The 144,179-nt window shown below is 43.4% G+C and overlaps 1 protein-coding gene across 1 annotated transcript; it reads left to right on the top strand.

Annotated features, from left to right (window-relative positions):
• The first annotated feature begins 32,689 nt into the window (after positions 1-32,689).
• FAM83E (family with sequence similarity 83 member E) lies at positions 32,690-118,956 on the top strand. Its single transcript, XM_040434603.1, has 6 exons — positions 32,690-33,085; positions 50,894-51,461; positions 76,689-76,856; positions 84,957-85,081; positions 89,002-89,767; positions 118,445-118,956. The coding sequence occupies exons 2-6, from the start codon at positions 51,012-51,014 to the stop codon at positions 118,673-118,675; spliced, it is 1,740 nt and encodes a 579-aa protein (XP_040290537.1). The 5' UTR covers positions 32,690-33,085; positions 50,894-51,011; the 3' UTR covers positions 118,676-118,956.
• The last annotated feature ends 25,223 nt before the right edge of the window (positions 118,957-144,179 follow it).

Below are 144,179 nucleotides of genomic sequence, written 5' to 3'. Positions count from 1 at the left end.
AAGCCTGGGAAAGATCCCAAAGTTCCTGATTCTTATAGACCAATTTCGCTACTAACAGCAGATGTGAAGCTCCTGGCAAAGGTGTTGGCGAACAGGCTGTCCAGGGTAATACTTACTATAGTGCACCCGGATCAAACTGGCTTTATGCCTGGGAAATCGACTGCTATAAATATCCGTAGAGTATATGCTAGTCTGAATATTCCAGCAGATAATGGAGGAGATAGGGCCTTACTTGCGTTAGACGCCGCCAAGGCGTTCGACAGTGTTGAATGGAACTACCTATGGGAAACATTGAGAGTCATGGGCTTTGGTACTCGATTTATTCAGTGGGTGAAAGTGTTGTATTCAAGCCCAAAAGCACGGATCAGAGCTAATGGGGGGCTGTCAGATAGCTTCTCTTTGGCCAGAGGCACCAGACAGGGGTGCCCATTGTCACCCTTGTTGTTTGCGTTAGCAATTGAACCACTTGCAGCCCTTATCCGCCTGTCACCTCATATTGTGGGGTTTAGATATGGTGAGACGCAAAATAAAGTGGCAATGTATGCTGATGACACTATGTTATTTCTGGGTGACACTGGGGGCTCTTTGGATGCGGCCATGGCTTTGATAGATAAATTTGGTGGCTTCTCCGGGCTTCGGATAAATTGGCAGAAGTCTGCCTTGATGCCGGTAGATGGACAGGCACTCTCTGGTGTGCAGGCAGATAGTTTGATTCCCTGGGTGGGCAAGTTTAAATATCTGGGGCTATATATAACACCTAGACTGCTAGATTTTGAAGAGCTTAATTTAACTCCTTTGCTAAATACCTTCAGGCTTAAGGCAAGGACATGGGGTAGACTCTTTTTGTCAGTAGTGGGCAGAGTGAATCTCCTAAAAATGGTAATGATGCCTCAGTTACTATACATATTGAATAATGCACCTGTATGGATCCCAGTGGAGAGATTTAGGAAAATACATTCGATATTTAGAGATCTTATCTGGAAATATGGTCAAGCTAGGATTAAGCTGGAGACGCTGCAATATCCCAAGGCTGAAGGTGGCTTAGCTGTCCCTAACGCCTGGATTTATTTCTTAGCCTCTCAGTGTCAACATTTCAAGGGTTGGATGGAATTTCAGCTACCAGATGAGACGGGGAAGATACTGCAACACTGGTTGGGTAGTAGGGATCTTATGGGTATTCTGGAAGGTGCAGGGATGCATGGGGGGAGAGAGAAAGTGACGCTTATAGAGCTTATGAAAAAAGTGTGGGCAAAGGTGAAATTGATTAGGGGAGTTGGTGGAGTAGGAGAGCTTTCCCCAATATGGAACAATAACTTGATGCAAGAATTCATTTCTCTATCAGGAGTCCGAAATTGGGAATCCCATGGAGTAATGAGGATAGGTCAATTGATTGAGACTAGTGTATTTAAATCATTTCAAGGTCTACAGCAGGAATTCAACATTCCCAAAGTGTGGTTCTATCAATATCTGCAACTGAGACACGCCTATGAGGTCACGATAAGGAAGGGATGCATTATTGCAAAAATGGATGTGGTCCATAAACTGGTTCTCCCAGCTGGAGGAAAGAGAGGTTTGATATCACAGGTGTATACTCTGCTTTTAGACAAATTTCTGATAGAATTCCCTCTTACTAGGATGAGAAAATGGGAAAAGGATCTGGGGGACATCCATAAGGAACAGTGGGAAGATATATTGGAGGCAATTCCGAGAGTGTCTGTAAGTGAACAGGGCAAGTTGTCACAACTGTTTATCATCCACAGAGTTTACAAAACTCCAGTGTTTTTACGGAAAATTGGGATTAGAACTGATGACAATTGTCCAAAATGTATGGCGGAAGGTGCAGATCTATTTCATATGCTTTGGTCTTGTCCAGTGCTAAGTAGATATTGGGACGAGGTGTTGACTTTGATTAATCGTAACCTGGAGTTGAGGGTGCAGAAGGACCCCAAGATATGTGTGCTGGGATATGTGAAGGAGATTGGTGGGGGAGAGGCGGTCAAGGTGGCAGTTGGGAGACTACTGTATGTAGCCAGGAAATTGATTGCCTTTAGGTGGATCCAGGGGAGTCAGCCAAAACTGAATGAATTTGTGAGAAAGGTGCATGATATGTTAACATTAGAGAAGGGAGTGTTTGTTAGGAGGGGATGTCCTTTGAAGTTTGAAAAGTTGTGGAATGAATGGTTGTCTCACACTCATGTTGTAATATAAATGGTCTTGGAAATTCATGCTCTGATCTGGGGGGGGGGGGGGGGTTGGCAGTTGGGGGAGGGGGGGTGGGTGTTGTTGGGGTTATAACAGTCAAATGACTCTGTAAATGATTTTTCTTTATCTTGGTATATTCATTATGTACAATGACTGTAGAAGATGTAACAAATATATGGACATATGATAATGTTTTTATAATTGTGTGTATTTGAGATGTGGAGGGGAGAAAACACCAGGAAAATTGTGATGCAAATTGTATTGTGATATACCAACTTTATTTGAATAATAAAAAATGATTTGATTGAAAAAAATGTGTGACAGTGGCCTGTTCCAGTGGTGGGTGACGTGAAGCCTGATTCTCTGCTATGAAATGAAGACAGATTCTGCGCTGACATAAGGCCAGATTCTCTGTTACAGGACCTCTCTCCTCTGCCTGGGTGCCTGGGCCTAAATATGTGACAGTAGCCTGTTCCAGTGGTGGGTGACGTGAAGCCTGATTCTCTGCTATGACATGAAGACAGATTCTGCGCTGACATAAGGCCAGATTCTCTGTTACGGGACCTCTCTCCTCTGCCTGGGTGCCTGGGCCTAAATGTGTGACAGTGGCCTGTTCCAGTGGTGGGTGACGTGAAGCCTGATTCTCTGCTATGACATGAATACAGATTCTGCGCTGACATAAGGCCATATTCTCTGTTACGGGACCTCTCTCCTCTGCCTGGGCCTAAATATGTGACAGTGGCCTGTTCCAGTGGTGGGTGACGTGAAGCCTGATTCTCTGCTATGACATGAAGACAGATTCTGTGCTGACATAAGGCCAGATTCTCTGTTACAGGACCTCTCTCCTCTGTCTGGGTGCCGGGGCCTAAATGTGTGACAGTGGCCTGTTCCAGTGGTGGGTGACGTGAAGCCTGATTCTCTGCTATGACATGAATACAGATTCTGCGCTGACATAAGGCCAGATTCTCTGTTACGGGACCTCTCTCCTCTGCCTGGGTGCCTGGGCCTAAATGTGTGACAGTGGCCTGTTCCAGTGGTGGGTGACGTGAAGCCTGATTCTCTGCTATGACATGAAGACAGATTCTGCGCTGAAATAAGGCCAGATTCTCTGTTACGGGACCTCTCCTCTGCCTGGGTGCCTGGGCCTAAATGTGTGACAGTGGCCTGTTCCAGTGGTGGGTGACGTGAAGCCTGATTCTCTGCTATGACATGAAGAGACTGATTCTTTGCTGACATGAAGCCAGATTCTTTGCTATGGCATGAAGAGACTGATTCTTTGCTGACATGAAGCCAGATTCTTTGCTATGGCATGAAGAGACTGATTCTCTGCTGACGTGAAGCCAGATTCTCTGCTATGGGACCTCTGTCCAATTGATATTGGGTCATTTTTATTTTTTTTATTTTTATTTTAATTCATTTCCCTATCCACATTTGTTTGCAGGGGATTTACCTACATGTTGCTGCCTTTTGCAGCCCTCTAGCTCTTTCCTGGGCTGTTTTACAGCCTTTTTAGTGCCCAAAAGTTCGGGTGTCCATTGACTTCAATGGGGTTCGGGTTCGGGACGAAGTTCGGTTCGGGTTCGGATCCCGAACCCGAACATTTCCGGGAAGTTCGGCCGAACTTCTCGAACCCGAACATCCAGGTGTTCGCTCAACTCTATCAGCGAGCACTAGCTGCCGCTGACACACAAAATTACCGGTTCCTATCTCACCGAGGCCAGGAACCTCGGTGACACGTACCTTCTGTCAATGACGGACCCTTGGGCCTTCCTACATACCTCAACCCTTTGTTCAACCTTGAGGGGGTGAACACACGTCAGACAGTGTACTCGGGACAGGGCATTCGCGTTTCCCTTTAACGGGCCTGCCCTGTGTTCTACTGTAAACTTAAAGTTTTATAGAGACAAGAACCACCTGGTGACCCGAGCATTCCTCTCTTTGGCCTGGCTCATCCACTTGAGAGGGGAGTGATCGGTCACCAGACGGAACTTCCTCCCCAACAGATAATAGCGTAGAGACTCAAGTGCCCACTTGATGGCCAGGCACTCTCTCTCCACTATACTGTACCAGGTATCCGCTGGAGTGAGCTTACGGCTGAGGAAGACAACGGGATGCTCCTCCCCATTGACTTCCTGAGACAGTACCGCACCAAGGCCTACTTCGGACGCATCAGTTTGTACCACAAATTCCGTCACCAAAACCGGGGACCCACACAGGGCCGACTTCAAAGCGGCGAAATCCTCTTCCGCCTGGTCATTCCAGCGGACTATCACGGACTTCCGTCCCTTTAAGAGCCCTGTCAACAGAGCCTCTAAAGTGGCAAAATGGGGGACAATCCTCATGTAATAGCCCACCATTCCCAGGAACGACTTTACTTGTCTAGAGGTGGCAGGTCGGGGCCAATTCTGTATCACCTCTATTTTGCTTACTTGCAATTTGATGACTCCGCGTCCAATGACATACCCAAGGTATTTAGTCTCCTCTAACCCTATCGCACATTTCTTTGGGTTAGCTGTTAATCCCGCCTTTTGAAGGGAGTCCACTACGGCCTTTACTTTGGGCAGGTGACTTTCCCAGTCGGTACTGTGAATGATAATATCGTCCAGGTAAGCCGAGGCGTACCGCCGATGTGGACGATGTACAATATCCATTAGATATAGTGGCGGGGGCGCCATGCAGGCCAAAGGATAACACCTTATATTGGCACAGCCCCTCTGGTGTAACGAAGGCAGTTTTCTCTTTGGCCGTCTCCGTCAAGGGTACCTGCCAGTACCCTTTGGTGAGGTCCAAAACAGAAAAATACCTGGCTTGGCCTAACCTCTCAATAAGTTCATCTACCCGAGGCATGGGATATGCATCGAACTTAGATATTTCGTTTAATTTACAAAATCGTAACATCCCATCTGGCCTGGGAATTTAGACTATAGGACTGGCCCACTCACTTTTAGACTCCTCAATGACGTCAAGCCGCAACATTAGCTGCACTTCCTCTGAGATGGCTTTTCGCCGAGCCTCGGGTACCCGGTATGGTTTTAACCGGACTTTTGCCTGAGGCTCAGTGACAATGTCATGTTGGATTACGGAAGTGCATCCAGGGAGGTCTGAGAACACATCATTGTTCCGACTAATGAACTCCCTGGTTTCCTGAGCCTGTTTAGAGAAGAGGCTGTCAGCTATTTTTATTGTGGCAACCGCTTCATTTGCATCAGACAGAGGAGCCGGAACCTCTTGCCTTAGAAAGCCCGACCGCGGACTGTCTTCCGTACAGGTTTCCCTATTCTTCCAAGGTTTTAGTAAATTAACATGGTAAACCTGCTCCAGCTTTCGCCTCCCCAGCTGGTGTACCTTGTAATTTACCTCTCCAATTTTTTCACGTACCTCGTACGGCCCCTGCCACCTGGCTAGGAACTTATTGTCCACGGTCGGCACCAGAACCAAAAGCCGATCACCCGGGTTAAAGATTCGGACTCGAGTCTGCCGATTATAGATCTGACTCTGGGCTCGCTGAGTGGCCTCCATATGCTCCCTGAGAAGAGGCAAAATGGTCTCTATCCTCTGTTGCATCTTGGTAACATATTCAAGGACGTTTTTATGCGGAGTGGGTTGTTGTTCCCACGCCTCTTTGGCTACATCCAACAAACCACGAGGATGTCTGCCATATAGCAATTCGAAGGGCGAGAACCCAGTAGAGGTTTGGGGCACCTCTCGCACTGCGAACATGAGATAGGGCAGAAGAAGGTCCCAATCCTTTTCATCTTTGGACACCACCCTTTTTTAACATGGTTTTTAGAGTTTTGTTAAACATTTCAATCAGTCCGTCCTTTTGTGGATGGTAAACGGACGTCCGTAACTGTTTAATACGCAGCAACTTACAGAGTTCCCTCATGACCTTGGACATAAAAAGGGTCCCCTGGTCAGTCAGAACCTCTTTAGGTAGCCCCGCTTGGGAGAACATTTCCATTAGCCCTTTAGCTATAAGTTTCGCCGATGTATGTCACAGTGGCACGGCCTCCGAGTACCGAGTGGCGTAATCAAGGACAACCAAGATGTGTTGGTGTCCCCTAGCGGACTTTGGTACTGGGCCTACTAGGTCCATAGCGATTCACTCAAACGGTACCTCGATAATCGGGAGAGGTACCAAGGGACTGCGAAAAAGATGCTGGGGGCTAGTTGCCTGGCAAGTCGGGCAAGACTTACAGAACTTGTCCACCTCTTTAAACACACTGGGCCAGTAAAACCGTTGTAGTATCCGGTCCTGTGTTTTCTGCATTCCCAGATGACCCCCGAGAACATGCTGGTGGGCTAACTCTAACACAAGTTTGCGATAAGCCTGGGGCACCACCAACTGTTCAATGGATTCACCTCGCAGCTGATTTTCCAGATAAAACATATCCTGATGAACCACAAAATGGGGTAACACTGACTCTGCCCCTGGTTGTTGTGGTTCACCATCTATTATTAGTACATTTTCCCAGGCTTGGGATAAGGATGGATCCCGGTGTTGTGCAGTACCAAAATTATCCCTGGAGACAATGAGGTCTGCCAGCTCAGGCCCCGGCGGCAAGTCCTCCATGTCTCCCACCATTATACTTAGCGAGGTTGTTTCCCCCTTTTCCACCGAAGTGGCGGTCACCCCCTACCGCTGGCCCTTCGGACTCAGGTTCCCAGGGTTCTGGTCTCCCCCCTGAGCCGGGCCACTCTGCTAGGGTTACTTCTGTCTCATGGGTATCAGTCACTCTTGTAATCGGCCACAGTGCCGGGAAGCCCGGGAAGTCTCTCCCTATTATAAGTTCATAGTGTAAGTTGGTTTCGACAGCCACCTCATGGGTCCACCTGCCGTAAACCGTGGACAGAGACACCATAGCAGTAGGGTAGTCTTTTAAGTCCCCATGTATACACATGACTCCAACCTTATGGCCGGTGTACTCAGCGGAGCGTACCAGGGTCACCAGACTTCCTAAGTCCAACAGAGCCTCCGCTGGAGTGTCTCCTACCTCCACCTGGCACAGGTGGTTCAGAGACTCCGGAGCACCCACGGCACACAGTTTCCTGGCATACAATGATTGCAGGAAGCCATAGTTCATGTCCATGGGGTCCCCCTGATGTGGACAGTCAGCTCGAACACGGCCAGGCTCCCGACATTGCCAGCAAATTATTGGAGGGGTTATATTCCAGGCGGGTTTGGTGGGCACCAGTCGCTGGGTCCGGGGTGAGAGTTACGGGATTTGACCGCCCCCCCCTCCCAAAAGAACCCCCCTGCAAGTTCCGGGTCGCCTCATAGCGCTCCAAGTTGACCATCTCAAGCGCATTACCTGGAAAGACCTGGCCAATCCATTGCTGGAGAGGAGGTGACAGAGCCCTCCAGAACATATCTGCTAACAACTGGTCCAGAATAGCAGTGGGGCTCAGCACGTCAGGCTGTAGCCACTTTTGCAAAAGGTTGAGCAGGTTATAATACTGGGGTCTCACGGGCTCAGCCGGGTTGAACTCCCACTGATGCACCCGCTAGTCCCGGACCAGCACATTCACCCCCAGTCTTGCCAAAATCTCAACCTTTACTTTGGGTAGTCAGCCGCTTGATCGTCTGGCAAGTCAAAATACACCCGCTGAGACTCTGATGTCAGGAAAGGAGCGACGACCTCAGCCCACTGGTCCTGGGGCAGCCATTCCCTGGTGGCCACTTTCTCATACATCACCAGGTAGGTTTCAATGTCATCTGTGGGTGTCATCTTAGGGATCGCTGCACGGACTACTTTCCGGGCATCGTGGACGCTTGGGGTTGCTCCTGCTGTCTGCAAAGCCATCACGTGTTGTAGCAGCAACTGGTTGGTCTCTTTCTGCTGCTTATTAGCCTCGCGTTGCTGCAGGTTGGTCTCTGGCTGCTGCAGATTAGCCTCCATGCAGGCCTTCACAACAGCCTCCATTTTGTCACGTGACACAGGTTTGAATCAAGCCGGTTTGATAAATTACATACAGCCGTATGCAAAGCAAAAAATATTTTGGCGTTCACGCCAGCCTCACTGCGCTTGCCCGCATCCTCCACCAATTGTAGGGATTTTCTATGACAGGCAGGGTAAGCGGACACAATACAGAAGCAAGACCACGGTTGAAAAGCAAAAGTTCAGTGTTTATTCACACAAAAAGGCAGAAAAGAAAAACAATACTTTGCAGGGTCCTGGTGTTAATTCACACAGCAAGAGTCCTGGTGTTAATTCACACAGCAAGAGTCCACCGAACAAAACATGTCACCTGGCAGTCCACAGCAGGCTTTAGGACGCCTAGCTCCCAGCAGGTGGCTCTCATGCGGCTCTCAGACTTGCAGCATGGCGGAACTCCTCAGCTCCCAAACACAGAGCTTCCACAGCTTCACTATCACTATCACCCCATTGTAAGAGATATTAAAGGGTGCTGTTAGGTCAGCAGTCAGTGTCTGCCGCTGCCCTGCTACTTACTATGACACTCAGCAACCTCTGCAAGCTGCTGTCTCCATTGCTCCCATCTCAGTTTTTTTTTAAAGGGCCAATGTGTGCATCTGCAAATCTTTCCCTAGCCAATGGATGAATTTTCCTTGGTAATTAAGGCAGCTTCCCCAAGGGGAGGGTGCCTGAGCTTTGAAGTTGTCTAGTCTCTAGTAACCAGCAAAGGAGTTTTCTCTTGTCTGATTGCCCGTGTACCGTACCTTGCCTGTCTGCCGATTATGGTCCTTGCTGCCTGCCCCAACCTTGGAACTGCTACTTGGACTACGCATGTACTCAACCTGCCTGGTCCTTGGACTGTGTTCAGAATACGCCTTGTATTATCCCTTGGTGGTTCTGCTATTCTCTTGCATCTTACCTGCATTATCTGTGCCTTATCCCCCACCTGTGTTCCTGTGTGTTCTCCAGTGTTTACCTGCTCCACCCATGTGTTCCAGTACCTCTAGTTTTCAGTGTGAAGTTCTGTTTACCTAGTTGATCTGTATTGTCTGTGCTACTACCCAGTATCCAGCCTGTTTGCCTTGCCTGAGTCTGCTCACCTCACTGCTTGCAAGCTTCTCCCTGTGTCTTTGTGTTTTTCTTCCACCTGGACTCCAAGTTACCAAAAACCCGTCCAAGTGCCTGTACACACATACCTGCAGGTTTGGTGCGCTTTCTGCATCCTGAGCTTGCATCGGAGACCCTGAACCCAGTGGTTCAGCTGCCAATCACACCAGGATTGTCTCAGGAGGTAGGGGCCTGGTTGTTTCCCCAAAGCGAAGTCCAGATCTCTATATAGAGGTTAAAGGGTGAAGCTCCAGGTTAACACATTTAGGGTTAGCTCTAAGTCAAAATGGTTGGTTGTCACAGTGGGTCAACACTTGCTGATCCGTAACAGGTGGCAATAAAAATACTCCTTACTTCACAAAAAACAAGATTTCTTATGTCGATGGAAGGAAGTTATGGGTCTTTGAAAGCAAAGTCTAAAAATGAAGCTGTTGCTGCCATAATTGGTTTGATCCTTAAAGGGTTAAAATTAAGTACCTCCAATTGCCTGCTTTTTGCTGCTCATCCACAAACTCTCTCGCATTGGGTCCCATTCTCTTCTTTCTCTTGATGTCTTTCTCCAGAGTCTTCTCTCTTCTACTTTTCTTTTCTTCTCATCTTCTTGTCCACTGGTCATAATTTTCCAAAAATCTGGCAGATCAATTGAACTTTCTTCCACTCGCTGCAGTCAACCATTCAAAATAAACAGAAGACTGGGTCCATATAATATGACTGGTATTTCTCGGTTGACATATTTTATTTCTGGCTCTTGAGTGGGGTTTGATAATAGAAAAGTTACTGGATATTAAGACCGTTTGAGAGATAAATCAATGAAATAATCCCTGTTAGGGGCAGTTTTGTCCAATAGTCTATAAAGTCTGTTGTCCAGCTAGTGATTGTATATTTCCTGGTATTAAACGTTACATTATCATTGGCATTCCTGAGAGTTTAGAGGTGTGGACAGGTTCAGCGTCAGCACCCAGCACACCCGGCAAGTTCCGGGGCCCACTGTGCCCGCTCACTCCTGCAGCTGTGTCCTGGTCTTCATTAAACTGCCTGTTCTGAATTCTAGGGCAGCTTACCCCAGCAATGCAGATAATTTTCGCCATGTGCACTGGTGGGGTGGGCGGCCCCAGGACTCAGAACTGGGTAGATGGAGTTAAAGGACCTTTCTGATGTCATCCGCCCATGTGACCAGTGGGGGAGGAGCCAGAGGAGCAGAGAGCTGTTTTCCTGTACAGAGAAGAGCAAGGCTGGAATGTGGTGAGGCCTAGCTGTGTGTGTGTCTGTGTGTGTGTGTGTGTCTGTCCCTGTGTGTGTGTGTGTGCCCCTGTGTGTGTGTGTCTGTCCGTGTGTGTGTGTGCCCCTGTGTGTGTGTGTGTGTCTGTCTGTCCGTATGTGTGTGTGTGCCCCTGTGTGTGTACCTGTGTGTGTGTGTGTCTGTCCCTGTGTGTGTGTGCCCCTGTGTGTGTGTGTACCTGTGTGTGTGTGTGTGTGTCTGTCCCTGTGTGTGTGTGCCCCTGTGTATGTGTCTGTCCCTGTGTGTGTGTGTGTCTGTCCGTATGTGTGTGTGTGCCCCTGTGTGTGTGTGTACCTGTGTGTGTGTGTCTGTCCCTGTGTGTGTGTGCCCCTGTGTATGTGTCTGTCCCTGTGTGTGTACCTGTGTGTCCGTATGTGTGTGTGTGCCCCTGTGTGTGTGTGTACGTGTGTGTGTGTGTGTGTCTGTCCGTGTGTGTGTGTGCCCCTGTGTATGTGTCTGTCCCTGTGTGTGTGTGTGTGTGTCTGTCTGTCCGTATGTGTGTGTGTGCCCCTGTGTGTGTACCTGTGTGTGTGTGTCTGTCCCTGTGTGTGTGTGCCCCTGTGTATGTGTCTGTCCCTGTGTCTGTCCCTGTGTGTGTGTGTGTGTGTGTGTGTGCCCCTGTGTGTGCCTGTCCCTGTGTGTGTGTATCTAAGGCATTGCTTAGACTCCATACCACAGTCTAGCCAGTGCCTAATGGGTTACAGTTTAGACCACCTTCTGGTACATATTGATAATTCTCTTTTAACCCCTTAAAGGGAACCTGTCACCTCTACCATGCTACCCTCACTGAGCGTTTCTAAATGTTCATTGCGTTACCCTAAACATATACATTACACTTTTAATTTCATTTGCAGACAAATTCAATAAGTATTTAGCATTTTTGTACTTCCCGCCTTTTATGCAAATTAACATATAAGAGTCCTATCTTACTTGTGTGACCAGAGAAGAGTCATATTTTCAAGCTCTGACTCATCTCAGGTTAATTTGCATATTTATCAAATCGTTTTTTTTTACACAATAAAAGCACACAGAGCTATGGGGACTGGGTATTGTGGATGTGCTAGTGGCCATCTAGCAACCCATGTCCTCAGCTCTATACACAAAATCCAGGTGACAGGTTCCCTTTAAGGACTCAGCCCTATTTCACCTTAAGGACCAGGCCATTTTTTGCAAATCTGACCAGTGTCACTTTAATTGCTGATAACTTTAAAACGCTTTGACTTATCCAGGCCATTCTGAGACAGTTTTTTCGTCACATATTGTACTTCATGACACTGGTAAAATGAAGTTAAAAAAATTCATTTTTATTTATAAAAAAAATACCAAATTTACCAAAAATGTGTAAAAAATTGCACATTTCCAAGTTTCAATTTCTCTACTTCTATAATACATAGTAATACCTCCAAAAATAGTTATTACTTTACATTCCCCATATGTCTACTTCATGTTTGGATCATTTTGGGAATGATATTTTATTTTTTGGGGATGTTACAAGGCTTAGTTTAGAAGCAAATCTTGAAATTGTTCTGAAATTTTCAAAAACCCAATTTTTAGGGACCAGTTCAGGTCTGAAGTCACTATGCGAGGCTTACATAATAGAAACCACCCAAAAATGACCCCATTCTATACACTACACCCCTCAAGGTAATCAAAACTGATTTTACAAACTTTGTTAACCCTTTAGGTGTTCCACAATAATTAATGGAAAATAGAATTTCACTTTTTTGGCAGATTTTCAATTTTAATAATTTTTTTTAGTTACAAAGCAAGGGTTAACAGCCAAACCAAACTCAATATTTATGGCCCTGATTCTTTAGTTTACAGAAACACCCCATATATGGTCGTAAACCGCTGTACGGGCACACGGCAGGGCGCAGAAGGAAAGGAATGCCATACGGTTTTTGGAAGGCAGGTTTTGCTGGACTGTTTTTTTTACACCATGTCCCATTTGAAGCCTCCCTGATGCAACCCTAGAGTAGAAACTCCATAAAAGTGACCCCATCTAAGAAACTACACCCATCAAGGTATTCAAAACAGATTTTACAAACGTTGTTAACCCTTTAGGTGTTCCACAAGAGTTATTGGCAAATGGAAATGAAATTTCAGAATTTCAATTTTTGGGCAAATTTTCCATTTTAATCCATTTTTCCCAGTAACAAAGCAAGGGTTTACATCCAAACAAAACTCAATATTTATGGCCCTGATTCTGTAGTTTACAGAAACACCCCATATGTGGTCATAAACAGCTGTACGAGCACATGGCAGTGCGCAGAAGGAAAGGAATGCCATACGGTTTTTGGAAGGCAGATTTTGCTGGACTGGTTTTTTTGACACCATGTCCCATTTGAAGCCCCCCTGATGCACCCCTAGAGTAGAAACTCCAAAAAAGTGGCCCCATTTTAGAAAGGATAGGGTGGCAGTATTGTTGGTACTAGTTTAGGGTACATATGATTTTTGGTTGCTCTATATTACATTTTTTGTGAGGCAAGATAACAAGAAATAGCTGTTTTGGCACCGTTTTTATTTTTTGTTATTTACAACATTCATCTGACAGGTTAGATCATGTGATATTTTTATAGACCAGGTTGTCACGGATGCGGAGATACCTAATATGTATACTTTTTTTTTATTTGTTAGTTTTACATAATGATTTCATTTTTGAAGCAAAAAAAATCATGTTTAGTGTTTCCATAGTCTGAGAGCCATAATTTTTTCAGTTTTTGGGCAATTACCTTGGGTAGGGTATGATTTTTGAGGGATGAGATGACGGTTTTATTTGCACTATTTTGGGGTGCGTGTGACTTTTTGATCGCTTGCTATTACACTTTTTGTGATGTAAGTGACAAAAAATGGTTTATTTAGCACAGCGTTTATTTAAAAAAATTTACGGTGTTCATCTGAGGGGTTAGGTCAGGTGATATTTTATATAGCCGGTTGATTCGGACGCGGCGATACCTAATATGTATACTTTTTTTATTTATTTAAGTTTTACACAATAATATCATTTTTGAAAAAAAATATATCATGTTTTAGTGTCTCCATATTCTGAGAGCCATAGTTTTTTCAGTTTTTGGGCGTTTATCTTAGGTAGGGTCTCAGTTTTTTGCAGGATGAGATGACGGTTTGATTGGCACTATTTTGGGGTGCATATGACTTTTTGATCACTTGCTATTACACTTTTTGTGATGTAAGGTGACAAAAAATGGTTTATTTAGCACATTTTTTATTTTTTACATAATGTTTTTGTGTCTCCATATTCTGAGCCATAGTTTTTTTATTTTTTGGGCGATTGTCTCAGGTAGGGGCTAATTTTTTGCGGGATGAGGTGCCGGTTATATTGGTACTATTTTGGTGGGCAAAAGCCTTTTTGATCGCTTGCTGTTGTACTTTTTGTGATGTAAGGTGACAAAAAATTGTTTATTTAGCACAGTTTTTATTTTTTACGGTGTTCATCTGAGGGGTTAGGTCATGTGATATGTTTATAGAGTCGGTCGATACGGACGTGGCGATACCTAATATGTATTTTTTTTTCCCCTATTTTTTCCCAATTCTTTTTAACTTTATTTGGGGAAAATGACGTTTTTGTTTATTTTTACTTGAAACTTTTAATTTTTTGGGGGGAAAACTTTATTTTTGAAACTTTTTTTTTTCACTTTATTTTTTGTCCCACTTTGGGACTTGAACTTTTGGGGGTATATTCCTTCACAATGCATTCCAATACTTCTGTATTGGAATGCATTGGCTGTATGAGTAATACTGTGTGTATTACTCATACAGCTTCCGGGGCCTGTGAGATCCAGGTGGCTGGATCTCACAGGCTCTTCACCGGAAGGCAGCACAGATGCCTCAGGAAGGCATCGCGCTGCCTTCCATGCCATCGGGTCCCCCCCACAGCCCCATGGGGACCCGATGGCACCACCGCCGCACCAGGTAAAAACCGCAATTGACTGCGGTTTGCGGCAATCGCCGACACGGGGGGTCACGGGACCCCCCCAGCGCATTTAGCCGAGGTGCCTGCTCAATGATTTGAGCAGGCACCTTGTCCCGATCACCACCCGCCGGGCGGCGGTGATCGGAACAACACATGACGTACCGGTACGTCATGTGTCCTTAAGGGCTCGGGAAACATGCCGTACCGGTACGTCATGTGTCTGTAAGGGGTTAAACCCCAGTCCATGTCCTCTCAGTACTGGGAATCAGTGGGAGTCATATTAGAAGGTAACAAAAGGTTGGAGCATAACTAAAGGTGGAATTCCCTTTTAATGTCCCCTAAAGGTGGCCACACCTAGAAGTTGGTTGATGATCTCACCATCACACAGGTGTCTATCCATATGTGTGTGTCTGTTCCTCTGTGTGTGTGTGTGTGTGTGTGTGTGTCTGTCCCTGTGTGTATGTGTCCCTGTGTATATGTCTGTTCCTGTGTGTGTGTGTGTCTGTCCCTGTGTGTGTATGTGTGTCCCTGTGTCTGTCCCTGTGTGTGTATGTGTGTCCCTGTGTATGTGTGTCTGTCCTTGTGTGTGTGTTTCCCTGTGTGTGTGTCTCTCCCTGTGTGTGTGTGTGTGTGTCTCCCTGTGTGTGAGTCTGTGTGTGTGTGTGTGTGTGTCTGTCCATGTGTGTGTGTCTGTCCATGTGTGTGTGTGTGTCTGTCCGTGTGTGTGTGTGTTTCCCTGTGTGTGTGTCTCTCCCTGTGTGTGTGTGTCTGTCTCTGTGTGTGTCTGTCCCTGTGTGTGTGTATATGTGTCCCTGTGTGTGGGTCTCTCCCTGTGTGTGTGTGTGTGTGTGTGTCTGTCCCTGTGTGGTGTGTCTGTCCCTGTGTGTGTGTCTGTCCCTGTGTGTATTTGACCATCCCAGTGTGTGTGTCCCTGTGTGTGTGTGTGTGTGTGTGTGTCTGTCCCTGTGTCTGTCCCTCTGTGTGTGTCTGTCCCTGTGTGTATTTGACCATCCCAGTGTGTGTGTCCCTGTGTGTGTGTGTGTGTGTGTGTGTGTCTGTCCCTGTGTCTGTCCCTCTGTGTGTGTCTGTCCCTGTGTGTGTGTGTGTGTCTGTCTGTCTGTCCCTGTGTGTGTGTGTGTCTGTCTGTCCCTCTGTGTATTTGACCATCCCAGTGTGTGTGTGTCTCTCCCTGTGTGTGTGTGTGTCATCATCACCATGCCTGCAGTGTTCCTATGTCTTGGCAGCTGCATGAGGACGTTCTGTGCGGGGCAAGAAGAAGATGGAAGAGAAGGCAGCGCCACCAGCATGGAGTGCCTGGGAGAGGCACAGGGAGGCACACTAAGGACATAGGTAACACTACCACATTATCATCACTAGTGTTATCTGTGGTTTTACATAGAACTGCAGGTAACACTACCACATTATCAGCACTAGTGTTATCTGTGGTTTTACATAGGACTGCAGGTAACACTACCACATTATCAGCACTAGTGTTATCTGTGGTTTTACATAGGACTGCAGGTAACACTGCCACATTATCAGCAGTAGTGTTATCTGTGGTTTTACATAGGACTGCAGGTAAAACTAACACATTATTAGCACTAGTGTCATCTGTGGTTTTACATAGGACTGCGGGTAACACTAACACATTATTAGCACTAGTGTCATGTGTGGTTTTACATAGGACTGTGGGTAAAACTACCACATTATTAACACTAGTGTCATATGTGGTTTTACATAGGACTGCAGGTAACATTAACACATTATTAGCACAAGTGTTATCTGTGGTTTTACATAGGACTGCAGGTAACACTACCACATTATCAGCACTAGTGTTATCTGTGGTTTTACATAGGACTGCAGGTAACACTGCCACATTATTAGCAGTAGTGTTATCTGTGGTTTTACATAGGACTGCAGTTAAAACTAACACATTAGCACTAGTGTCATCTGTGGTTTTACATAGGACTGTGGGTAACACTAACACATTATTAGCACTAGTGTCATGTGTGGTTTTACATAGGACTGCGGGTAAAACTACCACATTATTAACACTAGTGTCATATGTGGTTTTACATAGGACTGCAGGTAACACTAACACATTATTAGCACAAGTGTTATCTGTGGTTTTACATAGGACTGCAGGCAACACTAACACATTATTAGCACTAGTGTTATCTGTGGTTTTACATAGGACTGCAGATAACACTACAACATTTTCTGTACTCAGATAGCCATCACTGCGTTATCTGTGCTGTTACATAGGACTGCAGGGGACATTTACTATATTATCTGTACTCAGAGTGTTATCACTGTGTAAGGGGCCCCACTGAGACTTTACCGCTAAAGGGCCCACATGAGCCTGGAGCCAGCCCTGGGTGTGGGGATACCCTAGTCTAGCTCCCAATTTTTAGGTCTACTGTAATGTCTTTAGTTTGCACATTGCTGTTATCTATACAAAGGCAGGACTGGGTGTATAGGATGGCTTTCAATATCTGAATGTATTCATTTTCTGACATTAGGAAGAAATCTTTAAAAAAAAAACACTCACTGAGCACTTTCATAACATTTTATTACATAATGATTAAGCTTGCTTTGCATTAGACGGATAAATCCTATAACATTTATACTGTATTGATTAGATATGCAGTGAATGCCTGATCAGTGGAGGATGACCACTGGGCACCACCAATCCCAAGAAATGAATGGGCCATGGGGCTTCGTGGCACAACGGCTCAGTTGGCTTCTCCTTGATGCAGCTCCACTCCTGATCTAGCCCAGTGTATGACTTATAACAGTTCGTTAATGTAAAAATTACAGTACTTGGTAAATGAGTGGCGCTGTATAGTGAAGAAACTATAGGGGCCAGTGCATGTCTACATGAAGCCCCCTCGAATGTGGCCAAGTGGTTGTAACCTCCACAAATTAGACATTGATAGCATAGATAGTTAATACTTTATCAGTGTCATTGGTGGGAAGACCTCTTTTTAGGCAGCTGGAGACATTTTTATGCAGTGGTCTCTCCTTCTCTGCTCATAGCTGGGAAAAGCACTCATTGGCAATTTCTGGGAAAAATACAGTAAAATGTTAGGTCATGCCATGTTTATGCCTCCTAGCTTTTTGAGACACAGCCCTTACTCTTCATGCAATTGCTCTGCTAGATTGTCTTCGGCCTGGACGCTTCGGATGTGTCCTTTCTCCTGCAGCTTCTAACAGAACATATGGCTGGTGAGAGTTGAAGATTTAAACTGAGCACATTCAATCAGCTCAGTGAAAAAAAGAAAAGAAGAAACAGCAGGTGGCGCTATACAGATACATTTTATTGAATAGCTCGCTGCCTATATTACATCTTTAATTGCATGCAAATACATGATAAGGTTATTGGGGAATTCCCTCGGGTCCTCTCTCCCTCCCGATAGTCTTATGCCCCTTTTACCTTACCCCTAACCTAAACCCCACCAAGAATGACACGGAGCCGTATATTGGAATTAAATGACCACAGCAGCCTTTTATTAATACAAACATAACATAAAATCCCGTATAAATATATATATAAACATATATATAAACATATAATACCTAGACCTGACAAAGGAGGTCCTAGAAGCCCCGATTCCAGCTGATGCCCCAAACACCCGGTTAAGCCACCTTGCCTCCAGCCGTATCACTCCAGCTCGGAGACACCGAGTGATGGTCACCCCACTGAAACCAACCAACTTTCCACACCTGGGAGTCCAGCCCCACCAATTGAGGCCCTCCCATCCACAAACACCAAGCCCTACCACCGTCTTCCAGGACCTCCTACCGCCACCGACGCGCACCTTGACCCTTAACCTCAAGCTTGCGCGGCCCTCCACACCCCCAAGGCTCGCTCGATCCCTCCTTGCAGACCCAGTGACCACAAATCAATGCCCACCGCATTAAGGTGGACCCCGTCTGCCTTCCAAAACTCACCGACTCCAGGCTCCAAATCAAAATTCTGTACCACAACTGCCCCATTCCGCGCCACAAATTTTCCAACCGCCCTGTTGACTTTAATCCGGGCCTTGTTTATCCTTTCAACCGATCGCGCCTCACGCCAACGCCGTCTGGGGACTATATCCGACCACGCCACTACCATCCCGGGAAACAACGACCACAGCCGTAACAGGTCAAACTTCACGTCCCTAATTAACTCTCTCACCGGCTTCATACCTAAATCGTTCCCTCCCGCATGCGGCACCAATACATCCAGAGGCCTATCCAGCTGAACAAAATGGTGAACCTCCCTCAAAATCCCCCCCCCCCACAACATAACCCGATAACCCAGCCAGCGGACGGCCGCCACCTCCCTATCAAAGCCCAACTGACGACCGTTTGGCCTCACATCCGCCCTCAACGCCCCCCAAAAAACAAATGAATGACCGTTAATCCACACCAGAGCCGGGGGAACACCTGAAACGAAACAAGCAAAAACAACCGCATTAATACCAAGGCCCTCAACCTGACACCCTCACAGACCGCCCAAACGCACATATGAACGAAATCTACCTGATTCCCACCAGCCAATTCTCTTAATAACCTCCTCGCTCATACCCAGGCGGGCTGCTTCCGTCGCTGCCCCAATCCGAAACGGGTGACCCGTATAACACCTCGGATCCACCCCCAACTCCCCCAAGCACTTTTTCAATACCGCCACGAACTGGAATCTGGAAAAATAGACCCGTCCGCATGCCGCAAAAACGGGGCCGCTCCCGCCCCCCTGCCACCACGATACTCCCTCAGACAACCTACCAGGCACATTAAGCAACCCGGCACCTCAAACAGGCAAACACTACACCCTCGCCCCTCCTGATCCATTTTAGACCTGCGCAACCGGACCACCACCCTGTCTTGTAATACCTCCACATCCTCATCCCTTAACCCCCCGGCACAACTAACACTCCTACTAACCAATTCCCCCAACCTAAACGCCCTGAAAAACGCCAGTCAAAATGCCGCCTTAAACAAGCTTACCTCTAACCCCGATCTACAGACCACCTCCAACCGTCCCCCAAGACTCAACAACAGCTCAAACGAGACTGGCAACCACCTGTCCTCCGTCCGACCACCCCGCCGCCAACCCTTCAACACCTGCCGCACCATAAAGGCCTTGGTACAGTCCACCAGCCCCCGCCACTTGAAACCAAAAGCCAAACCTGACATGCACTTATTCACCTGAGCCACTGACCACCCCTCTTCCTTTTTTTCCCCCCAAAACAACACCAAGGGCACCTCGCCCGCATCCACCCCCTACACCAAGCATGCCACACCAACTCACCCAACTATCCCAAGCTCCCTTATATGCCGCCCACGTACTGTCCGACAGCGAAGCCCTGAATAACCTACTCACAGTACCTCCAAGATCTCCCACAGCAGCCCCGGACACTCCAACCCGGTGACCTCCACCTCTGGCGCCAACTGCTGAAAATGCTTCCACTGCAAACGAGAAAGAGCATCCGCAATACCGTTAGAGACCCCCGGCACATGAACCGCTACCACCCACACATTTAATGCTAAACAATGCAAAACCATATGCTGCAGCAACCTAACCACCGGAGGGGATGAAGCCGACAAGCTATTAATAACCTGCACCACCCCCATGTTGTCACAATGAAACCTTACCTTTTTATTGCGAAACATATCCCCCCACAACTCCAATGCTAACACGATAGGAAAAAGCTCCAACAATGTCACATTCCTAACCCAACCTTTTACCCCCCACGACTCAGGCCAGCGATCCGCACACCACTGCCCGTTGCAATAGACCCCGAAACCAATCCCCCCTGCCGCATCAGAAAACAAATCAAAGTCCACATAATCCACGGCATCCCCCAAAACCAACGCCCTCCCTTTGAACTCTGCCAAAAACGTAGCCCACACATCCAAATCCCGTCGCAGCTCACGCCCCAACCTAATAAAATGATGCGCTGCCGTCACCCCCGCGGTCGCTGCCGCCAACCGCCTGCAAAATATTCGACCCATGGGCATAATGCGACACGCTAAATTCAATTTCCCCAACAACGATTGCAAATCCCGCAAATGAATCTTAACCGACCTACTCGCCCTGTCAACCTCCGCCCGCAAATCGCACAACTTATCCTCCGGCAACCTACACTCCATAGCCAACCTTGCCCGCCGCGGACATCTGCCCTCCGGCGCTGAGCTGGATGCGCCCGCTACCTCCCCACCAAGCAGGCCCACCACCTGCGCTTCTAACCATTCCGGTCCCCGCGACTCCGCCGCCTCCCTCAGCCTATTCAGGAGGGCCTCCATCACAAGTGAGTGTGCGCACCTTACCCTAAGTTTTTCCTCACCAAAATGGCGCCCACTTTCCCGCTTCACCCCTTAAAAACCTAAACCTCTGCCCCTCTTTTAATTCGGCCCCCTTCCTCACTTAACCTTTTCCTGCCCTCTCCCCACCCGCTTACTAACTCAGCCATCCCCTCGTCCCCCAAACCTATCATGACAGCCTCCCCTTAGGCTGGCGCTCTAGTTCGGCTGTACTAAAGTATTCAGATCCGGGTGCTGGTTTGAAAACTGTAGAATATGCTTCGTGACACAACTCTTTTAATTGTCTGTATGGTGCTTAGTGTAGCATTAGTGCCAACCTTTATATCCTTTTTCCATGATGTTTGTTCAGTTGTATTATTCAAAGTTAGGGCAAATTTTCAAGGCCCAATTCCCATGATAGTGATTGGGAAAGAAGTGTTAGTTCCTCATCATTCATCTCCATTTACAGCCAATCTCTATGGAGATGAACAATCGCTGCTACACATTTCCGTGAGCTCCATCCAGGTTCAAGTCTGTCCAAACTTTATGTCTGGATTTTAAATTATGTACTTTGATTATGCGATCTGGATGTGTTATTTAAGGCTACTTTCACACTAGAGTTTTTACTGGATCCGGCAGGGTTCAGCAAAAACGCTTTCGTTACTGATAATACAACCATTATGTTATGAACGGATCCGGTTGTATTATCTTTAACATTGCCAAGACGGATCCGTCATGAACTCCATTAAAAGTCAATAGGGGACGGATCTGTTTTCTATTGTGGCAGATTGTGGCAGAGAAAACTGATCCGTCCCTATTGACTTGCATTGGGGGTCATGTCATCTTGCTCTGCATCCCAGGACGGAAAGCAAACTACAACATGTTGCGATTTGCTCTCCGATATGAGAACGGAACAGAATGCATTTTGGAGCATTCAGTTCAGTTCAGTTTTGTCCCCATTGACAACGAATAGGGACAAAACTGAAGCGTTTTTTTTCTGGTATTGAGACCCTATGACGTAACTTTTGAGCCTTATATATTGGCTCCTGAGAAGTAATGTCTCGAAAGAATCTGGCCTAAAGGTGAAACTTGAGTCGGGCAATGGAGGCAGAGTTTAGAGTTATATTGTTACATGCAATTCATTTTCTGGCTGTCTGGGAGTATGGCTAATCACCTTTACAGAACCCTAAAGGGGAAACTTCTGTCAGAAAGGGTTTTTTAACAATTATTTTTTGAATTTTTGCCTATTTTTCTTATTATACTGCACTACTTTGCCAACAGGGGTGTAACTACCATAGTGGCAGACAGTGCGACTGCTATGGGGCCCAGGGCAAGAGGGGGCCCAGTCTTAGTTGGTATTATCCCCTCTTTTACTGGGGGTGAAAACTTGGTCAGGACTCTACCCTCTAAAGGAACAACTTTTAGCAAATGAGGCAGTGGAAAAAAAGGGTAATTGAAAGGGGTTTATGCGGAAACTCCTCTGTCCTGTGTGGGGAGTCTGGTTTGATCCTTGCTATGGGGCCCTTACTTCTCTATGTACGCCACTGTTTGCCAATGAAAATTAAATACAACCTATTGTCCTTCTGAAGCAGTCAGAACATAGAGATTAAATCCCTATATAAAGAGGTAATCCATTGTAAGTTTACTGCTGATGTGAGAGGAATATGTTATCTGCTAGTATAATAGATGTAGGATTGGAAACAGTGGCGTACCTACCATATAGGCAGACCACGCAGCTGCTATGGGGCCCGTGAGAAAGAGGGGCCTGAAGTGGAGGAGAGGCCCCGCCACCTAATTGCTCCTGTCTATCTTTCTAAAGCTAAAGGACCTTTGATGATGTCATCACAGGTCCTGTAAGGGAACTGCACAGTGTAAAGTGTAGTTCCCAGGTTAGAACAGTGCATCTGCCAGGACCTGTGATGACATCATCACAGGTCCTTCAACCCCTAACAGCAAATATTAGAAGTTCACAATCAGCTCTGCATCGATCTATACAGACTGGAATGAAGTGGTAAGAGGAGGTCCTCCACTTCTCATCATTTACACCCCATGCCCTGTTTTTACTAATTGCTCACTCATGTATAATACTTCAGACAGTTACAGTGACCACTACCTTATGTACCTCACACACACACAGTGACCATAATGTATAACTGACCACATATATTTCTGTAAACACTGCATCTACAGTATTATACCTTTTATGTCTCACATCAATACACTGCGCTGTATATATATATATATATATATATATATATATACATATACACACACACTGCATATATTACACAGTATTATAGATGCAATATGTACAGATATATAGTATATACAGCAGTGTATTGATATGTGAGGGACGAGGTATAATAGATGCAGTGTGTACAGGTATATAGTATATACAGTAGTGTACTGATATGTGAGGAATGAGGTATTATATATGCAGTGTGTACAGATATATAGTATATACAGCAGTGTACTGATATGTTAGGTATATAATAGATGAGGTGTGTACAGGTATATAGTTTATACAGCAGTGTACTGATATGTGAGGTATGAGGTATAATATATGCAGTGTGTACAGATATATAGTATATACAGCAGTGTACTGATATGTGAGGTATGAGGTATAATATATGCAGTGTGTACAGATATATTGTATATACAGCAGTGTACTGATATGTGAGGTACGAGCTGTCAATACACTGCTGTATTTACTATATACCTGTACACACTGCATCTATTATACCTTGTACCTCACATATGAGTACACTGCTGTATATACTATAGATCTGTACACACTGCATCCATTATACCTTCTACCTCACATATTACACTACTGTATATACTATATCCCTGTACACACTGCATATATTATACCCCCGTACCTCACATATAAGTACACTGCTGTATATATACTATATACCTGTACACACTATATATATTATACCCTGTACCTCACATATCAGTACACTACGGAATATACTATATACCTGTACTGATATGTGAGGTACGAGGTATAATAGATGTAGTGTGTACAGGTATATAGTATATACAGCAGTGTACTGATATGTGAGGTATGAGGTATAATATATGCAGTGTGTACAGATATGTAGTATATACAGCAGTGTACTGATATGTGAGGTATGAGGTATAATATATGCAGTGTGTACAGATATATTGTATATACAGCAGTGTACTGATATGTGAGGTACGAGCTGTCAATACACTGCTGTATTTACTATATACCTGTACACACTGCATCTATTATACCTTGTACCTCACATATGAGTACACTGCTGTATATACTATAGATCTGTACACACTGCATCCATTATACCTTGTACCTCACATATTACACTACTGTATATACTATATGCCTGTACACACTGCATATATTATACCCCCGTACCTCACATATAAGTACACTGCTGTATATATACTATATACCTGTACACACTATATATATTATACCCTGTACCTCACATATCAGTACACTACGGAATATACTATATACCTGTACTGATATGTGAGGTACAAGGTATAATAGATGTAGTGTGTACAGGTATATAGTATATACAGCAGTGTACTGATATGTGAGGTATGAGGTATAATATATGCAGTGTGTACAGATATATAGTATATACAGCAGTGTACTGATATGTGAGGTATGAGGTATAATATATGCAGTGTGTACAGATATATTGTATATACAGCAGTGTACTGATATGTGAGGTACGAGCTGTCAATACACTACTGTATATACTGTATACCTGTACACACTGCATCTATTATACCTCGTACCTCACATATGAGTACACTGCTGTATATACTATATATCTGTACACACTGCATCTATTATACCTTGTACCTCACATATTACACTACTGTATATACTATATCCCTGTACACACTGCATATATTATACCCCGTACCTCACATATCAGTACACTGCTGTATATATACTATATACCTGTACACACTGCATATATTATACCCTGTACCTCACATATCAGTACTCTACGGAATATACTATATACCTGTACACACTGCATATATTATACCTTGAACCTCACATAACAGTACACTGCTGTATATACTATACATCTGTACACACTGCATTTATTATAACTCTTTTGTGTGCCAGGGCTGTTTTGTAATCCCAATCCGGCCCTGATGGTAAAAATTACAAAGCTCAGCAGCAAGAATAGGGAGAGGCCTGGAATGGGTAGTAGAAGGGGCTATAAAAGGGGAATGGGGGCCCAATTTAGATTCTTGCTATGGGGCCCAATGATTTCTATGTACGCCCCTGATTGGAATAACAATTTAAAGATACCCACGGGAGAGCATTGCATTGATAAGTGTATTGTATGATTCTCTGAGTCAACTGACCTTCTTCTCTCTCTGGCTGGAGTGAATGGTCAAGTGAGACTTCTGCCATGCTAAAAGTCCAAACAAAGGAGGAAGGTAAGCACCAGGGCAGGAGGTAGAATACTTGTAGTAACTTAAAAAAATGATATCCAGAAAACTATCCACCTGTTTTTGGAAAACAGTACATAGATTATAGGCTGTTAATATGTGAGGAGAAAAAGAATGATAGTAGTGTCCCTTTAACCAGTTGGGAGTTGATTGTCCACTGGATTGTCTTTCTCCTAAACAGAAGAAGATGGTCTGTTAAATTTTCTCACAGAAGTGTAGTGCTTAATACTGGAATCAGCTGATGGGAACTGTCAACTTTGCTAGGATCAGAAGAGGTTGTTTCTGGTTGATTTGTATCTGGATCACCGGGCAACTGCAACAATTGTTTACTTCATTTATTGATTTTGGAGGGTGTTTAATATGGATAGACTAAGAACTACTTGCTCTTTAATGTGTTTAGGGAGTCTAACTGCAAAAAATGCAACAGTTAGAAGTATTAGTTGCTTCGACAGTTGGGCAAACCAAACAGAGATGATACACTTCAGAGTTTTGTGTCACTCCATTGTTGGTCTGCACATGAGACGGTATAAAGTGGTTCTCTGGGAATGACTCTGGCACTTGTATATACTACATATTTTCCTGTCAGGTTGCTCAGCCCTGATAGCATATTGTAGGTAGGAAGGAATTCTTACTATCTATTGTAGAGCAGTGTAGAGAGACCTTGCCCTCTCACCCCTTCGCAGTTCTGGACATGGAGCCAACCAGTCTTATTCTAGTTTCAGAAATGTTCACCTTTTATGGCGCAAGGAACCGTCACAACCGGTATGTGTAGAAGGATCTTCTCAATCATAAATGTTTACTTTATTTATTTTATTTATTATTTTTTTATTTTTTTTAATCATTTTATTGATCGACTTTAATAAATAAGAAGATCCTTCAACAAACGCTTGTTGTGACAGTTCCTTGCACCAAAAAAGGTGAACATTTCTGAAGCTGTATCTGTCCTTTTGGAAGATTGGGCACCTCAGTCTCAAGTCAATCCACCTATGGGAGCATACCTTACAACTAGGATACTTCATCTGAATAAGGGTCCATTCACACGTCCGTAGTGTATTGCGGATCCGCAATACACCCGGCTGGCACCCCAATAGAACTGCCTATTTTTGTCCGCAATTGCGGACAAGAATAGGACATGTTCTATTTTTTTCCGGAGCCACAAACCGGAAGATCGGGGGCGAGCTGCGGAAATGCAGATGCGGACAGCACACTGTGTGCTGTCTGCATCCATTCCTGCCCCATAGAGAATGAATGGGTCCGCCCCCATTCCGCAATTTGCGGAACGGATGCAGACCCATTCTGCGGACGTGTAAATGGACCCTAAGCCTACAATAGAGTTGCGCTTATTCCAGCACAACCTAACAAGGTGAGCCTCCAATGTGGAGCCTGTGTCATTCAGGGAGGTTTCCTGGACGTACTTACCCTATGTTGCACCTCTAATCCCTGTTGTTACAGTGATTCTTGCCTTCCTATTGAATACTTACTCACATTGTAAGACAGCTTGCTGGTGGCCATTTTAAAACATTCCTGGAGTACCCCTTTAAAGAGGTTTTCTGACTGAAAACAGACTTAAAGGGAACCTGTCACCTCTACTGTGCTACCCTCACTGAGCGTTTCTAAATGTTCATTGTGTTACCCTAAACATATAAATTACACTTTTAATTTAATTTGCAGACGAATTCAATAAGTATTAGGCATTTTTGTACTTCCCGCCTTTTATGCAAATTAACATAAAAGAGTCATATCTTACTTGTGTGACCAGAGAAGAGTCATCTGACTCGTCTCAGGTTAATTTGCATATGTAGCAAATCGGTTTTTTGACACAATAAAAGCACACAGAGCTATGGGGACTGGGTATTGCGGATGTGCTAGCGGCCATCTAGTAACCCATGTCCGAAGCTCTATACCCAAAATCCAGGTGACAGGTTCCCTTTAAGTGTCTCAAAATAGTGCCAAAACACCAGTCATTGTTTTCGTGGTCCTCTGACACGTCCTGCTGTCATCTTGGCGTTACATTCATGTGGGAATGAGACAGGCCATCAATATCTATTGAGGAGGGGTCTGGAGCAGCACTACATTTATGAGCTCTGTCCACTACACAATGGACGGAGCTGTGTCCTTACTGCGCCAATTCCAGCACCAGACCTATAACTAAACAGCTGATCGGCAGAACCCAGATGATCAGATGTGATTTCTGACAGCTGTGACCATTTCCGTTTTCCTCCCATATTGACTTTCTATAATGCTAGTATAGTGAATTTAAGCAGGCCCAGATGTTGATCATCGGTCCCCTGTGTCTGTAATACAAAGTCTCAGCACTTCCCTTGTTGTACATGGTATATGAAGGGTGATATTTGTCTTCTGCTATGTAAAGCTAACTCCTCTCATGGCTCCCTGTGACTGAGCAGTTTGCTTTTCCCTCATTCTTATCTAAGACTAATCTGGGCAGGACAAAGACTTGATATGTGTATCATATATTCACATGTATGTTTACATAGTGCACTGCCCATAGCAAACTGTAACACATGAGCAATGTCATAAAACATTTACACTGTGCTTCTCACAGACATCTGCGGGTGCCGTGCCATTCAGAGGTTTGGCAGAGCCGACTCTGTGAGAGCAGTGCCAGTGCCATGAAGGCTCCATTCACATCTGTCTCATAGTTTCCATTTTTGAACATATAATGCCATCTGTCAGGGTTCTGTCAAAGTCTCCCCATCATTATGACCACAAGAATAGGGCTTCATGGAACACTATTTGCAGAAAGTATAAAAAAGTCAGACTCTGTAAGAAACATTTACTAAAGATGTCTACCGTTGTGCCACATATAATTGAGGTATACCTACATGAAACACCCTATGTCTGAGGGTGCGGGGCTGCGGGTGACATGGTGGAGACACACTCTATAGTACTGTGGGGGCTTGTATGGGGAGGGCAGAGGAAGCAGAGTCCAATACATGTTTTTTGCTGATCGGTTGCAGACCTATTCCTCTCAATGGGGCCATGTGCTGTCCGTATCTGCACGTCCATGCTGTGGCCCCGCCAAAAAATAGAACATGTCCTTTTTTGTCTGTTTTGTGGACAAGGATAGGACATTTCTACAGAAGTTAAAATAAAAAATGGGTGGTTTGCCCTCTGCCAGGATCCACGGTTTGTGTACCACAAATCACTTACAGCCGTGTGCATGAGGCCTTATTTGATACATTTTCATATTCTCAGTGGAATAACTACAAAATGTGCCCACAAAACACGGGTAAAGATTTAATAGTGGTAGGACTGGCTGAGGAGTGACCGCTACACCCATCAGCAGTATTGCAGAGATGATACATGCCAAACTTTGAATCTGGCACAAAAGGCTCCACAATGGAATCTGTACCTCATGTGGAATAGGACTGTTACTAATCCAATTCCAAATGGAACATCTCTAGTTTGAAATTTCACGGTCCAGTGCTTGACATGAAGCACAGAAGGCTCCAGCTACGTACCAACGTTTGTCATCTGAAAATGTTAGATTTTAAGGGAGTCTGTCACCCCAATCCCGAGCTATTGCCTGTAGTAATATATGAGTAATACTGCAGATAAGGAGTCCAAATTGCAACTGTCAGAGTTTGAAGCTGTGCTGAAATACATTGTCAGGACCGCTGTGCATGCGCTGTCAGGACACCTCTCCATTATGTTAGCGCTGTACTTTGAGTGCTGACAATAGAAGGATTGGGAGCAGTAGGAAAATAAAAAAAATGTGTCTTGACTCTTTATGTGCAGTCTTCATGTATTACTGCAGAAAACAGTCCAGAATTGTGGTGACAAATTCCCTTTAACTGTTTGGCAACTTGCATACAATTATTGTTGTATCTCCAATGGAGGCAGCCTACCAAAGTGCTAAGGAACACATGGGATAAGGCCATCACTAATACAGTGGCTTTGGTTTTGCCATATGCATTCACATCCTCTTGTACAGTAAGGACCCTGTAGGAACAAGAGTGGTGAAACAGTGATGGAGGTATTGAGCTGGGGTCTACAGTGGACACAGCAAGCGCAATAGTAGGTGGCACCCTATTAGTGGGCAGCGCAGCAGGACCAATATCAATGCAGTAGAACATTATGGGCTAGCTGTAGATGAAAGAAACCTTGAAGGTTTAGGCAGGATGAAGAGGAAAGAATGCAAACAACTACACTTCTGATTTTTGGGAGAGAAATTTTAGGGAGTAAGTAGGTAGGAAGGGGTAAAATTTGGCTTTTGCTGTGGTTCCCTTTTTTTTTATTTTACCAACGATTGCAAAGCTGCACCCAGCTTCCATGGAACTTGTGACCAACAGATGTATGAGCTTATTTCTATGGACCTTTACACCCATCTGAGTATAGACCCAATTTAAACCAGAAAATGGAAATATATGAAGGTGACACATGGTCATTCATGTAGTGACTGTCAGTGTCTACATACTACAGCCATCTAAATTACTAAATGCAGAAAAGGTGTCTTAAGTAGGTCTGTAAAGTATGTAAAAAACAAAAGTGTTTTTTCTACCAAGCTGACAGGTTTGACATCATTTTTGTCTTCCTACTCTGTCTCTGCAAGTCATTTCAAAAAAGTCAATAAGCAAGTTTATTGACAAATCCTGCTTCAGGCATGGCCTAGAAAAATGTTGCAAAATGATTTTTTTCATGATAAAATAATGCCATGGGGTATGTTGCTTAGTACATGCTTGGCATTCTAAAATGATGGCCAAATACCGTAATATACTATTTGGAAAGGGGCCGTTGATGGGAGACAATGCCTTTCACCTCTTTCCGGCTTATCTTGAGCTGTGCTCCGGCAAAAGGCCACTACTGTTTTACCTGATCTTGAGCAGCAGTTGGAGAAGAGGTCACAGCTGACTTTTGCAGTGGGGCCCTATAATTTCTTAATAAGCCTCTATTACCAATGATTTCATGGAGCTTGTGAGCAACAGTTTTGTGAAATTCTCACAAAGGCATAAACTGACTGCAAACATGCCTCCAACTTCCATGAAGCTTGTGAGCAATAGTTACATGAAATGCTCATTAAAATGCATTAACGGTACATGTGTCTCAGTGTATTCCCAAGGACGGTTGTGCTACAGAAGGTCTGTGTATAGTCCCAAGGGCTGGAAAAACTCATCAAAAACTCATGTGGGAGTTGTACATGTATGGCATTATAAAATGATGTCCAAACACAATAATGTACACGAGTTGTTGAGAGGAGTCACCAAACTTCTTCCCTTTTCCGACTATCTGCTCCACACCAGGCACACAGGGGTATAGGGCCCCTAGTCGCCCACCCCCTGCACAAGTGGCACATAACACAGTAGACTTACTGCAGTACATACATATATTCAATATACAGCACCTCAACCAGCCTATGTTCATATAAGAAACTTGATAGATTATTAAAGAAACTCCCCAGTTTATTATTATAGACACGATCAGAGCTGAGAGGACTTCTAGGTATAGAGGAAAGCTGGCCAGTATCCTCTTCTCCTCAGGACCTACCTTCCCAAAGTTGCTGCAGGGACCCCCATATTCAATCATCTGGTAGCATCTTGCTGCTGTGTGTGCAGGTAATATTTGAATGTATCCGTACGGTAGGCCCCCAAAATAAATTTTACTGGTGGGCCCTAGGCACCCCAGTCCGACACTGGTTCTGACAATGGCATCTATAATCCCATCACTACCCCCTGTGATACAATCATGGGATGCTGATGGGTAATTAAGGAAAGGGCCCTTTGAACAGATCATCACTAACCAGCAATGATCTGGCGATGTAAATTCACCGCTGATTACCCGTTGAATGAGCAAAACGCTTGTTCATCGGGTGATCGTATCTTTTGTGCAGCACAAGAGATCATCGTTTCCCAGTGGCAGATTGTGCAGTGTAAACACGATCTGCTGCTGGGAAGCAACAAGACTGTATGGGAAAGAGCAATGGAATTAGCGATCGCTCCTCCCCATATTCCGGAGGAGATCGCTGCATGTAAATGTACTGGTCTCCTCCACCAGCGATCAGCAGATGATCTGCCGTCCTCTGTAAAGGGACCATAACACTGGCAGCTATAATACACTGCAATACAAACGTTTGGCTATGTCCACATCTCTCTTTGGAATGCTGGTGTTCAGTTCCGGTAAAGGAAAAGAATACTGGAATTGCCGTATCCAGCATATGCCGGAGATCGTTGGAGCCTGACAGATCCGATTCACTACAATGAGGTCTGCTGGGTTTCAGGTATAAATACCAGGTACAGCAATTCTGGTATTCTGGTCCTATGCTTTTTTTATAGCACGGTAAATGCCTAAAATAAATCCCAAAAAACGGTGAAAATATGATAAAAATTATTCAATATGTACCCCCAAATTGATTCCTATAAAATCCACAAAAAGTTATGACTCCGGGTGTACATAGGAGGAAAACAACTTACTGTTCCCAAGAGGGATTGTCCAGCTGTCTCCAGCAGCCTGCAGTAAAATCATACTCACCGGCTCCCCTCCATTCCACTACCTGGCTCCCTTCAGCAATCTCCCAGTCTCCGACCTATAAACATCCGGACAGTTTGGGTTATGTGCGCTGCTAAAACCAATCACTGTCCATAGTGGTGACATGTCCCCAAGCAACATATCACCCAGCAGTAGCATGACACTGGGGACATGTCACCTCTGAGGCCAGTCCTTGGCTGCAGCAGCGCACATGACCCCCATCCATTGGGTTGCCATTATGGTGGTTATGTTTTGGGGCACCTACATTACACTACATTACAAAACCATTTTTTGAGGCGACAGACTATCTTTAAGGACCTTAGACTGTAGTTTACAAAATCGATGATATGGGGTCATAGAGAAAATGATACGAGGTGTAAATAGGGTGAACTTCATCTCATTTTTCCCTCTGTGCAACCATTGCCAGGTTTTGGGGAGAGCAGCGTTACAACAAATCATTTCTCTGCTGAGGAAACAGGTTGTTACCAGGAACGTCCAGAGATCAGGTTGATGGTTAGAACAAAAGAACTTGTGTAACATTCACGTGACGTGTTATCACAATCCATACTCGGAAGACAATACGTCATTGTGAAGTATACCATTGTGTTGGCCGTTCATATTAATTGTAGTCTGTCACCAGGTGTTCCACCATTGCTTACGAACAATAAGCCACATTGTTATGTGTGATCCGATATGAAATTCTCAGTGCAGAATGAAGCACTGTCTGCTTTGCAATACATGTTACAGAAATGTAGGCCAGTAGATCATTATTGGCATAGCCTGCCGAAACAGCTATTCACATTACTCAGCCATGAGCTGATCTGTAGAACCGGGAGTTTATTTAAATCCACTCTGATGGTCAGTCCCTAGTAATGTCTACCATGCTACGTTTCTGTTGGTTTGTCATCTTGCAAATAAGTCAACTGATCTGCTGGAGGTGAATATGCTTCCTGGTTGCTACAGGTAGGCTGCACAACCTGCTGGTGTGTCTCCTGTGTCTGGCGTTATTAGAACAGGAAGAACAAAGCAGGGAAAGCAGGTGGAGAGCGACAAGGTACAGAAAGCCAGCCGCTTTGAACTATGCTGACACCTTTCCCACACTCGCTTACAGATAAACCCATAGATCTGAGGAGCCAGTCAAAAATATATTTTCTTTCTGGCTTCAACTTTTCAGCTGGACTTGAAGCTGACAAATGTAGCTCTGACTTCATGTGATTTTTATGCTTTTTTTGTTCTTTATATCATTGCAAACTTCAAAGAAGAAACAACCACCTTCACAAGAAACCAACAGCGAGGAGATTGCAAAAAAAAACACAGGAAAGGGCAAATGTCTTTATAGATTTTCACCTGATGACTTTAACGTGGAAGGTCTTGTGGACTACTAGAATGAAGAGGGCTTTTCAGGTACATTATTATTGTTGTTACTTGTATATTTTATGTATAGGTCCTTAGTTTGCATCTCCGTGTTCAAGGTGCTTCGATTAAAGTATTTGAAATTATAATATATTGCTAAAGGGCATCTCCTGATAGTAGCAAGATTGTTCTACAAATTGAGTTGGAGAAATAAGAAGATTTCGAAATTTCTGGCGCTGTTTTGCGGTCAGCAGGATGTAGACTTTCATTTTATAGATCTGTTGTTTTAGCACAGGACCTAGACTATTAACTGTCAGGTCTCAAGCTCATACAGCGAAGTTGGCTGTGATGTTGCATTTCACAAGCCTTCATGCTGCAATCCTATTACTAGTGAAATGTTAGAGATTAGCTGTTCATCAGATTACACAATAATATTTGCAAAAGGATGCCAACTAGAGTGTGGATGGGCATAGTAGGCACAGTCATCTCCCTGCTCGTCATCCTACTGATGTATATTTAGTCTTTGTGCCACTAATCCCTTGATGAACCTCCTATTAGGGTAAACATGTTAGGACCTGACTTGTATGGTGTAGTACGTGTCAAAGGTGTAACTTGATACTCCTGGACCCTAGGGCAAAATATTTAATAGGGTCCTCTAACAATGCAGCACTCTTAAAGGGAACGTTATATCAGAAAATGACCTGGTCAACTCTTTTAGGACCGGTCCATTTTCAGTTTTTTTGTGTTTCTGTTTTTTACTCCCAGAGCCAAAAATTTTTAATTTTCAATTTCATGGCTTTATTGGGGCTTGTTTTTTTTGCAAAACAAGTTGTACTTTCGAATGGCACCATTTAATAGTGCATATGATGTTGGGAAGCGGGAAAAATTCCAAATGGGGTGAAATTGGAAAATAACGCAATTGTCATTGTCAAAATTGACCTGTTCTCTTCATTTCCTGGGTCAGAACGATTACAGCAATATCACATTATTTTAGTTTCACTTGTGTTTTGACACTGAAAAAAACTTTTTTTTTCTTTGCATTGCCATATTCAGACCCCCATAACCTTTTGCCCGTGGAGCTGAGCGAGAGTTCATTTTTTTTGAGGCAATCTGTAGTTTTTAATTATACCATTTTGGAGTGCTTATGGCTTTTTGATCACTTTTTATTCATTTTTTGGGGAGGTCAAGTAACAAAAAAAGGGCAAATCAGCCATTTAGATTTTTTTCCATAACACTGTTTGCAATATGCAATAAATATTTAGTATTTTAGTAGTATGGGCATTTTGGGATGCAGCGATGCCTATGATGTTTTTTTATTGTTTATTATACATATACAGGTGAAACTCGAAAAATTTGAATATCGAGGCGAAAGTCTATTTATTTCAGTAATGCAAATTAAAAGGAATTGCATTAATGCAGCTTAAAATTAGAATTTTGTGAAAAGGTTCAATATTCTAGGCTCAAAGTGTCACACTCTAGTCAGCTAATGAATCCATATCCCCTGAGCAAAGGGTACCTCAAAATTGTGACTTTGGGGTTTCATAAGCTATAAGCCATAATCATCCAAATTATAACAAATAAAGGCTTGAAATATCTCACTTTGCATGTAATGAGCCTATCTCATGTTAGTTTCACCTTTTAAGTTGCATTACTAAAATAAATTAACTTTGCACGATATTCTAATTTTTCGAGTTTCACCTGTATATGGAAAGAGGGGTGATTTGAATTTTTATATATTTTTAAAAGCCATGTGGGCCCTGGAAGTGCAGTGCTTAAGGGCAAGCTGCCTCAGATGGCGTGGTCACAACTGGCCATGGCATCTGTGAGGTTAAATGCTTGAGATCGACATTATCGCCGGTCACAGACATTATTAGCCTCAGGTGTCTGCTGTGTAAAACTTCAGAAACCTGGAGGCTATGGTGCCAGCTGCACTCTCGAGCAGAAGCCATATTTAAAGACTGACTTCCACTGTAATTCACAGTAGGTGGCTGGGAAGGGGTTAAATCAAGTATTATGTACTTTATTTTTAAATAATTTTTGGTAATGTTTTTTTTTTTGTTTTTTTTCATGTCAGTATCTATATTTAATAAAAAAAAATTAAATCCTGCAGGCTTCGCACTCGCCACTAAGCCTAATTATAGGCACAATTTATTGGTCTATACAGATCACCTTTCATTGTTACCATCACATGCAGGGTTACAATGACAGATATCACCTATATATATAAAACTAACTCATGATCCTCCACTAGATGATTGTCAAATCATTTCAATTTTTTCCTTGTACAAAGACCTCTGCACAGGTCAGCGAGCAGGCCTACTCTCCCATACAAATCAAAGGGCCCCCTCTAGACTATAGAGTGGCTGCTGTAAAGCATATCCTTTAGGCCCCTTTCACACGGGCGAGAATTCCATGCGTGTGCAATGCGTGAGGCAAGCGCATTGCACCCGCACTGAATCCGGATCCATTCACTTCAATTGGGCTGTGTACATGAGCGGTGATTTTCACGCATCACTGGTGCGTTGCGTGAAAATCGCAGCAAGCTCTATATTGTGCGTTTTTCCCTCAACGCAGGCCCCATAGAAGTGAATGGGGCTGCGTGAAAATCGCAAGCATCCGCAAGCAAGTGCGGATGCGGTGCGATTTTCACGCATGGTTGCTAGGTTATGATCGGCATGGGGACCCGATCTTTATTATTTTCCCTTATAACATGGTTATAAGTGAAAATAATAGCATTCTTAATACAGAATGCTTAGCAAAATAGTGATGGAGGGTTAAAAAATAAAAAACAATTAATAAACTCACCTTAATCCACTTGAACGCTCAGCCTGCCATGTCTTCTTTCTTTTTTGATGAAAAGGACCTGTGGTGAGTGACGTCACTGTGCTCATCATGTGGTCCATCACATGGTCCATCACCATGGTGCTCGACCATGTGATGAGCGAAGTGACGTCATCAGAGGTCCTTTAGCCAGGTCCTAAAGAAAGTAGAAAGAAGAGGAGATCCGCTACGCGGTCAAGTGGATGGAGTGAGTTAAATTTGTTTATTATTTTTAACCCCTCAATGGACATTTTACTAAGCATTCTGTATTAGGAATGCTATTATTTTCCCTTATAACCATGCTATAAGGGAAAATAATAAAATCTACAGAACACCTAAACCAAACTCGAACTTCAGTAAAGAAGTTCGGGTTAGGGTCTGGGTACCAAACATGCCGATTTTTTTCACGAGCGTGCAAAACGCATTAAAAAGCTTTGCACTCACGCTGAAAAATGCGCTCATTTTCCCGCAACACACCCGCATCTTGTCCGGCCCTTTCACGCGCCGTCCGTGTGAAAGAGGCCTTAATGTTGTTGACATAACAACAGCTTAGGCAACATAATCATGTTCAAGGACGTAAATTTAAAAAAAACTACAATTTGAAAATAAAAAACAGATTAGAAAAAAAGATATGTGCAACTATCTGGTTTTAACTGGCAGCAAAATAAAAGTGACCCATTCCCTTGTAAGAGTAAGAGGTGCAATTGTTTCCCCTCAAGCCCCTGGGCCCAGGTACCACAGCATCCTCCATACTCATTATAGATATACTCTTGTTTGGGGCACACAGGATTAGGTATTGGTCCAGCGCTGCTCTTGTTAGGCTGACTGTCCTGCATTTCTAGGGCATCACTAAAATTGATTATGGACAGTGCTTTATCTGTGCTGTTGTGCCAAAGTCAGCGGCATAGCTAAAGGCTCATGGGCCCTGGTGCAAGAGTTCAGCTTGGGCCCCCGTTCCCTCAGTGCTTTGTGGTCAGGGGCAGGGAAGCACATAGCCTTTGTGCTGCCAAAGACAAAAATTGGAACGGCACATCCCTCCTCCTCCCATGCCAAATTCTCGACCTAACCCCTTCCCTCCAGCCAGAGTTGTAAGTTGACCAGCATGCACTTTCTATAATACTAGTGTCTTCCTATGCACCACAACGGTCTTTGGGTCTCCTCAGGCTCCTGGGCCCAGTAGCGAATGTTACCTCTGCACCCCCTATAGCTACGCCCCTGGCCAAAGTAATGGCCCTTTTACAAGGGCTGACCGACAGGAAATTATTGGGAATAAACTGCATTTACATTCAGCAATCATCCCTTCTGTATGGGGAAAAGTGATCATTGTTTGCTGGCAGCAGATCCCTGTTTACACAGGACAATATGCTGGAGACAAACAATGATTTATTGTGCTTCATAAAATATGTGTTCACCCGATCGATGGCTCATTCACATAGAGCAGTCATCGGGAGCAAGCATTCCTAAGAACGCTCATTCCCAATAATTGCCAAGATCCTTGGCCCTGTGACTGTTATGCATTAACCTGTGTCTCCCATTGTATTAAAACTTTTGGATACTGAACTCTCATTTGTAGTGCATGGATAACAAATTTTCAATTTTAATATTGAACCGGTTGCTCTGTGATAGTTTGTACCTCACTACAGTTAAAGGGGTTCTCTGGGAATAATGGGGGTCATTTATTAAGACCGGCGTTTTTGACGGCGCTGGCCTCTACATAACATTGGTGGACCCACCCCCACTTCTAAATGTAAGACTGCTTCCTAGCTTTCTTACAGTTAGACCATTTTCTAAACCTGGCATAGAAAATGGTAAATGAGATGGGCCTACCAACCCATCCCCTTCCCCACCCATGCTACACCAACTTTTTTTGACCTGGTGTGAGCAGGGAAAAGTCGCAGATTGTGGCGCAAAGGACTTTTACACCTCAATCTGCGCCAGAGATACGCCTAATATAGGTGTATTCCTGTCCCCAGCCTTCATAAACAGAAGACTCATACAGTACTTACCTACTCCTTGCCTCTTCAGTCCTCTGTGCTGCCTCCTGCATGTCCATGTTCTGGTTCCCCTGCAAAGTTTACATCCACCACAGCATAGGCATGTTCACATTCTCTGCTGCAGCCAGTGACTGGCTTCAGCAGCGCCCTGAAGCCAGTCACTGGCTGCAGTAGAGCATGTGAACATGCCTATTCTGTGGTGGATGTAAACTTTGCACGGGAACCAAACATGGACATGTGGGAGGCAGCACAATGGACTGGAGCGGTGGGGAGCAGGTACACCTTATGTATGAATTTTAAGTTTATTCTGGCAGGCTGGGGACTCTGTGGTCTGTTTGAGAACTTCAGACCTATGTGACGCCATAATATGGTTCGCTCAATTGCGTTGGAACATCAGCCCTGAAAGTGATCAAACAACCTGTACTTAGTGGCATGTGGTATCATGGGGCCTGGGAAGTGGTCTCTGTGTTTTACAGTCCTGTAAGTAAGTAGACTGGTCAAGATCAATGGGATAAGCCCAAGGGATCTCTGTAAGGGAAAGTGCTGTTAGCAAAGAAAATTGCCATACTGTGTTATTGTAAATGCAGGTTAAAGAGAGCAATACTTTGTACAGGAGTGCTCCTTTGGACTTGGTCTGTGACTGTCTGATTATATGATGATGTCAGTACAGTAAAATAGACTGTATCATAAATCAATATAATGCAGTCAGTTCGGGTCTGGGGAGCTGTAGTCAGAACAGAAGATGTGGCCAACACACGGGCCGAGTTTTCTGAACTGAGCATTGTTGTGTGAATCAGGCCTAAAGGCTTCTGATAACTACTACATTCTGTGACATTTCTAAAGATGAACCCGGTAAACATCTCCTACATAAAAGTACACCAGACAGAAACTGTGAAAATGTATAACAAATGCACACACTGTTTGAAATTTCTATAAAATTCTATAAACTTTGAAGCAAAATATATTATTGGATAAAAAAGATATTTCCCAAAATAGAAACCATTTTTAATATGGCAAAATGTTTTATAATGCGGGAGATGTATATGTGTATATGCCTTTCATTCAGTGGACCGAGTACTGTACCCCTTTGTTTTCTGCAATCAGAAAAAGGAAGTGCTTGCAGGATCATAGTTCTAGAAAATGAGGGGGTCACAAGGTAAAGACCCTATTAAATCTTTAGATTTTCAACCACTTAAGGACTCAGTCTTGTTTTGTACTTAGGGCTACACATTTTGTTTTTCATTTATTAATCTGTGCATTTCAAAAGCCGTAACTTTTTCTTTTTTCTATTTAGGGTACTTTCACACTAGCGTTCTTCTTTTCTGGTATTGAGTTCCGTCACAGGAGCTCAATACCGGAAAATTACTGATCAGTTTTATCCTAATGCATTCTGAATGGACAGCATTCCGTTAAGTATGCATCAGGATGCGTCAGTTTAGTCCCTCTTATGTTTTTTGGCCGGAGAAAATACTGCAGCATGCTGTATTTTTCTCTCTGGCCAAAAACACTTGCCGGAATTAATTTCCATTGAAATGTATTATTGCCGCATTAAAATTGCTGAATTGACAGATCCGTTCTTCCGGTACGCGCATGCGCAGACCTTTAAATCTGTGAAAAAAATAAATACCGGATCCGTTTTTCCAGATTACACAGGAGAGACAGATCCGGTATTTCAATGCATTTGTCAGACGGATCCGCAACTGGATCCGTCTGACAAATGGCATCCGTTTGCGTCTGACAAATGGCATCTGTTTGCATCTGACAAATGGCATCCGTTTGCTTCCGGATTGTGGATCCGGCAGGCAGTTCCGGCGATGGAACTGCTTGCCAGAATCATCTGCCGCAAGTGTGAAAGTACCCTTACCCGGCTGCAGTGGTGACATCACATTGACAACATGTGATTGGCTGCAGTTGTCATGTGTTGTCGACATGACATCACAGATGCAGCAAGGTAAATAGTGCCCAACCTGGAGAACCGGAGTATATACCAGTTGTTTTTTGCAGGCAGATCCCTAAGGTTGTGTGTTTTCCACTTAAAACGGGACAACCATTTTAAAATGTTTGCTTTTAAAAAGATGTTTTTAAAAACGTCTTTTTCTTAACACTTTTTTAGTCCCCTTAGGGGACTTGAACATGCAATCTTTGAATGACATGCACTATGCACTATAATTCTCCTGTGTTACAGTTCATGATCATTCTGACAGGCACCCTAATACATCCTGCTGGAGGCAAGATGTATCAGCAGTAGGGACATGGCAAGACTGGGGCCCTTCAGAAAGAGAAATACTCGGCACCCTGTGATTGCGTTCGCAGGGTGATGATTGGAGAACAAAGGGAGCTACTATCTTCTGTTTAATTGTGCAGCTGCTGCAATCACTATTGACCTCAGCATCTAAGCAGATCAAATCTCTTAGACTAAGATATTATCTCTGGATCCTAGCCGTGAGAGCCTGGTGTCTGCTGTATGATACAGCTGGCATCGACAAGCCAGGGCATGAGTCCAGCTGCTGAGCCCACAGCATCACCATAATGTACTATTATGGCCCCGAGCGTTTCATGAGTCCATAAATACATTATAAAATCCCCATTAGAGAGCTAATCATTTATGTTTTAATACTCAATGCAAGAATTGGATATAAATTATTAAAGGGACTGTCCAGGAGTTCAGCATTGAAGGCCTGTCCTCTGTGAGGATTCTCTCTGGTAGTTAGGACTAGCGGATGTAGTGTAGAGGCAAAGTACACAGTTCTTGAATCAAACAGCGGTGTTTATTCATACACTGGTGTATAACAAAACTCAGGTGGTTTGGTGTTTGTTCACACACAAGGAAAGTCCATAAACAATAAAAGTCACCTTTTCTCCTGGGTGTTAATTCACACCCTGTTAACAGTTCAGCCTCATCAAGTCAATAGGCGGCCTGTTCGCCTTTAGAGGGGCCTGAGTCCTCCAGCCCGGCTCAAACCTCAAATCCCAGGACAGCCCTCAGTTCACAGCACACAGACTCCTGAGCTCCACTGTCAGAGGGAGGTAAATCCACCACACCTGGCTGTGCTGGCTGGTTTTTATGCCTGGCAAAACCCGGCCTGGAACATAGGGAGTAGTCACCCACCCAGCACTTTGACTACTCCCAGTAAGAGCCGTCCCGGATCAGCTATGACAGCCATGTTAAATCTCAAGGTGTCAATTAGCAATAGCTGCTGCTGACACATAAAATACCGGCTCTTACTTCACCGAGGCCAGGAACCACAATGATTCCAGGTACCTTCTTGCACCTCACAATAGGTCCTCCTATATCTGATCGGTGTGGGTCCAACTCCCAACACCTTTTTACAAGAGAACTCGTAACTCCCAGTTGTTAATTTATGTGCAGTGTACAGGTTTAAAAAAGGATTCTCTAGAATTACCAAACTTTCATAGTGAATACAAGTAATTACTACTAAAAACTATTAAACTAGTACTACTCTTAAAACAGATATGTCAGGAGAGGTGAAATGTCCTCTTTAAAAGGGTTGTCCAATAAAAACTTGCGGATGCGTGGATCAGATACAGACTGAAACTACGGCCTTGTGTATGAGCCCTAAAGTAAATATTATCTCCAAGGAAAACTACGGTTAAAGCCAGAGTTTCCCATTGTAATTATTTATGAAGCAGTCATTCAGACTTCACAGTAGTCTTTGGAAAGCAAAATAGAATTGATCATGGTTAAGTAAATCAGTTGGTGCAAGTGCAACTGCAGTGCATTCGGAAAGTCTTCAATGCACTCAATACCCCATAATGACAAAGTGAAAACAGAATTTTTTAAATGTTTACAAATGTATTAAAAAGGAAAAACAAATTTTGCATAAACATAAGACCCTTTGCTATGACACTTGAAATTTAGCTGTGGGGTCTCCCATTTTTTCTTGATCAGCTTTGAGATGTTTCTACACCTTGATTGGAGTCCACCTGTAGTACATTTAGTTGATCGGATATGATTTTGAAAGACACAGCCCTGACTCACAGCTATCAATGCATATCAAAGCAAAAGAAAAGCCATGAGAAGGAAAGAACTGTCTTTAGTGCTCAGAGACAGGATTGTGTGGAGGCACTGATCTGGAGAAGGGTACAACAAATTTCTGCTACACTGAAAGCTCCCTAGAGCACAGTGGTCTCCATAATTCTTAACGGAATAAGTTTAGAATATTTAGGACTCGTCGTGGAGCTGGCCACCCCACTAAACTAAGTGGGGGGAAAGGAACTTGGTAAGAACCCAATGGTCACTCTGACTGAACTACAAAGATCCTGTGAGCAGATGGTAGAAACTTCCATAAGGTCAATCATCTCTGCAACACTCCATCAATCTGTGCTTTATGACACAGTGGCCAGAGAGAAGGCTCTCCTTAAGTAAAAGGCACAGAAGAGTTTGAAAAAAAGCACCTAAAAGCCTGTCAAACTACGAGAAACAAAATTCTCTGGTCTGATGAAACTAAGATTTTTTTGGGCCTCAATAATAAGCATTTGGAGGAAACCAGGCACTGCCCAATACTATCCCTACTGTGAAGTATGGTGGTTGCAGCATAATGCTGTGGGGGTGTTTTTCATTGGCTGGGAAAGGGAAACTGGTCAGAGTTGAGGGAAAGCTGAATGGAGAAAAGTAAAAAGATCTGATCCAGAGTGCTCTGGACCTCAGACTGGGGTGAAGGTCCACCTAACAAGACAGTGACCCCAAGTACACAGCCAAGAAACAGGAGTGGCATAGGGACAATTCTGTGAATGTCTTTGCCTAGCCAGAGCCCTTACTTGAAGCTAATCGAACATTTCTGGAGAGACCTGAAAATGGCTGACCACCAACAGTCCCCATCCAACCTGACAGAGCTTGAGAGGATCTGCAGAGAAGAATGGCAGTAAATCCCAAAATCCAGGTGTGTAAACCTTGTGGCATCATACCCAAAAAGACTGGAGGCTGTAATTTCTTCCAAAGGAGCTTCAGTCCCGAGGGTCTGAATACTTACCTGTGTATGTCAATACAATATATTAGTTTTTCCTTTTCAATAAATTACAGTATTTTTCGCCCTATAAGACACACCTAGGTTTTAGAAGAGGATAATAAGAAAAAAATATTTTTCATTAGACCTCGGGTCAGACCACCAAACAGATCCTCAATGTTAATCAGACCTCAGCTGACAGCCCCAATAAGGCCCCCAATGTTAATAAGACCACAATAAGACCTCAGATCAGACCCCCAATGAGACCTCAGATCAGACCCCAATGTGAATCACCCCCAATCAGACCTCAGATAAGAGCCCCATGCCTCTCATCAGCCCCCATATGCCTCTCATCAGCCGCATGCCTCTCATCAGCCCCCATATGCCTCTCATCAGCCCCCATACATCTCGCGTCAGCCCCTCATCAGCCCCATTGCCTCATATCAGCCCCCATTGCCTCATATCAGCCCTTCATCAGCCCCTATTGCCTCATATCAGCCCTTCATCAGCCCCTATTGCCTCATATCAGCCCTTCATCAGCCCCCATTGCCTCATATCAGCCCCTCATCAGCCCACATTTCCTCATATCAGCCCCCAACAGCCCCCAATGCCTCAGATCAGCCTCCAGCAGCCCCATTGCCTCAGATCAGCCCCCAGCAGCCCCCATTGCCTCAGATCAGTCCCCAGCAGCCCCCATTGCCTCAGATCAGCCACCAGCAGCCCCCATTGCCTCAGATCAGCCCCCAACAACCCCCATTTTCTCAGATGAGCCCCCATTGCCTCATGCTTAATAACATTAAAAAAAACACTTACCTCTCCTGCTCCGGATGCTGTTGCTCCTCTCCTCCAGCGCGATCTTCTACATCCTGCCGCCAGCTGTGCTGTGAACTGGCGCACACAGCATGAGGTCACAGAGTGCCCTCACGCTGTGCACAGCCACAGTACAGCCGACAGCGGAGGAACAGGAAGAGGTTAGTACAGAGCCTTCACTGTTTCCCGGTCCTCCGGTACTAATGAGCGCTTCCATAATGGAAGTGCTCATTAGTATTCGCCCCATAAGACACTGGGGCATTTTCCCCCCACTTTTACCCCCCATATCGTATGAGGCGAAAATAGCAAGGATTACAAACATCCTGTTTTCACTTTCTCATTATGAGGTATTGAGCGCAGAATCATGGGGAATAAGGCCCTAGAAAAATTCTCCAATGTGCACCAGAACCAATAATCCATGACCAGCCTCACAGCACCTTTCCAAAATGAAGCAGAGGGAGGCCGATGTGAGCTGGGGTGTATGACACTCTGATGTACGATATAGCTGCTTATATCTAATTATCTGCATTGGTATTAGTGACATGTCAGATAGTAGAAATCTATACACAAAGGTATCCATTCACTTAATTGGTCTCCTGATTTTGAAATTCTATATTAGGACATTAATTGAAGTGATAGCTTGTACTTGAGCTTGTTGGGTTTGGCTGTAATGTGAAAGGGTCCTGATATCTTGAGATGCCATCTGAGTTGAAATATCTAAATCAATAAACACATTAGACAGGAATTCTGCATGTGACTGACCGTTTACCCACATTCGTTCAATACAGAAGCATACTGCAGCCATAAAGAAATGCAGAGGACATTAATTACAATATTTTGAATATTTCCACCTAGAGCAATCACCGCAGCCCAATTCTCTTATAATGACAGGGAACAGAAATAGTCCATCTCTGGTGCCCAGTGTTGTACCTACAGCGTCCGACATATGTGTGTAAATGGGACACTTTAAACATCTGCTTATTTATTTATCTAATGCAGGCATCCTCAAACTGCGGCCCTCCAGCTGTTGCAAAACTACAACTCCCAGCATGCCCGAACAGCCTACAGGTATCAGCCTACAGCAGGGCATTGTGGGAGTTGTAGTTTTACAACAGCTGGAGGGCCGCAGTTTGAGGATGCCTGATCTAATGTATGGTATTTCACATTGTCAGTCCGGCATTGTCATTTCACCCATTCGCCCCTAGGTGGTGCTGGCTCCACATAATATATATAGCTGGGGTGTGTCTAGCTTAGGTTACTTTCACACTTGCGGCAGAGTGATCTGGCAAGCAGTTCCGTCGCCGGATCCAGCAATCTGAATGTAAACGGACAGCATTTGTAGACAGATCCTGATGCAGATCTGTCTCACAAATGCATTGCAAGAACGGATCCGTCTGTCCGTTTGTCATACGGACAAACTGATCAGGTTATTTTTTTTTTCACATTTTTACCAGTCTGCGCATGTGCAGACCAGAAGGACGAATCCAGCATTGCGGTATTTTTAATGCCGGATCCGGCACTAATACGTTGATATAGAAAAAAAATGTCGGATCCAGCATTCAGGCAATTGTTCAGTTTTTTTGGCCGGAGATAAAACCGCAGCATGCTGCCGTATTACCTCCATCCTGAACAGTCAAAAAGACTGAACTGAAGACATCCTGAGGCATCATGAACGGATTTTTCTCCATTCAGAATGCATGAGGATAAAACGGCTCAGGACGGAACCCCTAGGACGGAACTCTATGCCGGAAAAGAAAAACGCTAGTGTGAAAGTACCCTTAGAGGAGAGAGAGAGCAGAATGTGGAGTTGAAGTGAAGTAGTTAGTGAGAGAGGAGGAAAGCAAGTTCATGGAGAAGAGAAACGGGCCTAAATCAACATGTAACTGTTTTCTTTTCATCTGGGCCCTAATCAAGCCTGGAGAAGACAACCACAGCAACCAAGCACCAGACAGTGAGTCTATGTCTAAATATGAAGTAAGCCTAGTGAGGGTTACAGCTGAATCTAGCTTATGGACCTCATCAGCACTAGTGCCTGAGAGTAACTTTCCAAGTGCCGGGGCACGAATGGATAATTAGTGCGCAGAATTGTCCATATTCACTAGAAGCCTTCTGGGTCATAGTGGAAAAACCTAAACCTATTTAGGAGAGCATCCTGCAAATAATGTAGCAGAAGACTGATGTCTGCCACGAGGGAGAACGCCCTTATTAGATAGCTCAAGATAAGTAGAAGACAGCATATTTAGTACCAGAGTGCTATAGATTAAAGCGGTTGTCCGGTCCCAAAATCAAGATTCTTTTTATGTGCTCCTAACACCCCTCGCCATGCATACATATGCCCCCAATACCTGTTTTTCATGTCTGAGCTTTCCTTCCCCCCTGGAAGACATCACATTATCCTGGCAGATCTGTTTACTTTCTCCCCTTCTTGTTTTGTTGAATACATAACTTTATTGATACACAAGCCTGGCTGCACTGCACAGAGATGAGTCACAGGCTGGCCACGCCCCCCACTCTGCTCTGCCTGCAGCAGCTACTCCATCTATAACTCCTGGGTCCATGTTACTACACCCAGACATGAATCTACTTCTCACTCATTGTCTAAATCCCACCACTGACTGTCCACAGGCTCTGCTCTCACATGTGTATCTAATCCTATCCTGTGTGATACAGCCTGCTGAGCGGTGTATCTAATCCCATCACTGACCGTCCACAGGCTCTTCCCTCAATATCTCCAGAGTGTGCACACGACCATATCCATTTTCCGATCCACATTTTTTGCAGTCCCACTGAGTTCCATGGATTTGAGGTCCTCATTTTGAGGACCAGAATAGGACATGTTCTGTCTTTACTGGAACTGACATACGGATGTAAAAAACACACTGATGACGTCCATGTGCTTTCCACATCCGTATGTCAGTTCTGCGAAAGATAAAACGTGTCCTATTCTGGTCCTCATAATGCAGATCGAATACCCATAGAACTCAATAGGACTGCAAAAAAATGTGAATCGCACATGGACAGTAACCATATTTAGTGGATCCGCGACTGGCAGACCGCAAAACAGATACGGTTCTGTGCAAGAGCCCCGTAACACTGATGTCCACAGTGCCCCTCTAACAGTGACGTCCACAGTTCCCCTTAACAGTGACGTCCAGAGTGCCACCTTAACAGTGACGTGCACAGTCCCCCAGTAACAGTGACATCCACCGTGCCCCCGTAACAGTGACGTCCACGTGCCCCCGTAACAGTGACATCCACAGTGTCCCCGAAACCGGTAGCAGTGCCGTCCACAGTACCCCGTAACAGTGCCGTCCACAGTACCCCCGTAACAGTGCCGTCCACAGTGCCCCCGTAACAGTTCTGTCCACAGTGCCCCTAGTGCCATTTAATGCCCCCTTGTGCCCCCTAGTACCATCCAGTACCCCCACTATGCCATCCAGTGCCCATTTTTTGCCATCCAGTGCCCCCTTGTTCCATCCATTGCCCCCCTTGTGCCCTCCATTGCCCCCCTTGTGCCCTCCATTGCCCCCCTTGTGCCATCCATTGCCCCATGTGTCATCCACTGTGCCCCAGTGAAATCCAGTGCCCCCATGTGCCATCCTAATTGCCCCACGGTGCCACCACAATTCCACAGTAATGCCCCCCCATGTGCCAGTCAGTGCCCCCAGTGAGATCCACAGCATAGCGATCAGCCTCTGTGGCTGATCGCTATGCTGTCACACCTGCACAGCGCTTACATCGCACTGTGCAGGAGTCAGTACAGGCTTCACATAGAAGCCTGTACGATACAGAGAGCGGCCTGCACATGTGCACTAGCATTCAGACTAGTGTGCTGTGAAGACTGCCGTCCGCCACTTTCTCCAGCAGGAGGCGGTGAAGTGGAATACAATTGTACTTATTTCTGAGTCATCACTTATGCCATATGAATGCACTTTATTGATGGACTGTTTGAATTGTTTTACAACAACTGACTCTTCATAACTACTACTACACTCAACATTTGCACCTTACGGTGCTGGCGTCAAGAACACAGGGGCCCAGCCACCAAAGCACCTTAAACACCTATACCATCAAGGGCACCTCAACCAACATCTGGCTGGTGTTCCCTGCAACAGAGAATGCCCCGGAGGGATTTCGTGCTGTCTTCCCATCCACTGTACGCCAGTCCAGGGAGGCATCTGCTAACAGTGAGTACATGAACTATTACACCCATCGGTCCACCGTAGCCTTGCTTGTTTCCCCTGTGGTTTGGTATGTTACATACCTCACAGGGGAATGCTATGGAAATCTGACATTATATGAACTTCAGAGATTTCTGTGTCACTGATGGGTAGAGAAATGCCAGGGATCCGCAATCTATTATAGCATACATTTGTATATGTACAGATCGTTGATAATATTCCTTCTAGTCAGTGACCGTTAGATGATGATCTGTCAGCTATACCATATATAGGATGATGCAATGAAAACACAGATCGTTATCACCTATGTCCCTGTTACTCCAGAGCTGAGAAAAAAATTCAAATGGTAAAAAAATGTCCATATATTTGGGAATGTATGCTGCTTTAATCCTACAAAGATTTTCCATAGTCCCCAATGTGTGCATACCCAGCCCCATACCTATCGAAAAACATGGAGCATGGTATTAGACAGGGGTTGACAGACAGCGGAGGCCCCTATGCAAGAATAGTATGTAGGTCCCATGTTGTTTAACAACCAATTTATCAAGGGCGAGTGGCTCATCACAATGCCCCACAATTTACATGGGTCTATTATTTTATTTGGCCATTTATCGGAATTAACTTTTACAGGAACACTGTTCCCAATAATCACCCCGTGTAAAGGTGCAACTGATGACCCAATGAATGGGCAAATGCTCATTCATCTGGTGAAATAATTGTTTATGCTGACATCATTGTTTATGGGCGGCAGATCATGCTGTGGCATCATGCTTGTCCCCATACAGTGGAGGCGATTGCTGCATCTAAATGCCGCTCTCACCTCCTCTGACCAGCAGGTAATTATCAGGAAGGAGTTCTTTACTTCTTGCTATTTACTCTCTAGTCACTCCTACACCCCATAGCGGCAGACATGCAGCTGCTATGGGGCCCAGGGTAAGAGGGGGCCCAGTCTTAGTTGGGATTATCTCCTCTTCTACTGACCTTGGTCAGGACTCTACCCTCTAAAGAAACAACTTTTAGCAAATGAAGCAGTGGAAAAACGACTCAAGGGTCATTGAAAAGGGTTTAGGCAGAAACCCTTCTGTCCTGTGTGGGGGGCCTGGTTTGATCCTTGCTATGGGACCCTGACTTCTCTATGTACTCCACCGCTCCTACATTTTTTATTGTGATATGGCCCCCCCTTGGCTAAAGAGTCTCTGTGCCGCCTTCAGCAACTGTTTTAGAGAATTACTGTATCTACAGCATGGCCTGGCTGACACAGGCTGCCACCAGGTGCATGAGATTCAGAGCCGCTCATCGTATCTCAGAAGATAACCATGTGAAAACGATCCAGCAATCCAAAAAGTTGATAAAAGTATACTTTATTTTAATCCATTAACACAACATACACTGCAACCAATGTCCAGCCCAGCATTAAGGGAACAAAAGACTTATCTGACGTGTTCCCAAACCAACAGGAACCTTAATCCTAGATATTTACAACTAAGGACCCTGTTGGGTCAGAAACATGTCAGTTAAGCCTTTTGTTCCTTTTATCTTGAACATTGAATATGGTGTATGCTGTTTTTAATGAATCAAAATAAAGTACATTTTTGGAGTGCTGGATCATTTGCAGCTAATTTGCATAACTTTATTCAGCATTTTTCAGCATTCATCTTTTTTGAATCTGGTGAATTATAATAGGGGGAGGTTTGGGCTACCGCTCAGGACCTGAGGCTCCTGGGGGCCATGGCCACCTAAACCATCTATTGTCTTACAGATATACAGTTGACATAAAGAGCAGGGCCCACTGTTCCAGACAGCCTAGCACTTTCAGTGCAGACAGGCTCATTACATCTTTCCCGACGCCACCTGCTGAAGTAAAGGCAGAGAGGCAATGAGACCACGAAAAGAAGAGGCCTGGCTTGTGTTTGATGTTTTCATAGTTCCATGTATGTGTATTGGTTTAAAATGTTATTGCTGATTTCTTGGCCATTTATGCACTGCATGAATGTCCAGAGCAATCGGGGATAAAAGAGTATCTGTCAGCAGGATCAGCCATATTAAAGTAGGCATAATACCTGGTAGAGTTGACCCTGCTGAGCAGAACAACATTTATATACCGCCTGAGAAAAATAATGATTGACTGCCACACAAGAACCAATGATGTCATCCTCCACCTGGAAGAGTAGACGCTTAGCTTTGTTTGGGTGGAGGATGATGTCAGTGCAGTTATCTGCACTGCTGGGAAAGCAAATGTACTTTGCATGCGCCCAGAGTGTAGACTATGTGCAAGCACAAGATTACAGGACCAGACAAGATGCCTAGCCCAGTCAATCATGGGGATCAGTGGAGTAGCTCTAAGTGCCGGGCAGGGGAGCTCTGGTGCTCCAAGGGGCTCGGACCTGTGCCTCAGAGCACTGTAGACCTTATTTACATATTAATAAAAAGTTACTTTTCTCAGGAAGGGCACAATGGTGGAACCTAAAAGAGGTATCTCATTATGTCTGGTCTAATCCTGCTGCACTAAATGTTAAAATAGCTGAATGCTGTACTTAGCTAACTCATAGACTTCGAATGGAGCTGCAAATGCTTGCCCAATTCAAATTGGGGACAGAGAACCCGCATTCTGGCAAACGGTGGGTATCCCAGTGGTTGGACTCCCACCGATCTAACAGTTAACACCTATCCAGTTGATAGGTGCGTAAGTATATGAGTCTGATTTGGAATAATAATATTTTTTCTTGTTTGCGGCCTGCATTCATTCAGGGGCTGTTATGGGGTCTAAATTTTTTAATTTTTTTATTTATTTATGGATCTGGGGTCTGAATTATTTTAGAGGTGTTTACTATCGACACAGCATGGCAGGGAGAGTTGAGGAAGGAAAAGCCAAGTTTTGGTTAACAACTCAAGCCATACACAGTAGTCTACTTAATCTGCTTCTTATTTTAATCTAGCAAACAAGAGGGCTGTGCTTATGATCAAGTTGCTTCCAACATTTTTGTACTAAACATGAGACAAAACACTCCATCTTTAATTCCTACCAATTCATCATTTTGCTGGTGTACTTGCTGATTACTCATGTAATATATTCGTTTTTTTCCTTTCCAGAATTCCCTTGCATCCATTGCAATTACCAGGCTTTTGAAGGATTTTTGGGCAGATAAACTCTGAATACATGTTTATATATAATTAGTTACCTACTAGAAAAGACCCCTAAGTCCTTAAAATGGCCAACTCTCAGCTAAAATGCTTGGAAGATGAGCTGGAATTTATAAACATTTCTGAAGCAAGTCCTCAGTTTTACTATTCAGAGAAACAAAGAACTGCCTTAGAAGCACTTTTATCTTCTGGAGAAGCTGCTTTCAACAGTTACCTTAAAAATGAAGGAGCTCGACAGTTTTTATCAAAGGAAGAAATTATTTCTCTAGAAAGCACTGCAGTGGACTCTCAACTAGGAAAACTAGAATATGAGGAGGATTCGGAGCTGGATGAAGATTTAACTGTAAGTTACTGGCCAGGAAAATCCGATGTACCAACACCTATGCTGGATCTTGGATGGCCAGAGGGAGACACGTGGAAAGGAATTACACGAGCAGACGTTTACACACATCCTCCTACCAACAATGCTCCTCACATTAAAGTGGTGGTTCGAAGAACAATCCAAAATGCAACAAAGGTATGTAGAGGTTCGTTAGAATGTGCTGCCATCTAAGTCTTCAAATTTCTCAGTAGTTTGGTCATGGGATCTCTTTGTATCTGATATCTGATTTTTTCAATTCATTTTTTTTTGCTAATTGTCCTCTTCTGTTCTTCCATACAACATTGCCACTAGTGTCAACAGCTAGATGATCATCAGTCCTCTGATCTGAAGGAAAATCCCCTTCATTATTGATGGTGGTCTTCCCTCAAACATATCAGCTATTGTAAAATGATTCAGATATAGATAATGAATGATGTCACCTAGCAGAATTCCGGCTGGAAAGTTAGTTTTGTCAATTGTATACACGCAGTTTGTTATTTTTATTTTTATTTGACTCCACTGTTGCAGTTCTCCCTCAAGTTACACTATTATTTAGTTATTTTTCTTAATCAGGTAATTTTTCTTAATTAAAAGATTTCTTTTGAAAACATATACAAAACAAGTGCACTGCAGATCAGAAGATACAAGTTATTCAGATTCAAATAAGACATCGCATAGATAAGCAATCTATTATTTTGTTCTTAGGTGACTGGTGTCTTCAAATGTTGTAATACTGAGACCATAGCTATAACATAGCATCAGCATGGGCTAGTGAGGAATTGGTCATATCAAAGTATTTAAATCAGTTTCTTTCAGGAGCTGGTTTCCAGACTGGTCCAGGTTTGGGCTGTGAATGTTGTTTATCTTGTCTTTTCAAAAGCATTTAATTCAGTAATAAATAAAAGGTTGATATAATAAATAAAAATGCTAGGACAAGGGGAAAAGTATATGTAAATGGGTTGAAAACTGGCTCAGTGATAGGAAACAGAGGATAGTCACGTTAGGTGCCACATGGTTCAGTATTAGGCCCTCCTCCTTTTAATATGTTTGTTAGTTACCTTGTAGATGGCTTATAGCATAGAGGTTTTATGGACTTTTTCAAGGGACCTAATCTGTTCAAGTAGTGTAGTCAATTGTTTTTCCCTTTCTCTCTTTTCTTTAGCGCCCAGTTTCATCAAAAGGCCTCTCACTACTGCCTTATGTGTTTCCCATACTACAGAATTATCTACATCTTCCGTCTTATTTTCTTTGAGGAAGTGTTCTAATTCTGAGGAAACGTATTTTTTATTTTTATCGCTATTTAACAAGCTTTCATTTAGAATCCAATTGTTTACTCTAAAACTAGGGTGTTCAGTTTTGAATAACATAAAAATTGGTGCATGATCGGATAGCAACCTAATGTCGTATTCTGACTTATGAACTAGACCTATGTCTTTCTGGCTTACGAGAAAAAAATCTATTCTAGAGTGTGAATGGAATGTGTTTGAATAAAAAGAATAGTCTCTCGTGTTAGGATGCATAACTCTCCATATATCCACTAGCATGTGCTCCTCCAGTATGTCTCCAAACCTTTTTAACTTTTATTTTGTGTAATTGGATTTGCCTGATGAAGAGTCCATGCTTGGGTCAGGTGCGATATTAAAATCTCCACCAATAATCAGTAGGCTTATAGCATAGAGTTTCAATATTTGCAAATTATGCTAAGCTCTGTAAGGTAGTCAACACAGAAGAGGATCATATAATATTACAGAGGGATTTGGTGAAGCTGGAGGCTTGGGTATAGGAATAGAGATGGCTTGTGGTTCGCCCGGCGGTCGTTTCTCAGCAAACTTTGCTCGTTCGCGGTTCGCCAAACAAGCGAACATATGGTGATGTCCGCGCGCGCCATATTCTTTTGCATTGTGCCGAACTTTGACCCATGATACATTTATCAGGTGAGACAGGACAGCCAATTGAGACGTTTCAGCATATGGACACACCCCCTACACAATAAATAAACCCAATCTGGCAGCCATTTTACATTCAGTTTTTTGCCATTGTAGGGAGAAGTTGCTGTGTGCATTTGTATTGTGCAGCAGTTGTGTGCGGTTCTGCTGCGATACTGCAGCTAGATAGAGGGACAAACGCTATTGGAATAACTAATTGCAACTAATGTGATATACCTGTTGCCCCCCCCCCCAAAAAAAATAAATAAAAAAATGATCGAAGGGTATGATATACCTATAGTATACTTTCTAACATAGAAAGTATATTATAGTGCATTTGTATTGTGCAGCAGTTGTGTGCGGTTCTGCTGAGATACCGCAGCTAGATAGAGGGACAAACGCTATTGGAGTAACTAATTGCAACTGGTGTGTTATACCTGTTGCCCCCAAAAAAAATGATTAAGGGGTGCAATATACCTGCTTCCACAAAATACTGATTTAACGGCTTCCAGCAAATACTGATTGAGGGGTGTGATACACCGGCTTCCAAAAAATATTGATTGAGGGGTGTGATACATCAGCTTCCACAAAATATTGATTGAGGCCTGCGATACACTGGCTTCCACCAAATATTGATTAAGAGGTTTGATATACTGGCTTCCAGCAAATACTCATTAAGGGGTTCTATATACCTGTTTCCACAAAATACTGATAGAGGGGATTGATATACCAGCCTCCACCAAATATTGATTGAGGCCTGCGATACACCGTCTTCCACCAAATATTGATTAAGGGGTTTGATATGCCAGATTCCAGCAAATACTCATTAAGGGGTTCTTTATACCTGTTTCCACAAAATACTGATAGAGGGGATTGATATACCAACTTCTACCAAATATTGATTGAGGCATGCGATACACCGGCTTCCACCAAATATTGGTTAAGGGGTTTGATTTACCAGCTTCCAGCAAATACTCACTAAGGGGTTCTATATACCTGTTTCCACAAAATACTGATAGAGGATATTGATATCCCGGCTACCACCAAATATTAATTGAGGCCTGCGATACACCGTCTTCCACAAAATAATGATTATGGGGTTTGATATACCGGCTTCCAGCAAATACTCATTAAGAGGTTCTATATACCTGTTTCCACAGAATACTGATAGAGGGGATTGATATAACGGCTTCCACCAAATATTGATTGAGGCATGCGATACACTAGCTTCCACCAAATATTGATTAAGAGTTTTTAAAAACCGGCTTCCAGCAAATACTCACTAAGGGGTTCTATATACCCGTTTCCACAAAATACTGATAGAGGGGATTGATATACCAGCTTCCACCAAATATTGATTGAGGCCTGCAATATACCTGCTTCCACAAATACGGCTCTTCTATAGGGAATTTGTTACAGGACCATTTTGAAAATGACAGGCAGAGGAAGAGGCAGGCCATTCCACAGGGGTGGTAGGGGTCGGGCAGGTGCACCAGGCCGGAACCTAAGTGGGAAGTTGGAGAAGGTGCGTGCGATTATGTCAAAGGACACACCAGAGTTGGTTGAGTGGCTCACTCAGCTTTACACTTCTGCACCCTCCTTATCCTCTGTATCTGCACGCTCCTCACTCTCTGCTGTGTGCACCTCCAAAGACACCACCACCACCATAGCCCCTCCACTCGAGTCAGAGGAATTATTTTCCAATCCATCCCCAAACCATACCGATGCGCAGCCATTCTTGGCATCGGATCAGGAATAGGAGGTAGCAACAGCCGCCACCCAGCGGTCTGACGACAGTACCCAGATCAGCCCAAGGATGGAGGTCCCCGCTGTTGCTGCCTACTCTGAGATCTCTAATGTCAGTGGTGGTGAAGGTGATGATGATGACTTGTCGATGGATGTCACGTGGGTGCCCACAAGAGAGGAAGAGGAGGGGAGTTCAGAGGGAGAGACAGAGCAGCAGATAAGGGGTAGAAGGAGGAGAAGCAGGCAGAACTCGCAGTGCACAGGAGGCAAAAAGTAGAATGCAAATGTATCTGGAGCGAGCCATCCACCATGCATGGTCACATCTGGCGCTCCCAGGATGCTGGCACATGGCTCCGCAGTGTAGGCTTTTTTTAACATGTCAGCTGCTGGCAATAGTGTTGCCATCTGCAGCCTGTGATGTCAACGCATAGGTTGCGGTAAGCCCAACGCTCACCTAGGGACGACCGCCCTAAGAAGCCACCTGACCTCCTATCACCGAGCCCAGTGGGATCAACACCATCAGAACTCACAAAGCCACACTCCTGGCGCTCCACGCCCTGCCTCTTCTTCTCTCTCCTCCCATTTGTCCTCCACTCCACCTTCCACCGTACTGTCTTCACGTTTATCTGGCAAAAGGCAAGCTTCCGTGGCCCAAATGTTCGAACGTAAAAAGTTGATGACGCCGGATAACCCTCTTGCCCAATTGCTGACCGCTGGCTTGTCGGATCTGCTAGCCCGCCAACTACTGCCATATAAACTGGTGGATTCGGAGGCCTTTAGAAAATTTGTGGTCATTGGCACACCGCAATGGAAGGTCCCCAGAAGGAAATATATGGCCACGTTCAGCGGCAAGTGAATGTATATTTGGCACACAGTGTCAGTGCCAAGATACATCTGACCACAGACACGTGGTCTAGCAAACACAGGCAGGGACGGTACATAACTTTTTCTCAAAACAGCTAGTACGGACTGAGCACTCACATCCAGATTGCAAGGTAAAATAACATAACAATTTATTATAAAATCCTAAAACATATAAAATTAAGGAATGTTCATTCCAACAAGAAGCCGGAGGTAATCACTACAAATTCAAACAATGTTGCTGCAGGCACATACAGATGTATATAAGATGGCAGATAAAATGTCTTGCTCTAGACAAAATTGCATTTTGTCTACTTAATATTGCAGGATAGTTCTCAGTGGCACACATAGTCCCCTTTCAAGGGTATATTCCTTTAAAAGCAAAGTAATGACATTTCTTCAAAAAACCGAAAATCTGATTTGACCCGTTTGTAAAAGCTCAACCACAGCATGTGCAAATATACTGGCATAAATGTTAGTTCTATAACACAAAGTGGTACGGCATAGAGTCCGGCTCTCTGTGGCTTCCCACTAGGCCTGGACTGCCAATACCACGATTAGCTCTCCAGACGATTTTTGTATTTGTTTCTTTTCCAACAAGCGGAGCAGGTAAGAAACTGTGTCCGTGTCCTCAGCAATCGTAGGACTTGTGGTGCATCACATGCTGTGTCACGTGACGTGAGCTTGAGGGCGGATCCATCCAGGTGGAATATTCGTATATGCTTGATAGGCTGCTTCAGCAGCAACGTGCCGTTAATGACTACCTGTACAAACTCTGTAGCAGGACAGGTTCTGGGGAGCTTTGTTTCTTTTCACCGCGCCAGTGGCTGTGCATGCGTGACGCATGCAGACTTCTGCTGCAATTTGATGACATCACCAAACTGGTCAGTGGCAGCCAGAGCGCCATCAGTGACATTGTACCTTACGCCTTCTTTCTGGAGCGTGCATTGCGTTGTGTCACTGATCAAGCCGTCGAGGAGCAGGAGCTGGAAGATGAGGAAGTCGCAATGCTGAATAAATTCCCAGGGGAGGCTACTCTATCTGAGTCAAGTCAGCAGGAGTCTGAAGAGGAGTCAGAGGAGGATGGTACCTGGGGGGAGGAGCAGGAGGAGGAGCAAGAAGAGCAGGCTTTAAACTTTTCGGGGATCCCTGGTGTTGTCCATGGATGGGGGGAGAAGACCGAGGACAACATTCTCCTGGGCGATGAGCAGGAGCCAGGCCACTCCACCGCTTCCAACTTAGTGCAAATGGGGGCCTTTATGCTCCAGTGTTTGAATAGGGACCCATGTATAAAAAGCATATAGGGCAAGGACCAGTACTGGGTAGCAACGTGCTTAGACCCCTGGTACAAACATCACAGAGGGCTGTAGGAATGCAGCATTTCCAGGCCTTGCTTTGAGAGATGCTGCATTTTGCTATTTCGGGCGCTTGCAGAGGAATTTCCACCCACAGAGAAACAGTTGCGGGTACCAATCCTACCGTGCATGCAAGAAGAGGGCGGTTTGAAGATGTGTTGGTCACTTTGGATATGAGATCATTCTTGCAGCCAACCCATCGACAGCTGCTGTAACAGTACAGCCTGGATTGCAGCGGCTCCCTGTGACTCCGCCCACTTACCTCCGTGCCTTAAATAGAAGACAGGTGCTAAGCAGGGTGTTCCACTAATAGAGTGCGCACCCTGCTAGCTCCATTGCATCTGAGGTCTCTGTCCACATATCCAGACCTGGATCCATAACAACATTGTGAAAGACTGCCTACCTACTTTCCACTGGCTTCCCCACGGCTGGCTTCCTAGCCAGGACCAACTAACCGCAAGTATATGCCTGTTACCTGCTCTGATTAAGGTCCTGGAACTCAGAGTGGGGTGGTTCCTGCTGGTGTGAGGCGATATTCCCAAACCAACTCTGAACTCAGGACATGCTATACTAACTCTGAACCTGCTGCATATTATATACTAAACTGAGGACTTGCTATACTCACTCTGAACCTACTGCATATTACATACTAAAACTGAGGACATGCTATACTAACTCTGAACCTACTGCATACTACATACTAAACTGAGGACATGCTATACTAACTCTGAACCTGCTGCATATTATATACTAAACTGAGGACATGCTATACTAATTCTGAACCTGCTGCATATTATATACTAAACTGAGGACATGCTATACTAACTCTGAACCTGCTGCATATTATATACTAAACTGAGGACATGCTATACTAACTCTGAACCTGCTGCATATTATATACTAAACTGAGGACATGCTATACTAACTCTGAACCTGCTGCATATTATATACTAAACTGAGGACATGCTATACTAACTCTGAACCTGCTGCATATTATATACTAAACTGAGGACATGCTATACTAACTCTGAACCTGCTGCATATTATATACTAAACTGAGGACATGCTATACTAACTCTGAACCTGCTGCATATTATATACTAAACTGTGGACATGCTATATACTAACCCTGAACCTATGGCATACTATATACTAAACTGAGGGCATACTATATACTAACTCTGAACTGTGCACAAGCTTATACTAACTTGTGACTCCTGTAATACTGGGGGACCTTCCTTTCCAGCAGTAACTAATTAGATGGATAGCGGTAAATGATTTTGTTACCCCAAACTCTCCGCCCAAGACTGAGAGAGACGCCTGGGGTACATACTGAGTAACCGCGAATCCCACATCAAAAAACAAGGGCGGTGGGATAATAGTGGATGTCCATTGCTTCCGCAGTTGAGATCCTAACTGATCAACTAGGTGCGTTACAGCTGCCCTCCGGATGCAGCCTCAGGGAACACCTAGACTGACAGTTGTCCGACTACATCGGGTTAACGGACGATCTGGACACTCTGAGAAGCGAGGAACCACTGGAATACTGGGTGTGCAGGCTTGACCTGTGGCCAGAGCTGGCACAATTTGCCATGGAACTCTTGGTTTGCCATTCGTCGCGTGTCCTGTCCGAAAGCTCACGACAGTCTGGATCTCAGAGGAATTCAGAGGATCTCAGAGGACAGCCTGAATGAGGCATGGATCTCAGAGGAATTCAACACCTGTGACGACCACGTTTTATTGAATTTCCTCATTCCAGCCCACACATATCCACCACCACCCAGAACAAAGAATGGTCCCTGTCTTATGTAATCAGAGCGGCATAAAAGGCCTTTTCTGTCCGGTGAATGCCTCATGTTTAGGGCCTGTACTCCACTGGCCTGCAGTAAAATTGGTATCCAATGACCACCTAATATACCTCCAGCCACATAATCACTTGATGTTTTCTGTCCGGTGAATGCCTAATGTTTGGGGCCTGTACTCCACTGGCCTGCAGTAAAATTGATATCCAATGACCGTCTAATATACCTCCAGCCACATAATCACTTGATCTTTTCTGTCCGGTGAATGCCTAATGTTTGGGGCCTGTACTTCAGTGGGCTACAGTAAAATTGTTATTCAGTGACCACATAATGTACCTCGAGCCACATAATCACAATTTCTTTTATGTTAGGTGAGTGCCTAATTTTTAGGGCCCGTACTCCCATGGTCTAAAATAAAATTTTTATAGGCTCCAGCAGGGCACATTTTTTTGAATTTCCCTTTAAGATGCATAAAAATGGCCCATGATTAAAATACTTTTTTTTAATCATGGGCCTGCGGTTTGCGAATCGTCCCGGCCGATGTTCGTCCATCACTATAGAGGAACATAAAGTTTAATAAAATTCAATGTCGATATTACATTATACAGTTATGTATTAAATAATAAAATACTCTGTAAAATTGTCATTAAATTGACTTGAGGAAATGTAGATGCTGCCAATGCACATAAAATCATGGAGACGTACATGCTCAACTGTTTGTTGCTATGCAAGATAAAAGTGGTTTAAATTATGATTAGAGATGAGCGAATCGAATACCACAAAGTGTAATTCGATCCGAATTTCAGGTTAAATTCGCTGAATTTCCTCGTGCTTCGTGTCAGCGAATCAATTTAACCTGAAATAGTATAAAAAAATTAAAAAATTCTAATTTACCTCCTCCATTTGCTTGCGACAGGCCTCCAGCCTCCATCTTGCTTGAAGAACTCGGCCAAAATCCTGTGCCAGCTGGCGTGATGACGTAATCTCGCGCCGCACAGGATTTCGGCCGAGATCTTCGTCGCAAGCAAAGGGAGGCGGTAAGTTTGATTTACATTTTTTTTAATTGTTAATTTTACTCTCAGATGCCACGATCACGTATGAACACAGCATCTGAGGGGTACAATGACATGGGCGGCGCTATCGCAGCAGCATGAGGAGACCACAGAGTGGTGATGTGGCAGCAGCATAAGGAGACCACAGAGTGGCCCAGTGAGAGAGTGTTGAGTTGGCAACAGCATGAGGAGACCACAGGATGTCTCTATAGTAGTTCAGTTTGTCCTCCCTCTCATCCGGTGGAAAAAATGTCCCCATTTTGGACCGGTAGCAAGGGTCTAACATGGTGGAGAGCCAGTAGTCATCCCTCTGCCGAATGGTGACAATTTGGCTGTCACTGCGAAAGCAAGTGAGCATGCATCGGGCCATTTGTGCAAGTGACTCAGAGGGATTGCCTGCTTCCATCTCCACTGCATACTGCCACAGTGTGTCTGGGTCATCTGCCTAGTCTTCCTCATCACCCTGTAGCTCCCCCGGCTGCTCCTGCTCTTCCTCTCCTGTCACCTGTGTAGAAAAAACACCCATTTCTCTAGGCATTGCTTGTGCTCGAATGTCCTCCTCCTCTAGATCAGCACCCACAGGGCTCATGTGGCCATGAGATGTAGTCGCCACGTCTCCTGTCCATTGGCCAGCAAGATTTAGCAGCATCTGTTCCAGGACATGAATCAGTGGAATTACGTTGTTCATCCCATAGTCCTGGCGAATGACAAATAAAGTGGCCTCCTCAAAGTGCTCGAGAAAACATCAGGTGTCATGCTTGAGCTGCCACTGACTAACATCGAAGTTACAAAGTGGAGTACCTCTGTCCACCTGTATCATCAAGAAATCATAGACTCTAGATCGTAGATTAAATAACAGCTGCTTCTAAGGCCACCAGGATATTGTCATGCATTAAACAAGGCATGGACTTGCGGGGCAGGGATGTAATATTACCACTTTACAAAGTGTTGGTGCGGCCTCATCTGGAATATGCAGTTCAGTTCTGGTCACCAGTCCATAGGACGCACTGCAGCTGGAAAAAGTACAGAGGAGAGCGACTAAACTGATAAGGGGCCTAGGGGGTCTTAGTTGAAGAAAGATTAAATAATTAAATTTATTAAGTCTTGAGAAGAGACATGTAAGGGGGGACATGATTGAACTATACAAGTATATAAATGGGCCGTATAAAAAATATAGTGAAAAACTTTTCCATGTAAATCCCCTTAAAAGACAAGGGGGCACTGCCTCTGACTGGAGAAAAAAAGTTCAGTCTGCAGAAGTGTCAAAGCTTCTTTACTGTAAGAACTGTGAATCTGTGGAATAGACTTCGTCAGGACGTGGTCACAGAAGGAACAGTGGACAGTTTTAAAAAGGGTTTAGATGAATTCTTAAAAGTAAACATTAATGCTTATGAAAATGTGTAGAAATCTGAGTCTCACTTCCTTCTGGGATTCGCGTCCCCACCTATCCCTTGGTTGAACTTGAGGGACTTATGTCTTTTTTCAACCGTATTAACTATGAGATTTAGCACCCTGCCTAATCTTATTACCTGATTCTAGATCAAACTTACTTCAAGGGTCTTATGCGCTACACTGTGGCTAGTTAGTTTAAAGGGAAGGGAACCTGTCACATTGAAAATGCTGTGCAAAGAACGAGTTAAACTAGCACCTCCAAACTATTTTTAAAGAGAATTCGGGTGCACGCTACCATGACTGCAATGCAAAAACAAACCAGGACTACAAGTAGCAGCACACTGCTTTAGGCACAAAGTCACATGCAAACATTGAAAACAAGAATAAATGTAAACTGCATTACTGCTATACTCACTATATTTATTAGAAGCTCAGCCATGCCTCTCCTGGTCTCATAGCTGCATTCTACATTGCCCAGGAATTTGTAGGCCAAAAGCCCAGACTGTTGGTGTAGGTCCTGTCTGGTGGAAACCACCTTGTCGCTGGTAGATGGGCCCCACATATTCTTGATCAAAAATGTGCACAAAGAGATTCTAATATTCATACCGTAAGTATAGTAGTAATGCAGTTTACATTTATTCTTGTTTTCCATTTTTGCATGTGGTTTTGTGCATAAAGCAGTGTGCTGCTACTTGTAGTCCTTGTTTGTTTTTATGTTGAAATTTCTGTCCAATCTGCAGCATGTTATAGAGCAGAAGTAGCTGAGCAGATTGATAGTTTTGTGGGAAAAGGCTCAGAGTAAGGGCTCATTCAGACGACCGTATGAATGGGTCCGCATCCGTTCTGCAATTTTGCGGAACGGGTAAGGTCCCATTCATTTCAATGTCCGCAAAAGGTGTACACAGCACATTGTGTGCTGTCCGCATCAGTAGTTCCGTTCCACGGCTCCGGTGTGGTCAGCCATGTGCGGTCTGAACGCACATGGCCGGTATCTGTGTTTTGTGGATCCACAATTTGCGGACTGCAAATCACTACGGCCGTCTGAATGAGCCCTAACTTCTATTTCATTCACTTACTGTAAATCTCGCTTTTTCCATACCTAGAAATCCTGCTAAGTGACTGGCAGCTATTTCTGAATGCATGGTCAGACAGGGAAAGCATTAGTAGACCTGTCCAAGTGACTCCCATGCAAAGAAAAAGCAGAATATTAAATGAATGAAATAAAAGTTTTACTGAATCTTTTCACACAAAACTATATATCAGTCTGCTCAGCTCCTCCTGCTCTATAACATACAGCCGATTGGACTGCATGTTCAGTATGACAGGTTTCTTTTACAGGGCATATGTCAGCAGATTTGTATCTAGAAATGTGCTCCTGGCAGGTGAAGATATTTGTGTTGGTCCCATGTCCACATGTGCCTGCATTGCTGAGAAAAATGATATTTTGATATATGCAAATGAGCCTCTAGGAGCAATGGGGGCGTTACCATTACACCTAGAGGCTCTGCGCTCTCTGCAACTGCTGTGCCCTCAGCACTTTGTGTGATTGCATTTACACTGCCTGGCCCTGTCAATCAAAGTGCAGTGGACGCAGCTTGGTCAAGTGGAAACAAAAAACGCATTTATGCCTTGGTTTTGTGGGTGTTATTTCTATGGTGTTCACTATATGCAATAAATGACATGACAAGCTTAGGCTACTTTGACATTAGCGTCTCTGCTGGCTCCAGCAGGGTTCATCAAAAACGCTTCCGTATTACTGATAATACAACCATCTGCATCCGTTATTAATGACCATCTGCATCCGTTATTAATGAAAAAACTCCATTGAAAGTCAATAGGGGACGAATCCATTTAATATTGTGGCAGGTTGTGGCAGAGAAAACGGATCTGTCCCCATTGACTTGCATTGGGGGGTCATGTCTTGCTCCGCATCCCAGGACGGAAAGCAAACTACAACATGTTGTGGTTTGCTCTCTGGAACGGCATTTTGGATCATTCCGTTCTGTTAAGTTGAGTTTTGTCCCCATTGACAATGAATGGTGACAAAACGGAAGAGTTTTTTCTGGTATTGAGCCCCTATGACGGATCTCAATACCGGAAAACTAAAACGCTAGTGTGAAAGTAGCCTTATTCTGGTCAGTACAATTATATATATATATATATATATATATATATATATGTCATTTATCAAACTGATGTAAAGTAGAACTGGCTTAGTTGCCCATAGCAACCAATCAGATTCAACTTTTCATTTTTCAAATAATGCTCTGAAAAGTGGAATCTGATTAGTTGCAATGGGCAACTAAGCCAGTTCTACTTTACTCCAGTTTGATAAATATTGCACATAGTTTTTTTTTAGTTTTTTTTACTACTTTACTACTTTTTTATGTTTGTTTGTTTCTTGTCTACAGAGCGGTGTGAGGATGTGTTTTTGTGGGGTAGTTTCTATTAGTACCATTTTGGGGTACATACAACTTTTTAATCACTTTTTAGTCAGTTTTTGGAAGGGACAAGGTGACAAAAATGGAGAATCATTTTTCTTATTGTTTATTGTTATGTTTTTATTTAAGGACTCGGTAGGGATCTGACCTGTTTTTGGCTTTAGTGCTGGGATTAGGTTGGACAAAAAACGCTGCTTGCATCAGTATTCATCCGGCTGAATCTTGACACTAATGATTTTATGGCTAGTATGAAACTATCCTTAGGCTTTAACTCTGCTTCTGCACTTCTTGTTAGTCATCTAAGATGTTGAGATCATGAAAAACACCCACAATACTGATAAATAAGCTTTGTAAAATCGCCTAGCAGTGTCTCCTGTTTTTTTTTTTTTGTCTCACTGGGCCTTCAGTGGTAATATACAGTATTTTTTGCCATATAAGATACACCTGACCATAAGACGCACTTTTTAGAGGTGGAAAATAAGTAGAAAATATTTTTCATCAGACCTCAGATCAGACTCCCATTCTAAATCAGACCTCAACTCAAACCCCCATTGTTAATCAGACCTCAGCTAAGACCTCCAATGTTAATCAGACCTAAGATCAGACCTCGAATGTTAATCAGACCTCAGATGAGACCAAAAAATAATTCACCCCTCCTGCTTCAGAACTTTTCCAGTGCCACTCGGGAGAGCCAGCACTCTTTGCGACCCAGTGTTGCACTGCGTGCGTTCACAGAGCGCACCTATGTCCTCACGCTGTGCGCAGGTCACAGCGCAGCCTGCAGCTCTGGCAGAAGAAGAGCAGGGAGCGGCGAGTACAGCCAGCACAAGAAACATTATTATTCACCACTCCCTGGTCTTACTATACTAATCGGTGCTTCCATAATGGAAGCATTCATTATTATTTGGCCTATAAGATGCACAACCATTTTCCCCTTACTTTTAGGAAAAATACAGTATATAATAAATAAGAATGCTCTCCAGCTACATTAATAATTGTTGTCCTCCTTGTATATACCCTTTTAAAGTATATGTACATTATTGATATGGAATCATTAATGTCCCCTCTACCAGCCACAGCATAAAGCCACTCGGAATTGTGCTTCTCACTGGAAGGCTCTGTGAGAACAGGTTTTAAATCAGGGGTGCACAACCTTTTTTGGTCTGAGGGCCGGCACATTGCTCTATTTCAATGGGCTGCAAATAAAAAAATCTTGACGCTCTTTTGCACATTACCCAGTCCAATGCAAAGTGAATGGGGAGGAATGATCACTACCATAGTCATTCCTCCTTCATTTAGTTATATTGATTATTGTTTTATACTTACCTGCTCCCCGCCCCTCCAGTCCTCTGCACTGCCCTCCTTCATTTAGTTACATTGATTGGTTTATACTTAAGCTACTTTCACACCTGTGTTCGGTGCAGATCTGTCTGGTATCTGCACAGACGGATCCGCACCTATAATGCAAACGCTTGTATCCGTTCAGAACTGATCCGTTTGCATTATTCTTTCAAAAAAAAAGTCTAAGTCAAAACGGATCCGTCCTGACTTACATTTAAAGTCAATGGGGGACGGATCCGTTTTCAATTGCACCATATTGTGTCTGTGAAAAAGGATCCTTCCCCATTGACTTACATTGTAAGTCAGGACTGATCCATTTGGCTCCGCATCGTCAGGCGGACACCAAAACGCTGCAAGCAGAAATGGAATGGAGGCGGAATGGAGGCAAACTGATGCATTCTGAACGGATCCTTATCCATTCAGAATGCATTGGCGCTAAACTGATCCATTTTGGGGTGCTTGTGAGAGCCCTGAAGCGGATCTCACAAGCGGACCCAGAAACGCCAATGTGAAAGTAGCTTTATCTGCTCCCTACCCCTCCGGTTCCCGAACTGTTTACATCTGTCAGTGCATGGGCATATCCACATGCACCTCTCCAGCCAATGACTGGCTTCAGTGGTGATGTGGCCACAAGCAGCATGTCACAGCTGAAGCCAATCATTGACTGGAGTGGTGTATGACTATGCCTATGCACTGCCAGGTGTAAACAGCACAATTTATTTTTTTGTTTTATTTAGGGGAAACTGTACAAAACATTTTTAAAAAGTAATTTGTTTCAAATTATAGCTCCTTATTCTTTAAATATTTAAACTGACGCAAAAATAAAGTATTATAATTAGTTATTTTGTGTCGGTCGTTTTGTTACAATATATAATATGTATATTTGAACAAAAGTAGCAAAATTATATCATATGATGATTAGTAGTATACACGTAAGTAGTTGAGTATCTTAATTAAAGGTGCTCAGTTAAAAATACCTTTAATTTCATAAATGGGTAATAGGCTAAAATAGCCCTAGTGAAAATCACACAGACTAATACCGTGCCAGATAACACCACAGAAAAACAAAAAATAATAAAGAGTTTTTTTCTATCGAGGGCCGGATTACAAGGGGAGATATATAGGCAATGCTAGTGCAGGCATGTGGGTCATTGATGTAAGAGGGATCAAGAAATGTGTCCCTTGTTACGACCCTATGGCTTTACTCAGCCCAGGGACCCCTCTTAATGGTGGGGGTGCCCTGTCCTCGTACCTAAACCTATTGCACCCCTAGAATAGCCCTATATCCCATATCATAGGTTAGACTAATGCAATAGTCTCTGACGATGCCTATGGAGGATACTAAAAATATATATAGAAACACACAGATCCCGACGCGTTTCTACCGCAACAGCGGCTCATCAGGGGGTAGTAATAAAGATGTGCAACATAGATAGTGGATAATAGTCAAAGAAAAAAAGGATACTTAGCTCCCATATGATTAAGGTCCAGATACACGTTTCCACATCAGAGTGATATATACCTGAAGGTCACAGTATAAAATAATCACCCACAGTATACTCCTCACAGTTAAATACATCCATATTAAACAGGTTTACTTACTGATGGAAACTTGGACCGAGCGTACGCCGTCTGGTGAGGGAGCTAACACGACTGATGTTGGTTTAGGTGCGCTTCTTATTTAAAGACTGGCGCGTTAGATACCTGCCCGGCGTCATTTACGGTAAAGTGAGTCGTGTGACGATCAAGAAGACATCACATCCGGGATTTGGAAAGCATAGAAACGTCACTTCCGGGATTTGGGAAGCATGGTTACGTCACATCCGGAATTTGGAGTGCACATGTCGCTATGTAGATACGATCAGAGGTAAATACATGCCTTTCGAGATTTAAAGCGCATGTATTACATATAAAGATGTAAGACGATTCATGCATATAAACATAGAGAAATAAACTTATTGCTGAGGCGCACCTAACGTTAATTCATAACAGGTAACAGCCGAATATATTTTTTGTCTTTTTGTGAAAATGGATAAACAAGAAGGTGATAAGTACTGTTATATATAAACATTGGTGGTGGGAGAGGAGCGGGCCCTCCACATTATAGTGGATGACCGGGTCAAGTCCCAAAAAGGATAAATGATGACTGGTATATGCCATCACCAAAAATACGGCGCTTCACGTGCCATACGGTACAGCTTTGGACTCATCTTAATACTAGAGGTCGAGGCAAGATTAAAAGATAGGGAGAGGGAACAGGTCATAAAAAACTGGTGTAAGTTAATTTCTCATTGAGACCAATTGGCGACTGGGACCGAAAGCGGTATATCCATTCTGTTTCTTTTTGCAAGATTTTTCGGTCCCAGTCTACCTCCTCAGAGTTAGAGGAACAGTCTCAAGTGCAGAGAAAACAATGGATTTCAAGTCGCCATTATGATGCTCATTAATATGGTTGGCGATGGTTGTATCCTTGTGCTTGGCTATATCGTTTATGTGTTCGCACACGCGCTGTCTCATTTCTCTGAAAGTTTATATACTGTAATATGTATAGTTTCACGTGGGGCGATAATGGCAACAGTTTTGGTTGGTGTGGGCGTTTTTCTTTTATGTATTTTATTATTTTTTATCCTTTTTTAAATTTAATTTTTAATTTATTTCTGCTACAAAATATGTCCCCCAAGAAATCATAAAAAGACCTTTGGCGGACACATTATCTGTATTTTATTAATATTTGATTTTATTATTTTTTATAATTGGTCATAAAAAGACAGTTGGAGGACAGTGAACACTCTAAGGCCCCTTTTACACGGGCGTTGCGGGAAAAGGTGCGGGTGCGTAGAGGGAACATGCACGATTTTTCCGCGCGAGTGCAAAACATTGTAATGCGTTTTGCACTCGCGTGAGAAAAATCGCGCATGTTTGGTACCCAAACCCGAACTTCTTCACAGAAGTTCAGGCTTGGGATCGGTGTTCTGTAGATTGTATTATTTTCCCTTATAACATGGTTATAAGGGAAAATAATAGCATTCTGAATACAGAATGCATAGTAAAATAGGGCTGGAGGGGTTAGAAAATAAAAATAAAAAAATTAAACTCACCTTAATCCACTTGCTCGCGCAGCCTGGCTTCTCTTCTGTCTCCTTCTTTGCTGATTGCAGGAAAAGGACCTGTGGTGACGTCACTCCGGTCATCACATGGTCCATCACATGATCCATCACCATGGTGATGACCGGAGTGACGTCACCACAGGTCCTTTTCCTGCAATCAGCAAAGAAGGAGACAAAAGAGAAGCCGGGCTGCGTGAGCAAGTGGATTAAGGTGAGTTGAATTTTTTTTTTTTTTTTTAACCCCTTCAGACCTATCTTACTATGCATTCTGTATTCAGAATGCTATTATTTTCCCTTATAACCATGTTATAAGGAAAAATAATAATGATCGGGTCCCCATCCCGATCGTCTCCTAGCAACCGTGCGTGAAAATTGCACCGCATCCGCACTTGCTTGCGGATGCTTGCGATTTTCAAGCAACCCCATTTATTTCTATGGGGTTGTGCACCCCTGTTTTAAATGGTTGTCCATTTGCCCTGGGAAAATTTCTGTCCAACTACTTATTCCCTTTGAAGTTTGACTCATGTCAATTGGCTATTTTTTGCCCAGCTTTCGTTTAACACATGCTAAATAAAATATGTCTGATTAAAATAGAGGGGACCCTTCTCTATGATGTCCATATGATCTATGATGTCCATACAGAGCTTTAAAGGGAACCTGACACCATGAAAATGCAGAGCAATCTGTTAGTCTCATTTTATAGAGCAGGAGTTGCTTAGTAGGGTCTTATATAGTTTTATAGAAGAATATTAAATCTAACTTGTAATTTATTCCTTTTAATCTCTGCTCATTCTGAGTTTAGGAGTTATGTGGGTGGTCCTAATAAGTAACTGACAGTCTACCAGCATGCTGTGCATACAGAGCCATACTACGTGGACAAAAGTATTGTGAAACACCTTTTACTCATTGAAGTCAGTTGTTTTATTCAGTCCCATTGCCACAGATGTATAAAATCCATGCCCCCAGCCATGCACCCTGTCTTTACAGACCATTGTGAAAGAATGACTCATTCTAAATAGCTCACTGAATTCCAGTGTAGCACTGTAACAGTATTCCAGCGTTGCAACAGGCCAGTTTGTGAAATTTCTTCCCTCCTAGATATTTCACGGTCAACTGCGCAGCCTCCCTCCATTCATTTCAATGGGGGTGCCGAAAATAGCCGAGTGCTGGCTCGATTATTTCCGTCTGCCCCATAGAAATGAAAGGTATCAGGGGCCGCGCGTGCTCAGTGCGCTCCCTTTCACTTGTATGGAGGAAACCTTGGGTTCTCTAGCCACAGCTCTCCCCGCTTAGTTCTCCTTGTAGATGCGGGTCCCAGAGGTGGGACTCACACCTATTTGACAATGGGGGCATATCCTAGCGATATGCCCTATTGTATGTGATGGGAATACCCCTTCAATTCCAGTGAAGGGATATCTTAATGCTTAAAACATTTTGAACAATTGTATGTTTGGGGAAGGTTGTTTTCTTTTCCAGCATGCCCGCCCCAGTGCACAAAGCAAGTTCCATAAAGTTGAACATACTCCAAAATCTTATAGAAAGCCTTTCTAGAAGAATGGAGGTTTTTTTACTTGCAAAAGGGTGACCACCTCCATATTAATGCCTATGGATATAGAATGGGATGCCACAAAAGCTCCTTTAGGTGTAATGTGTAGGTGTCTTTCACTGAGTAAGACCACTCACATCACTCCAAAGCTTAGAATGAGCTGAGATTTAAATAAAGAATATACACCTTTTGCCAAATCTTTTCCCATGAAACTATATATCAATCTGCTCAGCTCCTCCTGCTCTATAAAATGCTGCCTGCAGATTGCACTGCATTTTCATGGTGACAGGCAGTGGCGTACATAGATAAGTAAGGGCCCCATAGCAAGGATCAAACCAGGCCCCCCACACAGGACAGAAGGGTTTCTGCCTAAACCCTTTTCAATGACCCTTGGGCCATTTTTCCACTGCTTCATTTGCTAAAAGTTGTTCCTTTAGAGGGTAGAGTCCTGACTAAGTTTTCACCTCCAGTAGAAGTGGAGATACTCCCAACTAAGACTAGGCCCCCTCTTGCCCGGGGTCCCATAGCAGTCGCCTGGTCTGCCGCTATGGTAGTTACGCCCCTGGTGACAGGTTCACTTTAAGAGTCAAGTTTTTATCAAGGTCCATGTGACTATATAAATAAACATTTTAGCACATGGCATGCATCCCAGTTATTCCCCTTTATTTGCACATGTATTACACAGATGTTTGTTCCATGATCAGATAGTGTATATCTTTCTTAAGCCTTTGTATAGTTTTTCTGCTTGTGTTTTTCCTGATATAATCAAACTCAAAATACACCTCCAACACAATTTCAGCAGCTTTAGGCCGAATGCACACGGCCGTGTTCTGCTGCCGAGAGCAGTCCGTGGTATGCCGGGCTGGATTCCTGTTCAGAGCAGGAGCGCACGGCATCATTGGTTGCTATGACGCCGTGCGCTTCATGCCGCCGCTGCTGTACAGTAATACACTCGTATAGATCATACCAGTGTATTACTGTAGTGCAGCGGCGGCATGAAGCGCACGGCGTCATAGCAACCAATGACGCCGTGCGCTCCTGCTCTGAACAGGAATCCAGTCCGGCACACCACGGACCTCTCTCGGCCGCGGAACACGGCCGTGTGCATTCGGCCTTAGTCCAAATTTAATTGTGAAAAGACTGTTTAGTAGGTAGAGCCAATTATATAATTAGGTTGTTTTCTTCGTCATATAACTTAGATGTCCTGACAGCATACTAACAATGGCTTACAAAACTGTGCCAAAAGCGGTGCAATCGCTTCTTAAAATGAGTTACGCGCTATTTATATGATGTCTAATGAATTCAAAGTCTACATTATACATTGTTCTGATATTACCTAATAACACATGGAGTGCTTAAGGGTGTTCCTAGAGACAAAGATCCCCAAAACATACAGAACCACAAATTGACACTGCTTGTTTGGGATTGAAGGCAGGGAATAGAATTGCAGGTCTATGTCTTCATTAGGAGGTTAGCAGTGTAATCAGCATCTCATGGTCAATGATGCCTAGTGGTTAGTAGTACTTTCCATTTGTAAGCCTCAGTAGCTTGATATTTCATAGTCTTAAGGTCCTGGGAATTGTAAAAGAAGTCCATCTGGTATACATATTGCATTTGGCGAGTTCATATTAGATAGCCAGATTGGACACAGTGTTGCTCTGGGGTCAAATACAACTTCTAATGCTGCCTATACACTTTCAGATTTTGATCAGGCATTCTGATTTAGTTTTTGAAGTCAAAACCAGATGTGGACCGTAAAGAGATCAATAAGAGCGAGAAAGAATGAAAGGCAGATTCTACTCCTCTTTTGGGAATCCTTACCTGGTTTTAGCTTCACAACTGCATAAAAAAACTGAACAAACCCTGATCAAGACATGAACATGTACAGACGCCCTTAGAGTGGCTACTGAGTCCCAAACAAACAAGTGTCTTGGATTTTGGAATGCAGTCCTTGATTCCTGGCGCTCTGTCAGAACTCAACATTTCTATCATCCTTTTTGCCCAATTTGTCTTCTCCAATGCTGATCTCAGACTGCAGGGGTTAGTATTTGAATAGCTACTCTGTGGCTATTTAAATATAAGATCCTGTTAGTAGAGTAGAGAGCATTGCATGAACATAGGGTAGATAATGATGTTGTTTTATAGAGGTACTGGGGGTGGCTAATTTTTTTGGGATGTGCCTTGGATGGGTAATTTCCATCATGGTACTTTGAATGAGGATTGTTGTAGTAGTATCTAGTTTTTGGCCATTGCTATGTGATTGGAACAATTTTATGGACCATATTAGATATCTTGCACAATAGTTTGATAGTCAGTGGCAATACTATTTGATCACTAACATTTCATGAGTACAACAATGAGTAACATCTGCAAGCTGGCATGGATGAGTAGTAGTTACTGTGTGGCTGTAATATAGGAGCAGTCAGCTGTTTAGAATACTGCATGTGTCTCATTGACATCACACAGTTGTCATCATAATAATGATATTTATAATTATATTTATAATTAGGATGAGAGGTGTGGTAAGCATAATGGAGAGTGGAGGTTAAATCTGATAAACATTCTATTGCCATGCTTTCATGACTGTGTCTTGTGAAAGGAGGAAATCCATTATTGTGGCTTCCCATAGTCATGTTCCTTATTATGATGACATTCACACCTGTCATTTGGCATGAGTGACTTTCCAAATATTGCCATAGACTACATTTGACAACAACCAAAAAATATCTAGCACACAAGATTGAGTTTTAGATTTCAAGAATGGCAAAAAGGTTTAATATCTGTTGTTGAGAAGACAAAAGTTAGTAGTGTATAGCCAATAGAGATGAGCGAAGTTATGGGAAATCTGATTCAGCTGCTTCATCACAAAGCAAATTGGTTTGTTCATCGCTGATCGTGGGGATAAAAAATAATACTCACCTTATCCATTTGAGTGCGAAAAGGCCGCAGCAGCCATCTTGATTGAAGACCCAGCATGAGATCTCACATGGCGTGTAATGTGGTCCTGAGATTTCTCGTGGGATCTTCAATCAAGCTGACCATGGTGCCCTCTTCACACTCAAATGGATGAGGTGAGTACTTTTATATTTTTTATGCCATTTCAGGGGAAAAAAATTTTTACAACGAAGAACAAGGAAATTTGGCTTAGCGGCGAATTGAATTTTCCCTGAAATTCGGATCAAAGTCCACTTCGGATACTTCGATTTGCTCAACACTAATGGCCAATTCTATGAACCTAATAGCTAATGGCCCAATGAGACTGCCTGATGTTCTGGCAGCATAAAAGATAATTGGCTTAAATCATCCAGTTTAATAGGGGCATTAGGGTCCTATTACAAGGGAAGATAAATTTGTAAAAACAAGCACCGATCGATGATATAGTTTTAACGGTCAAAAGACATGTATCTGTATGTAACAATAAATGTAACTTTTTTCATAAATTTTAATTGCTTTACTTTCTTTTGTCTTCATTGCTAGCAAATAGCAGTTGAGCAACAAAATGATAATTTTTAGTTCACCAAAAAAGATTGGGTCAGCAAGAAACATGCAGATTCTATTATCAATGCATGTTTAATCTGGCCAAAGTTTGGAAACATAAGCCCAATATAACATTTTGTACACAATAAATGTCTCATGTAAAAAAAAACTGAACAAAATGCTTATCAAGACCTGAACATGTACAGACGGCCTTAGAGTGGCCACTGAGTGCCAAACAAACAAGTGTCTTGGATTTTGGAATGCAGTCCTTGATTCCTGGCACTTTGTCAGAACTCAACATTTCTATCATCCTTTTTGCCCAATGCTGATCTCAGACTGCAGGGGTTGGTACAGTCCTGATCAAAAGTTTATGACCACTTGAAAAATGGCAAAAAATAATATTTTACATTGTTGGATCTTAACAAGGTTCCAAGTAGAGCTTCAACATGCAACAAGAAGAAATGAGAGTGAGACTAAACATTTTTTGAGCATTCAATTAATTGAAAATAACGAATAAACTGAAACAGGCTGTTTTTCAGCTGATCCAAATATTAGGACCACATGCCTTTAAAAGGCCAAATCTGTGCAAAGATGTGCATTCATTGTCATTTTCTGTCAGGTAGTCACATGCTGTGATGGCAAAGGCAAAAAAACTCTCCCTTTTTGAACGTGGTCGGGTTGTTAAACTGCATAAGCAGGGTCTCTCACAGTGCGCCATGGCTGCTGAGGTGGGACGCAGTCATTTGGAATTTCTTAAATGATCCTGAGGGTTATGGAACAAAAAAGTCAAGTGGAAGACCCAAAAAAATTTCATCAGCACTAAGCCGGAGGATCCAATTGGCTGTCCGTCAAGACACTGGACGATCCTCGACCCAAATTAAGGCCCTTACTTGTTCTGACTGCAGCCCCATAACCATCAGACGGCATCTGAGACTGAAGGGCTTCAAAAACAAAAAACGTCTTCAAAAACCTCGTCTGCTTGAACGCCACAGAACTGCTCGTTTGGACTTTGCAAGAGAGCACCAAACATGGGACATTCAAAGGTGGAAGAAAGTTTTATTCTCTGATGAGAAAAAATTTAACCTTGATGGTCCTGATGGTTTCCAACGTTACTGGCATGACAAGCAGATCCCACCTGAGATGTTTTCTACGTTCCACAGTAGAGGGGGCGCCATAATGGTCTGGGGTGCTTTTTCCTTCAGTGGAACAATGGAGCTTCAGGAAGTGCAGGGGCGTCAAACGGCCGCTGGCTATGTCCAGATGTTGCAGAGAGCATTCCTCATGACTGAGGGCCCTCGTCTGTGTGGTAACAACTGGGTTTTTAAACAGGACAACGCTACAGTACACAATGCCCGCAGGACAAGCGACTTCTTTCAGGAGATTAACATCACTCTTTTGGCCCATCCTGCGTGTTCCCCTGATCTAAATCCAATTGAGAACCTTTGGGGATGGATGGCAAAGGAAGTTTACAAAAATGGACAACAGTTCCAGACAGTAGATGGCCTTCGTGCGGCCGTCTTCACCACTTGGAGAAATGTTCTCACTCACCTCATGAAAACGCTTGCATCAAGCATGCCGAAACCAATTTTTGAAGTTATTAACAATAACGGCGGAGCTACTCATTACTGAGTTCATGTTTGGAAGTTGGATTTCTGTTTTGGGGGGGTTTCGTTTTTTTTTGGAGGTGTGGTCCTAAACTTTTGATCAGCTGAAAAACAGCCTGTTTCAGTTTATTCGTTGTTTTCATTAAATTGAATGCTCAAAAAATGTTTTGTCTCACTCCCATTTCTTCTTGTGGCATGCTCTACTTGGAACCTTGTTAAGATCCAGCCATGCTAAATATGATTTTTGGCCATTTTTCAAGTGGTCTTAAACTTTTGATCAGGACTGTATTTGAATAGCTACTCTGTGGCTATTCAAATATAAGATCCCGTTAGTAGAGTAGACAGCATTGCAGGAACATAGGGTAGATAATGATGTTGTTTTATAGGGATACTGGAGGTTGCTCATTTTTTGGATGTGCCTTGGATGGGCAATTTCCATCATGGTACTTTGAATGAGCATGGTTGTAGTAGTATCTAGTTTTTGCCCATTGCTATGTGATTGGAACAATTTTATGAATCATATTAGATATCTGGCACAATAGTCTGATAGTCGGTGGCAACACTATTTGATCAATAACATTTAAAACTTGGAACAGTAAATCTTCACAGGAGAAAGAAAGCTCTGCCAAATTTACACAAAGGGTTCTATGACTTAACATTCCAGAAGAACTACAGTAAAAGGAATCTGTCACCAGGAAATTCACTGTTGTGTATGCAAATGATTAGTTAATTGCACTAAGCGCAGGCCCCGGCCACTCTGTGCACCCTTACTCCTCTTACATCCTCTGCCAGCATCTACCTTTCCTTCTTTACTCACAGGACCAGGCGAAATAACTATGCTGGAACCTGGTTTCAGTCAAGCAATTTCCTTGGTGCACTTAAAGGTGTTAACTGATGACCTAACCTCTGAATAATTCATCATTATCTGATCGGTGATGGTTCAACACCGGGACTGCCTGATGTTCCTGTGAGCTCCATGGCTTACTCACTGCTTACCCTAGGCCAGTGATGTCATGACCATCGTTCACGCGGCCTAGGTGCAGCTCAGCCCTTTTTAAGTGAATGGAGCTGAGCTGTGATACTAAGCATGGGCGCTATGCAATGTATGGTGCTTTTCTTGACCACTTAGGGAGCATACTACCGGGGGCATTATTAGGGGAAGTCCAGGCGGCATGCTCAAGTTAGGCCGGGCTTGGTGCTGTGGCCCACATCTTACCTCCTAAGGTGGACAGAATGTGTCAGCTATTGATGGCCACCACAGAGGGACAGCTTCTGGGGAGGTATTTTGTGTTGCACTATGGTATTGCTGACCTCTCTTACTTGTTTTGGCCCTTACTTCTGTCAGCTTTGGACCTACTGACAACCTGAGAGGCATTTTTTTTTTTTTTTTTCAGGGCCACTATAAGTTTCCAGTCCACCTCTGTATGCATCAGCGGGACCACCTGCAAATTAGAACTACAAAATATATCTAAAATATGTCTAATGTATCCAAGTTTGCAGTGAAAGCTGTTTGAAATGACCACTTAAAATTGCATAAGTGATCTGCTGGGATCACAATGTTGACCAGTATATATGAATTGGAGTTGGAATTAAAAACTTAACAAAGGAAATGTTGGGTGGGTGGTCTTTCCAAATAGGTAGCCTTTTGGAGAGATTTCACTGTATCTAATATTTCTGTTACAGTACAGTAAAGAATGGGTTAATCCCTAACAAAATGTAGTGTTTTTCTTTCAGGTCATTGCTGTTGTGATGGACATATTCACAGATCCAGATATTTTCTTGGACATGTATGAAGCAGCTACACGACGCATGGTTCCTGTATACATAATCCTAAGTTTAAGTCATCTGTCTTCATTTATTCATATGCTGGAAACAACTGGAATCAATGTTAGATTCACAGAGGTACACATTTACCGTATTCATTACTTCTGCAGTTATTTTTTATAACTAATCAGTTGGACTTTAGATGATTTCCTAAATATTTGACAGAGGTGAAACATTCTGTTGAATTTAGAATCATTTGTGATACTGTAGCGGACAGTAAAATGAAAATATTTATTGCAAATTTTCTAGTGACAAAACTTTGCCTTCAATCATACATAGCAGAAATCAGTAGTCTACTGTTGATGACACGTGGGTTTTTGGTCTTTTTTTTCTTTTCTTTTCAAATTCTTTTTATTGATTTTCAATAAAGGGGGTTACAATACATGACAGCAAGTCAAAGTTGCATTTTAGAGGCCAATATACAATGGTATAGTAATCACATAGAGAGAATATTGACAATAGCTAAGAGAGTGGGGACTTTTACGCCTTCAAAGAAAAACTCTATTTGAGAGGATTAATAATGAAAAAAAAAATCGGAACAAGAGGTATTTCGACGTTAGCTTTATCCATGTTTAAGTGAGAGTGTTCTGATATTACCACTAAGGTTATGTATTGCATTGAATCTTGTATACAGAATACCTCCAAAGCTTGAAATCCCTGATGACCTATTCCTCCTAAGTTAAGAACTTAGTGAAGTCCTTTAAAAGTCGCCATCTTAGAGAGGAGGGTCAGGAGGGATAGGAGGGGGAGGTCTCCACTTGCCATCGCTAGCTCTGTAAGGCCTGTGCCTATATGAAAGTATCTAAAACCAAACAAAATGAAATAAAGAGAACAGGACAAAAGGTGGGGGGAGGGGGGGTAGACCGTACCCATCATAAGAAAGATGAGGTGAGCTATGAGTTATGAATATATGTGAAAGCTGGAGCGGAAGTGTTAAACTGATTCAAGTTCAGAGATAGCGGATGTGTATGAAATTCTGGAGTAAGAGACGAAAGAACAGCTCAAGTCTTAGGTTTTGAGGATCTCCAGTTGATCCACGGGGACCAGATTTTCCTATATTTATGATGTGATCTCAATTCCCAATGGGATAGCTCTCCCAGTCTGGAAATAGAGGTAACTTTGTCTTGCCATTGTATGCCAGACAGAGGACCTTGTGTTTTCCAGTTTGAGGCTATGAGAATCCTAGCTGCCGCTATAAGAGTTCTTAAGAGACTCTTTTCAGATAGGTTCAGTGAATTTGGTATAATGTTTAGCAGGGCAACCTCTGGACTACTGGGGATCCTCATATGTTCTTTTTTATTTAGGATGTAGTTAATATTGTCAAAAACCTGGGTCCAAAATGTTTGTATAAGTGGGCATGTCCACCAGATATGTAGGAAGGTGCCTCGTTCTTTGAGGCATCTCCAGCACAAATCCGGTGTGGTACTATACATCTGGCTTAATCTGACAGGTGTAAGATACCACCTGGATATTACTTTATATGTGCTTTTTTGAATGTTGGAGCATCTTGAGGATAATTTTGGCGATAGTAGTATAGCTGTGATATCCTCACTTGTGAATTTGATGTTTAAATCTGTTTCTTATTCTCTTCAAAAGTGTCACAGGGTTCCGAAGGTGCACTCGGTCCCCCATTGCCCGCAGACCTGTTGCTTAGCTTTTGGAATGAGGTTCTGTGTTTGACCTCATTCCCAGGGCGGCTTTACTAGCTGGGTGGCTCCCTGCTCCTAGTCTGCCTTGAGCGCCGAACTGATCACTCGGTGCTCGACTGGTTGGTCTGTCGGTCATGTGACGCTGGCCACGTCACATGACCCTCACTCCCCACTATAAATACAGGCAGCCTGCTGGCTACAGGTTGCCTGTTAATTTCTAGGTTCCTGGCTATTTGTTGGACTGCTAAATACTTACCTGATCCTGTTCCCTGACCATCATTTTGCCTGCTCCTCCTGTACTGCGCATCCGTCCTGGTATTGTGACCTCGGCTCCCACCTGACTACTCTCTTAGGACTCCTCTTGTACTTCTCTGCTCTCCTGGTATTTATGACCCCGGCTTCTCCTGACAATTCTCTGCTTGCTCCATTTGTACTTTGCAGCTTTCCTGGTATTGACTCGGTCCGTTCACGTTCTGTTTGTCTGTCATCCCTGCGCTTATTCCAAGTTAGGGATTGCCGTCCAGTTGTCCCCTGTCATTAGGACTCGCGAGGCAAGTAGGCAGGGCCAGGGGTAAGGGTGGAGCGCAGTGGTCACTTCCCTCCCCCCTGTGTGTGTGTGTGTACGCGACCGTTACAAAAAGTATAAGGAACTCGGGGTTTCGCTTTGGAGTAGATTCTGACATATAGTGTGTATAAGTTTTTTTAGGTGTCTGTGACTGAGATATTAGTTTTTTAAACCATGAGGGTTCCCTTATCTGGAAATCTGGGGACATAGTTAGTTTTAGGGATTTTGATATAATGTTGTGGTGAAGGCTATTGAGTTGAGATGTTCCGAACCTTTCCCTCATGGTTTGCAAGTCTAATATGCTCCCATCTGAGTCTAAAAGGTCTGCTGGAACTAAATTGCCATTACGTATTTGTGTTGGTAAGGTTGTATAGCCTTCGCCAACTGTGATAAGGCAGTCACTAAGGTTTAGTAAGTGGGAGGGAAGTTTTGAACAGACGTCTCTCAGGGACTTTGATTTCCAGGTGGATAATGTGGCATGGACTAGGATGTTGTCTTTATTTATAGTGGGAGTAGTTTGTGGGTCTGTAAAGACTAGACCTCTTAATGGGTATCTGGTTATTTATTTTTCCAGTGTGATCCAAATTTTGTGTTTCGGGTGTCTCACCCAATTAATAATCCTACTAAGGTGGACCGCTGTGATATATCTGGCTAAAGAAGGAAGGCCTATTCCTCCTTTGGTTATAGGTAGTTGAAGAATTTTATGGGAGATCCTTGGTTTTATATTGCCCCAGATGTATAGGATAGGATAAAACCAATCTAAATAAGTAAAAAACAATATAAGGATTAGCCAATAACAGTGAAACTGCCAACCATTCCACAAAGTACATGTCTCCTGTGTGAGAATGTGTGAGAACAAAGGATTTTTTATAGGTCAGAAAAAGAGACCTAAAAACAAAGTGGTGTAACATATTAGAAATCAAAACTTTTTCGTACCTATTATGTATGGCACAGGTGGTGTTATGTATTATTTATACTAACAACTAGTAATCTAGAGAGTAACAGTATTACAAGAAAGGTGGGCCCCACCAGGTGGCCCAAGGGGATGATCTAGATGTGCAGCAGGAGTATCCAACCTACAACTTATGCAAATTTGAATAAGACAATTTGTTAAGTTGGGCTGTGGTAGTAGGGGAGATAGGGAGAAAGGTGAATGGGAAGGGGTGGGAGGAGGAAGAGGATGGGGGAAGGGGAAGGAAGGATCTCGTGCTGCAGATCAAGATCATTAAGACCTCATGTCCATCCCTAGTGCGAGTGAGGGAGGAGAAGGTCTAGTTTTCATAGTATAGGGGCTCAATACCGGAAAAAAACGCTTCCGTTTTATCCTAATGCATTCTGAATGGAAAGCAATCTGTTCAGTATGCATCAGGATGTCTTCTGTTCTTTCCCTTTTACGGTATTTAGCCAGAGAAAATACGGCAGCATATTCCGGAACACTTGCCGGAATGCTGGATCTGGCATTAATTTCCATTGAAATGCATTAATTCCGGATCCGGCACCATGTGTTCAAGAAATTGCCGCATTGACGGATCTGGTTTTCCAGTCTGTGCATGCGCAGACCATAAAAAATGTGGGGAAAAAAATACCGGATCCGTTTTTACGGATGACACCGGAGAGATGGATCCAGTATTTCAATGCATTTGTCAGACGGATCCGCATCCGGAAACAAATAATCTTCGTTTACATGCAGATTTCCGGATCCGGCAGGCAGTTCTGGCAACGGAACTGCCTGACGGATTCTTCTAACGCTAGTGTTAAAGTACCCTTACTGATTATAATTTCTGCCAGCTGCTTTGTACCTCTGTAATAATCAATGTCTCCAGTCAATGTATATGGCAGAAGTTGCTAAGACAGTCTACTCCAGGGGTAGAATTCTAGGGATTCACTGTGGGAATGTCAATACCACCTTGAAGTGGTTTTAGGGTGAAGAACACACAATCCCATAAACTCTGCACCCTGCTTTATGCCTACATTAAACCTGTAAGTCAACTAGTGGTCCATACCGATTTCTGCAGACATTGTGGCACACTGTTTGTGTTGGAGTCTTCTACTCTTCTATGGATTGATATAAATCTGTAAAAACTGGAAATGGAAGACCATTGACAAGTACAGTGTTATCAGCTACATGTTGGAATATGATGCCCAGTTGCTATTCTTTACATCCTTGGATTTTTGCTGATCCGGAGTGTGATTTTACAAATATAAAGAGATCTCCAAACATTTGGTAGTAGAAAGTCTAGAGCTCCTGGTAATCAAAATTCATGGTATTCCCAAAATACATAGCCTGATCCTTTGACAGAACATCCAACAACAAAAAATCGCTGTTTGAGAGAGCCTTGGAACGTCTGCCATGTATAGCAAAGAATGCTATATTTTTATTTATTACTACATTTATTCAAAGTACAAAATCATCCACAATACATATCACCCATGAGGAATACTAAAGCTCTTTAAACTGTATCATTGATTGCACCAGCATTAGGAGTAATAAGTACCACCAAAACCTTGCAGAAATATCTTAAACATTGCTTTGAGAAAGCCTTTACTTATTTTAGGTCCTGTTAAATCAGTTTTGGCTCAAATGAGTACTTTTACCCCTTTAAAGGGGTATTCCAGCACATTAAAATGCTGCCCCATGGTCTGCAAATGGTTAAAAAATAAACCATCTTATACCTACCCGAGCAGCATTCCTAGCTATTTTTTGTTATGTCGGCAGCAGGAAGTAAAAAATGGCAGTCACGGGGGATCGGCAAGTTGAGTATTAGTATTTTTTTTAACCATTTGCAGGCCATGGGCAGCATTTTTAATGTGCTGGAATACCTGTTTAATTATGTTTCTGGTAAGCCATGCATATGTATACAAGCATAGGCTTGCTGCATAAATCAGCTGTACATTAGGGTCAACCTATTGACCAATGTCTCTGTTGCAGGATTCATGGCTCTTCATGGTAAGGCTGGGTTCACATCAGTCTTCAGCCTTTCCGTTCTCCTGCTCCATTATAGGAGCAGGAGAATGGAAAGGATCGGTTTGACACATAACTGAGCCGCACGGAGCCTACAGACCCCATAGACTATACTGGGGTCAGTTAGGTTTCCGCTCAGGGGAAGATTTTTGAAGCGGAGACAAAAGTTGTGCACGCAGGACTTTTGTCTCCACTTCTAAAATCTTCCTCTGGGGTCTGTAGGCTCCGTTCAGCTCAGTTATGTGCCAAATCCGTCCTTTCGCTTCTCCTCCGCCTATAACGGAGCAGGAGAATGGAAAGTCTGATGTGAACTCAATAATAGCAATTTCACTTTCTCCTTAGGCAGCAAAGGCTTCTTATACAAATACACAAGCACCTGTTTGCATAATGTTCTTACTCTGAAATGCTGTATTTGTATAAATAGGAGTTTTTGCAATGATGAGCATTCATTGGTAGGATGACTTGGAAAGATTTTTAGCTGTTCTTAAGCTGGGCATACATTTTAGATGTATATTTTAGCTATTAATCCCGACCTCCATACTCATGCACACAGGTCAATCAAGCATGCAGCTGCGCTCAATAGGCAGATGGAAAAAATTCCCTGTCAGACACCCTTGCCTTATCTCTCTGGAGACAAAATAATTGAGATATTAAAAGCCAACATACTGGAGCTTTCTCTCCCCAGACATCTGTCAGGGTAGAGTTGGCACACCCTCATATGCACATTGAATTTAATGGTCATCCAGTCCCACTGAAATCAGAGATTCTGTCCAATATTCTTCTAATGTGTATGGCCACCTTAAATTGTTTATTTCCATCTCGGTTTAGCGGCCTGCAGGGGAGGCATGAGGTTAAGAAGATCGTAGAGTTGGCTGTGGCATGGATGGTGGTAATAGTACTCATGGTAGCAATCCTTGTCTCTGAGCCAGTATACAGTGAATGTACTTTCTGGTTGGGGGCCTCCTGCTCGGTGGCAGTTGGGTGCTGGGTGTTGCTGGGTGTCACCTACTTACCTGTCCGGCTTCCAGTGCTGCGATCTGGGGCTGTGGTGCGGCAATGCCCTGTGAGAGGTGCTGCCGTGCCTTGCCCCCCATGACGTGCTGCCTAGCCACGCCCCCTGGTGATTTGAGCACGTCGATAGCTACGAATGCTCGCTCTGTTCCCCCCCCGCAGTGAATACACACTGAGGGAAATTAGTTGTTATAAGGGTTAGGTGTGCTTAGTTATGATGCAGGCTGCGTGAGTGCTCAGCCTGCCCATGTTTGGGCAACTGATGTTCTGGTTCAGTAGGGCACCAGGTCCCTGGACCTATCAGGTTTTGATCTATGGACTTGGTGCACTATTTAAATCCCCTGCTAGCAATACATTCTTGCCAGATAGGTTTTACTCCCTAGCTGTGCTCCCGGTTCTGTTCTGTGTGCTTTTGGATTGCTATATTATTATTGACCTCGGCTTGCCTTTGACCACTCTATCTGTCTCGTGATTTGGTACTGTGTCTCCCATCTGGTTCTGACTTTGGCTTGATTATTCTGACTACCCTCTGTTTTCTGATGTGATACTGCATTGTCTGCCTGGTTGCATCCCATTCCTGTATGACTCCGTCTCTATGTTGTTTTGTCTCTGTGTGTGTGTCTGTCTTGCACTTAGTAGAGTAGTGTCCGTAAACCAGTTGTGGACTTGAAGCTTAGGGCTTGCATTGCAAGTAGGCAAGGAAAGTGGGCTGGGTTCCAGTTAGGGATCACAGTCTTTGTGTTCTTGCCTACTGTGCCAACACTGGGTTTTTGGGTGCAAGGCAGGGCTGTCTGGACATGGCTCTATGCAATGTTATGGTAGCATAGGTGAGGATTCAGTGCAATAATGAGGCCAGTTTTAGGTGAAAACAAGTCAACTGCATTTTACTGAAAAAACTCAACACATGGTACACACGGGTACTTGCAAAAGTAGGCATAGTTTTACCAGGTTTCATAGACAGTTTTCCAAAGGCTGCATATTGGAAAGTATATGCAATGAGATAGTTCTCTCAGAGTCGATTTCCAGTTAATCTGAGCAATCTTCCCAATCTGGCCAAGGGGGGCAATTTCTCTCATTCTCTCTATTTTCAAGTTCAATTAGTATTTCTGCAATACTCAACTGTGGGGTGTAGTCCTTTAACAGACAGCTCCTCTGTTTCCTTAGTATAGTAGAGGAACTTGAAGCTTCTAAACTCCACCAAATCCAGTGAAGTGCATAGACAATATACATGCATTACCTTGATTGACTTTTTGTCCATGCACTGTTCCTTGAAATGGCCACTAACCCTTCTGTTAGGTTCAATGCTTCTCACCCCAAGAGGCCTGCAATTGTTCAGCTCTCATAAGACTGCTGGGTCTCAGTCTGCTGCTTCCCCTTACCACCCCACACCACACTCTTTACAACTTCCAGCCCACACCCATCAACAGTCTCTAAGGCGCCAGAACATGTAACTCCTTCTCCCTATATATAGCCTTTGAGATACAAAGTGCATATTAAAGACACATTAACCCTCTTTGGCAATGAACCACCAGGTCACTGCATCAACTTTTTTTTTGGCTGAGATTGGAATGACCCTTTTAAGTAGCAGCCAGGTTTGGTTGGAGTTAGGAAACGGCAGAGCAGGCAGTACTACACTGTTACCGTAGGTCCTAAAAAAAGGTGCAAAATATACATGTCAGGTTTTTTTTTATCTCTCACAAAGCCCAAGTACATTTTACATGTTTAAAGACTCTGTACAGAATTCTCAACTTTTTTTGTCTAATTGGTTCCAGACTTTCCTTAGATTTTGCCATATACACTAGGTCTTCTTATACAGAGCTTATGGTGACTATCACTGTAAGGAGACAGTTCAGAACCCTTTTAGTGTAACAAATATGCTAAAGTAGGTGACATTGGAAAGAGAGCAAGTGCTATTTTATAGCATTATACAGTATGTACCTGACATGATATTCTTCCTGCTTTTACTGTAAAAGTTTTTTTTATTTTGACAGAATATTCGTGTAAGGGTCATTTCTGGATGCACATTTAGTAGTCGAAAATTAAAGCAAGTAACAGGAGTGCTGAAAGAGAAATTTCTGCTGGTGGATTGCAATACTGTAATTACTGGAACATATAGGTAAGAAAAAAAAAAAAAAAAACTTGATCCACAATGGTCAGTCCTTTTTTCTCCCCACGGCATCTGCCATTGGTGAGAATTAAAGGGGTTAAGCCATAATTGATGTAAAAAATGAAATCAGACATCATATAGTACATGACAATTCCCTTCTAACAAAGCTAAAACCAGTTCTGCACCACACATTGGTCGAGAGATTTTCACATTCATTGCTCCAATTGCTTTGATGGATTATCTTCAGCCTGGCAGCTCAGGGGGTGTATCTTTTCTTCTGTAGCTATATCCCTATAACTTGGGTTGAGTGAATCGAAGTATCCAAAGTGGACTTTGATCCGAATTTCAGGAAAAATTTGATTTGCCGCAAAGCTGAATTCCCCATGCTTTGTGGTAATGAATCAATTTTCCCTGAAATGGCGTTGAAAAAAACCATACTCACCTCAACCATTTGAGTGCAAAGAGGTTGCCACGGCTATCTTGAGCGAAGATCCTGCGCAAAAGTTCGTAGGTCATGACGTATGAGGTCACCACTTCGGCCAGTGATCATGATCATCATGCACCGCGCAAAATTTTACACGGTGTCTTCAATCAAGATGGCCGTGGCGGCCTTTTCGTGCTCAAATGGACGAGGTGGGTATTATTTTTTTTTCTACCGGATCAATCCCTGAAAGCCCTCACTAATATTCTCAGAAGATGAATGCGGCATCTGAGGAAATCAATGACGGGGAAGAAGGGGGGCAGCGAATTTGCCATTCCCTCTCATTGCGCACGTTGCTTACAAAGAAATGTGCTTTGTTACAAAGTAATTTGTCACAAATCGGATTTCTTTGTGAAATTTGTCGAAGCAGCTCAATCAAATTTTTCTAAACTTCGCTCAACGCTACCTGTAACTGCCGTAACAGAACATATAACTGATGGCAGTTGAAGTTTTAAACTGAGCATCTTCGACCGGCTCTGTGACACGAACAAAAGATACATTTTACTGAATAACTCAGTAGCTATACAAAATTTTTAATTAAATACAATTATAAAAGTATTCTGTGCTGGTTTGAAAAATGTAGAATATGTTTCGTGACACAACCCCTTTAAGATACCCATGCATCTTCAATAGCGATCAAACACTCGTTCGGCTAAAAGCTAAATTATCTCTCCTGACTCCCCCATGCTTATACACATTTGGATTCGCTAAGCTTTTTTGTGTCTTCAATGTGGAAAGAGAAGAACGTTGCTGCTAGATTCTTTAGTCTCCTGGGAGACCAAAGGATGAGGTGCTGATATTTATGGACCCTGATCCTTCTTTCCTCTAATATCATACACATTAGATTGTCAACTGATCTTGCCAAAAACTGCGGGTTGTCTGGCAATAGTCTAGTGTATATTAAGGGGAGGGGGTCCTTCCTGATAGTTTCTTGCCTAATTGGTGTGCGTAAATGTGCCTTTACTCCCAGGCAAAAATACAGATAACTATTTACTCACCAATTCTAATTTATATTGGTTAGTGCATGTGTGTAAATGTAGCCTTTGTGAGTCAGCTACATGTACTACAGGGTAACAAAGATCTCTGTTATATTTGTTATTAATAGGAATTTTAATGGCCAGTTTAGATACGTCAATACAGTCCATTTATTTCAAAGTGAATGAAACAATTATTAACGAAAAATCAGTATAACTATCATCTATCTTTGTTAGAAAATGATTGTGTACACATAAAAGCCATCACTACATTTAAAAGTCTTTATTTTCCAATACATTTGAACTTATGGAAAATACAAATGTGATAGCACTCTACATCCAGCATTCTGCCCTGCCTCCATGCTGGATGAGGTATTGGTGTACATTTTGGCCAAAGCGTAATAAGCCACTCACCACGTCAAGGTCGCCTCTATTGAGTGGTCCCTAACACTAGTTCCTACCTGTTTATGGGCCATGACAGCCACACAAAGTCCAGGGAATGCAGGTCAGCGTGTACGCCAAGCACACTCTGCTTTTAACCCCGTCCGGTGCCATTACAGCTTTCATCGGATCCAGGGATGCAAGTACCAACATGCACGCTGAGCCCACCATATACTTCTCCTGGAGCCAAATGGCTACTGGTAGGTTCTACATAAGCAGACTCAGTTTTATACTGACTTTAAAACCAGCCTCCAGGACAGATTGACTGGTCAGGTGTGCATGACTCCAAGGAGATCGCCACGCCTCCAATATATACTACAAAGAAAAAATGTGGGGGATTGAGTCAGCACAACCTGTATGTAGGTGCACATCACTATGGCGAAATACATATACAAACGGAAAATACAAATGTATTTTCCGTTTGTATATGTATTTTGCCATAGTGATGTGCACCTACATACAGGTTGTGCTGACTCAAACCCCCACATTTGAACTTATGTCGGCAAAAGATTATTGTACTAATGGAAATGTCCATCACTTTCTTGTAAACCTCTTTAACACCACCAATTGATTAATTCCCAGTTACCGCTTCCTGTAACTCCTAGTGCTGAAACTGAGCATGCTCGACCAGCAATCTGAAAGTGAACTACGATTATAACCCTAGACAGTAAACTAAAAATGTCTCATTTTGGGCCAGAACATGGAAAGTGATTTTGTGGAAAAGTACTGTAAAGATTTCATCAGCATATATTCAGGATTTTCAATAGAGATAAGTGAAGTTTTGAAAAATTTGATTCAGCAACTTTACTAAAGTTAGCCAAGAAATTTGATGAATTAATTTGTCGTGTCGCTATAAATCCAGCATACCCAGGCAATTCTGCCTTATGGTATGGCCACATAGAGAAGCCATGCTGCACCTTTAATGCACCTTTAAACTGGGGCTGGAGCTGGTATGGTATTTGGCTGGTTAGGTTGGGGGACAATATGCATATTATTGTTGTTCTTGCCTGCAATCTCCTGTAGGTTATTTGACAGTAAACACTAAATATTAATCAGCTTTGGCATACCTACTTCTCCAACCCCAATGCTCTCCTGCCCTACAGGTAGGAGCCCTTCTTCTGCCATCTGCTTTTCCTCTTTTTCCACATCTAATATCAATGAGAATATGTAATCAGGAACATCCAGCTCCTCCTACCTCTGCCTCTTGCTGACTTTTCTAGGACATGGAGACTTTTAAGGATGATTTAGAAGAAGTAAAGCCAGCAAAAGATGAGGATGGTCATTATTAAGGCCTGCCACCCCTAAGGGGTGCAAATTAGATGGTATTGGTTGGCACACTGGCACTGGAATAATAAAGGTTTTCATCTTATTGGTATTGAATTACATTTCTTAGTTTACAGCTGATGTAAATAATACAGGAATAAATAATACGGGAATAAATAAATAATTGACAGAAAATAAGTCGCCTGCAGTCTCCCTCTCCAATATTCTTGTATTATCATTTTGAGCAACAGTGTCCCTAGCACATGAGCGCTTGCTACGTCTATTCTGATGTTCAGCTCACAGGACAATGGCAGAGACCGCACGGGATGACGGTTTTATAGGGCTGTGACATCACAGGGGATGGCTATCTGCAGATTGGCTAGCTGCACGACATTATGGGTGATCTCTGCTTCCCGGGCTTCTTACCTTTACTTTGCAACACATACAACCACCATTTTAGGAAAATCTGATTCATTACCACGAAGCCCGAGGAAATTCGGATTCATTGCAGATAGAAATTCTCCTAAACTTCGGATCGAATTTCACTTTGAATGCTTCACTTCGCTCAATACTTTCAAAAGGAGTCACGTTATGAACACTAGATTACCCCCATTAGCATGAATGAAATCTCTACCTTGACTGGCTGAAATCACATGTACAATGGGGTCTAATGTTGAATGTTGTACCATATTCCCCCCAAAGCACTGTTTATTGTGTAAATTATTTCAGACATCTTTACTTATCTTTAATATATAATATTTCCCTTTCAGTTTCACATGGAGTGATTCAAGACTAAACAGAAACTTGATCACACTTTTAACTGGAGAAATAACCGATTCGTTTGATAATGAGTTTCGTACACTATTTGCAGCTTCTCAACCACTTCAGAAATATGATTTTGTCAAGGATCCCAACAAAGATTCTCAAAATAGAGTTATAATACCGTCGCCTACACCAGCACTGCCTAAAGATACTGAAAACGTAAATTCCACTGCGCAGGCTGTGCCAGTTGTGCCAGAACCCTACACAAATGGATTTTACTCACCTCAAAGATTTACCACCCATGGAGCTTTGCAGCCAACAGATGTCATTTCATCCCCTTACCTAATCCCAATGGGTGGACTGCAGTTGTCGAAAAGTATTAATAACATAGCAGCGCGGCGGACAGTTGTACCAGCTATAGTAAAGAGTAATGGTATGGATGCTGGATTTAACAGGACTTCAGGTGTACCTCAAGATTCTTCAGCCGCAGCTAAAAGTGCAGTAAATGTGCCTGATTACTCCATTCGCCACCGCCTTGCTGCCTGTCACAATTTTGAAGGACCTGCCATGAACTTTCGTAATGCTCAGGAGTCTCACAGTGCTTTGAGTGATATTTTAAAGAATGTTCAGCGGAATAGGTTATCCGTGGCTAAGACAACAGGGGGAAGGCCGAGCAAGTCTCTTTGGGATCTTAGTCAGCTGTCTCAATTGTCAGGCTGCAGTGGAGAACCTAGTTTGAGGCAAAACCCCTTAGAACTTGGGGAGGACACAAAGGTAAGTGTGTTGTATTTCACTTGGAATAAAATTTGATTTTTATGTATTTGCAGACGTTACGTCTTTATAGGTTTTTGGAGAGTGATGAAACAGGACAAAGCAAATGTTTATTTATTCTGCTATCTACGTACATAAGTTTGGTTTGAGACTGAAAAAAATGGCTGCTAAATTTAATACCTTGTGTCACTTTGTTCACCTGATCATGCAGTGATGAAATCCAATACTTGATGGTTCCCACTCAGACAAAAGAATTCTTGTTTGAGAATAAACAATTGAGAATCTCTATAGAAATAGCTAAATATAACAAACATGGTTGCGGGGTTAGATATCAAGATATCTGCCCGTTTCTGGATAGCTTGAAAAGATAACATTCTTAAGAACTTGGCAGAGCATATATTTTAACCCCAAACTTTTACCATGGGTAATTTAAGTAACTATGGGAGGTACAACTTTAAGAATGCCTGCGAGAAGATATAAAGAAACACAGGTTCTTTGTAACATATTAATATTTAAAGGGGTTCTCCAGTTCTATATTGAAATATTTTATTTCTTCCCAGAGTGCCCAAAACACTGTGTTTGCCCCATATATTTGTTTTTCATATTATCAGCATAACTGCATCTGGGCAACCCTGATGGGTTTTCTGTTGAACATTTCCACCTAAACACAACATGGAGAGGAGAGGTGTAGGGGACATGACTAGTGTTGATCGAACTTGCGATTTGCAAGTTCGGCATTCAGGTTTGGGTTGTCTAAAAATTCTGTAATGGATTCTGTTACCACAGACCTTAATGGAATTCTATGATGGCATGCACCACGGAAGCCTATAAGAGGCATTCCATATTGCATTCTGTCATAATAGAAGTCTATGGCCAGCAAATCGCAAGTTCGCTCAACACTAGACATGACTACTGTAGAAGAAACGGTGTGGCAGGTGGAGCACAGCTTTCATTTCTTTTAATGCTCTTGAAAAATGAAAGCTGTCCTGTGATTGGTTGCTACTGGCAACAAATAATTTTTCTTTTAGTCAGTTTTATTACATTTGCCCAATTATATAAATCCAAATACCCCTTTTTATGTGCATACAAAACTGCCACTGTATAAGCCAAGCACCAGTGAGATACTTAAAGGGAACCTGTCATCAATTTTATGCTGACCTCACTGAGGGCAGCATAAATTAGTGACAGAAATGCTATTCATGAGCCAAAAGTAAGTGGTTGCCGAGAACCAGCATCATAATTATTGCAGCCCAGGCCTTGAAAAGAGTCAAATCTACCTGAGAAGAGTCATGGTTATACATAATCTCAGGTGGACCAGTCAGAGCCCTGCAGAGAAAAAAATACTCAAATCCAGGTGTGCAAACCTTGTGGCATAATACCCAAGAAGACTGGAGGCTGTAATTGCTAAAAGGGTCTGAAGATTTTCCAAATGCACTGTACATACATGTTACATAAAATAAGTAAAGAATAAATAAATTAATGAAAGATGCCAATAGTAGGTTTTATGGACATTTTAAGCATGCTATAGCATAATGTCCTGGTAGAAGGCACACTATAGTGTAAATATCCTGGTAAGCTGCAAGCTATAATGTGAATGCCCTCACAGACTTCACACTATAGTGTAATGCCCCTGTACACTGCATGTAATAGTGTAATGTCTTGGTAGACTGCACACTATAGTGTAATGCCCTGGTAGACTGCACACTGTAGTTTAATCCCCTGGTAGACTGCACACACTATAGTATAATGTCCTGGTAGACTGCACACTATAGTGTAATGCCCTGGTATACTGAACACTATAGTGTAATGCCCTGGTAGACTGCACACTATAGTGTATTGCCTGGTAGACTGCACACTATACTGTAATGCCTGGTAGACTGCGCACTATAGTGTAATGCCCTGGTAGACTGCACACTATAGTGTAATGCCCTGGTAGACTGCACACTATAGTGTAATGCCTGGTAGACTGCACACTATACTGTAATGCCTGGTAGACTGCGCACTATAGTGTAATGTCTGGTAGACTGCGCACTATAGTGTAATGTCTGGTAGACTGCACACTATAGTGTAATGCCTGGTAGACTGCACACTATAGTGTAATGTCCTAGTAGACTGCACACTATAGTATAACGTCCTGGTAGACTGCACACTATAGTGTAATGTCCTAGTAGACTGCACACTATAGTATAACGTCCTGGTAGACTGCACACTGTAGTGTAATGCCCTGGTAGACTGCACACTGTAGTGTAATGCCCTGGTAGACTGCACACTATAGAGTAATATCTTGGAAGACTGCACACACTATAGTATAATGTCCTTGTAGACTGCACACTATAGTGTAATGCCTGGTAGACTGAACACACTATAGTGTAATCCCCTGGTAGACTGCACACTATAGTGTAATCCCCTGGAAGACTGCACACCATAGTGTAATGTCCTAGTAGACTGCACACTGTAGTTTAATCCCCTGGTAGACTGCACACACTATAGTATAATGTCCTGGTAGACTGAACACTATAGTGTAATGCCCTGGTAGACTGCACACTATAGTGTAATGCCTGGTAGACTGCACACTATAGTGTAATGCCTGGTAGACTGCACACTATACTGTAATGCCTGGTAGACTGCGCACTATAGTGTAATGCCTGGTAGACTGCACACTATAGTGCAATGCCCTGGTAGACTGCACACTATAGTGTAATGTCCTGGTAGACTGAACACTATAGTGTAATGCCTGGTAGACTGCACACTATAGTGTAATGCCTAGTAGACTGCACACTATTGTGTAATGCCTGGTAGACTGAACACTATAGTGTAATGTCCTAGTAGACTGCACACTGTAGTGTAATGCCTGGTAGACTGCACACTGTAGTGTAATGCCCTGGTAGACTGAACACTATAGTGTAATGCCCTGGTAGACTGAACACTATAGTGTAATTCCCTGGTAGACTGCACACTCTTTAGTATAATGCCCTGGTTGACTGCACACTATTGTGTAATGTCTGGTAGACTGCACACACTGTAGTATAATGCCCTGGTAGACTGCACGCTATAGTGTAATGCCTGGTAGACTGCACACTCTATAGTGTAATGCCCTGGTAGACTGCACACTATAGTGTAATGTCCCGGTAGACTGCACACTATAGTGTAACGTCCTGGTAGACTGCACACTATAGTGTAACGTCCTGGTAGACTGCACACTATAGTGTAATGCCTGGTAGACTGCACACTATAGTGTAATGCCTGGTAGACTGCACACTATAGTGTAATGCCTGGTAGACTGCACACTATAGTGTATTGCCTGGTAGACTGCACACTATACTGTAATGCCTGGTAGACTGCACACTATAGTGTAATGCCCTGGTAGACTGCACACTATAGTGTAATGCCCTGGTAGACTGCGCACTATAGTGTAATGCCCTTGTAGACTGCACACTATAGTGTAATGCCTGGTAGACTGCACACTATAGTGTAACATCCTGGTAGACTGCACACTGTAGTGTAACGTCCTGGTAGACTGCACACTATAGTGTAACGTCCTGGTAGACTGCACACTATAGTGTAACATCCTGGTAGACTGCACACTATAGTGTAACGTCCTGGTAGACTGCACACTATAGTGTAACATCCTGGTAGACTGCACACTATAGTGTAATGTCCTGGTAGACTGCACACTATAATTGCACCATAGTTTCTCGGTGTAAAAAATTTGAATTTGTACAATAATTTAATTTTATTTTTTGATGTTACATCTACTTCAAACACTGTACAAAGAAACAATGTATAGCGGTTGCAATGATAGCTAATATGTCCCTCCCCCTGATAATGGAGCTCACTACCATCTTAAGCAAGGGTAGACTTCTTCCTTTATATTGCCTGGAATGAGAGTTGAGAAATAAATGATTCTCCCACTTCATATAGAAATGATTCGATGGTAGCAGGGCTACCAACCAGTCAGAAAGTCATAGACAGACCATGAAAATAAGCAACTTGTTTCTTGTCCGTGACTAAAAAAATAGAATTTGAATAGAATACAATTTGTAATTTTTTTTATAGAGAATATATCTCCTTCAGCAAGTTATTTTGGTGATTATCAATTTTTTACAGTTCCCAGTTCAAACTAGTAATAAGATCTTCAGTATCTTGAGCCGTAGACCAGTTTTACTTATACTGCTTCTCATTCACTATGGTTTTACAATTTGCCTGTAAAAAATGTTGTCTGTGAAGTTGTCCAGAAAAAAATATATTAAATTTCAGGTTGGCAACCGTGGATGGTAGATGAGTTGCTAGTTTGCTTTCTGTAATTCCATATCACCCAGTGAGAAGTGAACATTCTTCCACCCATTAAGCATACAACCTGTAAAGTCAGTCATAGGCCTTACATACGCCTCACCGACTGCTGACACCAATCACAAGATGTAAGACACAATAAAAAGTAGAATATAGTAGTTGAATTTCCCATTACTAAGAAATTAAGAAGTTAAAGGGGGTTCTCCATGGCTTTACCTAAATGCTGTGTTTCAGCTGGGGTGGATTAGGAACTCAAAGTGGCCCTGGAAAAAAGGTAAAAGTGGCCCCATGTTGTAGATGGAGCCACATTAGCAGAAGGCTTGGCCAAGTCAACTAGGCAAGGTCAGCAAACTGTTAGGCCAGCTACAAATACAACCTTGTATATTATTGGTTAGAAGACTTTCATGCTAAATTCTTACACAGATCCCATATTAGGATGAGAGGAGATCGCCATTTATTTTTCCGTTCTTCTGATCAATCAAAACATAATGAAAACAACTAAATGGATCCTATAAAAATAAAACAGATCCTGAGCATCAGTTATGCACATTTGGCATCTGTTTGAGCCATTTATGCCTGAGAGACGTTATTTTAGGGGGGAAAAAAAGTACTGCATCAGAAGAATGGAAAAATAAACGGTAATGTCAACTCAGTCTTAGGGATCACAGACATGACCGTTGGGCGTTTTGCGGTTCGCCGTGTGCATTCCGCAATTTGCAGAATGGATCACCTGGCCCCTAATTGAATAGTCCTATCCTTATCCGTAGTGCAGACAAAGATGGGACATGGTCTATTCTTTTTGCGGAATGGCCATGTGGACAAACGGACATAGAATGCACATGGAGTCATTTGTGTTTTTTGCAGCCTCATTGATGTAAATGGGACCGCGTACGGGCTGGAAAAAAAAAGGGACACGGAACAAAAATATGTTTGTGTGCATGAGCCCTTTAGATGTTACTTGACTGTATTTTTATATGTAACATATTTTGATTTTGTATTTTTTTAATTCTTTTTTTTATTGTTTATGTTTTTACTAGGGATAATCCTGCAGCATGGGGGGGGGGGGGGTTTATCAAAACTGGTGCAAAAGAAAACTGGCTTAGTTGCCCATGGATTTCTGAAAAATAAAAGGATCTGATTGGCTGCTTTGGGCAACTAAGTCAGCTTTCCTTTGCACCTGTTTTGATAAATCTCACCCTATATATCTATTACTAGGGGTAATCCTGCAGTGTATATGTATTAGGCCTCATGCACATGACCATATCTGTTTTGCCACCTGACCAAACCGTGAATCCAGATACTGTTCTTTTGAAATTCGCATGTTTTTTATTGGCAGGACAGACATACATGTACATGTCCATACACACACATACACTGCAGGACTACCCAGATAGATGGATAGATAGATGGATAGATAGATACTGCAGTTCACATCTATTACAAGGTGTAGTCCAGGGGTGTGTGGAGATATACACTGAACAAAAATATAAACGGAACACTTTCGGTTTTGCTCCCATTTTGTATGAGCTGAACTCAAAGATCTGAAACATTTTCTACATACACAAAAGACCCATTACTCTGAAATATTGTTCACAAATCTGTCTAAATCTGTGTTATTGAGCACTTCTCCTTTGCCGAGATAATCCATCCCACCTCATAGGTGTGGCATATCAAGGTGCTGATTACACAGCATGAATATTGCACAGGTGTGCCTTAGACTGCCCACAAGAAATGCCACTCTGAAATGTGCACAGTGTTGCCTTTTAAAGTTGTATGGGCTGGATTTCTTTGAACTGGGAGATAAGTTGGTAGTGGGAGTCTCTCAGTCCACACCCCTAATCCATTACAGGTTCCCTGAGGCCAGTTGGGTTAATCAAGCTGGGATAAATCAACCCTCAGTGTAGGAGTCTGGGGAGAGAGGAAGCGACCCTACAGAGAGGGAAGCCTGGGGGGCTTGTGTGGTCACACCCAGGAGGGCTGCTAGATCGTGCGGCTTATAGAAGCCGGATCTCTCCCATGGACTTGTGTTTGGTGAGCTGACCTGTTACCCTGTTTGGGAAATAGGTGAGGTAGAGACGATATATGTATTAGGAAGTGCCCAGACAGGCAGGTGTTTATTTTGGTTTGGATTTATGTTTGTGTGGGTGCTGAAGTGCCAAAATAAAGCACCATTTGGACTTGAACCCCATTGTCAGAGGAAAAGTCTGTGAACCCTTGTGAGGGAGCGATCCTTTACAATATATATATGTAAATATTTATATATATATATATATATATATATATATACACACACATAATGCAGTACATATCTATACATTTGTATATACTGTATACTGCAGGACTACCCCTAGTTATATATATAAATATATATATACTGCAGTATGCATATATTACGAGGGGTAGTCCGGGAGTGTGTGGATATATATATATATATATATATATATATATATATATATATACACGCATACTGCAGTACATATCTATACATATGTATATACAGTATACTGCAGGACTACCCCTATTAATATATATATATATATACTGCAGTATGCATATATTACGAGGGGTAGTCCGGGAGTGTGTGGATATATATATATATATATATATATATATATACACACGCATGCTGCAGTACATATCTATACATATGTATATACAGTATACTGCAGGACTACCCCTAGTAATATATATATATATATATATATATATATATATATACTGCATTATGCATATATTACGAGGGGTAGTCCGGGAGTGTTTGGATATATACACTCACCTAAAGAATTATTAGGAACACCATACTAATACGGTGTTGGACCCCCTTTTGCCTTCAGAACTGCCTTAATTCTACGTGGCATTGATTCAACAAGGTGCTGATAGCATTCTTTAGAAATGTTGGCCCATATTGATAGGATAGTATCTTGCAGTTGATGGAGATTTGAGGGATGCACATCCAGGGCACGAAGCTCCCGTTCCACCACATCCCAAAGATGCTCTATTGGGTTGAGATCTGGTGACTGTGGGGGCCATTTTAGTACAGTGAACTCATTGTCATGTTCAAGAAAACAATTTGAAATGATTTGAGCTTTGTGACATGGTGCATTATCCTGCTGGAAGTAGCCATCAGAGGATGGATACATGTTCTCATCCTGTTTACGCCAAATTCGGACTCTACCATTTGAATGTCTCAACAGAAATCGAGACTCATCAGACCAGGCAACATTTTTCCAGTCTTCAACAGTCCAATTTTGGTGAGCTTGTGCAAATTGTAGCTTCTTTTTCCTATTTGTAGTGGAGATGAGTGGTACCCGGTGGGGTCTTCTGCTGTTGTAGCCCATCCGCCTCAAGGTTGTGCGTGTTGTGGCTTCACAAATGCTTTGGTTGACTAGATAATTGCATTAATGAGAAATAGAACAGGTGTTCCTAATAATTCTTTAGGTGAGTGTATATATATATATATATATATACACACACGCATACTGCAGTACATATCTATACATATGTATATACAGTATACTGCAGGACTACCCCTAGTAATATATATATATATATATATATATATATATGATGAAAAAACTATTGGCAGCACCACCATGACAGAAAACGAAGGGTGCAAAGTCCAAGTATGGTAATCGGAGCTTACCCACTGGTAGATAATAGAAAAAATCGGACTGCACTCCAGACGGTTCTTCAGTAAAACAGTACGTTTTTTTTATTCACCCATGTGGTGGCAATAAGCGACGTTTCGGCTCAACATGAGCCTTTCTCGCTTGAGAAAGGTTTATGTTGAGCCGAAACGTCGCTTATTGCCACCACATGGGTGAATAAAAAGAACTTACTGTTTTACTAAAGAACCGTCTGGAGTGCAGTCCGATTTTTTCTATTATATATATATATATATATATATATACTGCAGGACTATATATATATTGAGAAAGGCTCATGTTGAGCCGAAACGTCGCTCCTATGCTGCTACCACATGTGTGAATAAATACTACCTGTTTTGCTAAAGAAACCGTCTGGAGTGCAGTCCAATTTTCTTCATTATCTTCAAGTGGGTAAGATCCAGTTACCGTACTTGGACCCTGCACCCGCCTGCAATTTTCTTCAAGGTGGTGCTGCCAGTAGCTTTTTTCTTGTATATATATTTATATATATAATAGAAAAAATTGGACTGCACTCCAGACAGTTTCTTCAGTAAAACAACAGGTAGTGTTTATTCACTCATGTGGTGGCAGCTGCCACCACATGAGTGAATAAACACTACCTGTTGTTTTACTGTAGAAACCGTCTGGAGTGCAGTCCAATTTTTTTTATTATCTACAAGTGGGTAAGATCCAGTTACCGTACTTGGACTTTGCACCCGCCTTCAATTGCTTCTAGGTGGTGCTGCCAGTAGTTTTTTGCAATATATATATATATATAAATTCAGAAAAATGAGCGGCACTCCAAAGGATAAAAGCAGTGAACCCTTTATTCACACCGGTGGTGCACCACCGGTGTGAATAAAGGGTTCACTGCTTTTATCCTTTGGAGTGCCGCTCATTTTTCTGAATTTATCCATCAGGGAAACTAATCCATTCCCTTTGGGACGTGCACCCGCCTTTCCCTTTGGAGCCAGTGCCGCCATTTTTCTCTATATATATATATATATATATATATATATACACACTGTATATATATTTATACTGCACTACATATCTATTACTAGGGGTAGTCCTGCAATATTGCTGGTGAGGACATGGCAGCACACTGGGCACAGCAGGTCCAGCGCCTGCAATATGTATTACAGGCGGTAACACACAATGCTAGCCTTTACTGTCATTATCACGCACAGTGTATAATAATGACTGAGAGCAGGAGGGCCGGTGGCCTGCGATGTGTATTGGAGAGGGCTGCTGAAGACGCAAATTGTGAGAAGCGAGACCGGGCTCTGCCGGCCCACTGCCTAGTAAAAGGCAATCGGCCCACTGTGAGTTTTCCCGGTAAGGTGCATTGCCAATCCGCCCCTGGTTTCAGCTAACCTGTGGAAGAAAGAGACTTTCATCAGTCCTTTCCTTCGCCTGTGCCTGTGTCTTCCGAATCGGTGATCTCATGACTGCCCAACTGGCATCAGGTTCTTCCTCTGAAGTCCCAACCGGATGTGCCCCTGTTTGTTTCTATTCAGCTGCATGTACATTATACAGCTGTACAATAAGACATACAGTAGGAGCACATCCAGTCTGGACTTCAATGAAAGAGCCCACAGCCAAGATTGCGGAATCATTAGCATGACGGAAGTGTAAGTAATGCTGAAACTCTCATCCTTCCACACATTAGTTGAAACAGAGAATTTAGGTGAAGCCTCTGAGAACCCCTTTAATTGTGCTCGTAGAACTCCTGGTTCTGGTACAATGTGCAACTTTTCCAAAATTTCAAGATTAAACACAGTGCGTTATAGTGATATTCAACGACTGTAAAACGAAGTGCTGGGACAGGCTGTACCTGGAAGCAGAGAGTGGACAAACAAATGATTAGTCAACTAAATAAGAATTTACTAAGTAAAACATGAACTATAAAGTATTTTGTAAGCAGAAGTACATTGCGCTATCCCTTAGATATGACTCCATAGAAATGATTGGTGGTAACTTTGATACTGATGGCCTACCCTTAGAACAGGTCATCAATATTAGATCAGTGGAAGTCTGAAAACGTGCGGTCTACTTCATTGCTTACCTGGTGCAGCTATGCAAATTTTGCAGACCCCGTGCCTGGTATTACAGCCCAGTCCCATTTACTTGTACTGGGTACAGTCACTACAAACTGTATTAGCTGATCAGTAGGAGGTGATAGGAGTTTTAGAACTGAGAGTGTTTGTCGTGCCATTGTAATTACGATTTTGATCTCTGCTTTCCAAGTTGCACCTATAGTTTCCTATGAAAATCTTAGATAATTCTAGCAAGTCTATTTTGTGACATCATACATCATTTTAATGTAGAACAACTGAAAAACAATGATAGTGAGCCATTAGCAATGAATATGAATCTTTCTCACAAGTTAGGAACCTTTCCTATAGTTAGTTGGGTTGCTCCTGGATCTCTGCCAGCCTCCAATGTAGTTTAATGGGGCTGGATGGCAACACAATGGCTGCCTGTAATGCCAGATCCACGGAGACCTGTCAGGCTGTTCCCTGCCAGAATAGCTTGCCAGATCTCACAACGCTAGTGTGAAACTAGCCTATGGGAGTTATCTAAGTGCTCCCCCCTGATATTTGCCCTTTAACTCCTACACAGGGATCTGGACTTTGCTGCAGGGTAACCACCAGGCCACTGCCTCTCGGAGTAGTCTCTGTTCTGCTGATCAAAAGACATCAATGCAGAACACCAAGAGATAAGGAAAACCTATAGTCGGGGACTGGCATGCATCTCATCATAAATTATACCACTACCACTTTAAACGTAACTTTTATTAATTACTGTAAAAACAAACCCAAAAATTGAAGTGGTAATTGGGCATTCTCTGGCGGCTTAGGGGATATCATTGAAAACGCTGGTCTTTCATAAATGAGCTCCACTGTGTAAAATGTGCTTTTATTGCCCTGCAGGTGGCATAGTTAGAAAAGACTGGCAGGGCAAGTTCTCTGGATCCTGCGTCTCGAGGCAAGGGGGCAATTAGCCAATCTGCCTTGTCAAGGGTATTCATAAACAGAATGTTTGCCCCAGTTTAAGAAAGGAAGCCTACCTATAACTCTGGATGAGGACATGATGTTTTTCAGCTCGGCTTGTTACCCCAGTTTACGATGAAAGTAAAAATGTCCCTTTCTTTCATCCTCATCCACAGTGACCTTTGACTTGTGTTCCACGGTGTGTGGTTTCCTCCCTTGTCTAATATTCCCTCCACCTTGTTCCAATATTTATTCTTCAGGTCCAATAGATTTGTCCGTTTGTCTACATAACTTTCAGATGCATTTAATCTTTTCAATGGCATGTAGTAAAATAAGAGGCAGCAAGTGAAACCGAGAGACGCGAGTTGCTGTAATAACCTTTCATGATGACATATGTCATGACTACACTAACAGGGAATTAATGTAGGTCAGGATAACACATTACAGATTAACATATTTGAAATAATTCATCAAAAGAAATTCCAGCCGTGCCAGTAATGAAGAACTATTTTGTACAGCTGCCACGACGAGATGAAAGCCGAGTCCTTCTCTGCTGCAGTCGTCTAATTTCTGTATTTGTACATTCAAATGGCTTGTATCATCTCATTAATCCATCCATTGGAAAGGGCAGCTTAGGAAAGGCAAATCCCATATAAACATATTCCAAAGCAAGAGCTCTAAAATGATATTCAAGACTCTATTGGCCAGGCGTACTGTAAACTCTAAGAGGGAGGTTTATAAAGACTGGCACTTGGTACGCCAGCCTAAATCAATACTTTGTTGGAGTAACATGCTCACTTCTCTTAACAAGTTCTGTAAAGCTTTAGATGCCCTTATGCCAGGAATTTACCCTGTCACCACTGCAGTATGTTTTAAACCATTTCCAGGCCATTCTTGTTCTCAAACTCCCAATTCCAAACATACATTTACTATATGTGCTGTTCCCCCCCCCCGTTTTTCCCCCAAAAAACTGTTTAAAATCAATATGCTAGTTAGTAAACAGAGATTCCACAGGACTGTACTGATTGGCAAAGGAGCCCAGCCGTGCCCATTCAAATTGAGCCCCAGTCCTCCCCTGCGCCACCACTGGAAATTTGTGCACATGCACCGTCTGTTCCCTTCTGGGGGCACATCCTTCCCGTCTATATGCAGTTCAGCCCCCAGACGGGCACAGAAGGCGCAGCTGCAGACTGAGACGAGACGTGCGCCTGCACAGATTCTCAGTGGTGTTGCAGGGGGTTAGCTCTTCATGAACATCTTTTGGAGATGTGGCAGACAATGTAGAATTGTTAGGTAGTTTCTTCCCCATGATTCTCTGATGTTCGCTCCATAGACTGAGGGTACTTTCACACTAGCGTTAAAGTTTTCCAGTATTCAGTTCCGTCCTAGGGGCTTAATACCGGAAAAAAAACGCGTACGTTTTATCCTAACGCATTCTGAATGGAAAGCAATCCGTTCAGTATGCATCAGGATGTCTTCAGTTCAGTCCCTTTTACGGTATTTAGCCGGAGAAATCCGGAGCCCATCCTTATATCATTAGCCATGCTGCTTGTTATTGTTGCTGTGACAGCACTTAAGTCTGGGCTACATGCCATGGCACTACATCTAATCTGCCCTACATTCCAACCATGCCCATCTTTATATTTATCATGTAATTACTATGATCTTTTGTTTGCACCTTTATTAAAAATTCCTCAGAAGTGATATTGATGATTTCATTGTAACGGAGTGCTAATAGCATTAGACATAAACAAGTCTATATATGTAAAAAATATAAATAAATATATATATATATATATATATTTAAGAGAGACAGTATATTTCATGTTTCTGGCTACATGCTATTCTGTTATGCAGCTTCATACGAGGAACGACGGCTGCTATTACAAAAAGTACATTTTAAAGTGTACCTGTCGTTTTACAAATTTATGATCGTGTTATAACAAAGGTTTTAATGAGTGGGGGTCTGAGTGCTAAGACCCCACCGATCACTAGAATGAGAGGACAGAGCACTGTCTTGCCTTGTGGCAGGAGATGGACTCATAGACTATTTATCGTGCACATCTTCGGTATTGAGGTCACACAGTGATCTGCATGAGCGCTTCTCTTTCCTCATTTTAGCGATCAGACCCCCACTCATGACTATGACATATCAACAGTTTGTGACAGTACAGATACACTTTAAACATAGGGGGTCATTTATCATTTGAGATCATTTTCATGTCACTTTTAAGTCTGGTTAACGGGAACCGGTCATCAACTGTATGCTGCCCATACTAAGTAGAGACAGGTGAGATGATTTTAGCGATCTGTCATTTATAAGTTAAAAATAAGTGGTTGCCGAGAACCAACATCACAATCATTGCAGACTGGGCCTGGAAAAGAGTCACGGCCACCTGAGAAGAGTCAAGGTTATTCATGAATTCCTGCTCTCCCTGCCCACCTGCTGATGACTGACAGTCTTCTACCTAGTTTTCTCCCTTTCTGTCTAGGAGAGAACTGACCATCATCAGCAGATGGGTGAGAGAGCAGGAGATTATGAATTACCAGGACTCTTCTCAGGTAGATTTGACTCTTTTCAAGGCCTGGGCTACAATGATTATGATGCTGGTTCTCGGCAATCACTTACGTTTAGCTCATGAGTGACACACCGCTGAGATTAGTATTTCTGTCACTATTTTATGCTGCCCCTGGTGAGGTCATCATAGAGTTGATGACAGGTTCCCTTTAACATAGTGTTTTTGCACCAAATTTATGAAATGGCACACAGTTTTCATGTATTTGATGCAATGCACTGTGTTGTATGACTTAGGCTACATGCACACGACAGTTGTTTTTTGCAGTCCGCAAAAAAAACCTGAAGGCTCTAATTCTTGAAATTTAATATATACAGGTTTCCGAGCAACCATCCGCAAAAAAAACAAAACGGATGCGGATGACATACAGATGGCTTCCGTTGGTCATCCGCATTTTTTTGGTCATCCGCAAAACGTTTATTGTGGACAAGAATAGGACATGCAATACTTTTTTTGCGGACGGGAAACATGGACAGCGGATGCGGAAAATAAATGGTTGACTACACCGCAATTTTAACGGCTCCATAGAAATGCATGGGTAACCATCTGATCAGCCCAAAAAAAAAATGGGACGCAGAGAAAAACAGTTGTGTGCATGTAGCCTTAGGCCTCATGCACACGACCGTTGTTGTTTTCCGTTCAGCAAATTGGGTATCCGTTGTTCCGTTGCCGTTTTTTTTTTCTATTGTGTTTCCGTGTCTTCCGTTTTTTATGGCGGACCGCCCCAAAAAAAGGGAAGGTAAAAAAAAGTGTAAACTAAATATCCCCACCCAGGATACTGATTCTACAAAAATGGACGCGGACGCGGAGGACAGACAGTTGTGCATCCGCATTTTTGGCTGTCCCATTGACTTGAATGGGTCCGCGAACCGTTTTTCGCGGACAAGAATAGGAAAGGTTATTTTTTTTGAGGGACTGGAACCACGGTGGACTATCCACATTTTCAACGGCTCCATAGAAATGAATGGGTCCGCATCAGAAACACTAAAATCGGCGGAACGGACGCGGAAACAAACAACGGTCGTGTGCATGAGGCCTTAGTCTTAGAGGATACACTAGGTGGCTGCCTGGCGTAGGATATAACTTTTTTGCTACTTTTCTGCAACATTTAATGTGTCGCAGATGTTAATGTGCCATAATCCAGGTCTAATCTCACTTTAAGCTCTTAAACTGCGAAAATTGGCGAGGATCACAAAATGCTAAAATGTGACAGTTGTTATGTAAATGTCACAATTGCCATGACTTGCGACTTTTGTACACCACAAAACTAATGTATCTGATTTCATAATTGACCCCCATCATTTTTAAGGGAAACAAGACAGAGACCCCACAGAAATCAGGAGAATTGATGATATGATTGCTCTGCTCTCTCTTTCCGACAATAGTCTGTTAATAGAAATTGGTAAAGGGGAAAGTTGGCTTCATGTCATCAGATTGAAATGGTATTACTGCAAGAAATTGCCTTTGGCCGAATGTTCCACGGCCAAGAGCGGTCCGTGGTATGCCGGGCTGGATTCCTGTTCAGAGCAGGAGCGCACGGCGTCATTGGTTGCTGTGACGCCGTGCGCTTCATGCCGCCGCTGCTGTACAGTGATACACTCGTATAGATCATACCAGTGTATTACTGTAGTGCAGCGGCGGCATCAAGCGCACGTCGTCACAGCAACCAATGACGCCGTGCGCTCCTGCTCTGAACAGGAATCCAACCCGGCACACCACGGACCGCTCTTGGCCGTGGAACACGGCCGTGTGCATTCGGCCTTTACTAAAGGCTTTATAAAGCTAAGCAGTTATAAAAGCTTTGCCATAACATATAAAGACATAACATACATTCTACAGAAACTGCCCTCACCAGCGTGACAACGTGACATCCTGCCAGCTAAATTCATCGGTGACTGCTCTTTACTAATTCTCTCTGTGGCATTTGACACTGTAGACCACCATCTACTCCTCCCCATGCTCCAATCTATCAGCCTTAGGGCTCATTCACATGACCGTAGTTCGGGTCCGCATCCGAGGGGGAAACATATAAGCAGACAATGAAGAAGTGCTTGGATTTCTGAGAAAGAAGCAATACAGACATGGCGGAACACTACAGGATCATATAGATGTGACGGTATTCACTATGGTCTGTAGCTTCATGTGTAGGAGTAAAGTGGTCACATCAAGTAGTACTGGCTGTATACATATACCCCATAAATTGTTTTATTAACTGCAGTTCAACACATGTACTATGTGGATTATAGTGTATTCAGTGGCATCTTTAGTATGTAGGTTGCACAAGTAGAACCCTTAGGCCCCTTTCACACGGGCGAGAATTCCGTGCGGGTGCAATGCGCGAGGTGAACGCATTGCACCCGCACTGAATCCGGACCCATTCACTCCAATGGGGCTGTGCACATGAGCGGTGATTTTCACGCATCACTTGTGCGTTGCGTGAAAATCGCAATGCAGGCCCCGTAGAAGTGAATAGGGCTGCGTGAAAATCGCAAGCATCCGCAAGCAAATGCGGATGCGGTGCGATTTTCACGCATGGTTGCTAGGTGACGATCGGGATTTGGATCCGATCTTTATTATTTTCCCTTATAACATGGTTATAAGGGAAAATAATAGCACTCTTAATACAGAATGCTAAGTAAATTAGGGAGGGAGGGGTTAAAAAAAAAAAATTAAACTCATCCACTTATTGTCACAACTAGACAGCTAAGAAGCTCTGACAGGAGCTTTCCAGATCCTCCTCCTTGAGTTTCTTAGTTTTGGTTAAGTTCCTCATCTCGTTAGTCTATCTCAGCTGTCATGCAGTTGGACTGATTGCTTCCCTTTAAGTTCCTCCCCATGATGCATTAGGTTGCGGCTTATACAACTTCCTGGAGTGTGTGTGCATGCTGTTTCTATTCCTCAGTCCTCTGCAAGATAAGTGCTGTTCCTTTATTTGTGATTTTCTGTCTGCTGGATTTTCAGGTGACCCTGACTCCCTCCGTGTCTTGTGTAGGGAGCCGGTGGTCGTGTCCCCTCACTATTGTAGGGTCTTCAGGTATTAGATAGCCGAGGTACGTGGATATGCGCCCATCCACCTTTGGGGTGTTCGCATAGGCTGAGCAATTAGGGAGAGTGGCAGGTCTCATGTAGGGGTCTCCCTTTTGTTCCTTAGTTGTGGATCCAGTGAGTCATTAATTGTATTGCATTGTCTTGTTTCCTGTACACCATCCGTGACATTATAAGCCGCCAAAACCGTCTCAAGCATGGATCCGGTTTTACTTTTGGCTGAGCGCTTCCAGGGTCTTTCATTGGAGGTAGCTGATCTCCGTAAGACTTTTTCTCAGTTTCAAGTGAACGGTTCAGCTTGCGTTCATGGAGTTTGTTCTGAGCCTAAGATCTCGCTCCCGGATACGTTCTCCGGGGGTAGTGAGTATTTTGTGCGTTTTAGAGAGGCTTGCAAACTCCATTTTCGCCTTCTTCCCCATTCCTCTGGTGATGAAGAACGGAGGGTGGGGATCATTATATCGCTGCTCAGGGGTAACGCTCAATCCTGGGCCTTTTCGCTGCCGGAGGGGGCACGGCCCCTCCGTTCAGTGGATGAATTCTTTTTAGCCCTGGGTCAGATATATGATGATCCGGATAGTATTGCTCTGGCTGAGTCTAGACTACATCTGTTATGCCAGGGTAAACAATCCGCAGAGATATACTGCTCAGAATTTCGGAGATGGGCAGCTGATACTGGTTGGAATGATGCTGCACTCCGAAGTCAATTTTACCATGGTCTTTCAGAGGGATTGAAAGATGCATTTGCCTTTCATGAGAGACCTACCTCCTTGGATTCTGCTATGTCTCAGGCCGTTCGTATTGACAGGCATCTTAGAGAGAGAGGAGAGATCTCTCCTTCCTGTCATACTCAGTCCCGGGACAGTGCAGCAGTCTCATTCTGTGCGCAGGGGTCTCAGTCGCTGTCAGCCCCTTCTGAGCAGGAGCCCATGCAGCTGGGGTTGATTGCCTCTGACAATAGAAGATTCAGCCCGCATGGGAGGGTTTGTTTTTGTTGTGGAGGTATAAATCATTTGGCAAATGTTTGTCCCTCTAGGAGATTCAGGCAGTCTTCTGGGAGTAATAAAGAAACAAAAAGGAAAAAATCTTTTAAAAATGTTCCATCTGTTACTATTGGCAGGGTTGAGGCGGAAATTGAAGGTTTTTCGTTTGCTTGTAGTTCCCGTTTTGTCCTGCCTGCTAGGGTGGCGCTAGAGAGCAAGAGCATTTTTTGTGAGATTTTTGTGGATAGTGGAGCAGCTGTCAATCTCATTGATAATCAATTTGCAATTACTCATGGTTTCCAGGTATGCACTTTGGGAAAGGATATTCCTGTTTTTGCTATTGATTCCGCTCCACTTTCTCAGAAATCATTAAAGGGCATAGTTCACAATATTAGTTTAATTGTGAGTGATGCTCATGTTGAGGATGTGTCATGTTTCGTCCTTAGCGGTTTGCCTACTCCTCTAGTGTTGGGGCTACCCTGGCTCACTAAACATAACCCCACCATTGATTGGCAAGCGAGGCAAATAAATGGTTGGAGTGACTTTTGCAGAGAGAATTGCCTCATGACATCTGTTTCTGAGGTTTCTACTAAGACTGTACCACCTTTCCTCTCTGAATTTTCGGATGTCTTCTCTGAGAGTGGAGTTCAGGATTTGCCCCCGCACAGGGAGTGCGATTGCCCTATTAATCTCATCCCAGGCGCCAAACTGCCTAAATCTCGTTTATACAATCTTTCCCAACCTGAGAGGGTCGCTATGCGTGCTTATATCTCTGAGAGTCTGAGAAAAGGACACATACGACCCTCGAAGTCACCTGTTGCCGCTGTTTTTTTCTTTGTTAAGAAAAAAGATGGTTCTTTAAGACCTTGTCTGGATTTCAGGGAGCTGAACAGTATCACTATTCGTGACCCTTATCCGCTTCCTCTGATCCCGGACCTGTTTAACCGGGTTGTTGGGGCTAAAGTCTTTTCCAAATTAGACCTAAGAGGGGCATACAACCTGGTCAGGGTCAGAGAAGGAGACGAATGGAAGACGGCTTTCAATACCCCTGAGGGCCATTTTGAGAATTTGGTTATGCCTTTTGGTTTGATGAATGCCCCAGCCGTTTTTCAGCATTTCGTGAACAGCATTTTTTATCATTTAATGGGAAAATTTGTATTAGTGTATTTGGATGACATTTTGATTTTTTCTCCTGATTTCAAGACTCATAAGGAACACTTACGTCAGGTCCTGCTCATCCTGCGGGAGAATAAATTACACGCGAAACTGGAAAAATGTGTGTTTGCGGTTCCAGAAATTTAATTTCTGGGGTTTCTTCTCTCCGCTTCTGGTTTTCGCATGGACCCCGAGAAGGTCCACGCTGTGCTTGAGTGGGAGCTTCCTGAGAATCAGAAGGCGCTGATGCGTTTTTTGGGCTTTGCCAATTATTACAGGAAATTTATTTTGAATTATTCCTCTGTTGTTAAACCACTCACTGATATGACCAGAAAGGGGGTAGATTTTTCTTCCTGGTCGATAGAGGCGCGTAAGGCCTTTTCTAATATCAAGGAGAGTTTTGCTTCCGCTCCCATCCTGGTACAACCTGATATTTCGTTACCCTTCATAGTTGAGGTTGATGCTTCTGAGGTAGGGGTGGGTGCGGTCTTGTCTCAGGGTTCCTCTCCTGCCAAATGGCAACCATGTGCCTTTTTCTCGAAGAAACTCTCCTCCGCAGAGAGAAATTATGATGTGGGAGATAGGGAATTGTTGGCCATCAAGTTGGCTTTTGAGGAATGGCGCCATTGGCTAGAGGGAGCCAGACACCCTATTACCGTGTTTACTGACCATAAAAATCTCGCCTACTTGGAGTCAGCCAAGCGTCTGAACCCGAGACAGGCCAGATGGTCTTTGTTCTTTTCAAGGTTTAATTTTGTTGTCACGTCCGCCCTGGGGTTAAGAATGTGAAGGCAGATGCCCTGTCACGTTGTTTTCCGGGAGGTGGGAATTTTGAAGACCCGGGTCCCATTTTGGCTGAAGGTGTGGTGGTCTCTGCTCTTTTTCCTGAATTGGAGGCAGAGGTGCAGGCAGCCCAGTCAGAGGCTCCTGATCTTTGTCCTCCTGGGAGGTTGTTTGTGCCTCTCGCTTTGAGACACAAGATTTTTAAGGAACACCACGATACGGTCCTTGCTGGGCACCCGGGGGCAAGAGCCACACTGGATCTCATCGCTCGGAGATTCTGATGGCCTGCGCTTCGTAAGTCGGTTGAGGGTTTTGTGGCAGCTTGCGAGACTTGCGCTCGTGCCAAAGTCCCTCATTCACGGCCATCAGGTTCTCTCCTTCCCTTACTCATTCCTTCCCGTCCTTGGACACATCTGTCCATGGACTTCATAACGGACTTGCCTCGTTCCTCGGGAAGACTGTGATTCTGGTGGTGGTGGACCGTTTTAGCAAAATGGTGCATTTCATCCCTTTTCCTGGTTTGCCCAATGCTCAAACGCTGGCGCAGGCATTTATTGACCACATTGTCAAATTGCATGGTATTCCTTCAGACATAGTCTCTGATAGGGGCACGCAGTTTGTTTCCAGATTCTGGAAGGCTTTCTGTTCTCGCTTGGGGGTTCGGTTGTCATTCTCTTCTGCTTTCCACCCGCAGTCGAATGGCCAGACAAAGCGCGTCAATCAGAATCTGGAGACATATCTGCGCTGTTTTGTGGCGGAGAATCAGGAGGATTGGTGTTCTTTTTTGCCCCTTGCTGAGTTTGCTTTAAATAACCGTCGTCAGGAGTCCTCTGATAAGTCACCATTTTTTAGTGCATATGGGTTTCATCCGCAGTTTGGGACTTTCTCGGGAGAGGGGTCTTCTGGTTTACCTGATGAGGACAGATTCTCCTCGTCTTTGTCATCTATTTGGCAAAAGATTCAGGATAATCTAAAGAGCATGAGTGAGAGATATAAGCGTGTGGCAGATAAGAGACGTGTGCCTGGTCCGGACCTGAATGTTGGTGATCTGGTGTGGTTGTCTACCAAGAATATCAAATTGAAGGTTCCCTCCTGGAAGTTGGGTCCTAGGTTTATTGGGCCTTACAAGATCCTGTCTGTCATCAATCCTGTTGCCTACCGTCTTGATCTTCCTCAGACTTGGAAGATCCATAATGTTTTTCATAAGTCCTTATTGAAACCTTATGTTCAACCTATTGTACCCTCGCCTTTGCCTCCTCCTCCGATTATGGTTGATGGAAATCTTGAATTTCAGGTCTCTAGGATTGTGGATTCTCGTCTTGTCTGCGGTTCCCTCCAGTACCTCGTTCATTGGGAGGGTTATGGTCCTGAGGAGAGGATGTGGGTCCCAGTGACGGACATTAAGGCCACTCGTCTCATCAGGGCTTTCCATAGGTCCCATCCTGAGAAGATGGGCCCTGAGTGTCCAGAGTCCACTCATAGAGGGAGGGGTATTGTCACAACTAGACAGCTGAGAAGCTCTGACAGGAGCTTTCCAGATCCTCCTCCTTGAGTTTCTTTGTTTTGGTTAAGTTCCTCATCTCGTTAGTCTATCTCAGCTGTCATGCAGTTGGACTGATTGCTTCCCTTTAAGTTCCTCCCCATGATGCATTAGGTTGCGGCTTATACAACTTCCTGGAGTGTGTGTGCATGCTGTTTCTATTCCTCAGTCCTCTGCAAGATAAGTGCTGTTCCTTTATTTGTGATTTTCTGTCTGCTGGATTTTCAGGTGACCCTGACTCCCTCCGTGTCTTGTGTAGGGAGCCGGTGGTCGTGTCCCCTCACTATTGTAGGGTCTTCAGGTATTAGATAGCCGAGGTACGTGGATATGCGCCCATCCACCTTTGGGGTGTTCGCATAGGCTGAGCAATTAGGGAGAGTGGCAGGTCTCATGTAGGGGTCTCCCTTTTGTTCCTTAGTTGTGGATCCAGTGAGTCATTAATTGTATTGCATTGTCTTGTTTCCTGTACACCATCCATGACACTTATTCACCCAGCCCGGCTCGTCTTCTTTCTTCTTCTTTGAGGACCTGGGAGGAAACAGACCTTTGGTGACATCACTGCGCTCATCACATGGTCCATCACATGGTCCATCACCATGGTGATGGACCATGTGATGAGCGCAGTGAAGTCACCAAAGGTCCTTTTCCTCCCAGGTCCTAAAAAAAGAAGAAAGAAGACTAGCAGGGCTGCGCGAACAAGTGGATGAGGTGAGTTTAATTTTTTACTTTTTAACCCCTCCAGCCCTATTTTAGTAAGCATTCTGTATTAAGAATGCTATTATTTTCCCTTATAACCATGTTATAAGGGAAAATAATAAAATCTACACAACACCGATCCCAAACCCAAACTTCTGTGAAGAAGTCTGGGTTCGGGTCTGGGTACCAAACATGCCGATTTTTCCCACGCGCGTGCAAAACGCATTAAAACCGTCCATGGGGCAGCCGCAGCGGATCGTGGACCCATTCACTTTAATGGGTCCGCTATCTGTAGTGCTTCCGTAGGGTTCCGTTCCATGCTGTGGAATGCCCACGGAATGCCCACGTTCCATGATGTGGAATGCCCACGGAACGTCGCCTGTGTATTGCGGATCCGCAAATGCGGTCCGCAATACAGCAACGGGCAGCAAACATTCATGTGCAGGAGGCCTTAGGAAGGATTTTGGTGAAGATATTTATGACATCTCTAGCCCTGGGCCTTAAATTTATCAGTTCACCAGCATCGAGTCATTTTATATACATATGTACATGCTGGCAATGCATAAACCATGTGTGTATATGGTTTTGAAAGAAATTAAGAAACTCGTGAGAGGCATGGACTGCGGAAGAAAATTGTATAACAGAGAGGCTTTTTGCATGCTGAATTTGGAATTTCCTGAAGGTTTGGATGTCCCTACAGACTTTATGTATATTTATCAATCTGATTCTTCAGACAGTCTTTAGGTATATCTACTAATTCATCCAATATTAACTGTGTCAATATACATGACTGAATATAGTAGTAAAATGCTATATTTTATCCGGCAAGTGTAGCTTTAAGTTGTTTAACTATTTTATGACCAGGCCTGAAAAGCCCTTAGTGACCAGACACTTTTGTGATTTAGCACACGTGGTGGATTAACTACCCTAACTTTTGTATGATATTTTTTATGTGACAGTTAGAGCTTTTTATTAATATGGATTTTAGAGATTTTTTTTCCTTTTTTAGATTTAATTTGGGGAAAACTGCAATTTGTTTTTGAAAAAGTATTTATAGCCTTTTATCTTTTAAATATGCAAACTGACACAAAAATAAATTATTAAAGTGGGGTCCCCATCTTGTGTTTGTCATTTTGATATATAATATGTATAGCTTTGCACGCACAGGGGGCTATGGAAACAGTTTGGGTTGAGGTGGGCATGTTGTATTTTATTTTTTCTTATTTGTATTTTATTATACGTTTCTTACTTATTTTTTATATATTTTTGGTACATAATATGTCCTCGAATAGATCATTAAAAGAAAACAGTCCTCTGTGGGGTCATTACACGTAGGCAGAGCTGATCAGCTCTCCTGTGCCCCCGAGACACCTGCCAATCGTGTGTGATCACTGGATCCAGTAGAAAAAGCGGCATAGCCACTTCCTCTCTTCACTGCATAGCGCTCAGTGAGCGCAATTCAGGGAGCAGAGGAGGAGGCAGAAACAGTAATAAACCGTTTCTGTCTTAGGCCTCTTCAAACGAACATATGGCTTTTTCTGTATTTTGCGGTCCGTTTTAAACAGATTAGTTTTTCCGTTTTTTTGTTTCAGTAGTGTTTCCGCTTCCGTTTTGCCGTTCCATTTTTCCGTTTGGTTTCCGTTTGTGATCTGTTTTTTGCGGATCGGAAATGGAAGCGTATAATAATGTTTAGGGTCCATTCAGACGTCCGTAGAATAGGTCTGGATCCGTTCCGCAATTATGCAGAACGAGTGTGGACCTATTAATTTTCAATGGGGCCGGAAAAGATACGGACAGCACACAGTGGCCCCAAACTTCCGGTCTGCGGCTCCGCAAAAAAATAGAGCATGTCCTATTCTTGTCCGCAACTGCGGACAAGAATAGAAATCCTCTATTAAGTGCCGGCGAGGTGCGGCGTCAATGTTTTGTGGTCCGCAATATGCGGACGGCAAAACACTACAGACGTCTGAATGGACCATTAAACAGTAAGTACATAAAAAAAATTGGGCTGGGCATAACATTTTCAATAGATGGTTCCATTGACTTGAATGGAGCCATGGAACGTGATTTGCGGGCAATAATAGGACATGTTCTATTTTTGAACAGAACAGAAATATGGAAACGGAGTGCATACAGTGAATGGTTCCGCATACGGACCGCAAACTGAACACCAAAAAACGGAGCGGGGAAAAAAAACACGTTTGTGCCTTAGGCCTCTTGCATGCAAACTTTTTTTTTCCGTTTCCATTCCGTTTTTGCTGATTCTGTTTGCGGTCCGTATGTGGAAGCATTAATTTCAATGGTTCCACAAAAAAAAAAACGAATGTACTCCGTATGCATTTCGTTTCTGTAATTCCGTTCCGCTGAAAGATAGAACTTGTCCTATTATTGCCCGCAAATAACGATCCGTGGCTCTATTCAAGTCAATGGGTCCGCAAAAAATGCGGAATACAAACGGAACACATCCGTATGTCATTCATTTTTTGCGGATCCATGCCCACTTTGCCCATTTGTATACTGTTAAAATACATTACTGTACATTACATTAATGATTAAAAATTTTATGTTTCTGTTTGCGATCCGCAAACAACGGATCGCATACGGAAACCAAACAGAGATTTTTTGCTGAACGGAAACACAACGGAAACAAATAACGGAACAACGGATCGTTTTAAAAAAGGACCACAAAATACTAAAAAAAGCCATACGGTTGTGTGCAAAAGGCCTTAGCCTGACAGCCAAGAAGCCGTCCTACTCCTGCTAGAGTGTAGGAGCTGGAACTTTAATCCATTGCTGTGCATGTACGGCACTTTAGATTAACTGCAAACTTTATATACATGCTAACTGCACAGGGCATAGACAGTTAGCATGTATGTAAAAATATGGAAGTCATGAAATGGTTAATTAATGTGCAGTATACGGGTAATACAGGATGAGATGTGTGCTTTCCATGTTATGATTAAGAACAATGGGGGAGATTTATCAAACTGGTGTAAAGTAGAACTGGCTGAGTTGCCCATAGCAACCAATCAGATTCCACCTTTCATTTTCAAAAGAAGCTGTAAAAAATGAGAGGTGCAATCTGTTTGGTTGCTATGGGCAACTAAGCCAGTTCTACTTTACACCAGTTTTGATAAATCTCCCCCAATATGCTTTGTTCAAACATGTGAGCTCCATTCTGAATTACTTGGCACTGAGTTTATATTTTAACTTTTTGGAATAAAATTTGAACTGCTTGTATAAGGCTTGCATGTTTTACAGCAGACGTCCTCCAACTGCGGCCCTCCAGCTGTTGCAAAACTACAACTCCCAGCATGCCCGAACAGCCTAAAGGTATCAGCCTACAGCAGGGCATTGTGGGAGTTGTAGTTTTACAACTGCTGGAGGGCCGCAGTTTGAGAATGCCTGTTTTACAGCTTACAGCTATAACTAGAAATAAGGAAACATCGGTGTTCACAATTTTTGATCAGTGTAAGCAGCTCTGTGCTTGGGGCAGCGTTGCATGACAGGATGAAAGGTTTTCAGGCTACAGTTCGAAGGTGACATTTGCTATGGCTATCCTTACCTCTGGCTTTTGTTGTCTTGACCCATCCACACAGAGGATCACTTTAGCGCCTGGGATGGACTCAACCGAGCATGTTGTAGAAGAGTTCCACCACCTTCTCACAGACTGATGGTATCCAGGGAAACAGGGGAGGGGTACCACCTTTAACTCACCCTTGGCCCCTTTACCCAACCTTGACCCATAACAAAAATACTGACAACTGTGTCACTTTATTGCTGGGTGGTGATCGGCCACAGCTTCTTTATTAAAGCAGCAAACCTTAATAAACCATAGTATCGAAGCGGTATGCCAAACGCTGGACTCCCAGCGGGCAAGTACGCCATCTGCTACTACCATATCTCTGCTGTACTCAAATACATCCAGCTGTGACTTCATAAACTCGACCAGAATTCGCAGCTCTCAAAAGCCGTAATCATCGGAGCAATATCCAACCCAGTGGGGGCTCTTAAGAATAGAAAAAACAAAACAGAATAACCAAGTATCCATAACTGATTATAACCGGGCACCTTGACCTGCCTCCCAAAAATAACCGCAAAGGGAGGGAGGGCCAATTTGCTTCCACTTGCAAGAGGAAGTGACCAGAAGAGAATGGGGGTATATGTAACCTTCAGGATTTCCTGCACCGCCCAAATCCTGTCTAAGGAGGATCCCCAGTGAATCAACCCTTAATGGCCCTAATCTGCCACCTACTTAACCATTACTGTGACGGGGCCAGACTCCCTAAATGCCCTAAGGGTCCTTGAGCACCCTCCCTATACAGTCAGGCGCTTGCCATTCTCTAGAGCAGGGGTGCACAACCTACTATGTAGGGGCATTAAGGGGACTGGGTGTGTATATTTATGTTTTGGGCGGAAAACATTGTCATGGTGCGTTATGCATTCCACACATATTGCCCTTTGTGTTTTTCAAAAGTTTGGAGGTATGGATCTGCACTGGATCTGCTGAAGCTTTATCTACAAAAGGTACCTTGCATATATTCAGATACACAAAATTACTGATATTAATAAGATATTGATGCTTTTCTGATCTCTGCTGTAACCGCACCTTGGTCTCATTGTTGTGACACTCTAAGCTGCTTTCTCATTTGAATCGTTTTGTCTTACCATTTCTATATACAACCCAGCGTGTTGGTTCAAAAGCTTCCCCTTTGGGAATACCTGAATCCCTTCTCTTGTCGTGATTGTTACCCATAGCCCAGCTATGATACCGCGGATTCTAAGGGTTCACGCTAACAGGATGATTACGCTACTGAACGTTTGTCCCTGAAATTCGCCACAGTGCAATGGGCTGATGTTTTGATGGCATTGCCGCAGGTCATCCCCCAAAGTTGAAAGCCATGAGTAAAACCTGCAAAATAAATTGAAATACCAAGGATTGATCAGCAGTGCAAGTTAGTTTACGCTACGAGAATTTTCTCCACAGAGTTTAGAGGAGATTTCTGAAAACTCATCCACTTTGCTGGTACTGTAAAATGCTGTGTATTTGCTACATACAGATCTGTTTCAGCAAATCTGCAGCCATTTACATGGCTTTAGGTTACATCCACATTTGCTTTTGTAATTCCAGTATTCTGTACCAGCATAGTAACAGAATACTGATTTTGCTGCATCTGAAGTATGCCAGACACCTCCCACACATGACGGGTCCCATCCACTATAACGTGGCCTGCCGCGTTTCCAGCATAAATGCCGTCATTTGGGTGGAAAAATACTGCTGCATACTTTTCCATATTAAGTATATTCATTTTATATCCTATTTACGGTTGCCAATTTTATCTTACTCTCTTGCAAGCTTCTGCTGTATGGACAGCTTCTATATTCATTCCTGTGAGAATGATATTGAGGCCCTCATAGGAATCAATAGAGAAACTGACTTCCTCTTTACACAGCAAATACTGTAGGATTCAGTAAGTCTCACCAGGGGTCATATGATCGTGCTCCCAAAAGTAACAGAGACTGAATAGATATATATATATATATACATAAATCAATATTTAAGTTTGTTGAACAAATGATTACGAACAACAGCACCTATACAAATGGGGAGGGGGGACAAAAACTTTGTTTCTGGGAGTGTCTGTTTAACCTGAGCTGCAGTTTCTTCATTCTTATAATCGATCATTTCAGTGGGTTATCCCATAAAAAGTATTTATTACCTATCTATAAGATAGGTACTAAATATAGAATTGCAGAGGGTACCCTCGCTGGGACCCTTGGCAGGGCAGATTACAGAGTAAATTGAAAAGGCAGGCAGGCTACTGTATGAAAGCAAGGTGGAGAATGGAATGGTAACATTTTTCTCATAAAAACGCCACAGAATGCCAGAGTGTAGACATTAATGGTTCACAACTTCACATACATTACATCATCAGTAGATTATTATTCATATGCATGATGTCATCGAAACGCATGGGAGACGTTACACATCTTGGTAGAATTTGTAATTCTTGATTTGATAAAAGTTTTGTCATGTTCAACATGTGAATATCTAATATAGTCTCTTAGGAGACCTATAACAACAATCTTTCATTTTATTTCATTGTTATCTTCCGAAAGAAATATATTGGTCATAAAACATTACAACACATACTTTCGACAAAATTGTAATATAGCCACACTGTATACTAGAAGGGTTAATTAAATACATGAATCTACCTCTTTGACTCCACAAGCCTCCCTACTCACCAGATAACATCTAGATGCATGTACTAGAAGACATATCCTATAATTCATTACTTCAGACTTTTATTCTCTATTAACAACCCAAGACAATACTTCATACACTAATAGACAAACTCTAGGACAACTAGGATAACATGGCTAACTATCTGATAGAATCTGATTTTCCTATACCTACAACTAGAATTTTTTTTTAATTACATAAAAATTTGCAGATAGGAATTCCTTCTGATTAATCAGGTTTTGTGGTAACATTTTCTTCAGGCTGAACTTTCTCTCCACCTATGAGTCAGTTGCATATTTTTTCTGGAACTATATGATAACTCAGCATATGTCAGCTTCTATTTATGCCAGATGAAAAGAATATTACAGTAGTAGTGTACCACATAATGTGAAATCTCATAAACTTCATGTGCATACACTATTACGCTAAGTTCATATCTGTTTTGGATGCTCCATTGAAGAGTCCATTAAATTTGCTATAAAAATAGCAAAGCATGCAATACTTCATTATTTTTTCAGGGGAAATGATGGATCCCAACAGACTCCATTCCAAGGCATACAGTCTGTTGGGTTCCATTGGTGTCCAGATGTGTCACAGTTTGAATTGAGTTTCATGCTCCTAAGACTATAAAACAGACTTCCTAATGCAGCTGTGAACTCAGCCTTATGTACAGCTATATCTCCTAGTTGGTAAGCTCTAACATACCTTTTCATTTTTTCCACCAGAGCAAATCAAGATGGTCTATAAAGGATACCCCAGCAATGCTACTGATGCGACAAAGAGCTTTTCCCGAAGACAACAGGCATCGAGAGACCAACCTTGTGTCATTTCAGTCACCAAATAATATGACACCAGTAAGACTGCAAGGACAGTTATTGCACGGTGTGTCTACAACCTCTTTGGCTAGACCATGGACTAGTACCTCAAGACAACTTGGAAGACCAACATACTATTAATGATATGTAGTAATTGCTGGCCTTATTCTGTTCCATTCCGGTTCTAATGGTCCTACGCTGAACTTGACAATTTTTCTTTCTATATGCACTGCTTCATTTACTGTCTTATTAGCTTGATTACTGACAGAGTAAGCTAAGTAGTAAGAGAGCTGGTGTCAATTTGGAGAGAAAATTTAGTGGAGGGGCTATCTTGTGTTCCTGTTATAGTCTATAAGCCTGATGAAGATTCAGGTTACTGTGTACCATCAAATGAATTGAGCAGGAGATATCATAGAAAAAGTGTGTGGGGGAAGGGGGAGGGGTAATGAAGAAAATACCTTAGTGCAGTGATGTCGAACCTTTTAGAGGCCGAGTGCCCAAACTGCAACCCAAAACCCACTTGTTTATCGTAAAGTGCCAACACGGCAATTTAACCTGAATACTATAGTCCAATATAGTATATATTCCATGTACTTTATCATTTAGCTATTAAAGCCTGCCTACATTCAGTGCCCTGCCTGTGCTGTTCATAGTGTGTCCTGCGCTGATGAATGGCAGAAAAGGCTAAGGCATATTGGTACACCATAGACTTTTTTCACAGTGCGGGTGCCCACAGAGAGGGCTCTTAGTGCCGCCTCTGGCACCTGTGCCATAGGTTCGCCATCACTGCCTTAGTGGCTATCATGGTTTTTTGGATGATTCCACTTCACTGTTAGACCAATAGTGACCACAGAGACTGGGGCTGGAGCATGGCACTGAAGTGGTGAGCCATACAAAAGGTGAGTAAGCATTTTTCCTTTTTATACAACTTCCTGCCCTAGGTCAAATTTTTAAACATTACAGAAAATCCCTTAAATGTATTGTTATAATTCCAGTATCTTCTCAAGCTTTTGATTTACTGATTAAAACTAAAAACAGCTGATTGGTGGGAGTCTGACATCCCAACCTATCTCATACTGATACAGAGATGAGAGAAGTTTTGAAAGATTCGCTGAAGTTTGACAAGAAATTCTATTAGTTATTTATTAATTTATCACGAATCGCTATGTTAAAACTCTATTCAGCATATCAATCATTGGGACCATTTTTAATGGCCGCTTAGACAGAAGTACAAGCATCTAACGTCCATTAAAAACAGTAATACGCTAGTGCAATATGACCTTTTGAGTAAAAAAAATAATAATCACTCAGCTCATCCACTAGCTTGCACAGAGGCAGTCCGCTCCTCTCTTTATTGAAAAAGCCCTGCCGAAGGACCTGCGCTGAGCGTGATGACGTCAATGTGCACTTCTAGCATGATTTCCCTTCGAATGCTTTGCTTCGCTCAACACTACTAATATACTATCCTGAGGATAGCTAATCAGTAGCTAGATACTTGAAAATCCTTAACATACAGTTGTAAGAAAAAGTACGTGAACCCTTTGGAATGATATGGATTTCTGCACAAATTGGTCATAACATGTGATCTGATCTTCATCTAAGTCACAACAATAGACAATCACAGTCTGCTTAAACTAATAACACACAAATAATTAAATGTTACAATGTTTTTATTGAACACACCATGTAAACATTCACAATGCAGGTGGAAAAAGTATGTGAACCAATAGACTAATGACATCTCCAAGAGCTAATTGGAGTGAGGTGTCAGCTAACTGGAGTCCAATCAATGAGATGAGATTGGAGGTGTTGGTTACAGCTGCCCTGCCCTATAAAAAACACACACCAGTTCTGGGTTTGCTTTTCACAAGAAGCATTGACGATGTGAATGATGCCTCACACAAAAGAGCTCTCAGAAGACCAACGATTAAGAATTGTTGACTTGCATAAAGCTGGAAAGGGTTATAAAAGTATCTCCAAAAGCCTTGTTGTTCATCAGTCCACGGTAAGACAAATTGTCTATAAATGGAGAAAGTTCAGCACTGCTGCTACTCTCCCTAGGAGTGGCCATCCTGTAAAGATGACTGCAAGAGCACAGCGCAGACTGCTCAATGAGGTGAAGAAGAATCCTACAGTGTCAGCTAAAGACTTACAAAAGTCTCTGGCATATGCTAACATCCCTGTTAGCGAATCTACGATACGTAAAACACTAAGCAAGAATGAATTTCATGGGAGGATACCACAGAGGAAGCCACTTCTGTCCAAAAAAAACATTTTTATTGCTACACGTTTACAGTTTGCACAAGAGCACCTGGATGTTCCACAGCAGTACTGGCAAAATATTCTGTGGACAGATGAAACCAAAGTTGAGTTTGGAAGAAACACACAATACTATGTCTGGAAAAAAAGAGGCACAGCACACCAACATCAAAACCTCATCCCAACTGTAAAGTATGGTGGTGGGGGCATCATGCTTTGGGGCTGCTTTGCTGCATCAGGGCCTGGACGGATTACTATCATCAAAGGAAAAATGAATTCCCAAGTTTATCAAGACATTTTGCAGGAGAACGTAAGGCCATCTGTCCACCAGCTGAAGCTCAACAGAAGATGGGTGTTGCAACAGGACAACGACCCAAAGCATAGAAGTAAATCAACAACAGAATGGCTTAAACAGAAGAAAATATGCCTTCTGGAGTGGCCCAGTCAGAGTCATGATCTCAACCTGATTGAGATCCTGTGGCATGACCTCAAGAAAGCGATTCACACCAGACATCCCAAGAATATTGCTGAACTGAAACAGTTCTGTAAAGAGGAATGGTCAAGAATTACTCCTGACCGTTGTGCACGTCTGATCTGCAACTACAGGAAACGTTTGGTTGAAGTTATTGCTGCCAAAGGAGGTTCAACCAGTTATTAAATCCAAGGGTTCAAATACTTTTTCCACCTGCACTGTGAATGTTTACATGGTGTGTTCAATAAAAACATGGCAACATTTAATTCTTTGTGTGTTATTAGTTTAAGCAGACTGTGATTGTCTATTGTTGTGACTTAGATGAAGATCAGATCACATTTTATGACCAATTTGTGCAGAAATCCATATCATTCCAAAGGGTTCACATACTTTTTCTTGCAACTGTATATTCTACAAACATAGGGTATATTGTGTGTATGTAGTCACAATAGGGCTGCACAAGCAGATTTTCAGGAGTAGATTATAAAAAGATTGTATTAAAAAAAGATACTACTTCTCCTCTTTTTAAATCTACTCTTAGTTATGGCTTCTAAAATTGCATAAAAATTCTGCATGTGTGGCCAAATCCTTACTGAAGTGGAGCTGGGCTCTAACTACATTTTGGAATTCCCATGGTGTTGAATGGAAGGTGGCCACACATGCGTGTTTGCTCTCTGTTCACTTCAGGGGTCCCATTCTGGAAATAGGAACCAACACCTATCTGACCTCGATAGTATATCCTAGCGATATGCTATCAATGCCCCAGATGGGAATGCCCTTTAATGTCAGCTTTTCTGGGGTAGTATAATGGTTAATCACTGGGTAAAGTGGAGAGGTTAATACCTGGTGTCTGCTGTTTGCTCACCTAGTTGAGCTTCACCTGAATCGATGCTTTCATCCCTTCCTGTCCTACACCGATCATAAAGATCAGTAGAGATGAGGACAAAGAAACTATGCTTCTTACACCTTAATGTTGAACAAGCACTTTGTAACAAATTAACTATAAGGGTAAGTTCACACATTGTGGATGAAATCCACAACAAATCCTCAAGTAAATCCACCTCACATTTGTCAGCCATAGATTTTAAAGAAGATTTAAGCTCCAGTGACGTTAATGGAAGAAATCTTTGAGCAATCCAAAAGATAATGGGGATGCTGTCAATTTGAAAGTCCCATCCGAATGAGCAAATCCATATATTAAAAAATCTGCTGCATTTAGATGAGAAAATCCCATAGACGCAATTGTACTTTACTGAGGATTTACAGTGCAGAATCCAAAAGAAATCCGCAACGTGTGAACTTGGCCTAAGGGAAATAACAATGTTAGTAGTTATTTTCCAACACTTCTTTTTTGCTATATTTTTCTTCATAATGAATTTTTGTAAATGAATGGATTATATATAATGCCAATGTGAATGGCAGCTCATTTATATTACATAAAATATCATACTTACAATAGTAATTGTATACTTTAAAACTGAGAAGAAAAATGTGAACCAAAATGTGTTATTGATTAAAATTACCAATGTAATCATAATTGTGTTGCTTTTGGCAAAATAATTGTTAGCATTTAAGAGCAGGGGTGTTCCTAGCCTTTCTACTGCATGAACCAAAATGTATACTGGGGCCCCCTTCATGTTTACATGTTTCAAATTTTAATGTCAAACCACATCAAGTTAAGATTATTTATATAAATCCTCTTCACAAATGCGGTGGAAACAAATCACAGTGTATAGTATATGGTTTATTGTGGAATTGTGCTGCAGATGTACCCTTATATTTCACTATTTACAATGTAAATGGCTTCCTATTGACCTGGATGTAAGCCCCTGTATACAGCTCCTGGCACTGGGACCCCAGTTGTATAGATTATTGGATACACATTTGCCCATCTCCACACCTTGTCTTCCTCAGTATCCTCCATGGGTCACTGCCTACACTGCTCATCAGCTTGAGATATGCCCTGAATAGTAGCAGGCACCATCTTGCTTGGAGCCGCCCCGCTGAGAAGGTACTGCTACTATCTTGTTCTAAAACAGTGCCGTTGGCATACAGGACAGCACAGAGAATTATTTTAAGTCTTATATTGCTGGCTTAGCTTCTTTTTTCCAACCTACAGCCTGGGCCTAGTCTGAAGCAGAGACTTAAAGGGATTCTGTCATCAGAAATTAGTCCTATAAGCTAAACATATGGCGATGTCCCTTGTAAAACACTGAATCCTAAAGTGAGTTTATCAAATGCCCCTGTGGCTCTATATTCATAAAAAAGCGGTTTATATCACCTGTCAATCACTTCAAAATGTGTCCAAGGGGACGTCTCATGGTGAAAGGTGCCCGGCTGCAGCCATCTCGTTTAGGTGCCCAGCGCCGCCTTCTGAGCTGAAATCGCCGCCCTCCCTTTCATTCGATCCGCCTACCTCAGGTGACTGACCTTCCTTGTGCCCAGCCGTGCCCAGCCACGCCCGCCTGTGAAGGAGCCCAGCACCGCCTATGTCTCCTCCTTTCATCGATAGATAGCCGTAATCTCGCGATGCGCGAGCTCGCGCATGCGCAGTTCTTTCCCTGAGACTGATGCCAGCACAGGGAAGGAACACTATGCGAGCTCGCGCATCGCGAGATTACGGCTATCTATCATTGATGAAAGGAGGAGACATAGGCGGTGCTGGGCTACTTCACAGGCGGGCGTGGCTGGGCACGGCTGGGCACAAGGAAGGTTAGTCACCTGAGGTAGGCGGATCGAATGAAAGGGAGGGCGGCGATTTCAGCTCAGAAGGCGGCGCTGGGCACCTAAACGAGATGGCTGCAGCCGGGCACCTTTCACCATGAGACGTCTCCTTGGACACATTTTAAAGTGATTGACAGGTGATATAAACCGCTTTTTTATGAATATAGAGCCACAGGGGCATTTGATAAACTCACTTTAGGATTCAGTGTTTTACAAGGGACATCGCCATATGTTTAGCTTATAGGACTAATTTCTGATGATAGAATCCCTTTAAATCAGCAACCAGGAAACAAACCCAACAGCTCAGCCTGCTATACAGCCTTAGGCCTCATGCACATGACCGTTGTGTGCATCCATGGCCGTTGTGCCGATTTCCGTTTTTTTTCGCGGACCCATTGACTTTCAATGGGTCCGTGGAAAAATCGGAAAATGCACCGTTTTGCAGCAGAGACCGTGATCCGTGTATCCTGTCCGTCAAAAAAATATGACCTGTCCTATTTTTTTGACGGACAACGGTTCACGGACCCATTCAAGTCAATGGGTCCGTGAAAGAACACGGATGCACCCAAGATTGGCATCCGTGTCCGTGATACGTGGCCGTAGGTTAGTTTTTATACAGACAGATCCGAAGATCCGTCTGCATAAAAGCTTTTTCATAGCTGAGTTTTCACTTCGTGAAAACTCAGAACCGACAGTATATTCTAACACAGAGGCGTTCCCATGGCAGCAGGGGGCAGTCCCCCCCTCCTGTAGTTAACACATTGGTGGCCAGTGCGGCCGCCCCCCCCTTTCCCTCCCCTGTAGTTAACTCATTGGTGGCCAGTGGGCCCCCCTCCCTCCCCTGTAGTTAACTCGTTGGTGGCCAGTGCGGCCAGCCCCCCTCCCTCCCCTGTAGTTAACTCGTTGGTGGCCAGTGGGCCTTCTCCCCTCCCTCCCTCTCCTAATTAAAATCTCCCCCCTATCATTGGTGGCAGCGGAGTGTACCGATCGAAGTCCCAGTTTAATCGCTGGGGCTCCGATCGGTAACCATGGCAACCAGGACGCTACTGCAGTCTCGGTTGCCATGGTTACTTAGCAATTTGTAGAACCATTATACTTACCTGCGAGCTGCGATGTCTGCGTCCGGCCGGGAGCTCCTCCTACTGGTAAGTGACATGACCTGTCACTTACCAGTAGGAGGAGCTCCCGGCCGGACGCAGACATCGCAGCTCGCAGGTAAGTATAATGGTTCTACAAATTGCTAAGTAACCATGGCAACCGGGACTGCAGTAGCGTCCTGGTTGCCATGGTTACCGATCGGAGCCCCAGCGATTAAACTGGGACTCCGATCGGTACACTCCGCTGCCACCAATGATAGGGGGGAGATTTTAATTAGGAGGGGGAGGGAGGGGAGAAGGCCCACTGGCCACCAACGAGTTAACTACAGGGAAGGGAGGGGGGGCCCACTGGCCACCAACGAGTTAACTACAGGGGAGGGAGGGGGGGCCCACTGGCCACCAATGAGTTAACTACAGGGGAGGGAGGGGGGGCCCACTGGCCACCAACAAGTTAAATACAGGGGGGGGGCTGCCCCCTGCTGCCACGCAGCACCTGCCAGGCAGCAGGGGGCAGTCATGTACACAGTTCTTTTAGTATATTCTAACCTGAAGCGTCCCCATCACCATGGGAACGCCTCTGTGTTAGAATATACTGTCGGATTTGAGTTTCACGATGTAACTCAAATCCGACGGTATATTCTAACATAGAGGCGTTCCCATGGTGATGGGGACGCTTCAAGTTAAAATATACCATCGGATTGGAGAAAACTCAGATCCTATGGTATATTAACTCCTGACTTTACATTGAAAGTCAATGGGGGACGGATTCGTTTGAAATTGCACCATATTGTGTCAACGTCAAACGGATCCGTCCCCATTGACTTGCATTGTAATACAGGACGGATCCGTTTGGCTCCGCACGGCCAGGCGGACACCAAAACGACTTTTTTTTCATGTCCGTGGATCCTCCAAAAATCAAGGAAGACCCACGAATGAAAAAACGGTCACGGATCACGGAAAAACGGAACCCGTTTTTGCGGACCGCAAAAAAATACGGTCGTGTGCATGAGGCCTTAAAAATTAAAGCATCTCAGTGTTTACTTAAGCTCACACTCCTTCTGTGAAGTACTGTAAAAAAAAGAATAAAATCTGGTCTATAGTAGAGTTGAGCGGACACCTGGATGTTCGGGTTCGATGGGTTCGGCCGAACTTCACAAAAAAGTTCGAGTTCGGGACTCAAACTTGACCCCAACTTGACCCCGAACCCCATTGAAGTCAATGGGGACCCGAACTTTTGAGCACTAAAATGGCTGTAAAAATGTCATGGAAAGGGCTAGAGGGCTGCAAATGGCATAAAAATGTGGTTAAGAGCATGGCAAGTGATCTGCAAACAAATGTGGATAGGGAAATGACTTTAAATAACATAAAATATGTAAAAATAAAAAATAATAATCTTGATCTAGGAGGACCAGGTCCATATGGAGTAGAGGTTGAGGAGGCGGTGGATGTGGCGGTGTAGGTGGAAGTGGCGGTGGAGGAGGAGAAGGTAGCCTACACTGCTTTTTGGTTTTAAATTTTTTTAAATTTTTTTAAAATTAGGGTACACCCCAAAACATTGGGTAATATAACCCTCCAGTCGTGCTAAACACACGCTTAGATAATACACCTCCAAAGCATAAAGGGCAATCTCAGGCCATGTGCCCAATTTGGAGACCCAGAAGTTGCAGGGGCTGACCCCTGTCAGTTAGTTTGTGTAGGCGTGTGCATACTTACTGCCCCACCATGTCGCACGTCCCAGTGATGTTCACGATCCAATTTGATATCTGCTTTATCAACTTTCGATGTTCTTTTATGCGCCTACCATGGTGATCACGGGTGTCGGGGAATCAGGGTTCCAGGCCGGAGAGGGAGCATTAGAAAAAGAGACCAAATTTAAGGGAGATAAATTTATTTTAAAAATTTGGGATCGAGCAGAAATGTGGGAAAAGCTATTGAGGCGCAAATGTGGGACAAATTACAGAAGCCCAAATGTGGGCCAAAAGAGTCAAGCGGAAATGTGGGAAAAGCTATTGAGGTGCAAATGTTGGCCAAAAGAGTATAGCGGAAATGTGGGACAAAATATTGAAGTGCAAATGTGGTACAACTTGTTTAAGTTTAAGCATTGAATCAAAGGAGATGATTGCAGTGCAGGGGTTTATTCACGTCTAAAATTGTATAATGTCAACCCAAGAATGTAACAGAAAAATTACAGAAATGTATTAACCTGTCTACTTGGTAGAGCAGGGGTCTATGACAGAAAACAATTGTTTATTGTCACCCGAAAATGTAAAATAAAAATTATTGAAATTTATTAAGCTGTCAACTAGGTAGAGGAGGGGTATATTACACCCAAAAATTGTTGAATTTGACCCTAAAATGTAACTGACAAATGTTTTTTTTTTTTTACCGGTCTAATAGGTATAGCAGTGGTACATCACACCAAAAAATTGCTGAATTTCACCAGAAAATGTAACTGCCAAATTTTTTTTTTTTTTTACCGGTCTACTAGGTATAGCAGTGGTACTTCGCACCCAAAATTTTTTGAATTTCAACAAAAATTGTGATTGACAATTTATTTTTTATTTTTACCGGCCTACTAGGTATAGCAGTGGTACATCACACCCAAAAATTGGTGAATTTCACCCAAAAATGTGACAGACAATTTTTTTTTATTGTTTAACCTGTCTACTATGTATAGCAGTGGTACTTCACACCCAAAAATTGTTGAATTTCAACTGAAAATGTAACTGACAATTTTATATTTTTTTTTAACCTGTCTATTAGGTATAGCAGTGGTACTATACACCCAAAAATTGGTGAATTTCACCAGAAAATGTAACTGACAAAGTAGTGAAATGATATAAAATAAAATACGTACAAATAAAAAAAAAAAATTTGATTTATGAGGTGGAGTTCCATATGGAGTAGGAGTTTGAGGAGGCGGTGGACGGTGGAAGCGGCAATGGAGGTCGAGGTAGCCAACACAGGTTTTTGGTTTTAATTAAATTTTTTAAAATTAGGGTACACTCTAAAAGAGTGTGAAATATCCAAATTACAAGAATGAGCAATTGCGCTGCAGTATAACAATGGCTGGTTAGTGTCGGTATACATGTCTATTCTGCACAAGTTACGGACAAGTCCTGAGGGATCCATGCCTGGTTCATTTTAATGAACGTGAGCTTGTCCACATTGGCTGTGGACAGGTGGCTGCGCTTGTCTGTGATGACGCCCCCTGCCGTGCTAAACACACGTTCAGATAATACACTGGCTGGAGGGCAGGCCAGCACCTCCAAGGGGTAAAGGGCAAGCTCAGGCCATGTGCCCAATTTGGAGACCCAGAAGTTGAAGGGGGCAGACCCGTCATTCAGTACGTGTAGGCGTGTGCACACATACTGCTCCACCATGTTGGTGAAATGCTGCCTCCTGCTAAGACGTTCCATATCAGCTGGTGGTACTGGTTGTTGTGGCGTGCTGACAAACCTTTTCCACATTTCGGCCATGCTAACCCTGCCTTCTGAAGTGTTGGCAGTGCCCCAGCTGCGTTGGCGACCTCTTTCTCGTCCTCTGTCTTCGCCTTGTACTTACACTGTGCCCCCGCTGTCAGGTGGGAATGCCACCAGCAGCGCATCTTCCAGCGTGCGCTGGTACTCGCGCATCTTACGATCACACTCCAGTGACGGAATTAAGGACGGTACGTTGTCCTTGTAACGGGGATCCAGCAGCGTGGCCACCCAGTAATCAGTACAAGTTAGAATGTGGGCAACTCGGCGGTCGTTGCGGAGACACTGCAGCATGTAATCGCTCATGTGTGCCAGGCTGCCCAGAGGCAACGAAAAGCTGTCCTCTGTGGGAGGTGTATCATCTGTGTCTTCTGTATCCGCCCAGCCACGCAACAGTGATGGCCATGAGCTGGTCTGGGTGCCACCCTGCTGTAAACATGGTTCCTCCTCCTCCCTCTCCTCCTCCTCATCCTCCACCTCGTCATCCTCCAGAACTGTGCCCTGGCTGGACAATTGTGTACCTTGGGTTTGTGGGTGCAGGAACCCACCCTCGGAGCCACTTGGGAATGACTGGCCAGAAACCCTACAAAATGATCCCTCTTCCTCCTCCTCCTCCTGTGCCACATCCTCTTCCATCATCGCCAGGAGCGTTTTTTCAAGGAGGCATAGAAGTGGGATAGTAACGCTGAGAACGGCGTTATCAGCACTGGCCATGTTGGTGGAGTACTCGAAACAGTGCAACAAAGAACACAGGTCTCGCATGGAGGCCCAGTAATTGGTGGTGAAGTGGTGCTGTTCTGCCGAGCAACTCACCCGTGCGTGCTGCAGCTAAAACTCCACTATCGCCTGCTGCTGCTCGCACAGTCTGGCCAGCATGTGCAAGGTGGAGTTCCACCTTGTGGGCACGTCGCATATGAGGCGGTGAGCGGGAAGGCCGAAGTTACGCTGCAGCACTGACAGGCGAGAAGCAGCAGGGTGAGAACGCCGAAAGCGCGCACAGACGGCCCGCACTTTATGCAGCAGCTTTGACATATTGGGGTAATTTTTAAGGAATCTCTGCACCACCAAATTCAGCACATGCACCAGGCAAGGGATGTCAAACCGGCTAGTCCCAGAGCTGCTACGAGATTTTGCCCATTATCGCACACCACCAGGCCGGGCTTGAGGCTGACTGGCACAAACCACTCATCGGTCTGTTGTTCAAGGCCTGTCCACAGCTCCTGTGCAGTGTGGGGTTTGTCCCTCAAACAGATAAGTTTTAAAACTGCCTGCTGTTGTTTACCCCTGGCTGTGCTGAAGTTGGTGGTGAAGGTGTTACGCTGACCGGATGAGGAGCTGGTAGAGGATGAGGAAGCAGAGTAGGAGGAAGAATCAACAGGAGGAAAACTGAAGCGCCCTGCAATCCTCGGTGGTGGAAGGACGCCGCCACTGCATTTACCCAGTGTGCTGTTATGGAGATATAATGGCCCTGACTGTGCTTACTGGTCCACGTATCCGTAGTGAGGTGCCACAGATGGTGTTGCACAGTGCACACTTGATTTTGTCCCCTACTTGGTTGTGCAGGGAAGGGATCGCTCACCTGGAAAAGTAGTGGCAGCTGGGCACGACGTACTGTGGGACAGCCACCGCCATAAGGCCTTTAAAACTCTCCGTCTCCACCAGACGGAATGACAGCATTTCAAAGGCCAGTAATTTAGAAATGCTGGCATTCAGGGCTAGTGATCGCGGTGGGTAGGGGGGTACTTCCTCTTCCTTTCCAGCATTTGGGAGATGGAGAGCTCAACGTTCCGTGGGACATTGTGGAGATGCTTGGTGACCCAGGTGGTGGTGTTGCTGTAAGATCCTCTGTTTGCTGGGTGGCAGGTGGCACTGTCACTCCAGAGGTGGATGAAGAGGCTGAGACTGCAGCAGAAGAGGAAGCAGGAGGAGCCAGAGACCTTTCTTGGTTTTTGAGGTGTCTACTCCACTGCAGCTCGTGCTTTGCACTTAAATGTCTGGTTATGCAGGTTGTGCTCAGGTTGAAAACGTTTATGCCTCGCTTCAGGCTCTGATTGCACAGCGTGAAAACCACTCGTGTCTTGTCGTCAGCACATTGTCTGAAGAACTGCCACGCCAGGGAACTCCTTGGAGCTGGATTTGGTGTGCTCGGTCTCTTGCTGCGGTGGGCAGTAGCAGGCGTACTGTCTAGAGGACGGCCGCTCCGCTTTTGCACCCTGCTCCCTCTTCTGCTGTGCTGGTGGTTCTGTGCGACCACCGCCTCTTCCTCCGAACTACATAGGTCACTCGCATGACCTTGATTCCATGTGGGGTCGAGGAACTCATCGTCCTCCACCCAGTCTTCACCCCTGCCTTCCTTGTCGGTCTGCACACTTTTGAAAGCCCCAGCAGTTGGCACCTGTGTTTCGTCATCATCCGAGACGTGCTGCGATGGTCCTCCCATGTACTCATCTTGAAAGATAAGTGGTTGGGCATCGGTGCACTCAATCTCTTCCACTTATGGGGCAGGACTAGATGGATGGCCCTGGAAAACCCTGCTAACAGAGTCATCAAAAAGCAGAAGAGACTGCTGCATGACTTGGGGCTCAGACTGCTTGGCTGATTTGCAAGGGGGTGAGGTGAAAGACTGATGGACATCGGCTGCAGGTGCCAACTGTGGTCTTTCAGCAGGAGACTGGGTGGGAGACAATGTGAAGGAACTGGATCCACTGTCAGCAACCCAATCTACTATCGCCTGTACTTGTTCAGGCTTCACCATTCGTAGAGCCGCATTAGACCCAACCAAATACCGCTGTAGGTTCTGTCGCCTACTCGCACCTGAGGAAGGGGTTTCACTTGTGCATGTAGCTGGTACAGATCAACCACATCCTCTCCCTGCAACAGGAGCTCCACCAGCAGCACCACGACCTGGGCCACGTCCCTTATTTGATGCTCTCCTCATATTTCTTGAATTTAGGATCTTGCCCTAAATGGGTGTTTAATTAATAGTAGAATAGAACGACAGTATGTAAAGGGTGTATCTCACACGGCCTGACCCACAGTAGGCCTCAATTAAAGATTTCTTTGCCCAAAATGGCTGTATTTCAAATGCCTGAATCAAACCCCTGTATGTAAAGGGTGTATCTCACACGGCCTGACCCACAGTAGGCCTCAATTAAAGATTTCTTTGCCCAAAATGGCTGTATTTCAAATGCCTGAATCAAACCCCTGTATGTAAAGGGTGTTTATTTTCACGGCCTGACCCACAGTAGGCCTCAATTAAAGATTTCTTTGCCCAAAATGGCTGTATTTCAAATGCCTGAATAAAACCCCTGTATGTAAAGGGTGTATCTCACACGGCCTGACCCACAGTAGGCCTGAATTAAAGATTTGTGCACCAAATGGTGGTATTTCAAATATCTGAATTAGGGGTGGGCGATATAGGCGATATAGGCGAAATGCGATATAAATTTGTGCCATGATATGGATTTTGTGCATATCGCCTATATCGCCGGACCGCGATATGATCGTGCTCTCGGTGCTCACCATGTTCTCCTGAGCCGACACAGTGGAGAAGGAGAGAGTCTGTGCGCGCTGCCGCTGACCACTAGTGAGAACAGAGTAGGAGGAGGAGGGGAGGGACTGTGGCCACTGCGCCACCAATGAATGTGCCGGCCATATCCCGGTCCTATGACTGCACGCTGCGATCCGCCGCAATTAACCCCTCAGTTGAGGGGTTAATCGCGCGGATCACAGCGTCCTGTCAGAGGTCGGGTGCCGGGAATGTTCTTCAGTCTCTGCATTGGTGGCAGTGGGCAGTTCCGATCGGAGTGCCAGCAGTGTAATGCTGGGGCTCCGATCGGTTACCATGGCAGCCAGGAGTCACGCTACTGAAGTCCTGGCTGCCATGGTATGTTAGTGAGCAGCATTATACTCACGTGCGCCGTTGCCGCCGGTCGCTCCTTCTTCTGTCTCTGCGGCGCATTGCTAATGCTTATAGCATTAGCAAACACCCCCCCCCTCAAATATAGAAAACAATATATCGCGATATATATCGCATATCGCACATGCTTAAAATTATATCGCAATATAGATTTTAGGCCATATCGCCCACCCCTAATCTTAATATAACCCAAATGTATTAAGGGTGTATCTCACAATAACATATGCAGCAAAGGCTGCCAAATAAACTTTTTTTGCCCAAACAGGAGTTTGTTTAATAACTCAATATGGCAGCAGTATATAACCCAGGAATTTCAAACATCAAGATGCTGCAAGGCCTTAAATATTGTTTATTTTGCCCCAAAAAGGGTGTTTTATTAATGAAAGAATATAAGCCCTGTTTATACAGGGTGTATCACACATGGCCTGACCCACAGTAGGCCTCAATTAAAGATTTGTGCACTAAATGGCGGTTTTTCAAATATCTGAATCTAACCCAAATGTATAAAGGGTGTATCTCACAATGACATCTGCATCAAAGGCTGCCAACTAAATATTTTTTGCCCAAATGAGTGTTTGTTTAATAACTGAATTTGACAGCAGTATATAAGCCTGTAATTTCACACATGCTGATGCTGCAAGGCCTGAAAATAGTGTTGTTTTTTTTGCAAAATAAAGTGTGTTTTTAAAACCCCAGAAAATGGTGGGTTTATTTCTAGCTTAAATTGCACACTGACTAATCCAGATGTTGTATATTGATAAAAAAAAGTGTTTCTTTGGTAACAGAATATAAAAGCTGTATATATATTAAACTTAAATTTAACACTTGCAGATCAGGAAAATAGTGGTTTTTGGCAAAAAAAAGTGTGTTTTTAAAACCCCAGAAAATGATGGGTGTATTTCTAGCTTAAAGAGGACCTTTCACCTTGAAAAACATTGTGAACTAAGTATGCTGACATGTAGAGCGGCGCCCGGGGATCTCACTGCACTTACTATTATCCCTGGGCGCTGCTCCGTTCTCCCGTTATCCCCTCCGGTATCTTTACTCACTAAGTTATAGTAGGCGGTGTCTGCCCTTGTCCTGTGGGCGTCTCCTTCTCCTAGGCTGTAGCGCTGGCCAATCGCAGCGCACAGCTCACAGCCTGGGAGAAAAAAACATCCCAGGCTGTGAGCTGTGCGCTGCGATTGGCCAGGTCTGCAGCCTAGGAGGGGGAGACGCCCAAAGGACAAGGGCAGACACCGCCTACTATAACTTAGTGAGTAAAGATACCGGAGGGGATAACGGGAGAACGGAGCGGCGCCCAAGGATAATAGTAAGTGCAGTGAGATCCCCGGGCGCCGCTCTCTATGGCAGCATGCTTAGTTCACAATGTTTTTCAAGGTGAAAGGTCCTCTTTAAATTGCACACTGACTAAGCCTGCAAATGCATGAGATGTTGTAAATTGCCCAAAAAATTTGGATTTTCAATGTCCCAAAAGCTCAGATGCAGTGCTGGTGCACTAAGCTTGCATATAATGGCCGCAGCCGCCGCCCACCTAACTGACTTATTAAAGTTATTTTTTTTTTCAGTCACTGGGCTCAGGGCAGGATAAAAAAATTGTGCCCTGCACCCACAAAACACAATGTATGTAGATTGCTGAGTTAGATTCAGATTTTGAGCAAAGAGTCTCTCCTATTCTCTCCCTGAAATCACCAGCAGCATCCTCTCCCTACACTAAGCACAGCAGAGTGACGTGCAGCGCTACGTGACTCCAGCTTATATAGAGGCTGGGTCACATGCTACACTGGCCAATCACAGCCATGCCATTAGTAGGCATGGCTGTGATGGCTTCTAAGGTCAGACAGTTAACTGCTTGTTGATTGGCTGCTCTGCAGCCTTTACAGTTCGGGTTCGCTCAACCCTAGTCTATAGCCCACTCTGGAAATCCCTCTGTTCTCCAGGAGAAGGTCTGCACCTATCACTACCTTTAACCCTTTGGATACCGGAGGTTTTTTCGTTTTTGCGTTTTCATTTTTCTTCCCCATTTTCCGTGACCCATAACTTATTTTTTTTTCCGGTCACATAGCTGTATGAGGGCTTATTTTTTGCAGGACAAGTTGGTCTAATACCATTATTAATTATGGCATAAAATGTTGTGGGAAGCGGAAAAAAACGCAATCCCTCCAACGTTTTACAGGTCTTGTTCCCATAGCGTTTTGTTTATGGCAAAACTAACCCATGTCCTTCATTCTATGGGTCAGTACAATTACAACGATACCCCATATGTATAGGTTCTTTATGTCTAAATAGTGTAAAAATAAATGTAAACTTTGAGATTTTTTTTTTCATATCATCATATTCTGACCCCCATAACTTTTTTATACTTATGTCTACTGAGCTGTTTATGGGCTAATTTTTGGTGGAACAATCTGTACTTTTAATTGATACCATATTGGAGTATGCGTAACTTTTTGATCACTTTTTTTACATTTTTTGGGGTAAGAGAAGCAATGAAAAATGGCAAATCAGCAATTTTGACCTTTTTTTCTGTTATGCCATTCGCCATATTGGAATTAATTTTTTCTATTTTAATAGTATGGGCATTTTAGGTCGCGGTGATACCCATGATGTTTATATTTATTGTTATTTAAGTATTTATTTTTTAATTATACGGAAAGGGAGGCGATTTAAAATTTTATATATTTTTTATATATTTTTTAACATTTTGTTTTTTTATTTTTTGTGATCATTCTGTGCCTCATATATGAGCTTATTACATTTTTATTTATTTTGGTTTATCAGGAATATATTAGATTATTTTGCTCACTTTTGCTAATTTCTTATCCTGGCCTGCCAATCTGGTGACCAAAATAAGAATTGCAGTTTTAATACTGTTAGCTTACTCAGTAAAGCTACCAGTATTCAGCGCAACTACCTATCCCCGGATTGTTTTTTGCGCATCTCACTTGATTTTGGAAAGAAGACACCCCAAGGTATTCCGTGAGGGGCATGGCGAGTTCCTAGAATTTTTTATTTTTTGTCACAAGTTAGCGGAAAATGATTTTTTTTATATATTTTTTTTTTCTTACAAAGTCTCATATTCCACTAACTTGTGACAAAAAATAAAATCTTCCATGTTTTTTCTATGCCCATCAGCAAATACCTTGGGGTGTCTTCTTTCCAAAATGGGGTCACTTGTGGGGTAGTTATACTGCCCTGGGATTCTAGGGGCCCTAATGTGTGGTAAGTAGTTTGAAATCAAAATCTGTAAAAAATGGCCGGTGAAATACGAAAGGTGCTCTTTGGAATGTGGGCCCCTTTGCCCACCTAGGCTGCAAAAAAGTGTCACACATGTGGTATCTCCGTACTCAGGAGAAGTTGGGCAATGTGTTTTGGGGTGTCATTTTACATATACCCATGCTGGGTGAGAGAAATATCTTGGTCAAATGCCAACTTTGTATAAAAAAATTGGAAAAGTTGTCTTTTACCAAGATATTTCTCTCACCCAGCATGGGTATATGTAAAATGACACCCCAAAACACATTGCCCAACTTCTCCTGAGTATGGAGATACCACATGTGTGACACTTTTTTGCAGCCTAGGTGGGCAAAGGGGCCCACATTCCAAAGAGCACCTTTAGGATTTCACCGGCCATTTTTTACAGATTTTGATTTCAAACTACTTACCACACATTTGGGCCCCTAGAATGCCAGGGCAGTATAACTACCCCACAAGTGACCCCATTTTGGAAAGAAGACACCCCAAGGTATTCGCTGATGGGCATAGTGAGTTCATAGAAGTTTTTATTTTTTGTCACAAGTTAGTGGAATATGAGACTTTGTAAGAAAAAAAAAATCATCATTTTCCGCTAACTTGTGACAAAAAATAAAAAGTTCTATGAACTCACTATGCCCATCAGCGAATACCTTAGGGTGTCTACTTTCCGAAATGGGGTCATTTGTGGGGTGTTTGTACTGTCTGGCCATTGTAGAACCTCAGGAAACATGACAGGTGCTCAGAAAGTCAGAGCTGCTTCAAAAAGCGTAAATTCATATTTTTGTACCATAGTTTGTAAACGCTATAACTTTTACCCAAACCATTTTTTTTTTTTTACCCAAACATTTTTTTTTTATCAAAGACATGTAGAACAATAAATTTAGAGAAAAATGTATATATGGATGTGTTTTTTTTTGCAAAATTTTACAACTGAAAGTGAAAAATTTCATTTTTTTGCAAAAAATCGTTAAATTTCGATTAATAACAAAAAAAGTAAAAATGTCAGCAGCAATGAAATACCACCAAATGAAAGCTCTATTAGTGAGAAGAAAAGGAGGTAAAATTCATTTGGGTGGTAAGTTGCATGACCGAGCAATAAACGGTGAAAGTAGGGTAGGTCAGAAGTGTAAAAAGTGGCCTGGTCATTAAGGGTGTTTAAGCTAGGGGGGCTGAAGTGGTTAAGCAATGTGCCTCCAGTAGGAGGAGCTCCCGGCCGGTCACAGACAGCGCAGCAGGTAAGTATGATGCTTCTAATATTGCTAAGTAACCATGGCAACCAGAACTGCAGTAGCGTCCTGGTTGCCATGGTTACCGATCGGAGCCCCAGCGATTAAACTGGGACTCCGAGCGGAACTCTCCGCTGCCACCAATGATCGGGGGGGGGGGGGGGATGGGGGGAGAGGGGAGGCCGCACACTGGCCACCAATGATATTAATACAATAGAGGGGGGGCCGGGGGGGCGCACACTGGCCACCAATGATAATACAATAGAGGGAGGGAGGGGGAGCCGGGGGGGCCGCACACTGGCCACCAATGATAATACAATAGAGAGAGAAAGGGGGGCCGCACACTGGCCACCAATGATATTCAAACTGGGGAGGGAGAGGGGACTGCCCCCTGCTGCCTGGCAGCCCCTGATCTCTTATAGGGGGCTATGATATGCACAATTAACCCCTTTAGGTGTGGCACCTAAGGGGTTAATTGTGCTGATCACAGCCCCCTGTAAGAGATCAAGAAAACAAAACACGTCCCACGGCGTGAATTACCGTCTACCAGTCACCAGGGTCAAGAAGGAATCTTTTGTTGCAGCAATACAACGCGTTTCGGGGAATCACTCCCCTTCATCAGGTACAAAGGAGCTGCACAAGTGTAACAGCACAAAGCTACACACATTTATACATACAAACATACCGCCTTAAGGAGGTCACAAGGTCAGAAGGGAGGGGTTTTGGATATTGTCTAGATGAACAATGACACATATAATGTGCATATTGGCAGGTTCTCATAATAGACCGCCAATGTGCACATTCCAACCACATCTATGCTGTATGAAGCAAAAAAACGCACTAATAACAGTCCATTTAAAAAGATCTCAAATGGCTACGCCCATATAGGGCTGACCTTAAGAAGTATGCATTTAGAAGCGCATCACAAAGGTCCTGGTCATGCAAATTAGTGATGTGATCCTATTGAGGGTTCAGGACCTGCATCACATGAGTGGATCCCAGTCACGTGAGTACCGTTGCCTAGTTACAAGAATGCTTCAATGATAAGAAGGCCGTCTTCTATAAGGAAGCTGGCTTACATCATTCGGCCCGACGTCATGTGACCCGTATCACATGAGTAGATTCCGGTCATGTGAGGCCCGTTACCTGGTTGCAGGGACGCTTCATTCGGCCCGACATCATGTGACCCGTATCACATTAGTAGATTCCGGTCACGTGAGGACCGTTGCCTGGTTGCAGGGACGCTTCAAAGGTAAGGGGGCCGTCTGCCACAGAGAGGCTAACTTGCGTCTCCCAGCCTGTAAGAGATCGGGTGCTGCCAGGCAGCAGGGGGCAGTCATGTACACAGTTCGTAGTATATTCTAACTTGAAGCGTCCCCATCACCATGGGAACGCCTCTGTGTTAGAATATACTGTCGGATATGAGTTTTCACGATGTAACTCAAATCCGATGGTACATTCTAACATAGAGGCGTTCCCATGGTGATGGGGACGCTTCAAGTTAAAATATACCATCGGATTGGAGAAAACTCAGATCCCATGGTATATTAACTCCTGACTTTACATTGAAAGTCAATGGGGGACGGATCCGTTTGCAATTGCACCATATTGTGTCAACGTCAAACGGATCCGTCCACATTGACTTGCATTGTAAGTCAGGAGATCCGTTTGGCTCTGCACGGCCAGGCGGACACCAAAACAACTTTTTTTCATGTCCGTGGATCCTCCAAAAATCAAGGAAGACCCAAGGACGAAAGAACGGTCACGGATCACGGACCAACGAACACCGTTTTGCGGACCGTGAAAAAATAGTCGTGTGCATGAGGCCTTAGGCAGGGAAAAAAAAGGGAAAGTTAGTTTGTGAACTTTTATTGCATCACCCTAAGTTAGGGTGTCTGGGGTCCACAGCACAGCTGTGTGACCCTAGACCCCCCAGGGGTGCTGCCGCTTGCCCTCCCCCCTGCCCCCCCCCACCTTTTTTGGGGTGCAGTGTTTTTTTATTTTTGTGTACATTGACTGTGGCCGACACTCTTAGCGTCCGTCCACTGTTAGCGCCTCGCACACCCCACCGCTGATCAACTTCGGACGGTTGATCAGCGGTTTTGAATTTTTTTCCCCACATTTTTTGCCCTTTTTTTTGTTAGTTTATTTTTTCTTTTTTATGTTAGTTTTAGGGTAAGTTCGTGAACACCCGTGCCCCCATACACATGCACACCAAATAAAGATTTACACACACGCACATATACACGCAGACACACACTCCCCTATGGCCCGCCGGACGTTCTCGGCCGAGGAGGCATACGCCCAGCTTGCCTCCGACTCCGAGAGTCCCAGTGAGGACGAGGATGACCCCACATTCCTGTTGTCATCCGCGTCCTCCTCATCATCTAGCGATGATGATGAGCCCCCAAGGCGGTGAAGACGCCGCCAGGCGGAGCAAGGGGACCGCCATGTTAGGGGATCTGTGGCCCACACTAGTACAAGCAGCTCTGGGGCTCGTACTGGTTTCCCGGCCCACTAGTTAAATCCACCGGAGCACCCTGCCAGTGAACTAGTCTGGTGTAGCCCAGAGCGATACGAGCCCGTGATTCCTGATTTTGTAGGCCAATCAGGAATCCAGATTTCCACAGTGGGCTACACTGAATATGACTTTTTTTTATCACTGGTAAATCTGATGGTGGAGCAGACGAACCTGTACGCCCAACAGTTCGTTGCTCAGCACCCGGGCTCCTTTTTGGCCAGGCCCGGTGGCTGGACGCCGGTCAGTGCAGCCGAAATGAGGACATTTTGGGGCCTCGTGCTGCATATGGGCCTGGTCAAGAAACCCAGTGCCAGGCTGTACTGGAGTGGGGACGTCCTATACCAGACCCCACTTTACAGTACGGCCATGACACGCTCCCGGTTTGAGGCCATCCGGAAATGTCTGCATTATTCCGATAATGCAGCATGTCCCCCCCGAGGTGATCCTGCCCATGACCGTCTGTATAAGATACGGCCGGTCATCGATTACTTTGGGGCCAAATTCATGGAGGCCTATGTACCTGGAAGGGAGGTCGTGGTTAATGAGTCTCTCATTGCGTTCAAGGGGAGACTCATTTTCCGCCAGTATGTGCCCTCCAAGCGGGCGAGGTATGGCGTCAAGCTATACAAAATTTGTGAGAGTACCTCAGGGTACACTTACAAATTTTGTGTATACGAGGGGCGAGATTCCCGTATTCAACCCCCAGAATGTCCCCCCACTCTGCCACTCTGGGTGTTACCGGGAAACTTGTGTGGGACCTTATGTACCCACTGCTGGATAAGGGTTACCACCTTTACGTGGATAACTTTTATACCAGTATCCCCTTGTTCCAGTCCATTTCCGCCAGATCCACGTCCGCTTGTGGGACCGTGCGGAAAAATCAACGCGGCCTCCCTGCCCACCCCCTCCAGGTACCTATCCCCAGGGGTGAGACCCGTGCCCTTACCACTGGAAACCTGTTGCTGGTCAGGTATAAGGACAAGAGGGATGTCCTTATGCTGTCCACAATTCATGGTAACGGCATCACCCCTGTCCCTGTGTGAGGTACCGCGGCAACGGTCCTCAAGCCCGATTATATCGTCAACTACAATCGGTATATGGGAGGAGTTGATCTCTCGGATCAAGTCCTCAAGCCATATAACGCCATGCACAAAACCCGGGCATGGTACAAAAAAGATGCGGTCTACTTGGTACAGGTTGCCATGTACAACTCTTTTGTACTATCCCGAAGCGCTGGCAGCACAGGGACATTCCTCCAGTTCTATGAGGCAGTCCTCAAGGCCCTGATCTTTTCGGACCGGGAAAGAGCAGGCCGGAGTACCTCGGGAACTGTAGGCGCCCGGATCGTCCCTGGCCAACACTTTCCAGGTGTGGTCCCCCATACTGGAAAGAAGGGACGAACCCCAAAAAAGTGCAGAGTGTGTCGCAGGAGGGGGATACGGAAGGACACGACTACTCAGTGCTACACGTGCCCCGATCATCCGGGCCTCTGCATTGACGGTTGTTTCAGGGGGTATCACACTTCCATGGAGTACTACATTTATATCCCAATTTAGCACTGACATCGGATAAAAAAAACTGGTTCTCAGACTTGAGACACCCAAAAAAACTAAAATAATTAATTAAAAGTAGACATATTAGGTATCGCCGCGTCGGTAATAATCTCCTCTATAAAAATACCCCATGACCTAACCCCCAGATTAACACGGTCAAAAAAATAAAATAAAATAGGTGCAAAAAAAGATTTTGTTTGTCACCTTACATAACAAAAAGTTTAATAGCAAGCATTAAAAAAGTCATATAGCCCCCAAAATAGTGCCAATAAAACCGTCCGCTCATCCCGCAAAAAATTAGCCCCCATATAAGATAATTGGATAAATAAAAAAATAAAAAATGACACTTAGACTTTAGAGATACCCCCAAAAAATTTTTGTATCAAAAAGGATAATATAGTCAAAAACCTAAATAATTGTAAAAAAAAAAGTAGACTTATTAGGTATTGCCACGTCCGTAAGAATCTCCTCTATAAAAATATCCCATGACCTAACCCCCCCAGATTAACACGGTTAAAAAAAAATTAAAAAAAACGGTGCCAAAACCGCAATTTTTTGCACTTTTCCATTTCAATCCGTTTTTTCCGGTAACAAAACAAGGGTTAACAACCGAACAAAAGTTAAAATTTATTACCCAGATACTGCAGTTTACAGAAACGCCACATTTGTGGTCGTAAACTGCTGTATCAGTAAAAGGGAGGAATGGACTGACATGGTTTCTGGAAGGCCGATTTTGATGGCCTTTTTTATTGACACCGTGTCCCTTTTGAAGCCCCCCTGATGCCCCCTAGAGTAAAAACTCCCTAAAAGTGACCCCATCTAAGAAACTACACCCCTCAAGGTATTCAAAACTGATTATACAAACTTTATTAACCCTTTAGGTGTTCCTCAACAGTTATTGGCAAATGGAGATGAAATTTCAGAATTTAAATTTTTGGTAACCTTGCCTCACAAAAATGTAATATAGAGCAACCAAAAATCATATTTACCCTAAAAATAGTCCCCAAAAAAATGCCACCTTATCCCGTAGTTTCCAAAATGGGGTCACTTTTAGGGAGTTTCTACTCCAAGGGTGCATCAGGGGGGTTGAAACAGGACACGGTGTAAATAAACCGGTCCATAAAAATCAGCCCTCCAAAAACCAAACGGTGCACCTTTCACTCTACGCCCCGCTGTGTGACCGTACAGTAGTGTACGACCACATATTGGGTTTTTCTGTAAACGGCAGAGTCAGGGCAATAAAGATACAGTCTTGTTTGGCTGTTAACCCTTGCTTTGTTAGTGGAAAAAATGGGTTAAAATGGAAAATAAGGCAAAAAAATGAAATTTTCTAATTTCATCCCCCTTTGCCAATAACTCTTGTGCAACATCTAAAGGGTTAACGACGTATGTAAAATCAGTTTTGAATACCTTAAGGGGTGTAGTTTCTTAGATGGGGTCACTTTTAGGGAGTTTCTACTCCAGGGGTGCATCAGGGGGGTTGAAACAGGACACTGTGTAAATAAACCGGTCCATAAAAATCAGCCCTCCAAAAACCTAACGGTGCACATTTCACTCTACGCCCCGCTGTGTGGCCGTACAGTAGTGTACGACCACATATTGGGTGTTTCTGTAAACGGCAGAGTCAGGGCAATAAAGATACAGTCTTGTTTGGCTGTTAACCCTTTCTTTGTTAGTGGAAAAAATGGGTTAAAATAAAAAATTAGACAAAAAAATTAAAGTCTCAAATTTCATCCCCATTTGCCAATAACTCTTGTGCTACACCTAAAGAGTTAACAACGTATGTAAAATCAGTTTTGAATACCTTGAGGGGTGTAGTTTCTTAGATGGGGTCATTTTTGGGTGGTTTCTATTATGTAAGCCTCGCAAAGTGACTTCAGACCTGAACTGGTCCCTAAAAATTGAGTTTTTGTAAATTTCTGAAAAATTTGCTTCTAAACTTCTAAGCCTTATAACATCCCCAAAAAATAAAATATCATTCCCAAAATAATTCAAACATGAAGTAGACATATGGGGAATGTAAAGTCATCACATCACAATTTTTGGGGGTATTACTATGTATTACAGAAGTAGAGAAACTGAAACTTTGAAATTTTCTAATTTTTCAAAATTTTTGTTAAATTAGGTATTTTTTTGTGCAAAACAATTTTTTTTTTTTACTTCATTTTACCAGTGTCATGAAGTACAATATGCAATCCCTCCAACGTTTTACAGGTCTTGTTCCCATAGCGTTTTGTTTATGGCAAAACTAACCCATGTCCTTCATTCTATGGGTCAGTACAATTACAACGATACCCCATATGTATAGGTTCTTTATGTCTAAATAGTGTAAAAATAAATGTAAACTTTGAGATTTTTTTTTTCATATCATCATATTCTGACCCCCATAACTTTTTTATACTTATGTCTACTGAGCTGTTTATGGGCTAATTTTTGGTGGAACAATCTGTACTTTTAATTGATACCATATTGGAGTATGCGTAACTTTTTGATCACTTTTTTTACATTTTTTGGGGTAAGAGAAGCAATGAAAAATGGCAAATCAGCAATTTTGACCTTTTTTTCTGTTATGCCATTCGCCATATTGGAATTAATTTTTTCTATTTTAATAGTATGGGCATTTTAGGTCGCGGTGATACCCATGATGTTTATATTTATTGTTATTTAAGTATTTATTTTTTAATTATACGGAAAGGGAGGCGATTTAAAATTTTATATATTTTTTATATATTTTTTAACATTTAGTTTTTTTATTTTTTGTGATCATTCTGTGCCTCATATATGAGCTTATTACATTTTTATTTATTTTGGTTTATCAGGAATATATTAGATTATTTTGCTCACTTTTGCTAATTTCTTATCCTGGCCTGCCAATCTGGTGACCAAAATAAGAATTGCAGTTTTAATACTGTTAGCTTACTCAGTAAAGCTACCAGTATTCAGCGCAACTACCTATCCCCGGATTGTTTTTTGCGCATCTCACTTGATTTTGGAAAGAAGACACCCCAAGGTATTCCGTGAGGGGCATGGCGAGTTCCTAGAATTTTTTATTTTTTGTCACAAGTTAGCGGAAAATGATTTTTTTTATATATTTTTTTTTTTCTTACAAAGTCTCATATTCCACTAACTTGTGACAAAAA

Source organism: Bufo bufo, chromosome 1 (genome assembly GCF_905171765.1).
Source record: "Bufo bufo chromosome 1, aBufBuf1.1, whole genome shotgun sequence".
In the NCBI taxonomy this organism is placed as follows: domain Eukaryota; kingdom Metazoa; phylum Chordata; class Amphibia; order Anura; family Bufonidae; genus Bufo; species Bufo bufo.
The sequence above is the reverse complement of the archived record's forward strand: the minus strand, read 5'-3'. Positions and strand labels throughout refer to the sequence as shown.

Excerpts from the sequence above, each read along its gene's own strand:
- FAM83E (XM_040434603.1), top strand. The coding sequence starts at position 51,012 with ATGGCCAACTCTCAGCTAAAATGCTTGGAAGATGAGCTGGAATTTATA. Across the intron at positions 76,857-84,956 it reads TCAATGTTAGATTCACAGAG|AATATTCGTGTAAGGGTCAT; the intron begins GTACACATTTAC and ends TTATTTTGACAG. Across the intron at positions 85,082-89,001 it reads GTAATTACTGGAACATATAG|TTTCACATGGAGTGATTCAA; the intron begins GTAAGAAAAAAA and ends TTTCCCTTTCAG.